The sequence below is a fragment of the Vitis riparia genome, chromosome 8 (assembly GCF_004353265.1).
Source record: "Vitis riparia cultivar Riparia Gloire de Montpellier isolate 1030 chromosome 8, EGFV_Vit.rip_1.0, whole genome shotgun sequence".
NCBI classification, from domain to species: Eukaryota; Viridiplantae; Streptophyta; class Magnoliopsida; order Vitales; family Vitaceae; genus Vitis; species Vitis riparia.
In genome coordinates, this window is record NC_048438.1 from 7,636,389 (window position 1) to 7,746,669 (window position 110,281).

At 32.8% G+C, this 110,281-nt stretch overlaps 6 protein-coding genes across 7 annotated transcripts; 3 read left to right on the plus strand and 3 right to left on the minus strand.

Moving 5' to 3' along the window:
• Positions 1-1,545: 1,545 nt before the first annotated feature.
• On the minus strand, positions 1,546-3,661 carry LOC117920579. The gene is made up of 4 exons (XM_034838188.1): positions 3,306-3,661; positions 2,846-3,131; positions 2,097-2,161; positions 1,546-1,771 (listed from the first exon to the last, which is right to left on the minus strand). The coding sequence occupies exons 1-4, from the start codon at positions 3,659-3,661 to the stop codon at positions 1,546-1,548; spliced, it is 933 nt and encodes a 310-aa protein (XP_034694079.1).
• Positions 3,662-17,708: 14,047 nt separating this feature from the next.
• Positions 17,709-30,074, plus strand: LOC117920723 (dnaJ homolog subfamily B member 1-like). Its single transcript, XM_034838319.1, has 3 exons — positions 17,709-17,942; positions 18,048-18,460; positions 29,375-30,074. Exons 1-3 carry the CDS (start codon positions 17,778-17,780, stop codon positions 29,811-29,813), a joined length of 1,017 nt encoding a protein of 338 aa, XP_034694210.1. The 5' UTR covers positions 17,709-17,777; the 3' UTR covers positions 29,814-30,074.
• Positions 30,075-34,241: 4,167 nt separating this feature from the next.
• On the plus strand, positions 34,242-42,758 carry LOC117921045 (PHD finger protein ALFIN-LIKE 1-like). The gene is made up of 5 exons (XM_034838802.1): positions 34,242-34,483; positions 34,576-34,608; positions 35,438-35,660; positions 40,881-41,001; positions 42,224-42,758. The coding sequence occupies exons 1-5, from the start codon at positions 34,384-34,386 to the stop codon at positions 42,476-42,478; spliced, it is 732 nt and encodes a 243-aa protein (XP_034694693.1). The 5' UTR covers positions 34,242-34,383; the 3' UTR covers positions 42,479-42,758.
• Positions 42,759-43,374: 616 nt separating this feature from the next.
• Positions 43,375-45,252, plus strand: LOC117921109 (myb family transcription factor PHL7-like). 2 transcript variants are annotated; one of them, XM_034838903.1, is made up of 6 exons: positions 43,375-43,519; positions 43,632-43,708; positions 44,068-44,107; positions 44,283-44,340; positions 44,439-44,508; positions 44,598-45,252. In XM_034838903.1, exons 1-6 carry the CDS (start codon positions 43,381-43,383, stop codon positions 45,015-45,017), a joined length of 804 nt encoding a protein of 267 aa, XP_034694794.1. In that variant the 5' UTR covers positions 43,375-43,380; the 3' UTR covers positions 45,018-45,252. The 2 variants fall into 2 exon arrangements, with proteins under 2 accessions (XP_034694794.1, XP_034694795.1); XM_034838904.1 differs by having other exon boundaries at positions 44,604-45,252.
• Positions 45,253-58,595: 13,343 nt separating this feature from the next.
• Positions 58,596-61,544, minus strand: LOC117919836 (probable 2-oxoglutarate-dependent dioxygenase At5g05600). Its single transcript, XM_034837102.1, has 3 exons — positions 60,891-61,544; positions 59,135-59,465; positions 58,596-59,049 (listed from the first exon to the last, which is right to left on the minus strand). The coding sequence occupies exons 1-3, from the start codon at positions 61,394-61,396 to the stop codon at positions 58,801-58,803; spliced, it is 1,086 nt and encodes a 361-aa protein (XP_034692993.1). The 5' UTR covers positions 61,397-61,544; the 3' UTR covers positions 58,596-58,800.
• A 21,731-nt stretch (positions 61,545-83,275) lies between these two features.
• On the minus strand, positions 83,276-100,036 carry LOC117920195 (calcium-dependent protein kinase 13). Its single transcript, XM_034837583.1, has 7 exons — positions 98,937-100,036; positions 94,265-94,408; positions 93,828-93,980; positions 86,959-87,074; positions 86,700-86,867; positions 84,014-84,244; positions 83,276-83,933 (listed from the first exon to the last, which is right to left on the minus strand). Exons 1-7 carry the CDS (start codon positions 99,556-99,558, stop codon positions 83,784-83,786), a joined length of 1,584 nt encoding a protein of 527 aa, XP_034693474.1. The 5' UTR covers positions 99,559-100,036; the 3' UTR covers positions 83,276-83,783.
• Between the last annotated feature and the right edge of the window lie 10,245 nt (positions 100,037-110,281).

Consider the following 110,281-nt stretch of genomic DNA (forward strand, 5'->3'; position numbering starts at 1 on the left):
TTAAGACACGAGACGTAATGTAGGCTAGGGTGATAAGGTAATAGAAATTAAGGGAAACTAGGCCCAAATACCCAATGATAAAAAATCATGCCCTTATGTATAAAATGAACATGTATAGAAAAGCTTGTAAGCCATGGACCTGAGGGTGTCCAATGTGAATATAATATCAATAATGAGACGATAAAGTAAAACAAACTGATAATGAGATGTGTAAGAATGATGTAAGAGAAATATCAAACCTAGAATAAGTCAGTGTATAAAAAGAACAAGGGAGTGAAGCGAATGGGATGAATCACAAGCAATGACAAGGATGATATCGAAACAATGAATATACGAAGAAAAGTGATGATCAACTCAAATCAAGCATGGAGTGAAGTCACATCAATAATGAATGTAATGATGAAAATGACAATGACCTAAAGCTCATAGGAGAAGGTCACTCATCTTACTCTCAAAGAGATATGAAAAAGTGAATACAAAGAAAAGAAGATCTCAGAAAGCTCACATACGAACTCTCACCAACAATTATACTCGATAAAGTGACCCTCGAATATCAATATACACACCCAACGATGGATAATACTATGCACATACACATGTGCTTGTTTTTTTTCTTTTTTTTCTTTTTTTTCATTCATTTTTTTTTTACATAAATACAAATGCACATACCTTGAACATAAACAAATAAACCCCAAAGATGATATCAATAATGGATAGACACACTCTTAAGTGCTAAAGTAACAAACTCTCTCTAACGAGATGACCTTCTCAAACTAAGGATCTCTGAATTAGTGTTCATGTGATAGATAGTGGAAATGATGTGACTATCCTCCATGTAATGAACTCAAGAGGATAACCACTCAAGGTGGAGAGAATATGAAGCAAAACAAGTAGCAGATAGAATAAAGAAAAATAGATGAAAAACAAAACCAGTGGGATGTGATGAAATGCGGTAGTGTGATGGTAGGAAAAATAATGAGAGAAAGATGCACCCGTAGGCCCAAAGCTCATGAAACTCCTAAATGAAGCATGCATACACCAAAGGGCCCCTATCCCGGTGTAGAAATATAAGTAAGGCAATAAGAAAGAAAGACTCTAATGCACATGCGAAGCTCAATGGGCTAGCAATGGTTTGCATGTCAAAAGGGAATAACAAGGTATATGGCTAACCGAAACGATAGTTACCTATCCTGCGACCATGGTCTCAAACATAATACTTCTTCAGCTGATCTACATTAGTTGGCTCTTAGAATTAGTTTCCATCTAGATCCATCAACCATGCAGCGCCCTATGGGGCCAGCTCCCTAATGAAATAAGGTCGTTCCAATTGGGTCTGAACTTTCCTCTAAGATCTCTGACCAATCCCTTGATGACCTTCAAAACCAAGTCACCTCCTTGTAGCAATCTAGGCTTGACCAGCTTTTTGAATGCACAAGCCATCTTCCTCTGATAGGCACGAACATGGTCTATTGTCGTCAATCTCCTCTCATCTAAGAGATTAAGCTGGTTTAATCGAGCCTAGGCCCAATCTATCTCTGAAATCTGTTACTCCAATGCTACCCTCAATGAACCCATCTCTATCTCAACTAGTAGCACTGCCTCCATACCATACACTAAGGAGTAAAGTCTTGTAGAGGTGCGAAAAGAAGTCCGATAAGCCCACAATGCAAATAGAAGCTTCTCTGGCCAATCCCGAGAAGCCTCAATCATCCTTCGCGAGATCTTCTTAATATTCTTATTCGCAGCCTCTACCGCTCCGTTAGTCTGTGGCCTGTACACAGACAATCTATAATGTTGGATACCATATCTTTGTAATGAAGTGTCAACATCTACTCTGAAATGTACTTCTCTATCCAAAATAAACTCATGATGAACTCCATAGCAACAGATAATATGTGATATGATGAAACTAGCCACCCTAGATTATGTCAATCTCGCATATGAAGAAGCCTTCACCCACTTGGTGAAATAATCGATGGCGACCAAGATGAACTCATGACCACTGGAAGACTTCGACGAATCTTCCCAATAATATCTATACCCCATACTGAAAATGGTCATGGCGAAGTCAGCGCATGTAACTCTGAAGAAGGTACTTGAATAAGGTTCCCATGAATATGGCACTCTGGACATCTCTAAACAAACTGGCAACAATCCGTCTCTATAGTCAACCAGAAATACTCAGTTCTCATGATCTTACAAGCTAACATATGTCATCCCATATATGGTCCACAGACTCCAGCATGAACGTCTCTTATCACTCGATCGGCAGAGGCGCGATCTAAGCACAATAGTAACATTCAATCAGTTGATCGTTTGTACAATGTCTCCCCACATATCACAAATCGGGTGGCTAACCGTCTCAATTATCTCTTATCCTTAGTCGTGGCGACCTCAGGATATACGCCAAGTCTTAGAAATTGATATATGTCATGGTACCAAGACAAACCATCATCTAACTCTGCCTCATCGATTAAGCAACAATAGATAGGAACTGACCTCGACTCAATCAATAAAGAGCGAACAACGGTATCAGTAGGAATATCAATCATGGAAGCTAAAGTAGCTAAGGCATCAGCAAACTGGTTCTACACTCAGGCAGATGTGTATAACTCAAATCATCAAATCTCCCAACCAGCAGCTCTAAGTATGCATGGTAAGGTCTAAGCTTCACATCTCTAGTCTTCCAATGGCCCTGAATCTATCTTAATACTATATTAAAGTCACCAAACACCTTCATCTGTCTAATCTCGAGCTCAATAGCTGTCTCTAATCCCAATATACAAGCCTCATACTCAACAATATTGTTCGTGGCAGGGTGTCAATCAGAAAATGTCAAACGAACAGATCTAGGAATATGGTCACCATGAGAGGATATCAATAGAACACCTATCCCATATCCAGAATGGTTGACCATACCATCAAAGTACATGCGCCAACCAGACAAACTAGTCACTATAGCGAAATCCTCATCTGGAAAGTCATCATCAATAGCTCTACCATCAGAAACTGGTAATGAGGCTAAGTGATCTGCAACAATGCTCCTTCTGATAGACTTCTGAGTGACATAATGAATAACGAACTCAGTTAGGAGTACCAACCATCTCATGAGTCGATCAATCAAAGCAGGCCTATCAAACAAATATCTTAGAGGATCTAAATGAGATATCAAGTGCACTTAATACTCCGTCATGTAATGTCTTAATCTCCGAGTAGCTAAAACCAATGCCAAGCAGAAACGCTTAATCATGACATATCTCGTCTCATAATCAAGCATCCTCTTACTCAAATAATAAATATCTCACTCCTTTCCAGAATCATCGAGCTGAGCTAACATGCATCCCAAGGCTATGTCTGAGACTGACAAGTGTAGGAGTAAGGGACGACCTAGTGTAGGAGGCACTAGAACTAAATGTGACAACAAATACTCTCTGCTCCTCTCGAATGCACACTGACACTGATCATCCCAAACAGTAGGCTGACTTTTCCTTAAAAGTCGAAAAATGGGCTCGCAAATATCTGTCAATCTGGCGATAAATCTACTGATGAACTGAAGTCTACCCAAGAAACCTCTGATCTTTCTCTCAGTCCTCGACGCATACATGTTAAGGATGACTCTAATCTTATTTGGATCTGTCTCTATGTCTCTCTCATTGACCATGTATCCCAACAGTTTCCTAGAAGTCACTCCAAAAGTGCACTTCTTGGGATTTAGTCTCAATCTGAACCGTCTGATCCTCTCAAAGAATCTTTCTAAAGCTGCTAGGTGATCTACTATATTTTAGGATTTCACTATCATGTTGTCTACATAGACCTCGACATCCTGATGCATCATGTCATGGAAAATGGTAGTCGTTGCTCTCTAGTAGGTTAGTTCATGCATTCTTCAAACCAAACGACATCACTCTGTAGCAGTAAGTACCCCACTCAGTAATGAAAAATGTCTTCTCCATGTCCTTTTGAGCCATCATGATTACTACTCAAAAAGAGCATATTTTAGATAATAATTCTCATGAGTTTCATGTCTTTTGAGTAGTAATTATGCCTAAAACACTCAATTAACATGTTGTTGCCCTTGCAAGAGTTACTAACAAGTTTTATGGAGTTTTGGAGTCATTTCAAGGTATGTTTTTGATAAATTTGTGACAAAAGAGATAAATCAAATTGAAGAAAACAAATAAAGTTGATGATGATCCAAATGCATAATGAAAGAAGCAATGAAATGCACTTGGATCAAGCTTTGGAGCTTAATTGAAGGTGATGGAGATGGATTAAACATGAAGAAATGAGAAAAGTTGTAAAGAGGAGCCGGAATAGCATAATTGTCGGTTTCGCATGACCATGCGAAATTTTCGCACAGTCATGCGAAATGAGACAGAAAGGAGGTGGCTGCAGCATAAAGGGAAATTTTGAGGAAGTGATTTCGCATGACCATGCGAAATTTTCGCACAGTCATGCGAAACGCTCCAGAAGAACGAAATTAAAGCTTTTGGATTCTCCACTTCGCACCATCATGCGAGATTGCTAGGGCTCGTGGGAAAGTGCATTCTCTCCAGATTCCTTGATGAAGAAGCATCTAGAAGACCTCTAAAATGTTGCCAAGTGTCCTTTTTACCTTGGCCTATAAATAGAAACGAGATGGACTCATTTAAGAATTCTAACTTTTGATACATTTTCTAATTGTAGAACTTTTTAGATTTCTTTTCTCTATATAATTCTCTACTTTCCTTCATTTTCTCTCATTTTCTCGGTAGCCAAACATGTCTTGTGAGATCAAATCTCCAAGCATGAGTGGCTAAATCTCGTTTTTCTTGGAGGAAGGAAGATCTAAAGGCAAGATCTATGGTGAATTAGAGAATTGAGCTTGATTTGCAAAGGTAATTTGATCCAATTGATTGATTAATTGAAATTTGGGGATTTTTCTCTTCAAATTATCTTGGATGATTACTACAATGCAAGCTAGGTAGATTCATCAAATTCTTAATGCTAGATTTGATGAGATTGAATAGTTGTATTGTGTGAATCATTGGAAGATAGTTTAAGATGAATTGAATTTATGATTCAAATTGATCTCTTGGATTAGATTACCTAATTTTAAGAGAAATTAGATCTAGATCTAAAGCTAAATCAAAAATCGGTTTAGATGAAAATTTAGGTTTTCAATCTAACTTGATGAAAATTAGATCTCAACACCTATTCACCATGGAAATTGCTCTCTAGAAAATCCTAACTCCGAGAATCTCACATCTTATTAATTTTCTTCTCTTTTACACTTCATTTTCAATTCAATTTGAGTACATTGCTATCTTGAGATTTTATCATGCAATTTCAAGTAAATTTCATTTGTTCACCATCATTTCTTATCATCTCGTTCAAGCCTTAATTACCAAGAATAATCCATCCTTGTGGACGATACCTAAAAACCACTATACTACAGTAGTTTGTACTAAAACCACTTTTTGATCGGGTACAAATTGCTATAGAATAGTGAATTAGGTTATAAATTTTGTTTTGATCCAACAAACGACAAAATCCGAGCGATCACATCAAAAACTAACTGTACCTAGAAAACCCATCCATAAAAGATAACATCGAATGACCTACTATACTATCGACTAGCATGTCTATGTATGGGAAAGGAAAATCATCTTTGGGACTGGCCTTGTTGAGATCTCGAAAATCAATGCAGACTCTCACCTTGCCATCCTTTTTAAGAATAGGGATGACATTGGCCAACCACTCAGGATACTTAACCACTGATAAGAATCTCATACTGACCTGCTTTTGAATCTCCTCTTTCACCTGCAAACTCTAACGAGGATGTAATCGTCTCAACTTCTGCTTAACCGATTTGACATGAGGCAGAAGTGGCAAGTGATGTTGGACTATAGATGGATCAAGGTCCGACATGTCCTCATAAGATCATGCAAAAACATCAAAATATGATCTAAGCAACTAGGCGAGGCTATCCCTCTCATCTGTAGACAAATATAATCCAATCCTCAACTCCCTAGGCTAGTATGTTGTACCAAAATCAACAATCTCAGCATCTCCTATGGTAAGTGAAACTCTCTAATCACTAGGACTCAAATCAGAAGCAGAAGAAGAGTCTTCATCTGAATCGTGTTGTATAATCTCATCATCTATATAAAATATATGTGATGTGGGTGAATGAGGTGCAGATAAAGTGATGTCACAAGAGACAGACAAATACTAAAAATGACTTATATCCATATATGAAGAAATAGTTAGTACATCATCAGAACGTGAGATAAATCCCGACAGTACATCAAAAGAAAGTGGTGGGTCCACATGCTCAGACTCTACCACAACTGGGCTAGTAACACCCACAAATACATCATCATCAGGAGCAACAATAGTAAGCAGCCCAAGAGCAGAGACAAACTGTACATCCTCAACTATCTCGATAGCAAGTACCCTAAACAAATCGAGTGGAGAAGTAGTCGTTGGATGAACATCATCGGTAATCTGACTCATGTCTACCACGAGTCTCTCATCACTATACTTGTCACATGGAATAGCCTCATCTATCGTGTCTGTAATCTCGACAAATGTCCCATACTCATCAATCTCCTTTGGAAAATAAAGCGTCAATAGGCTCGTACGGTCTGGAGACGGAGGACTAACCAAAACAGAATTGGACGTGCTAGGAGCCCCGTACCTCAACTGCAACTGACGAGCTAGACGTTGAAGCTCAATCTCCTAATCAACACTAAGTCCATTGATAATCCTCTCCGAATGCATCTATGCCTCTAGTGCCCTCACAAAATAATCTACTAAGCTCATCCTGTATGGGCGAATAGGATGGTCAATTGGCATGTGGAGCAAACAAGCTTTGAGTCTCTCCTTGCGCTGAAGCGCCATGTATCTGTAATCGGTCTCTGTAGGAACAAAACCGATATCGGAAGGAGTATCGTGGTCAACTTTGGCAATGAACTCTCTAAAGCCATGTTAACGACACCCTAAACCCAAGCCAGGTAAGAAAAACATAAATCTCATCATGTCCAAAACCACTATACTACCATGCTCATCAAATGGGAGCGCCACAAGATCTATACAGAACTGCTCAACCTTCACAATCTGTATCTCGTCAAAAGTGAAGCCAGCCAGAAATAAGTCGGCATCGCCAAGACTAATCTCTAATACTGGCTCAGATGTATGAACTTCACCTTCTAATGAAGGGAAGATGGTATAGTTTCTGCTCTATGGATCCAAGGCTGACCCAATAACAAGTTAAAGGATGTGGGAATCCTCAAAATCTGAAATAAAGCAGAGAATGTGACCGAGCCTATCTGCAAATCCAATGTCAATGTACCTAAAACCTCTCTACGTGTTCTATCATAGGCCCTAACTATCTAAGAATATGGCTCAAAGTCTGGAGGTTCGAAGCCAAGAGCGACTGCTGTAGTTAGCGGGCAAATGTTTAGGGCAGAGCCATTATCCAAAAGGACAGATGGAACTCGATGCCCGGAACAACCAACAAAAATGTAGAGAGGTAGAGTATGGTTAGAACCTTCATGGGGTAGATCATCAACAAAGAAGACAATGCATGTGGCCATGTCAGCTGTCAACATGTGGATCAATCCCTTAGGAGAGGTAGATGTCTCAACTCATATCTGACTCAATGCCCTGACCAGTGCTTCCTAGTGGGATGTAGATGATGCCAAATGAATATGCGGGCCTGAGTGCTCTGGAGCTGCCTCAAAATCTCATCATCCTCTTATCTGGTCTCTTCTCGAGTGGCATCTCTCTCTAAAGGTCTAGCAACTATTGGAGGTTGTTGTTGTACCACTCTTCCCCCACAGATGACATACTAAACATCCTAAGCAACCGTCTCATCAAGATCTCGACTCAATATAACGAAGACTGAATGTTATAGCATGGGTGAATCAACCTTATAACTCTCATCCACTACTATGGGCTCTGGCTCATAATCATCCCAACTCAGCATGTGAATGTGATCATCAAGCTCAATGAAATCCATGAAATGTATACCACCGACTGGCTGAGAGACTACATGTGAAACATGAGCTGGCAGAGGGTTAGTGGTAACACTTGGCTGGCCCAAATGAACCAAACTCTAATCTATCAAGTCCTGGATGGCGTGCCTCAAAGCAACGCAATGGTATGTGTCATGCCCTGAACCCTGATGGTAGGAACAATGTAAATCCATCCTGAAGCGAGGTGGCATGGGTTGAGGTACAGGCCGAAGAGTTAATTGAGTCAACAAGCCATCCTCCATAAGTTTCTGGAAAGCTCGGCTCAAAGGCATACCTAGCTAGGAGAATTGCCGTGTCGGTCTTTGCACAAAAGGAATAGTAGTCTGTGGGGCTCGAGGCCAAGGGTATAAAGTAGGAGGTCTCTCTATAACCTATGCAACAAAAACAGGCTATGAGACTGGATGTAGATAAGTAGGAGCCATGGATCTGGAAGGAGCATGTGGCCTATACTGCACATGAGGTAATGGTGGGTAGTAGAATCCAGAAGTCTGCCCAACTCTCTAATAGTGTCTAGGAGGTCTCAATCCTGCTAAACTGATAGCACTAACATCTTTTGATCTTTGTCCTCCTAAAGGCTTCTTCCCCTTAGAGTCATTAGGGGAAGACTCGGACCATAATCCTTTACCTATGCCCTCTTCTATACTGTGCAAAGCCTGTATTAAAGATCTAAAATCTGTCTGAGGAAATCTCATCGAGTGTCTAGCAAATCGAAGTTGCAAGCTCATTTTGATCATACTAATCTGATCCATCTCAGATGGTCTATCAATAACCTGTGAAATCTTCTCCCTCCAGCCGCAGATAAATGAGGTGACTGACTCCTTTAGCCTCTGCCTCAAAGCCTTTAACTCACTCCTCGAAACATCAATGACAATATTAAATGCAAACTATCTCTAGAACTCTCCTCGAACTCTTTCCTCGAAACATCAATGAAAGTATTAAATGCAAATTATCTCAAGAACTTTTGGGTCAAATCATCCCGAGTCCGGCGACATGATACATCCAATGAAGCAAACCAACAGTGTGTCGCACTACTCAAAGACATAGGGAAAAGCATAACCATTTGGGCCTTATCCAGTCCATAGGCCCTCATAACCGTACTGTAAAGCCTCAAATGGATACGAGGAAAGCCAATGCCTGTGTATCTCTCAATCTTAGGAATCCTAAACTTGGCCAGTAAACTAGCAACTAGTGCTCCATCAAAATCCTCCCAGGTAATAGCTTTGTCTAAAGTCCTCATTTGTCTCATCATCTACTCAAGCCTATCCATACGAGCATGTGGGTCCTCTAAGATCGGGGTAGGCACTATGATAGGAGGCGAGGCAACCTCGGTCTGACTATGCAGAGTGAAAGGTATAGCCTGTGGTGATGACTGACTAGGTGGAGGGAGTGGTGGTATTGTAGGATCATACTGTGCATCATCCTGGGGCGGGACCTGCTGGGTCTGCTGCCCATCTATCCTCTGACCGAGGCTAGTTATAGCCTCCTGAATCGAAGCCATGGCCGAAACAAACTGATCAACGGTAACCACCTATGAATCCATATCTCTCTTATCTGATGTCTAATCTAACTGGTCTGATACTCTGATCAATCTACCCTTAACCCTGATCCAAGAAGCTGAACCCAGACTGGACATATCAATACTTCTACAATAGTGGAAATACTAGATAAGATATAGTGTAAGGAAAACTCTACAAGGAATGTCTATCAACTATGTAGAAAGGTAACCTGGAAGTATTCAAACTGATATCCAATTCTGAGCAAATATATAAGAGACTACTACGAAGGTAACTAAACCTATCACTACTGACCTGATTGTGAAGGCCTATAAATGCACCCACATGTAGGAAAGGAAATCCTAATCGAATGATCTAAGGATCAACCTACAAGGTCAAGGTGACTCTAAAAAGAAGAGAGATGGACTTTAAAGGATTCCTAGTAGAAACAATCATACCCTTCAATGGTACGCAACCCTCTACAAGCCTCCAAAGAGATAGGGCGCTTCCATGCAAGGTGGTCATCACCTCCACACATGTACTACCTCAACATCCCAAAGGATTTCCTATAGTGAAAGCTCTCGCAACTCTCAGCACTCAATAGTCAACTAAAGTGTACAGTGAGTGGTGTGGGTGCATCCGAAAAACCTATGAAGTTAAAGTAGAAAAAGAAACAGACTAGTCACATAAATATCCATGAAACCTAGCTTTAGGCTATACAGGTCTTCAAAGATCGGACTCCAATCAGCATCAGTATGTCCACCTCCTCTAGAATGCTCCCAAACATTGATATAGTTCGTCGCTAGACCCTACTCCTAACCACTAGCTCGGTCAGAGAAACAAGCACATTAAAGGTTTCACTCTTGCAAATGTAAGAACCGAAAGAAAAGAGAATGACCAAAACTAGAGGGTTGGAAGTAAGGGGATAGATGTGCGATCCACATAGACAAGCAACATGCAAACACACAGGAGAAGAGTAGTCATGCAACAAGTAGTCAAGCAAAGCACAAATATATCATCCATGTCCACACATAAGCCAAATGAGAATATGACAATCAAAATGAATAACAATAAGGATAGCATGCTCAAAGATTATCAAGATAATATACAAGCAAATGAGTTAATCGCTAAGATAACAAGATATACAGCAATGTGAACATACATGTCAAAATGAGCAGGATAATCATGGCAAGAACAAAACCAATATACTAAGACAATCAAGAGAATCAATCAATATCATCAACGTGTCAATGTCCCAAATGGATATAGCGATCAAGCATGGAAAATCATCACATCAAAATCTTTAATGTGTTATGATCACTCAAGCATAGAAAAGCACAAAGGGAAGGTATGCATCAGCCGACTAATCAAACGCCACATTTCCTTCATTTTAAGTTCAAGTTTGACCCTCTAAACATCCCCAATGGAGTCGTCATTTTGTGGACCCCGTATTTTCGCACGATGCATTCCCACTAGATGGCAAAACTTGTTTTTTGATTTTTAGAAAAAGACTTGGAGTCGCCACTTGTTTTTGTTTTATTTTTTTAAGGGAAAAAAATAAGAAAGAAAACCCTAAGTGTGACTCCTTATTTGGAAAAGATGGTTTGTGAAAAATCGAATATGGATCTAGGAGTCAAGTTACTTATTGGGAAGGTATGGTAAATATCATAGTACCTCTCCTAAGCCCCTAAAAATGAGTGTCTACTAAATAAGGTGAAGCAAATATAACAATTAACTAGGAAATCCATAGATACCAATGAAATGATCGAATAATAAAATGAATCATGTATGAGAATAAGCAAAGTGAGAGTGAGATTGTACCTTAGCAGCAAGTAATAGTGTTCTATCATGGAAACAAGGTTAGCTCAAATATAAAATTATCACATGCATATCAAAGAGCAAGACAATGATCAAGCAATATTCATTAAGTATACCAATTGACAATCAGAAGAGAAAACTCATATGTAGGGCTCCCACCAAAGCCCTATTGATTTTGCATGAATTAATCTCACAAATCCCATTGTTATGGAATTATGAAAATCATATTCATGCTTACTTAAAATCAAGAGAAACAAAAGAAATATTTTAAAATTAAAGAAAATTTGTGAAAGTGCTTACCTAAATGGAAAGATAACAAGTTTATTTAAAAACGAGATTTTTAGTTACTTAAAACCCTAATGAATGATGAAAAGTGGTAGGATTAAAAATATTTGAAAACTGAAGTGGAATTAAAATTATTTGAAAGAAAACTAGAGTTTTGAAATTTATTTGAAAATTGAAATCTCGAAAATTAAATTTAAAAAAAATGGGAATTTTGAAAATTATTTGAGAGTTTGGAGTTTTAAAAATTAAATTTAAGAATTAGAGTTTTTGAAAATTAATTTTGAAAGAAATTAGAGTTTTGAAAATTAATTGAGAATTGGAGTTTGGAAATTAAATTTGAAAGAAATTGGAATTTTGAAAATTAAATTTGAAAGAAATTGGAATTTTGAAAATTAAATTTGAAAGAAATTGAAATTTTGAAAATTATTTGAGAGTTTGGAGTTTTAAAATTTAAATTTAAGAATTGGAGTTTTTGAAAATTAATTTTGAAAGAAATTGGAGTTTTGAAAATTAATTTTGAAAGAACATGGAAGTTTGAAAAATCAAATTTGAAAATTATTTGAGAATGGAATTTTTTTTTAAAAAAAAAAAATGACACCAAGAGATGAAGAAAAACAGAGAGGATAGCACGTTGAAGGTCAGGCATGACCATGCAGAAGTGGGGCTCGGGAGTACCCCATTAGTGAACCCAACCCACTGAAAATCTTCAATTGAACTCAAAAGCATAAGAATATTGCAACAATTTAGAAATCCCAATAAATATTACCAGTTGTATTAGATTGAAGGCAGGAAGTAGTGTCTTTACAGATGCAAATAGACCACACATAAATGCAATGGCACATTACATGAAAATCTTCTTTGGAACTCAAAAAAAAATTAGATGCCAGTTTGATGATCAAGAAAACCATTAAATATTAGTAGCTATCTTACATGGAACTGGAAGCATGAATCATTATCTGACAAAAGCTTTAAAAATCCAACATGTAAAGGTGCAATAGCTTACTAGAAGTGGAATAGGAATAAACATAACCAATTATCTTATAGCATGATGAGAACAACATCTCACCTCTTTCTCATCAACTGGAGGTGCAAGCTGCTAGTGCCCCTCTCTCAGAAGGTGTTACTGCAGCAGCTCCACCGCCACCAAACAAGTCATCGCCTCCATCGGTTTCTTTCTTTACCAAGCCTAGTGGTTTCTTTCTTCACCCAGCCCGATTTTCTCACATTCTCTCCAAAATGAAGCATCCATGAACCACCCCTCTTCAGCTCAGTCCAACTCTCCCCATTTTTCTCTTAAGTTGCCCTCCATCTCAATCTAGCTTTCCCATTTTTCTCCCAAGCTCTCAAAACCCCCACCTATTGAAAACCTCTATCCCACTCTATTTTTCTCTCCCAATCCCCTTTTCCAACTATTGCCCGTTTTTCCCTCTTCTTCCTAGAAAATCTTCGCATTTTTCTTCTTTTTTCAGCTCGGTTTATCTTGCTCAATTTTCAGCTCCCACCAGTTCTCTGCTTTTCTTTCATTTCTTGTCTCATCTTCCATTCATTCCATTGTTTCCCGTTCAACAAATATCACCATCTCAACAACCACCATGGCAAGATGATGATGTCTGCCACACATTTCAACAGCTCTTTCCACCTGGAAATCGTCCCCTACCCCTCCAAAGGAAATGCCTAGCTTACCCGGTCCAAAAAGGGGTCTACAATAAGTTTTTTATTTATTTTATTTATTACTAAAAGTTGTTTTTAACTTTAAGTTATACCACTAGTTATTTTTACTAGACATACTTAATTTACTTGATGACTTAAATTAAGTTATTAAGTCATTTTAAGTTATCAAGTTGGTTTACTAAACAGTCATGTGGTTAATGACTTAAATTAAGTTATTAATTCAAATTAAGTTAATAAATTGATTTACCAAATAACATCAAAGTTAATTATTTTAACTTAACATTTAAACTTATTTTAAAGTTATTTTATTATATATGTTTTAACTTATTTTTCCTTTGAGAATAATTTAACCTAATTTTGTTTGTCATCGAAAGAAAGTTATGAAGAATAAAAGGAGTTGTTTTTTAAAATAAATAAATAAATAAATAAATAAAAATACAGAGCAAGGGTGACACAAGTACACATAATATTGCAAACTAATAAAGTAATAAAATGAAGATAAAAAAAAACAATAATTTTATGTATTATAAAATAAAAAATAATATTATTTATCATATATGATACATATTATCTACATAAGGCATGGTAGTAATCATTAATATACATATATATATATATATATATATATATATATATATATATATATATATATATATATATATATATATATATATATATATATATATATATATATATAAACAATAATTTTATGTATTATAAAATAAAAAATAATATTATTTATCATATATGATACATATTATCTACATAAGGCATGGCAATAATCATTAATATATATATATATATATATATATATATATATATATATATATATATATGTTTGATAATTAGAAATTGTTTTCTATTTTATATTTTTAAGAAAAAATATATAATATTTTTAGAAAATATCTTTTAATTTTGTTTATTGTTTTCATTTATTTTTTAAGGATTATTTTAAAAAATAATTATATAAGCATTTAAAATGATTAAAAATGAAACATTAAATATAAAAATTATTTTTAAAACATATTTACAAATATTAAAAATGAGTTAAAAACATTTCCGATTCTTAAACAGACTTTTATTTTACAAAATTTCACAAAATTATTTTCAAAACTATTTTCGAAAACCGTTACTAAAAAGATATTAATTTTCCTAGTATTTTTTAAAATAGTAAATGATAATAATAGTAATGGAGGGCACATGTTAGGTGATATTCAAATTTAAAACTTTAAATAAAAATAAATACTCTCTCTCTCTCTCTCTCTCTCTCTCTCTCTCTCTGACTCTGATGAAACCATCTATGGGACCATTGGATGTCACTTCAAAATTCAAAGGGTTCCTTGTGCCTTAGCCATTTTTATCATTATTATTATTCCACCTTTTTGATTAGTACTTATCTTAAAGCTACCCATTCAAATTTGGCTTTCAAACTTTCTTTTGGCCTTCTCATTGAGCTTTTAGCATCCGTATCATATATCCACCTCAGAGATTTTTGTTCCATTTCAAAAAGGGCATTTTGTTAGTGGTTTAAATTTTCGCACAATCAATTACGAAGGGATACAACTCTAACACATGTTTTGGCCGTGTTATAACATTGAAAAATGAACTTCAAGTTGTATCCAATACACATCATCAATTAAATAGTATCATGTTTTATCATCTTCTATTATTATACCCGATCTTATTTATTTCTATTATTATTTAATGATTTAGATTTTATCGCAACAATTAAAAAATTATTTCAAATTATTAAATGGATATTTGATAAAGCTTAATACTAATTACCTCATAAGTTAAGTTGACTTTAAGTTAATTTATTTTTAAATTGTTTAACTTAAAACTTATTACTTAGTTTTTACTTTAAATATTAAATTTGTTCAATAAAATTATTTTAAAATTTATTTTAAGTTATCAAATTGACATATTTACCCTTATTAGTTGTAATTGATGTTTATTATTAAAAATTTTAACAAATATTTATTTTCATTAATCTTAAATAATAAATTTGTTTATCAAACATCTAGCATTATAGATTTATAAAATAATTTTAAAATATTTACAATAAAAAATGAGTTACAGAGGTATGGTTGTTAAATATATTATCATTAAATATAAGAAAATAAAACAAAAAAAAAATGAATTAAGAATAAGTTAACTATTTTAATTTAATACTCAAAGTCATTTTTAACTATAAGTTGTAATATTAAATTATTTTATCAAATATTTTTAATCTACTTAATAATTTAAATTAAGTTATTAAGTCACTTTAAATCATTAAGTTGTATTTAAGTGTAAAACAAAGGACCACTAAAATTTAATAATTAATATTTAATGGCTTAAGTTAATTTTAAGTTAAATTATTTTTAAGTTGTTGATTTAAAACTTATTACTTAATTCTTACTTTAAGTATTAAGGTTGTTTAATAAAATTAATTTAAAATTTATTATAAATCATTAAATTGATATTTTTATCCTCATAAATTATAATTAGAACAAAATAAGTCAAGTAACAATGGAAATCGTAGAATAATAAAAGAGATCATGGAGAAAACTATGGTAAATAGAGGGTAAAAAAGTAAAATAAAGATATGAATTTAAAAGTAAGTTAATTATTTTTACTTATTACTTAAAATTATTTTCTACTTTAAATCATATAATTAAGTTATTTTATCAAATATACTTAGAGCACATTTGACATTGATTCTAGAAAGTATTTTTAATCTTTTTAATATTTGAAAATTTTTATTTTTTAAGTATTAGAAATACTATAAACACTTCTTAACATCACGGTCAAACACACTATTAATTTACTTAATAATTTAAATTAAGGTATTAAGTCACTTGAAATAATCAAGTTAGTTTACCAAACACCTACTACGTAAAATTATTTTTTTCGAGTGTTTTAAGGTAAAAGAACGATTAAGTTAAGTAATTTTTTTTAGTTTAATTTTATCCCTTGAAATGATTCTCTTTCTAGCTCTTATGGTCATTTTTTGGCTCCACCACTACATATGCTACCATATTATTTTCAAAAATGATGATTTACGTTGAATAAACATGCAATGAATTGAAAAGTAAAACATCATAAATTTTTGAAAAGTGGACTAGAAATTGCACCACTAAGAGCGACTTAATCATGATGTGTCTACATCTCATGTCACAATCATAAATTTGTATGTGACCGGAATTTCAGATTTTAATACATTATTAATAGTTACCATAAGCATAATAGAAGCTCAATTATGGCCAACAAACGCTATCATACAAAAATATATTTTTTTATTAATACAAAAAATATATTATATTTTTGTCATGTTCTTACTAAATTATCAAATCATACAACATATTTACATTCCATTAGAAAATTAAAATACCATAAAATGCTCATAAATGAAAATCAATATGTTGTCACCTTGTTATGGAAAAATTTGAGGAGTATTGGGCTTGTGTCATAACTTTTTTCAAAAATAGTTTTGAAAAATAATTTTTGAAAACAATTATGTTTTGTAAAACAAAAATTTGTTTAAAAATTTAAAATGTTTTTAATCTTTTTTTAATATTTTTAAATATATTTTAAAAATAATTTTTATATTAAATGTTATATTTTTAATTATTTTACATGTTTATATAAATTATAGAGCAGTCTCCAATTTTTTGTTAAGAAAAAAAAAGAAAAAGTTAAAGTTAATTTAATTTGAAAATAAATAGAAAATTTAAAATATTTAATTTGAAAAATGAAAATAATAAACTTGATAATGATTTCAAAAAGTATTTAAAAAATGAGGTATCCATTTTTTTTACATTTAAAAATTTTTGAAAATAATTTTTACAGATTTAATAAAATAAATTTATATTTTTTATATACAATTTTTTTTAAGTTGTAAAAATTATTATTACTTTCTATTTTTAAAATAAAAAAATCACATTTAAAGGAAATTTTAATATTCAAAAATTTTAAAATATAGTAAAAAAAAAATTTTTAATTTTAATGTTTCGAGATTTCAGGGATTTTGAGTTTAAAATTGTAAACCATAATTCGGAGTTTGACATATTTTGACATTTTTTCCATTAAATGATTATGATTTATGTGTATTTTTTTTTGGAACTCTATTAAGGATATTTTGGGTATTTTCTTTTATTCCTTGAGAGTAATTTAAAAATTTACTCAACCTTTCCACAATAGTTAATAAAAATATCGGACTTTTTACGGCTATTATAGTATTATCACATCCAACAACCCCTTTATTGTAATTCGCCCATATAAATATCATATTATTATATTTGTAAATAATAATAATAATAAGGATTATTTTAACAAAAAATCCTAGGCTACAAATGCGGCTGTGACGTCATTATGGGCCGGAACAGAAAACGGAGGCCCACTCGACTCCATCCGCCGTAGCCAAAGCTGCTACAAAACCACCTGGAATCTGAGGTGAGCAAAACGCAGAAGAAAGAAAGGGGAAGAGAGAGAGAGAAAGAAGAAGGGGATGGGGGTGGACTACTACAAGATTCTTCAAGTAGATAGAAGCGCCAAAGACGATGACTTAAAGAAAGCTTATCGAAAACTCGCTATGAAATGGCATCCTGACAAAAACCCTAACAACAAGAAAGAGGCCGAGGCCAAATTCAAGCAAATCTCCGAGGCCTATGACGTACCAATCTCCTACTTTTCTATTTTTTTTACAATGTATGTTTGTTTCATGATTAAATGGATTATTCGATTAAAAGAAATGCTGAATTGCTGTTTTCTTGGTTAGGTTTTGAGTGATCCACAGAAGAGGGCGGTGTATGATCAATACGGAGAGGAGGGGCTCAAGGGCCAGGTGCCGCCTCCGGGTGCCGGTGGGTTTTCCGGCGGGTCGGATGGAGGTCCAACGATGTTCCGGTTCAATCCGAGGAGTGCCGACGATATATTTTCAGAGTTTTTCGGGTTTTCGAGTCCGTTCGGAGACATGGGCGGGTCGCGAGCCGGCGGGTCGGGATTTCCGAGAGGCATGTTCAGTGAAGATTTCTTTTCTTCGTTCAGGGGCGGTGCCGGGGAGGCTTCCTCGGCGACTATGCCGCGGAAAGGGGCGCCGATAGAGCGGGCATTACCGTGTAGCTTGGACGATTTATATAAGGGAACTAGTAAGAAGATGAAGATTTCGAGGGATGTTATTGATCACTTTGGGTAAGTTTCTCTGATTCTGTTGAATTTCAGTGTCAAGGAAGGGACTTTAATTGCCTTTGAAATGCAGAATTGATTGTGATGAATTGCTGCCTTTAATGTTATTTTTCGCTATACAGTGTGATTTGATTACTTGGGTGCATAACGGGTTTCTGAGTTTTCTCTTCTCTAAAATTGAATTTGATAAGTTTGCGGCTATTGTATTTAATATGATGTGTTATGAAACTTTAACACCCTTATGAACTTGTGGAATCTGTTTATTTTAAATTTGAAGGACTCGGTTATAGTTATTTATCATTTTTTTTTACACATTTTGGTTGATTTTGTGGTGGATTTGTTTCTCAAGTCCATTTTTAGTTTTGAATGCACTGTCCAATTTGGTATGTACTAGTATTTAAATATATCTCTTCTGCTTTCTAGCTTTTAGAGGAAAGTGCACTGTCAGAGTTTTGGTGTTTGGATGTGCTTCAATGTCTCTTTTCTCATCATTTTATTGTTGACTTAGGATTTGATTTGATTTATTTATTTATTTTGGTCTTTTGAGAAGGAAACTTTTTGTCGATCATTTAATTTCTTTTAAAAAAAATTTCTGATGACCTTGCTAACCCGAGGCTAAGTGGAATTAGAGTGTGTTGACTCCAATTTTGAACCCCCACATAAAGCATCCAGTAATTCCATGCTCGCAATGTGATTTTTTGAATTTGTCATTAAATTGCTTACAATGTGTTGCCATGTGGCAATTGATTTGATCTAGTGTTTTGTCATCACCCATACCTCACTAACGCTGATGCCACCATCACCACCACCTCGAGCCCTTCTCAAAACCGTCAGCAACTTCTCACTCTGGTGTCGACCTCTTCTCTCCTTTCCATCATCGTCTCCTGTGCCATGTATGTTCTCCTCCCTCTATTCTCCTTTTCTTTCTCTTGGTCATTTTTTACCCTTCTATGTTTTTATTTTCTTAAAGACGTGCTTTAAGAGAACATTTTTTAATTTTTTTAGCTTTTTGAAAGTTTTGTGTTATTTGTCATGCCTGTTTTTAAAAGTAATTTTTTTAAAAATATTTCTAAGTGATCCATCATCTCTTGCTATTTTTTTTTTTAAAATTCCTTTCTGCGAGCACAACCTCTTTTTTTTTTTTTTTTTTTTTTTTTTTTTTTTTAATGTAGAAAATTGCCAAATAGTTTTATGTGTTTTGACTTATTTTTGTTATTTATGGTGTTTTATGTAAGTGTTGAACTATTACTATGGGCTTTTATGGCTTGAATTAATTCGTTTCGAGGTTTTTCACTTATTCTATTTTATTTTTATATATTTTAAATATTTATTAATGATAAAAATTTTGGTCCTAAAAGGCTTACACTTTAATTCTTTGAGGCTCATGCCTTACCTCATGGACACATAAATACTTTGCCTTATGCTTTCGCCTTTAAAAACTTTGATATCTCCAATTTACCCCATGCTAATATGAAATCAATATTTACCATAGGTGCCTAACAGTTAGGAAAAGCCCCTGGATATTTGATGCTTAGACGACATGGATGCCCACATAATATGAATGCTTTCATGGTGGATCCCAATTTCTTAATATATAGAACTGGATCCATGATGGGGGAGGTAAGTGGGGTGAGTTTGGGATGGGGTTCTCTTCTCCCCAACCTTGCCCCTATAGAAAGTTGTCAATCCCATCCTGTCCCATACTTGGGCTGGGGTGGCACCACAAGCCCCATGCTCAGGTGGGGCAAGGATAAATTGGCCCGATGGTTTATCTGCTCATTAACTCACAGTTGGCTTACAACTCCTTTGGAAATGAAGCATGCGTTTTCAACTTCCAAAAAAACAACACCTACCTCTTCAATTTGACTGATCCATTCATAGGTTAAAAAATGCAAAAAAGAATATAAAAAACTGATTTAAAATGTTTAATTGTTAAGTAAATGGAAAAAAATGGAAGGAATAAAAATTCAAAAACCCTAAAAGTGGGGTTCTGTTTCCAAGAAAATGTTTAAATACTAGAAGTCAGATATAAAACATAAAGTTTGGTTTCAAACAATCTGTTTGTTGAGGAAACAAAAAGAAAAATGACAAAAAAAAAAAAGAACCCTGATTTTTGAGAAAATAGAAAAGAAAAATTACTACCAGTTTGAGAAGATGAAGGTGAGAGAGGTAGATGTAGATTCCAATGGTAAGCATTACAGCAGTGATCCTTGCTGCACTGAAGTAGTGAGCATGATGTGGTAGATAAAGAAGAACTGAATCAAGCAAACTCAAGAGGGAATGAGGGAGGAGCATTGAAGAAGTTAGGGTTGAAAAGGAAATGATAGGAACTCAATATAATTGTGGTTTCATAGATATGTAAAACAGAGGATTATTTAGTAAAATCAAAGATAATAGAAGCAAAGCAGGGCAGGACTGGACAATGTCTGATCCCAGCTTTGGGGTATAGCTGTATTTTCTGAATCATTCCCAATCCTCTCCCTTCTTGTTTAAAATTTGCTGAAATATGGACCATTAGAGTCAATTCAAGCAGTGTGGGTCACCTGGAAATCTGGGAAAATTGCCTTCCTACCCAGGACCCATGGTTCAATTTGTGATCCATTAGAAAATCCATTGCCAACATTGAAAAAAGAGATTTTTTTTTTTTCTTTCAAAAGATGGATTGCATAAAGAAGGAAAATTGATTACTTTCTTGTTTTTGCCCCTATTGAGTCTAGTTTTTAAACTTAACTAGGTTCATGTTGTATGAAAATTGCTCAGGAAAATACCGGCCTTAGGTTGTTTATCATTTAGCCTGATTAACAGATTGTTAAGATTTTGTAAATTTTGGTTCTATTTTTCATAGGCTAGTGGAGAATATTTTTTATACATTTAAATTTAATTTAGTTTTATTGGAAAGAATTTACTCAGAGACCAAGAAAAGAATAAAAAATTTGAAAGTCAGATTTGATAAAAATGTTATTTAGCTGGAGAGAATTCAACCAAATGTTTGGGACTCTCTAAATTAGTGTTGACAATTATAAAAATAAATTCAGTGTTTTTGCTTCTAGGTTGCTGTGTATACTTCCTGTATGCTTTGTGGCGTTCCGCCCTTTAATATATTTGCACTCATTTATCAAAAAAAAATTATAAAAATAAATTCAGTGAAATACTGTGTGATCTTTGATACTTGTTGGATGTATTTCTATGTTTAGGGGACAGTATAGGAGATCCAGGTTTAATCACAAAACAATTGCAAAGTGTTAACCATGCAAATTTCTGAAAAAGCTAAGATGTTTGTTATGTAAACCAAGCTGATGACAGTGCCCAACCTCTGAAAATATTCTAAGAGAAAGGGATTGTCTCCAAAATTTGTGAAAATTGTTGGTACATTCTCCAGAGTCTTATTTAAGAGGTCATATAATATCTCAGTCGAGAGTCTCATTTATGTATAATTTCTTGGGGTGGGCAAGAGTGTACGTAGGTGATTATGCAATGCCTATGTTGGACTTCATTAATTGGTTGAGCTCTAAGTAAGGAGAGTATATTGTTTTTTGTGTCTCTCTCCACTTTAGGCGTTTTGGCATCTTTGTATATGCTGTGTATACTTTTATGCCCTCTTTTGCTAACCTTTTTTTTTTTTCTTTTTTTCTTTTTTAATAGAATTGATCTTTGCCTATCAAAAAAGGGGGAAAAAAAAATCTCATTCAATAGAATTTTGTAATTCCTGATTATGCTATTAAAGGTAGTGCATCTTAATTATACATTATTTGAACCCCAATACAAACATGTTAGGCTTCATATATTAACTCTTAACCATATAAATGTCAACTTAAAAAATTTTAGTAACTCCTCAAATCTCAAAATGACCTCATATAAATGGAAACATGAAAATTATAAGTTACAATATATAGTGGCAGCAATCGAAATATGAATACAATATTTTTTTATCAGAAAAATAATGCTACAATATGATAACAGACTGAAATTGCAAAAGGCATCTCCTTTCAAATCTATGATCCATTCTTCATGAGTCGTGCTCTTGAATGATTCTTGAAGTTTAAAAGAGTGAGCAGCAAAGCCCAACAGTTTGTAGACATCTATCGGGACTTGAACTTGGAACCTTTCACAAACCCTCCCCAACCCTTTACCACTTGAGCCAGGCCTCAAGGGCCCAACAGTTTATAGACATCTTGCTCTTCTAGTTTCATGTAATGCTAATATTTAAAAGCCTTTTAGAAACTGTGTTGGTGTTTTTAATTTTTTTGAAATACACACAGGTCCACACATAGGATTATAAAATTTTCCAAGTAGGACAATTTTTTTTTTTTTTCTATTTTTGGTTTTAAAAGGTAAATTAGACAACTCAGAAAACATTTATTTTGATGTAGCAAATCAGGTCTAGGTCCATAATCTAATAATTAGTAATCCAATCTCCTTTGGGTTAAACAATAACCTTTTACGCACTCCATGTCTGGATGTCACTCAACATCGTGGTCTTTCTTGAGGGGTTTAGGGTTTTTTGAATCTGAAGGTATATGTTGTTCTTGTTGCTTGAATTTGTTATTTACTGGAGTTTGTTATTCTATGGCAGTCTTGGAATCAGCATGAATCCATCATATGACCTTTATGCATGCACACATGTATGCATATTTTTTTCTTAATCAGAATTATCTTTTTATTTTTATTCAAGTTTAAAGTAAACAATTTATATTAAATATCTCAACCAAAAATATTTTGATATGCATGTGAAGGAAATGGTTTTCTATGCTTTTTTCTTTATGAGAATTATAGGAAGAGACTAAATATCTCTATGTCCATGCACATAAAGTCTACATATTAAAGTCTATATAGTTTTGTTTATGTGCACTTAACCACATTGTGAGTATTGAAGTGGTATTTTTAGACTAACATGGAAATGAGTTCATGCCATGAATTGTGAGGAAAACAATTAAAGTTAGTGCAAACATATGTATGTTGGCAAATTTAAATAATAAAATGGATATAAAGAGGGAGAGATGATTAGTTCAAAGACCATACAGAGGAGAAGGCTAAGCTCCTTCAAAGAAACGCATTTTATTCCCTCTTGCAATGCATCTCTCTCTTTCTTGCTTTTCCATGGTTAGTTATAAGAAGGTGCAAGACCAAAACAATAAGCATGGTCTTTCAATTCTCCAAAATTAATGTGTAAAATGTTTTGGGAGGTTATGAATAGGCAATTATGATTTTAATTCAAGATAGTTGAATTTTTTTAAATGTCACACTCAAATTTGAAGATGATGCTGTTAGTTACAGATAAGGGGGGCATTATAATGTTGGATTAAGATTTCAAATGCAAGCATTATAGTGGATTTTGATGGAATTTCACCTATCACCTCTTAGTGGAACAATGGTTTCCCCTTAATTGGGTACCCCTGTGTGGTGGGTTGGGCTTCCCCGTAGTGGTCTTGTGTAGATATTACCCTCTTGGGTGTTGTTGGTTTACCTTGTCAATGTAAATCTCATTAGGAGTGGATATCAATGTAACTTCTGTTAAGAGTGGGTGTTAACCTAATCAATTTAGAAGTGATTTCAACATGTTACCATGGATAGTGGTGTAGGGGCATAGCCCTTTTCTTAGGCATTTTGTGGTTGTTGTTTGTAGCCTTACTTTGCAATTTATTTGATTGGCTTTTTCTTTTTCCTAAAATTGAATGAATTTGAGATTTTTGCATCTGTTTTAATTGTTATATAATTTTTTAGCCTACTTCATGAATTTGTAGAATCTATTTCTTTCATTTCTGAATGAATCCATGTTAGATGCCACCAGATAGCATTTAAGTATCCTTCTTCCACTTTTTGTGACTTCCAGAGAAAAGTGTAGTGTTTGCCTTTGGTGTTCAGAGATTTTTTTTTTTTTCTCTTTTATCATCTATAATATTGTTGACTTACAATTTCAGTCGATTCATTTTATTCATTTGGTGTTCTGAGAGGAAACTTATTGTTAACATTTAACTTATTTATAAAAGGTTGTATAGTGATCTTGCTGGCCTATGATTAAAGTGGAGTTTGGGTGGAAGTTGGAGATTTTACAATAGAGAGTGCTTTCCCTTTGCATAGAATTATTAAATGTTATCTTCTCTGATATGTTTCTTTTTTGCATCAAGACTCTAGATTATTGTTTTGATTTTGTTATCATGTTAATTAGGATAAATGACAGATATAAAGGCATGAAATAAAACATCTACCATATCCTAGGTATTTGAGTGATGTATTTTTTTTTTTTTTTCATGTATGATTTTACACATAAACATCCTTGGAATCAAGGGATGATTTGTTGTGATTGTCTTATATAATCTGTTTACTTCACATTACACAGCCTTGGTCCCTCAATTATGCAGTTCATGTGCAGGGTGTATGTGTAGGTAACATTGATTTTACATCTTTAGGATGAATGGTACTAAGTTTCTATATAAGCCAGTATGTTAGGCACAATTACTTCATTCAGTTTTAGGTATACATGTACTAGAGCAATGGATTAAAGTGTCAGAGAATTTCCAAATGAACTAGGAATGCATCCCTTGCCTTTTCTTTGTTGGATATACATCTGTAAATGTGGATGAGAGCAAGTATATTTTTGTTTATTTGATGTTTAGTACTTGAGATATTTATTGAAATAAATTTTAGTTTTTTTTATAAGATACCATCAGATAGTATAAAATGTTTATAAATTTTAGTTTAATAAGATACTATAAAATAAGAAACAAAAAGGGGGTGCAACCCTTGTATCAGGAACTTTTTTTTGATAGGTAAAAAAAGAAAAAGATTCCTTACACCTTAAATTCCACTTAGGACATTCACAAGAATCTAGAAAAGAAAATTTTCCATTTCCTATTGAATTATTTGTTGGCTCAAAAAATAAATAAATAAAATAAAATAAAAATCATTACCACAGTTTATTCCTGTCCAGACCATAAAAAGTTAACTACACCAAAATAAGCAAGGTGAAGCTGTATTTTTTTTTTTTTGGCAATTCTTCCTTTTGAATACTTATATATATCCATAATTGACTACAGAAGCACCTTTAAAATACTAAAAATTAAGAATGAAAAGAAGTAAACTCCTTGTTATCTCACAGTGATAAGTAAGTGGTTAGCTAATTGCTGCCTGGGGTGTAGCTCAACAGTAGTATCTTTGGCAATGAACCAGAAATCTCAAGTTCAGGGCCCCGTGGTATTTAAATAGGTGGATAGAGGTGTGTGCATATCACTTGGGGATTGCTTAGCCGGAAGTTGGGATCAATGTCTCACTATCAAGGTGAATTCCCTGCTTTCCAAGAAAAAAAGGTAAATAATCTTAAGTTGTTTGCAAGGAAGAATCTTCTCTTAAACTGCTTCAAAAGGAAAAAAGAAAAAAGAAAAATGGAAATCCTTTTGTTGTACAAGAGACCCGTAAATCCTTCTTGTGGTTAAAGAGATTCTACAGTTCAAGTTTGGAGCGATATAGATGATCTTACTTAGAATCTTTCATCTGTTGAAATATCTTATTCTTTGTTTTTACATGCACGGCCACACTTTTCCATCAATGCAAAATCTCAATCATGAGACCTTCTGATAAACCTTGGATCCTAATGTCCTCGACCACTTTTAATTACCAATAATCCACCATCGTTCATCTCTTTTGAACCTATGTAGAAAAGATCTGAAAATTGAACCTTGTATGGAGAATCACCACATCAGTTGTACTGAAACTTAGTTCAACACCCATCACCCACAGAAGTAAATCTTTCTTTTGTACCGTTAAGATGATAGTATATGAAGTATTTGTTGAGATCATTGTATAGAGAAGGAAAAACATTACTAGTTTGATGCTGATGATTTGTTACATATCATTGTGAAGCGTTAAAGGTGATTTTCTCTGTTATAAGAAGCATCTTTTTCTTGGGCTTCTTGAGGTTTTCTTCTATGGAAACATTGTTCTTCTTTGGTGTAACATATATCTTAAACACGTAATTTTTTTTTTTTTCTTTTTGCCTGTTTGAAACTCTCCTGATATTCAATGATTACAATTTATAGGGCTGCAGTGTCCTTAGAAAACGACTACATAGATGTTATTAGGATTACACATTTCAGGACAAATTTGCAAAAATGTGGAACTAGTTTTTATGTTGTAAATGGTCAATGACATCCTTGGTTTAGGTTTGTAGTTGTTTTAGATGTTGGGAAAGGGGAAGGATAGGATGCAGTGTTAGATGATAATTTTATACGTAGGTAGACCTCAATGCTTTGTAATTTCATAACTAGTTAGTACTCAATACGGAAACTGTTACAGAGTGGTAGATGAGTCCACATACTGAATTAGAGTTGAAGGATGCTAAGATGTTCTGTAGAAATGCTTTTTCAAATAGTAATATGATGCGGTAGCAATTATCTAATGGAGCTCCTATACTTCAGGCATGTGTATTGCATAACCTCAGTCTTTTAGCCTGGGGGAACAGACATACTAGTATGCCAGTATTCAGAAAGTAGAAAGCTGGAAGGGTCAATTGGGGATGATGAGTATCTGGTCCTCCTAATTTGTATTGGTCAGTATAGGAACTTGTCCTGTGTATAGAAAATTTGCTAAATTATGATAGTGTAATTCTGACCCATTTTTTGAATCCGCTCCATATTTTGACATAAAACATTTTGGAGTTGTACATGGGATACCATTTAGGAAGTCAGACTTCTAGTATTACATTTATAAAAAGAGAGATATAGATATAGTGAAAGAAGGATCAGATATCATCCGCAGAAAACTAAAATCCTGAATAGACCCGCAGAAAGCAAATAACTTGACACCAAGAGATGGTATTCAAGGAGCAGATCTGAAGACTGCTCTTGGGTCCAGCTGAATCAAACCAATAGGAGCGACAGCATACTTCTTGGTCAAGGAGACCTTAAATAGGCCAGGAAATGAATATGCTCCCGCACCGCTCCCAACAACTCTGTGGAAGACCTCTCTGTCTCTCCCCCTCCTCCCCCCTTAAGATTTTCCTTTGAGTCAATGACATCCAAAAGAGTGGCTGTGAGATCACAATGCTGTAGAACCTTCCTTCTAGTGCTCCTGCTGAGACCTAGAAAAACTATAGCCATCGTATATGAGATCTCTCTAGGAGCACCCACTGAATGCTTGTCATAGCATGTACTGTGAAATAACACATGCGAGGGGACAAATGGAGGAACAAATGATTTTAATAGTCTCTTCATTTTTCCTGCATAAATAGGATCTGTCAAGGCTGATACTCTGAAAGGTGGCCTGGAGCATATAATTGGTATTTCATGTGAGTCATTATCCATTCAAAAGCTCTGACTGAGCTTGGCTGTTAAAGATGGTTTGGTTTATTCTTCTTTAAAAAGAAAGGAAGAAAGATTTTGAAAAAAAAAATCCTGACCCATCCAAGAAATCAATGTCATAGTATACACTAATTAGGCTGGATTTACCTTCTTCTATTAGAGATTGTCAACCATGAGAAAATATATCTGAAGTCATGAACTGGACAATAAATATATGTATGTATATGTACAGATATATAGATATAGATGAATAGATATATGAAAAAAAAAAAAAAAAAAAAAGATGCCTTAGAAGGGGTCTCAGTTTTGTTTAATTTCTTTTAAGATTTTGCAGTAAATTGTTGTAGTACTGTTGATAGTGCATTTTAGCATTTGAATCATGAAATCTGTTTCATACTATGGTATTCTCCATGTGTATCAATGTTTTTGATAAATAACAACATTTAACTTACCAAACATGAATGTAAAATATCAACCATATTCAACTTCACATTTTTCCTCCTATATCTTAATGGGCAAATGCACACAACACTGACCAGTTGTATCTATCAACTAGAAGAGGGAAATGCAAAGCACATGTTTGATAAATCAAATTATGTGGATTGAAGTGCTGGCACTCTGCATGTGTTGGAAGCACGTGGGTCATTTCTAGGTAGCATGCTTCTGTTAGTCCACCCCCCCCCCCCCCCCCCCCCCCACTAAGGAACCACCATTTGCCCTCCCTGCAGCAAAGAGTATATGGCGTGTCCATTGCTTTACTGTGAATACAAAAAATTGGTGGTGGTGGTAATTGGGAATGTAATTTTTAAGGGTACAAAACCTCTGAGGTGTGCCCATTTGACTTGCCCAGCTTCGCCTATTCCTATCCATCCAGATGCTTTAGATTAGCCCCAGTTGGGCAGTATTGAAACAGCTTCTAAGCAAGTTCCTCATGAAATGAAATTTAAAGTTACACTAGTGGCGATATTCTGCTTCTTCCTTGAAGTAGTTTACTTTTTGATGAACCAATCTAGCTGGTACTGACGTAGCACAAGCTCACTGGTCTGCATTCTCCTGCTGATGGTGAACAAGATGAGACAGCAGCAACCACATTAGAGTTCTTGATGAGCTCAGTTTTTCGCCTAGAATATCTGGATAATGGAAATGCTACATCTTCTTTGAGTTAGATAGATGAGAAAGGCATGTTTCAATATATAAAGGAGTAACCAGGTTAATTGATTTAAGCATGCCCTGCATTGGGCTTTTTCAATAATTTTCCTTAAATAGTGGCTCTTCAATTACTTTGCTCCTTTGTAAATATAAAATATTTATTTACTTTTCTCCTATTGAAAATCTGTGTCAAGAGCCTTGTGTAAGTTCCATTAGATTGATGTTGCCTTGATCATTCTGAGAGTATGATATATAATCATTCTTGGGAGTATATGACATATAGGATTACTCTGAAAAACTGCAGGAGACCTTAGGCAAGAAAAAAGGGTGGCAATCGAGTCCTTATATGCAAACTATACGTATGGACATATATAATTTTCATTCATTATTGTCATTCAGTGATTGCTTGTATACGAGAACCTTTATTATAATCATTTGATTCTTATGATTATTTGCTATGTGTTGTTTGCTTGTCTAGGAGAACCACAACAACAGAAGAAATCCTTACTATTGAGATCAAGCCAGGTTGGAAGAAGGGGACAAAAATCACTTTCCCAGAAAAGGGAAATGAGCAGCGTGGTATTGTACCCTCAGATCTCATCTTTATAATCGATGAGAAGCCTCACCTTGTATTCAAGAGGGATGGCAATGATCTTATTTTCACCCAGAAGATATCTCTCGTGGAAGCTCTAACAGGTTACACAGTACAAGTTACTACTCTTGATGGGAGGACTCTGACGATCCCCATCAACTCGATCATCAGTCCCACCTATGAGGAAGTTGTTAAAGGGGAGGGGATGCCCATCCCCAAGGAACCCTCCAAAAAAGGTAACTTGAGAATTAAGTTCAACATCAAATTCCCCGCCAGGCTTACTTCGGAGCAGAAAACTGGCATTAAGAGGTTGTTAACGTCGTAAAAACACAGGCGGTACCACCTCTCATTACCATAGCTTGTGTAAGCTTTCATTTGTTTTTCTTGCTGTATGTTACATTGGAAAGGAAATTCATACATTTCCGAGTTGAGGATTTCATCAGAGTTGTAATTTAGGAGCTGAATATTTGTTTTTCATGTTTGTGCCCCTTCCCCAGGGCTCTTTTTCAGTCTTCCATCCTCGTTTGCTTGTACCAAACTGCTTGTGGCAGCTGACAAATATTTAAGTGACACCTAACCTCACATACATCTTTTTAAACAGGGGGTTGAACTCATCAACTATTGGTGGTAGTCCCCTGGACTGGAACTAACCGAAGAGAAGCCAAGATGATTGACTTCATGCTTCTTGAGAAATTGACACGTCCTAGCGTGCCACATCTTTAATAATTCCACTGCTTGAATGCTCGAATGCTGTTAGTGTCTTTATTGGAGCTACCACTTTCAGATTTTCTAGTCTTTAAGGTGAACGCATTGTCCCCTGGTTTGAGGATGTTTGCCTAGGCCCTAGTCATATGCTAGCTTAGATTCGGAATCCAGATTGCTTTAAAGTAGTATTTAACGTTTAGAGTACAGTATCAATTATCAAATATAAAATAAAATAAAATAAAATTAAAATTAATTTGAAATTTATATATTTTAAAATTATTTAATCTTGTTATAAAAAGAAATAAGTAAATTGAGTTTGAAGAAACATATAAAAATAATTTATTAAATTTAATTTTTTTTTCTATTTTTTAATTTTGAAGGAATTAAAAAAAATTATATATTTTTAAATTATTTAGTATTTATATTAAAATAAATAGAATAAGTTTGAAGGAATATATAAAAATAATTTATTGACTTTAAATTTATTTTTTATTTTTCTTTATTTTTTCTTTCTTTTCACTTCTCTTTATTTTCTTTTCCTCAAAATTTTTTATTACTATACATAATTAAAATCAATTGAAAACTTATATATTTTAAAATTATTTAATATTAACTGATTTTCTAGAATTTTAAGACTATGCCAAACTCTCAAATGAGACTTTAATGACCAACACCATTTTGTGTAAATATTGTTTGCTATAAGTCTATACATATAATATCAAGAAACTTTATCAAAATATATATTAATAATTTTGACATAACCTTTGACCGCTGCAAAGAAGGTTAGTTTTTTCATTTTTCGTAACTTATAGTTACAAACAATAATAATAATAATAATAATAATAATAATAATAATTACATAGCTTTTGGCTATGCATATTCTTTTCTAATAAAATAAATTTTTATATAACTTTTCACTATATAAATTTTAATATTTATTAATTTATTAGTCTTTTTTGCGTTGTTTCAGGTTATGAATAATTAAAGTTGAATAATTTTGTAAAATATAAAAAACTGTCAAATTATAGTAATTTCATTAAAATAAAAATTAAATTGTTACATATCTTTTTGCGAAATTTGATGTAAAAGTATTTAAGGTAGACAATAAATCTTCTCGATTCTATTTGACTAAGGAGGTAACCAATAAAAAGAAGAAACGAGAGAATTGAAAGGAAAATTTTCTTGATCTTAAAATCATATTAACAATATGTGGTAGAATAAAAGAATTACAAAAAAAAAAAAAAAAAACCTATTTTAAGGTATCATATTCAACAAAATAAACTAATTCATATAATTATTTAAATCTTTATGACATAAATAATTAATTATTAAATTCACATTCCACATTTATATTTTTCTTTTTAATTACTATTAATGATTTCCTCATTTATTAATGACAAATTTTTTTGTTACACATTGTATTGAGGTTCTTAATATTAATAACCAACACTTTATTTTCTCCATTTGGGTAGTTCATGTAGGTGGTGTTTGAAAAACCCAAATTAGTAGAAGAAATATTATATTAGGTTTAAATGTTGAATTTAATGATAATGAAAACCATAAAGTTTGAAAATAATTTATTTTTAAAAATGATATATTTTAGAAATTTTAACATTATATGATATCCCATGAAGATAAAAAAGTATATTGTTTAAGTGAAGTAATCAAATCTTCATTTAATAGTAGAACATGTATCAACTCAAATCCTCGTCCAATACCATGTTTTAATTTCAAATTTTCAGTTATAAGAATAAAGTTAATTAAATTAATTTAAAAATATATATAGCTATGATTTTAATTTATTTTATATGGTAAAGACTATATTTCAAAAGAAGTTCAATTTTTAATTAATATATATTTTTCATAGATTCATCACTTCTATTACTATATATTTTTATTTTTAATTAATTAGATTTAATCATAAATAATAAATGAATTATATGAATATTTATGATTTAACATAATTTAAATTTACCCTAAAAATATCTCTAATGAAAAATATGAAAAGTATTGTTAAACCAAAGTTTGATTAATCTCGTATTTTATAATAACAAAATAAGATTTGAATTAATGCATGTTTTATATTAAATGTGTTTAGATAAAAAGATTTTCAAAGTGGTGAATTACAAAAATAAATTAAAAAGAAAAAGAGTATCTTAATGGGAAGATCAATTAAAATCCTACTATAGAATTTTTTTTATTTTTTTAATTTTTTTTATATGGTTGTTGGTGTATTATGTTTAAACTATATTTCCTTTTTACTTAAAACAATTAAAATTATCCAAGTCCTAAATTATTTTAAATTATTTTTATATTTGAATGATTTCATGAATTGATTTAAACTTTGAGCTAAATTCTTTTTGAACTTATCCTAAAATGGATTTAAAAAGGGTTACACAAGTTGTTGAGGGTTCTAGATCTCAAATTGGACTATTTAAGCACTTCATAATGTAATCTGTTAAGGGGGTTAACTGATTGAGGGGTCGTTTTTATCCTCTCTCTCTTCTAGTGGTTAGGTTGTAGTTGGTTGGGGTAGAACCTTGACCGATTGAGGATAGGTTCAACTAGTTGCTCAACTAGTTGAGAGTCTAAACTCCAATGGTTACTTGCTATTACAATTAATGTGCAATGGCTAGCAAACTGTTCACTTGATTGGTCCATTGTTCACCCTAAATTGTGCCTCGTGATTAGTTTAGGTTCCAAGCCTTTATAAAAAGAATCTAAACTTCATTGTTCTAAAGAGTTTGACATTCCAAAATCTTTCTTAAATATATTTGACCATGAGGGGAGTGTTTTTGGGTGCACGATGCTTTACAATTGCATATCCATTTAGTGCACTTTAATCCTAATTTATAAACTTAATCTTATATTAGGATTTTGTGAGTTTAATTCTAAATCATTTCTTGTAATCTCTCGAAGGTGAACTTAAAGTATGGAGCATCACTTGAGGGAAACATTTAAGCATGAAATCTCATCTTTTAAAGAAATTGTAAGTACCCATTGAAGCCAATCAATCCAATTATAATGTTTGGAGGATTGAAGAGAGTGAATATAGGTCAGTTTACACAAAATCACTATAAAAATCTTCGATTTGCATTATCTTTTTCTTACTAATTTTATATGTAATTTATTTTCCATTATACTTGTTATTAATTGCATATAATTACCACTTACATTCGTATAGTTTAATTTTTTAAAAAGTGAACATCACTGTATTGACTCCCTTCATAGTGATTGATTACCTTAGATCAATACAGTTAAAATCTCAACAAGTATATTGAATTCTTGAAAAATGCCAGAAAATGAGAAAAAAAGAAACCATAATGCTAATTGAAAAAAAATTAAATTTTATTATAAAAAGGATTTAACTATAAAAATCTTATTTTTTTATATTAAAAATATAAAAATAAAATAAAAATTATAATATTTATAATTCATTCCTAAAAGGTTAGATTTTTTAAAATGATAAAAAGGGCAAGTACACATAATTAATTATGCCAAATCTAACATCTCAAATATTCTATTAATTAACATTTATTCATTTTCTTTTGTACTCCCTTTTATACAAATTTTGAAGTAATGTAATTGAGAAAAAATATATATATATAAAATACAAGGATGAGTTTCTAAATTATAAAAGATAAGAGGTCCCCCGATAAATTTTCTTTGTAGGAAAAATTCGAGGCAGGTGCGCTTTTTTGCATGCACTGCAAATGTCTTTTCCCGTCATTATTAATTTAGTTTTATTTTTTTAGATATTTATTTTTAATTTTAAGCCGGAGAAAAAAAGAATGCTATGAATTGACTCTTGGACGCAATGAATAAAATATAGGGACGCGGAAGAAGACAAAAGGAGTAAATCCGAGGGCAAATAAAAATTAGAAGGAACAAAGAGGGGCTACCAGAAAAGAAAAAGTAAGAAGTCAGAAAGCATTTCTCACACACCTCCTTTTCCTTCCTCCACTCCACAAAACCCTCACCGCGGCTCCACATAAAACACAGTCCTGCAGGGAGGGAGTAAAACGGGGAGGGGCAATAGTGATTACCCAATAGCGTTATTCACACTCCTTTCTTGGCTTCTCAACGTTACATGCACCTCCTCTTCTCTCTTCGATCCTCTCTTCTCTATTAAATTCAGTTGGTGTCTGGAGTCTCTCGAATCAAAACGCTGCGTTTCGATCTCGAACGCCATGGAAATGGCTTCTATTTCTTCGAGTCCGAGGACTGTAGAGGAGATCTTCAAGGATTACAGCGGTCGTAGAGCTGGTGTTGTGCGTGCCTTAACCTACGGTACTCGAATCTTCGCCAATCTCTCTCTTTTTCTTCTTTCTCTGTTTGGAAAATTGTCTCACTCTGTTGTGTTTTCTTTGTGTTTCTCTCAGATGTTGATGAATTCTACAAGCTCTGCGATCCAGGTGAGGTTGATTTCGTTTTTTTTCTACTTGCAACTGTAGATCGGTGTTGTGGTTTGGTGAAATTGAAATTTCTGATTGTGATTGTGATTGTTTTGTTTTGAATTTCGTGGCTTTGTTTGGATTAAGGTTGAATGGAGAGTCAGTTTGTCCTTTGTTTGGTTGCTGAGAATTCGGAGGAAAAGAAATAGGAATAGAAATTTGAACTTGCGCTGTGCTTTGTGCTGGTGTACTCAATTTCTGTTTTTTAATTTTGGGTAATGTTATAATTTTGTTTCCACAATTTTTATGTTTGTTGAGTGTTCAAGATTCAATTTTTATGTATTGAGATGCATGAAAGCAACACAATTAGAGCTTTGGTAAAATCACTGTGTATGATTGAATTGAATTTGCATTAGTTCTGATAATAGCAGTGTGTATGGTTGAATTGAATTTGCACAGAAGCAACAAATATAGTTCTGATAATGATAGATAATTTTTTGAAATTATTTTGTTCTTTTGAATTTTGAAACATTGAGTGCCTTTACTTAGGGCGGGGAATGAAAGTTACAAATGGATTTCTCCCGAATTTTGTTTTTTTTTTGCTTGCAGCAAGAAAACTTAAGGTTTTCCTTCTTTTTTCTTTGTTTTCATTAATGTAGTGCTTCTTGTGAACTAAAGCGACAAAAATATGTATCGTTGCAGTGTTTCGTTATCATAATCATAATGTGTTGGCTTCTTTTTTGTTCTTGTCGCAAACTAAAACGACAATATGTAAATAGTTTCAATGTTTCATTTCTTTTTCCTTCCGCTGGTTTTTTGTCCTCATATCTTCTTCCTTCTCCTTGTTTAGAGAAAGAGAATTTGTGTCTGTATGGACATCCAAATGATACTTGGGAAGTAACTCTTCCAGCAGAGGAAGTTCCTCCAGAGCTCCCTGAGCCAGCGCTTGGGATCAATTTTGCGAGAGATGGCATGAACCGCAAAGACTGGCTTTCACTGGTTGCTGTGCACAGTGATTCTTGGTTGCTCTCTGCAGCTTTCTATCTTGGTGCTCGCCTTAACCGCAATGAAAGGTAAATTATCTTTCTTTATAGCAGCTTTGCATGTGGAGTGGATTGTGGATGATGGTTTGCATTCAATGTGCTTTGGATGCATTTGTAAATTTTCTTTTGCAGAATATTCTTAAGAAAGTAATCTTAGATCTTTCTCATGTTAGCTTGCTCACTAATATTAAATTCTTTTTTCCTGTTAAATTGTTGGTTGTTGTTTGATTTTCTTGACTGGACATGCCTTACAAGCATGACCCTGGTTTTCCTACATCAAGTATTAAGCTCAATGGAATGTTTAACCATACTGCTTAAGTTCCATCATTTAATGCAGTAACTGTTATGATGGTCAATTTATTGATTAATGGAACAATTTGTGAGAATACTACATGTTATATTTTCATTTTTCAGAAGAGGTGCAAACCTGGAATGTAATATAGGAGGTATAGAATATAAAGCTTAGGATTGATCTGGTATCACCAACAGAGTTAAATGACAAACGACTAAATCAGTGCTGAGTTATGGTACTGAGGATGCATTAATCCATGTTGAAGCTTAAAATGTTTTGGTGTTACTCATTTGAATCCAAAACCTGTGTACCTTGAGGTCATATGATTGATGGGATAATTTATTATAGTATTACATACTTTTTCCAGTAATTTATTATAATGTTATTAAACAGATTACCAGTCCTACACCTCAACTCCCTCCATATTGACATCAAAATTCTGGAAAGATCTTCTTGACTCCAGGCAGTTGGTCATTATCCAAGCACATTGAGAATGTAGCACCCTCTCCTTAGGCTTTCCAACCCATCAACCTTATGCCTGCAGATGTTATTCTATTACACTCCTTCCAATGTTCCCAAGTGATGCAAAAGGCAACATCCCTCCCAATTGGCCAGCATTAGCTTCATTATTTCTGGTAGGACTTCTAGCAGTTTTCAGGCCAATCAACTTAGTGGGAGGGCTGTACAAGTGGTTGGCCAAGGTGCTGGCTAATAGGGTAAAGGGGTGTTAGCTAAGGTGATTTCAAAGGCCCAAAATGCGTTTGTGGAGGGTAGACAAATTTATGGATGCAGTGCTTATTGCTAATGAAGGCATAGACTCAATCTTGAAAAGTAATAGAGGGGCGGTTATGTGCAAATGATGTTTTTGTGCTGGCTGTTAATGTGGTTTGAGGCAATCTCTGGGTTGAGAGTTAATTTGGATAAAAGCGAACTGATCCATGTTGGAAGGGTGGAGAATGTGGAAGAGTTGGCTTCGGAGCTTGGTTGTAAGGTGGGAAGGCTGCCGTTTACTTAGGAATGCCGCTGGGTGCTCCATTTATATCTGTAGTTGCTTGGGATAGAATTGAAGAGAGATTCCACAAGAGATTGACTATGTGGAAGCGACGATATATCTCTAAGCGGGGGAGAATCACCTTGATTCAAAGTACTTTGTCTAGCTTGCCTATTTATTTCATGTCTATTCTTTAGTTGCCAAGAGGGGTTAAAATGAGATTGGAGCAAATACAAAGGGATTTTTTTGTGGGATGGTGGGGCTCTTGAGTGAAGACCTCACTTAGTAAGGTGGACGAACATTTATCTGGATAAAAGAAAAGGAGGGTTGGGGGTTAAGAGCATTACGACACTCAATAAGGCTCTCCTTGGCCAAATGGAGTTGGCACTTTGCAAATGAAAGAGAGGCTTTTTGGAACCAAGTGATTATAGGGAAATATGGGGTGGAAAGAGGAGGGTGGAGTTCTTGCGAGGCTAGGCAGGGGTATGGAGTTGGGTTGTGGAAAGCAATTAGAAAGTTAGGGCACCTCGTGAGCTCTAGACTTGCCTTTGTGGTGGGTGATGGTTAGAGGGTGAGTTTTTGGAAGGGTAAGTGGTGTGGAACTACACCTTTGTGTGAATCTTTCCCTTCTTTATTTGCTCTAGTAGCATCCAAAGAGGCTTGGGTGAGTGATGTTTGGATTGTTTCAGCAAGCGGGGAAAAAGGGGGAAGTTGGAGCCCTTGATTCTCTAGACCTTTTAATGATTGGGAGATGGATGAGGTGGAAAGGTTGCTGTCATGTTTGGGTGGGAAGATGGTGAATTTGGATGAGGAGGATAGGGTGAGGTGGTTGGAAACTGAAGGATGACAATTTCTCAATAAAGTCCCTTTACAAAGCCTTAGAGCCGGATTCATCAGTTTCTTTCCCAAGGAAGACAACTTGGAACTTTGTGTGCAGAAAAAAATAAGCTTCTTTGCTTGGGAGGCATCATGGGGAAAAGTTCTAACTTTGGACTGAATTCAAAAGAGGGGATGGACTTTATCAAAAGTGTATGAGGAGTCCATCAACCATCTTCTTCTCCATTGCAAAAAGACAAGGGAAGTGTGGATGTTGCCTTTTACTTTATTTGGAGTATCTTAGGTGTTTCCCTCTTCGGTAAGGGAAACCCTCTTGGGGTGGAACAGATCTTTTGTGGGTAAAAAGCGTAAGGCTGTTTGGCAACTGGGTCCGTTATGTTTGTTTTGGCAGCTTGGAAGGCAAGGAATATAATTGCCTTTGAAGATAGTGTGCTGTCCATCCAAAGGCTGAAAGCTCCTTTTGTGTATTTACTTTGGTCGGAGACCAAATTGTTTATAAAAGGTGGTCCTTTGACCTTAATAGATTTTATTGATTGGGTGGATTCTCAGTGAGGGAGGGGTTGTTTTTTGTATATCTTGTTGGACTTTTTTGTTTCAGTTGTAAGAGGGTGAGTGTCTCTTTCATGGTTTTAAAAGGTGCGCCTAGGCGCAATGCGGAGCTCCAGCACCTCGCCTTACTCAAGGTGCAGCCCGTTGAAGAAGGGGCTGTGCGCCTTTGGCCAGGCGCAAAGCTCCAAAAAGGCATGCTTCTCTATTTCTTCTTCTCCTCTGTCATGATCCACTTCTAGCCATAATCTGGGCATTTTTTTTTTGTTTTTATTTCACCAACAAAACGTTGCGTTTTGCTGGTGGAATAAAAACAAAAGAAAATGTCCAGATTAGGGCTGGAAGTAGATTGTGAGATCGTGGGAAGAAGAAGAAGAAGCATATTTTTTAACAGCCCAAAGTGAGCTTTAAAAAAACAAAAAAGGCCCAAAATTAAGGCTCAATAGAGAGTAGAGATTGAAAAGAGAATAGAAAGAAGAACTAAGGAAGAAGAAGAGAGGTGCGTACTTGGTGGTTGGCGTTGGCGCAGCTTCGATCCATCACCAAGTCTCTTTGGGCATTTAAATTTGTATTTTTATATTTTTATTTATCTATATTTATTATGATAATGAAATTGCCAAAGAAAAATTAAAAATACTTATTTATCTAATTGTTATTTTATTTATTTATTTATTATAATTAATTAATTTATTTATTTATCTATTATGATAATGAAATCGTGAAACATGGAAACTACTTATTTATCTAATTGTTATTTTTGTATTTTATGTATTTTTTTTATTTTTATTTAATTAATTTATTTATTTTGATAATGAAGTTGTGAAAGACGGAAACTACTTATTTATCTAATTGTTATTTTATTTTTTTATTTATTTATGTATTTATTCATGATGAATTATGTATTTATTTATGATAATGAATTATCTATTTATTATGGTTATGAAATGAATACATTATGTAATATTTTTATTTTATTTATTTATCTATTTATTATAATAAATGAAACAATTATGATGCTTAGTTTTTATGCTTAGAACTATTTGTTTTATGTTTTTTGTTGATTAGATTGAAATTTTAGATAATATTTGATGATATATGCACTTAGGATAAATAGACAGTTATTAAATTTAATTGTATTATATAAAATTATATATGTAAAATACGATGTCATGCGCCTCACTTCACTAAAGCCCTCGCCTTAATGCACCTTGCGCCTTAGGCTCCAAGAGGACTTTGCTCCTTGGTGCGCCTTGAGCCTTTTAAAACTATGGTCTCTTTCCTGTACATCTTTGGGTCGCTATTTTAGCACCTCATCGTAATACAATACGTTTACTTATTTATCAAAAAAATTATTTCTGGTGGGACCCAATGAACCTCGGAGAAAGAAGCATTGATTGCATTTCCTGAACCACCATTTTATCTGCACTCTTCCTGTCTGCTTTACACATGCAACATCAATTAGTAATGATCATACTCTTCCTAACTCATCAAGTGTCATACCTTTTGCCATGTCACTTCTGACACACAAAAAGCAAAAGGAATATAAAAAAGGAGGCCACCTTCAGAGGGGACATAGGCTTAGTGCCCCACCCTCTCAAGCTGGAAAATCCTCCAAACCTCACCATTGCAGAAAAATCATAGACATCTCTATTGCTTCATCACATTCATTTTTTTTTAATTAAATTTATCCAAAATAAATTTGACCATGTTTTTATTCATTTCTTTTGTCAATACTATGGTCTATTGAAGTTGCATTCATCGTGAGCTACATAGAGAAGCTTTTGCTCTCCCTCTCTCCGTCACACACTCACACACGCACACTAGTTGGGTGAAATCATCAAGATTCTAATGATATTTTCCATCTTTGTTTCTTGCTACAACCAAACCACAATGTCTAAAAGTATCTCTAGCTGTCATTATCATTTCCCTCATTCTAATATGAAGTTTTTGTGGAAAATTCTCTTTTTGCAAACATTTTTCATGCACACAGGAAACTGAACCTTATCTAAATCTTGAGGAAAGGTCATTGTGATTATTGTAGAGTTTTTGAGGCATTGATAGTCCTGGAGTGCCAATTGGAGGCCTTGTCTTTCTTCATATGCCTTTTAGGTTGGTGAGATGGACTTAGGGAAAGTAAACATCATCAATTCAATATAGATGAGTCGCCGGCCTATGGCAGTATTATGCTTATTACATGTTCTGATAGACACATGGAGTACTTTAAAACCTCATAAAATACTTGACTGGAAGTCATAAAACTGGATTTGGGTTCAATTCACCATGTGGCAGCATGCAGTGTTACAAAAAGGTTGCCACTTAAGTTGTAATACAGGCCTCAAGCACCAGCGAGTGGGAGATCCAAAAGGCCGTATTATCCCACCAAAGAACAAAAAAATAAAAATAAAAATCCACATGGCCCACCTATTTAGTGCCTGAAATTGTTTGGCACGCAGAGCACAAGTACTGGCTTATGTACTTGTTCTTAAGCTATTTTTGCTTGTATTTTTGTAAGGTTTATTTTGCCTAGCATTATCATAAATACAGCTTGCATTCATATAAGTTTGCCTTTTTTTTTTCCCCACAGGAAACGTCTATTTAGTATGATCAATGATCTGCCCACTGTCTTTGAAGTTGTAACAGAGAGGAAGCCTATAAAAGACAAGCCTAGTGTGGATAGTGGAAGCAAATCTCGAGTCAGCACAAAGGTGAGATGGATCAAACTTGATATGTAGTTTCTCATTCTTTGTTTGTTTGTTTGTTTTTGTTTTTTGTTTTTTTTTTTCTATAATGTTTTTAAGGTGAAAATAAAATTCAAATTGGTGTAGTGGAGCATTCAATGAAGGATGTTTGTCCATGATAGCATGCTACAATTATAATGTTATTGAAGTAAGCAAATATTAGAGAACTAATTTCTTGTAAGGCCATATTTGGTTGATGATGGATAGGATAAGTGACAAAAGAACTTATCCAACCTCTTTTTTATATCCCTTCTATCAGGATATAATAATCCTGAATTGACATGAAATATAAATTTATTTCTCATCCATTTTCTTCATTTTTTTTTTCTTTTCAGATTTTTGTATCATTCATTTTTCAAATAAATACATAAATTTAAAATTTTAGTTCTAAAGAGGAATTGCAAAGACGTGTATGCTAAATTGTAAAATAATACTAGTATATAGTATTATTTATAATATCTAATATATACAAAATGTTTTTATATATTTAACAAGATAATGTAGTATTTTTTTTATTTATAAATTTTAAATATTTTAATCATGAATATGATTCAAAAGAAATAAAAAATGGTTAATTTCATTCATATCCTTTGAAGTTTGATCTAAATACACGTAATCTCCATTAGTTTGAAATTTCATCAAATACCTCCTCTAACTTTCTCATTTATTATTTTCATTCACCTCTCCTTTGATTCAAAATGGGGAGGTAGTTGATGAAATTTCAAAAACTCATAGTGGTTAAGTGTATTTAGCCCAAACATCAAGGACGTGAGTAAAATTTACCCAATAAAAAATTACTTACGAAATTATAAATTGTATAATGATTTCCAAATAATACTAATCATAATAGAGATTTTATATTTTTTTAATAGCAAATTCCTGGGATATAATATAATTTTTTATTTTTTATTTAAAATATGTAATATTGAAATGTAATATGTTTTCTATTTTAGTTTTTATTTTTTCAACAAATCAAATATAAGTATAATATAATATATCTCAATGGATATATATATCCAAAGATATCATATCCTATTGATAATGATATCTTATAATACGTATATCCTACCTATTTAGCTAATCAAATATAGTCTAAAAATTTTAAAAACACTTTTATCCTTCATTTATTATCTTTCCTTATCAAGACACTTATCTCTATAGCCATTAACTGAGTCCCTTTTCTCTGTAGAGGGGGAATGAAGGGCAAGTGAAAAGCACCCCGAAGCTGGCAGCAGATGAGAGCTTTGAGGAGGAGGAAGATGAACATAGTGAAACCCTCTGTGGGAGCTGTGGTGGGAACTACAATGCTGATGAGTTCTGGATTGGGTGCGACATCTGTGAGAGGTGGTTCCATGGAAAGTGTGTGAAGATAACACCTGCCAAGGCTGAGAGCATTAAGCAATACAAGTGTCCATCTTGCAGCTTAAAGAGGAGCAGGCAGTAGTAGTCCACTAAAACCAGTGGAGGGGGATTAACAGTGTTGCTTTGGTGCCTGACAAAGTAGTATAGCAATAGAACCTTTTGGGAATTCTCATGGACTTCTTGTTGTGACCTTTATTTAGTACCCAGATGCTCTTAGAGGGTGGAAGGTTCTCCTTGCCACCTTGAATGTTTGCTTCTATATTTCATTTTAGTAATTTTCTATTTATGACAAATGCATGGATGTTATTTGCTTATAAGGCCTTGGATTTTTTTCCCTTAATAGTAAAAATTATTTAATCGAATGGGCTAAGTTAAGTTTGCAGGGTGATTCTGAGAACTGAATTATGTTCAAATGGTGCATTAATATTTCTGTTTCTGTTTGGCATCATCCCAACCTTTGATTATGTTAGGGGCTGGTCTCCCTTCATGTCACTGTACATGTATGTTTGGTGCTCCTTATGGTTAAGAAATCTGCTGAACCCAAAAATTGTAACTGCAAATGGGTTTGCAGATTAGATGTCTCATGTGATCAAAGTCGGGATGGCCCAAACTGGTAAAACTATGTCATATTTATGAATGAATAAAAAACATCAGAGATGCCCTCAAGAGGGCAAAAAATGAAAGAGGCTTGTCAACTTGGTGGTTTGAGTCAGAAGGCAAACCCTTTACCCTCTAAAGAAGCCAATTCTGAGTTGGGTTGAGGCTCGAAACCTTGGATTTCTTCGCCAAATGAGTAGAAATTGGGAAGGAAGCTTACAGTTTGAAAAGTTTGGACTCTGCTACTTGGTTTATTCCGACAGTTAAAGACAGTCTGTGGCATCTCCAGCCCCTAGAGTCCATCGCCACCTTGACTTTTCTGTCCCCAACTGTTGTTTGTCTTGGTTCCTCTTGTCTATAATCCTCCCTGCCAGGCTTGCTCATGCAATGCCTGGAGGCCTTGGGTCGGTCAGTGCCAATATGGGTTCTACTCGTTCCGATGGCTCAGGAAAAGAACGCTTGCGCTGGACACAGGAACTGCATGATCGGTTTGAAGAGGCTGTTAATCAGCTTGGTGGTGCCGATAGTAAGTTTGAACTCAATTCAAAGTGCACTGCACCCATGGGTTCATTCTTATTCTTGCATGTTTTGGTCATTGATGCATGGTTTCCTTGATATATTAATTTGCATATATGCAGGAGCAACTCCAAAGGGAATCTTGAAGGCTATGGCTGTTCCCGGACTAACCATTTACCATGTTAAAAGCCACCTGCAGGTGCCTCTCTCTCTCTGTACACATCTAAACCATTCATTGACCTTGATATCACATTTTTTATGTAGGCTTCAGTGCCATACTGCTGGAGCCTGGTGCTCTTGAGGTTCTGAGTGTGGGTATCCTATAGGAAGTTTCAGAACAATGAGCTTTTTAGGATAGCTACTTCCTGGATTTCAAGGCAGTGCATATTGGGTTTAGTTTAATTTGTTTATTTCATGTTTGTTTCTTTGGAAAATTGTGAACCTGAAATCTCGAAACTTGTATTATATATCATCTGCTTGCTTCAAACTATTAAACAGAAACTTTGTCGGTTTAGCTATGGCAATGCTTTTCTGATGAATGTTTTTGGATTGTCTCAGAAATACAGAATATCAAAGTTTGTACCAGAATCATCCAGTAGTAAGTTCAGAGTGCTTACACCAAATTTCTGAGCTAAGAACTTAATGCTTGTTTACCAACGTTTTCCAAAATAATATTTGGAAAGTTTTTTAAAAGAGTAGTCAATTATTTTCAGAAATAAATTTTCGTTTGAGAACTGATCGAATACAAAGACGTCATTCTCTCTTTCTCGCAGGAGCCAAGTTTGAGAGGAGAAGCATTTCAGAAATGTTGCCTAATTTCAGTACAACTTCGTAAGCTATTACTTCCTTTAATCGTTTCAAAGCCTAAGATAAAATTGCTTTGTGTTATAATGATGAGGCTTATTCTGTATTTTCTTTGATTTCCACAGGGGTGCTCAGCTTAAGGAAGCATTACAAATGCAGATGGAAGTAGAAAGGCGTTTGAGCGATCAACTTGAGGTGTCGCTTCATTTGTGTAAATAAGCTTATAATTAGATCTAGGAAAAAGACATCTCGCATTTTGGCTAATTAGTTTTGTTTTCTCAAAGGTTCAGAAGAGCTTGAAGCTGAAAATCGAAGCCCAGGGAAGATTTTTTGAGAGAATTGCAGAGGAACAACGCAACTGGGTGAGCATCATGAAACCCACCAAGCTCTTCTCCCCCACATCACTGCCTTCCCTCTGTGAAGAGTCTGAGTCAAATGCAAAGGAATCCGATTCTGATTCAGATTCCAACAAGACCGACATGCAATATGAAGGATTTCAAGCGAAGAGGCCTAGACTAATGGATGATCACATTTACCCTCCAAGGTTCAAACATGCACCACCCAGTTCGGGATCCCACGATCCAACCACCATGCTTCTTCCAAAGGATAATGTGAAACTTTCATATCCTCCTCCTGCCCATGAAATCAGCTTTCCATGGAGTATCACTGCCTGCCCATCGCCTCTAGTCCCTGGGTTTTTATAGTTTTTGTGTAATAAGCTCCAAGATTTTTCTAAATAAAACCCATCTATATCTATAGCGCAGCAGTATGGCACATTAATCATCGTGATTGCGTGTGGATGAATGATGATATGGATTATGGATTGTCCAACATACACCAGCCTTGCTGCTCACTCACATATCATTTTTCATCCAGGTTCTTGGAACATGTATTGCTCTCCTTGTAATTTTAAATAAAGAGACATCATATCTTACTGTGTGTCAAAAGGAAAAAAAAAATCTATCCATTTTGATGAATGCTACGCATTCCTCCGCCACTTCTCTATGAATCAGTTGTTTTGTGATCGCCGGATTATATAAAGTTCATGCATGGCTTCTTACAGCATTTTAATGGTTTCAATATGTTAAATTTTCAACAAACTCATCGTGGCTATATTTTTTAGGGATAACCCATTAAAAGGGGCAAAAAGACCATAAAATTGCAAATCTTAATATCCCACTTTCAATAGCCTAAAAAATAACCTATTCTAAACAAAAATACCCCTTTAGCCCATTTTCCCACTAACCCACCCCTTAATTTGCGTGTCTATTCTTTATCCTCTTAACCCAATTCGTTACCCTGCCATTCATCCCAAGAGAACAAGCATGTAACATCCTAGATTTTTAGATGATTTTTTTTTTTTTTGCCATTTTGGAAGAAAAAATAAAAAGTTAAAAATCCAATTAAACTTAAAATAATCAGGAAAGTTAAATAACCTCAAAGAATCACAACTATACAAATAAGCTAGAAAAGAATTATATTAATTGGAGTATTAGGATAAGTGTAATTAATTTAGGAATATATTAGAATTGCCACATGTCACACTTAGGGGTTACAAATGTCACACATGGAGATATGAAGAATTGTTAAAAATATACTAGAAGTACCACATGTCACCATTAAAGGTTGTCAAATGTCACACGTAGATGAAAAATTGTTGAAAATGTACTAAAAGTACCACATGTGTGGGTTGCAAAATGTCCCACATACACATAAAGACGTGAAGAATTGTGCACTACAAGATAAAAGGAGTATACTTGAAATTTTGGTAGCAACTAAGGGTAGTTTGGTCACCTCATGGCATAGAGAACGACATTTACATCAACTCATATTTGAAAGGGAAATATAAAAGAGGAAAAATCTAAAGAAAATCCATTTCACTTCATTTTTCCCTAGAGGTTTTCATCTCTACTTGGGGAGTAATTAGAGGTAAATAATCTCATTTTGCATTTTTCCTTTTTCTATTTTCTTCTTCTTCTCCACCTTTTCTTTTGGTTAGAGTTGTTAGAGATTTGTTTGTTTGTTTGTTTGTTTTTTTATTTTATTTTATTTTTTTTATCTTTTGGATTGTTTGGTTGCCAAGAAAGTGAAGGAAAATATTGTAATTTAAGTTTGATTCACATATAAATTGTTAGAAGTGGATGAGAATGATATATCTTATGATGTTGATACCCAAGAGGAATTAGATGATACCTTTCAACCCATAATGAGTGATCCCCAATTTGTTTTCAATATTGGGAGGACCCAAATCAAACTCAAACAATTTAATATAATAGATTTAGGTTTATGGAGATAATTTCATCAGAAAAAAGGATTTCCCAAGGATGAGGAATACCTTGTTTTTTTCTTTATATATATGACCAATTGGTAATTTTTGAATTTTTGTAAATTTTTGGTAAAATATTAAAATCCCAAATTAGTTTTACTAAATAATAGACTCAATAATAAGTCCAACCATTCAAGTCTTGTTACTTTTAGACCACGTTATCCCCATGAGAAAATTCCGGACAGATTGAGAAATACAAGAGTGAGGTTCATAGAGACAATTTGGACCAATTATGCTTTTCAAAAATTTCAAAATTTCACCTCATTTGGACATTGATAGCCTAGTACAAATATTTTAAAGAAATGGGTAAGAAAATAGAGTGGTTCAAATAAGATAGCTTTGACCCACTTAGGTTTTTTAAAGTTATGGGATATTTTGAATAATTATCATGATTCTTAATTATTTTTATATATTATTAATTAATAAAAAAAGAAACTATATAATCTAATTTCATGCAATTTCGAATTTGTTTGAATAAGGAAGTAATTAAGGAAATATTAAAGGATTTTCAGTAAGGTATGCTAAGACAATTTTTATGTTTGAGAGTTTTGGTATTATTAGACTTTGTTTTAGGTTTATAAACTATTTTTAAAATCTTCTATACTCATCATATATTAGATCTAAAAGTTTTATAACTTTTAGAACTTGTTTGGTTGGTAAGAAAAATCGAGAAAATGAAGAGCAGTACAACATGCTTTGCTTTGAGCAATCTAGAACTAATTTAGGTTGAGGCTTAATTGATAATCTTTTGATGACCTTTTGACTTAAAAATTAATTTCTAAGGTTTGTAAACTCATCAACAAACTATTTTGCTCAAGTTTCTCTTGAATTAGACTCCATTTGCCTAGCCTTTCAATTTTAGAAATATTTCATATTTCAGTTAGAGTGTTATCCAATTAAGAAAGAGTTAATAGAACTTAGAAGAATCATGGTTTTCATTTTATGGAATTTCTAATTCTATAAGTCTACTTAAATTTTCTTTTATTAGGAGAGGAATTGGACTTTGTGGAGCCATCATATTGTGAGTTTTGTTGTACTTTTGATTATGAGAATTTTTATGAGTGGTTATAATATGCATGGTTTTGCTAAGCTTTTCATAAAATAAATATCTCTTGCATATGTTGTATTTATATCACTTGTTTAATTTCTCCAAAGGCATAAAATATATGTTGAATTCTTATTTGGTAAAAAATGCAAATGGATTTATTTTGAGTTGCAAAAATAAATGTTCCCTTGCTTTGAAGAAATTATTTGTGATCATGCATATGTTTACAAATAATGACATTACTGTTATGATTGAGCTCTTAAAAGTAAGACATGATGTAACAAAGTCATACTTGACTATCCCTTTTACGTATTGACATTGATTTGAGCATTCAACTCATATCTCTTACATTGTACATGACTTGACCATATTAAAAGTTGCATAGATGATACAAATCATGGGTTCCTTGTAAGTAGATAAGTTGTCCACAGTTAGTTCATGGATTTTGAAAATCCAATAGAGACTGTAATGCACCACCTCTTAATTGGAGGGATGATATATCTTGGTTGTCAAGATGAGCTTGTCATGGTGAGTGTACTAGTGTATGTGATGTACACTAGACATGACCTATGATGAATTATGGCGTAAGACTATTGGTTATCATAATTCACTAAGTTACTATACTATATGAACTCTTAACTTTGAGAGGATATTGAGTCTATACTGAAATCAACAAGAGGCTTTGACCTATGGATGATACCTTAAAGTGGTAAAAAATCCCTATAGATTGGGTCACTATTGATGGAGGCTATAAAATCCTTATAGATTGGGTTATTGTTGATGGAGGTTGGTTGATAACAACTATTCTTAAAAGAGTCACTAATCTCATGGGATTGATACAGTGTGTCCCCTTGAATGATTCAAAGGATATGTGATCATGAAATTTGTGGCTTCAATGATTCCTTTAGTGGAATTTGGCATATGTCCCTTGGAGTTAGAGGATGTGAGTTGATCACATAATAAGTGAGATTTGTAACTCAAGAATTTGATAAGTAATCTTGATAGGTGATAACACTACCTTGTTAGATTACGAACACCAGTTCATGGGGGTCTACATGTGGTGGATAGTAGGTTATAGACTCAAGCTTTGTCTCGTTATTATTTATATAGGATATTGGAGTGTAGTTAATTCTCTATAGTGGGATGTTGAATCAACGTTAAAATTGGATTATGAGAGAACTAGTACTCCTATGGGTCCCAATGGTTCTCACTTTGAATTCATATACCATGTGAAACGGTTTATGAGGGTTAGATTGACTCTTGGTTCACTCTTGTGCATGAATGTGTTTTGGTCATTACACAAGGTGGCATATGAGATAGTGACTAAGGTCTAAGGATTGAGCTAATTGATAATTAGATGGCCTTGTGTGGTTAATTAATCAATTAGAAATTTTGTACTAAATTAAGGGACCCAAGCACATGTGAGCTTAAGTCACTTAAGCCTAGTAGAAGATCCCTATAAATACCCCTTTATAGGGTTTGATTTTCCTAATGACCTTTCAACTATTGTCTTCCATATCCAAAAAGAGCAAGAGTTTAGGCATCCACCATTCCAAAGTCACTCTTTGGAGTGCCATGAACATGGTTTGAGTTATCTGGCGGAAGACTTTGGGTGTACAAGTTTTCCAGAGCATTTAGACACATTCTTTATTAGGTAGATTTCGATTTGGGAACATCCAAATCGCATGTATGAGTTTTAATCTCTAGATCTGTATTATTCTATGGTTTTTTAAGCCATTATTTTTGTTGCGTTAGATCTAAATATCCCTAGAAATAGATGTATGCACTCTACAAGATCCAGGACATGGGAACAGAGTAATCTAGGGTTCCCAACAATTACATACCTTATAATTATGATACAATAAATTGTATCATAATTATAAGACGGACATGTCAACAATGACAGACCAAGCCGGCTGGACCTATAAGACGGACAAATCAATCCAGCCAAGTCCTCAGAATTTTTGACATGTGTGGTCAACCACGCCTGATGTTTGAGCGTCGAACTAGATGCCTGATGTCTAAGCGACGACCTAGACGCTTGACGTTTGAGCGGCGGACTAGATGCCATTTACACTCAAAAGTCAATGTCAATCAATTGTTACACACAATCCTAGACATTGACAAGCTAAATGGACAATCAGCTACATGGTCTGAGATATTGGCACGACAATTAGCAAATGGCACTAGTAAGCCGCCCTTACTCGATATGATTGCCTAGTCCACATAGTAGTGACGACGTTGACTGTCCTATCAAGACTCAATTTTCGTCGGGCAATCATCAATACAAGAAAGATAATGACGGTGCCATTAGTTCTATATAAACCCCTCAAAAAGCACGAACAAGGTACACACACTCATTATCTCTCACAAAAATAGTTAGAGCTATCCTCATTTGACTTAAGCTTTAGAGAGGCGTGCCCGAACCACCCATCTAGACATCCTTCTATGCAAGGAAAAAGTCCGTCTAACTCCAAAGAAGCTGGACGGGCTTGAATCCAGTTGGCTCGACCCTAACAATAGTGGTAAATACCTAAATCCTAAACCTAAACCCAATTTTCATACCCATTTATCTATTTGGTATTTCAGTAATGGGATAAAATATTAATAATTAGGATATAAATGCAACCCTAAGTTATGAAACTCAGGTTGATCTCATTGGACCCCACATTTTGAATACCCTAAGACTAACTAAAATTGATACATTTGTTTTGCGTGAAGCCTTGAACCCAAAGTTCAATTGTAGAACCTTTAATCTTGAATCATTTAAACTAGAAATCAATAATTCTTTTGCAAGAGATTTATTTTAGTAAATTTAATTTTATTCAAATCAATTTTATACATTCTCAATTCAAGAAATTAGGCAAAAAAAAAAAAAAACAATTATTTAAACCTAGTTTGACAACTTTCATAGGTCAATCATTGAAGACGATACTCAGAGTATTATAAAAGTCGTAGTGACTCTTTCTCTCGTTTTTCTTGGTTAGAATTTCTAAAAAAAACAACTTAGTATTTTGGACAATAGAGAATCACGGTTAGTGCCCTGTTTTAGCTCTCTTTATTTTTTAAAATTAAACCCTATTTTTCATCTTACTAATATTGTGAGTTGATTTAGTTTATAAAAATGGGGGAAAAAGAAGATTCATTGATGAAGAATACCAAAGTGAAGAGGTATAAAATCCTTGCGAAAGAAGCTAGTGAGAGAAAATGATGCTTTAAAAATTCTTCATCATCAATAAAAAATGAGAATGAATCAATTGAATTAGTAAGTATTAATTTTTTACTTGAAATTTTGGATTTAAATTTTTTTATGAATTTATTTGTCATGAATTAATAATTTAACTGAATAGATTTTTTTTTTTTTTTTTATGGAATTGAAGTTGTAATTTTTCTTTGTAAGGTCATAATCCAAGGTTTAAAGCAATATCTCAATGATAAGGAAAAACTGAAATTAACTACTATCAATAACTTAACTACCATTAAGTTCACTATCAACAAGTTTAGGTTTAAGGTTCTTTGGTTTTGTTTCAATTTTTTTTTAATGAATTTATTGGTTATGAAGTGACAATGTAGTTGAATAGAATTTTTATGGAATTATTTTATCTAAAATTTTAGACTTTTGATTTAAATATGTTAAATACTTGATGTTTTATAAATACATTTATTTTCTTAGTTTTTCATGATATTTCTTGATATTTAGTTAATAAAACTTAAAAAAGGAAATTGCAGTTGCAATTTTTCTCTATAAAGTCATAGTCCAAGGTTCAAACAATATCTTAATGATAAGAAAAAACTAAACTTAACTACTATCAAGTTCATTATCAATAAGTTTAGGTTTAAGTTGTCTTGGTTTTTTTTCAAGGGTCATTATAATATTCTCTAAACTTTTTATATCTAGTTGCAACTTAGTCAAAGTTAATAACTTCAATTACATCAGTATCATCAATAATATCCTCATGAAATATGGCACCTTGTAAAATATTAGTGTCAGCCTTGATATCCTTAAATAAGGAAAATGTGTGTTTCTATACACTCATATAAAAATAATCACAAAATAAGAACTCTCCAAAAATAATTTAAGTTTCATATACTTATTAGTCAAAGGTAGTCTCTATATCATGAAAAGGTAGTACCTTGACCAAAAAGTACATGAAATGTTAATTATTTTTAAATGGTTGCTTGAAATTTGTATTTTATAAATTTAAGTTTCTATTTTATGATTTTTTTTTTCATATGGGTATATATGGAAACACATTTTTCCCATTAAAAAATATAAAAAAAAAATTATTTTAGGGAATATCATGATGGATAAGATTGTTAAGATATTTTTACACAATTTATATTGATATTTCTACAAATTTTTATTACCTTGCGAATTGACATTCATCCTCTACTATCTTTTATAACTAAAATACCTAAAGAGGAGTAATTCTTGGAAAAATTGCATGCTTATCTCACTTGGTAGTCATTGAAAATAGCAAGAAAAAATTGACCGAGCCATAGTTGGAGATGCTTAGAAAGTCATGATTTGATCACTTTTTACTCGTTCTCGAACTTAGATTTTTAATGCAAATTTTAAGGGCTTAAGATTTAGTAAAGATGAGTTTGTATTGATTACAGGATTGAGTTTTGGTCCTCTTCTAAAATGTGACAAAAAATCATCACAAATAAGGGATGCATATTTTAAGGGAGAAAACAAGGTGCGTAATGATGAGTTAGAGAAAGTTTTCCTTTTTTAGGAAAGCTAAAAAAAAAAAAAAAGATGAATGAATTCAAAAACGAAAATGTGGTAAAGTTGGTGCTTTTATACTTTGTAGAGCATGTTTCTTTCTAAAAAGAAGGGAAAATTTTAATAGATACAGAGTGGGTTGCTCTTATTGATAATTTGGAGACTTTTAACGATTGTCCATTGGGGAGACATGTTATGGAGGATACTTTTTTGGTTTATAAAGGGCTTTGGAGAATCTGGTATCCAAATACCAAGATAACAAGAAAGCAAAGAAAGAAGCTACAGTGGAGGCCTATAATTTGTTGGATTTCCATATGCTTTCTAGGTTTGGGGATATGAGGCTATTCCACTTGTTGGATTGAAATATGCTACTTGTGTATTCGAGAGCAAGTGCTCCAAGGTCTATTAATATTGAAAAAGTCTTTGTAGAGTATAATGTAAGTAATTTCTTACTTTTAAATTTTAATAATACACTTTTATACATTGTTGTATTATTTTTTATTGACAATTAAACTTTATTTGAATTTTGTAACTATCTTTTCATTTGCTCCTAACACCCACATTAGAAGAGTATCAACAAGAGTATTGTAAGCATTTGGATAAACAATAAACATTAGTGGAAATGTTGCACCAATCAACTACCTTACAATTTGCCAAAAAAATAACTTTAAGTAACAAAAGGATTAATCTAAAATTGCAACATACGCTGTTGTTGTTGTGCTACAATGGCCGAAGAGACGACAAATGGTGCATGTGTCCCATCAATTGAGGTAACTTAATTTAGACTTAACTATCATAAATAATGCATGCATGTTTATTTATGGACTCGACTATAATAGAAAATGTTTACTCTATAATTAACATGTGGAACTTGAACTTAACCAGTGTTAAGTTCATTATAAATAAACTTGTAGAAAGTTAAGTTCAAAGGTATCATGAAAAACCTAAATTTAAGAAGTGTCTTATTTGAAAGTGAATAAACTAATCATAATATTTATTTTTTTTAATGTTGTAATTAGTAAATTCTTATTTCATTTATGTAAAATATGTCCAAAATTTATGGATGGAGTTTGTGAAATTCAGTCAAAACTCAAAGTCAAATTTTAGTCAAAAGGAAATTGAGGGACTTAACTAAAAAATGGATGAATTGAAACAACTTTTATTAGAAGTTAGTGACAAGTTTACTATATTTATATTTTCTAATACTTCAATGTTTTAACATTTGTTTATTTTCTTACATTTATTATTATTGTGTGGTATATACAACTTCAGGTTAAGAATTTGAATGGGGCACATGTTATGCATGACACTAGATTTACAAAATCTAGTACAAAGGAAAAGGACTACAATGTGGACTTTAATTTCCAAAATGAAATATTTGAGGATGTTAAGGAAGATGAAGTGGAGAGGACGACATTCCCCTATATGTGACCATTGGCATGTAACTTCTAAAGACTTTCAACTTGCATAAAAACGCATGACTAGACAACTAAAGGACAGTTATTCTAATAATGATCCGATTATTGATATTGTCAAGCTATTTAGTAACTAATTAGAGTAAAAAATATGTGCTCCAATGATACATAAACACTATGATTTATTGATGGTTTAAAATTGTTTTCAAAATTAGACATTTTAAGAGACATTTTAGAAATAGAAATAAATAATCCAATTGAAATACTAAATCATATAAAGAAATTAAATTCTTTTATAGATTTAGCTTGTAAAATATTATTAATAGTTACTTTTGTGGAAGGAAGTTTTTCAAAACTAAAATTAAGAAAATCTTATTTAAAAAAGAAATTTTTAATAGTTACTTTCATGGAAAGAAGTTTTTCAAAACTAAAATGAATAAAATCAATCTTATTTACGATGTAGAATATTATTAATGTTCCTTTAGTAGAAAGAAAATTTTCACAATTAGAATTAATAAAATCTTATTTAAGAAACACCATGTTACAAAAAAGAAAAAGAAAAAGATTAACTATATTGTTTATTAAAAAATATATTTTAATATACAAAACATTAAGTAATAAGTTTGCATCTCCAAAAAATAATAATAAATAAAATTGTATATTATATAAATAGATAAATAATGTTGTATAGATATTAAAAAAAAAGCCCAATTAAAAATTGTGGTGTAAGTCCCATTTCATATCAATTGGAAATTTTGTTATTTTAATGTTACGAATAATTAAATTATTTTTTAAATTTTACATTTAGGATTTAGTTTTACCATCATATGGAAGATTGATTATGAATCTTCATGTCTAAGAACATATTAGAAAAATCACTATTGAAAATTGGATTGATTGAGCAAATAGATGTTCTAAAATTACACATTGTCATATGATTTCCAAAGGTTCTAGACCTAGTCAAATGAATATTATGTTATGTTGATTGGTAAAATATTTAGTGATGTGAATTGTTGGTACTATAAGATTCGCCATGGATAATTTTTTAGATTTTAATATAATGGATGATAAATCTATTTCTACTCAAATAAATGAGTATCATCATATAAGTGATGTATCAAGTGAAGAGTTTGTTATGGATGAAAGCTTTTAATCTAGAGCTCTAAGTAAAAAAAAAAAATTACCTCCATAAGTAAAAGAAAGGAAATGTTCTGTCACATGGTGATTGTCCTTATTTAAATTGAGGAAACCAAGAGACCACCCTGTGACTCGATTGAAAAGGCTAAGGAAAGCATCTCGAAGGCTCATTTTGTTAGGTCTAAACCTAATGAATTCTCCAAATCCAATTATCAGCCTAATAAGAAATTTGAACCCAATTAAGTTCAAGAATCAAGGACATCAAATTTCAATAAAAAGAAGAAAAGGGAAATGTCATGTATGTATATCTTGTTGGAAAAGCACTTGGATTGCACTGTTATTCAAAATAACGGGTTAACAAATAATAAGAAAAACAAAGAAGTTGTTCGTTGTCCTTATATCTACTTTCACCTAGTATTCAATCTCCAAGATTAGATAACCTACCCTTAGGTAGTAGTGATCTTATACCTAGTTGAATTCAACAACAAGATTAGATACCCTTAGGTAGTAGCATTCAATAAGGTCTTCAAAATTCAACAACATACTTTTAGGTGCACTCTTAATACCTAGTTGAACTTTTGTTTAGATAACTCACTCTAATGGAAGAAAAAAAAAAAAGGAATGAAGAATAGAGAGAACCTAAGAAAACACTCAAAAAAAAAATTTTCCCTTTATAAAAATCTTTTAAATGTGAGATAAAAAGAGGAGTTCCGCTGGTAAATGCGCCAAGTAAAAAATATTAATTATGAGAATTTGAATATTTGTAACAGTTTACAATTTATTTTAAAAAGTTTAGTACATTTTAATGTAATCAAACCAACAATACCCTATATGGTTCAAATTTGGTGTGAATTGAGTAATAAAAATTGAAATGTATAATCATTGATGTCTTTTGGAGTTGAACCATTATATAGTGAAAGTAGATAGGGTATACAAGAATTTGGATGAAATAATTTTCTTGAACCCAATTTTTTTTTCTTTTTTTTTTGTTGTAAACCACTAATCTTACCACATGCATGTAACAATTTCAACCTTGACATGGGTACATGGTTTGACATATTTAGGTTATGTACCCTATCCTGTAATTGCAAAATTATAATAGAAAAGAGGCTCCACCTAGGGATGATAATGGGGCGGGTCTTTTCGGGTACTCGCCCCACCCCGCTCCTAATAGGACATGGTTTAATTTTAATAAACGGGTTTGGGACGGGTTTGAGAATTTTTTTAAAAACTCAGAGCAGGTTCGGGTATTGTCTTACCCTGTCCCACCCCGATTATATATAAAATTAAATTTTAAATTTAATTTAATTTAAATTTTAAAATTAATTTAATTAATTTTTATTTTATTATTTTTAATATATAGATAATAAAAAAATATTTTTAATAAAATAAGTTATAAAAAAATATAATAATTTAATTATTTATAAAATATTTTTATTTTAATATAATTAAAATTTTTCAAAAAAAAGTTAAACGGGGGTATGGGTACCCGCCCGCTGCGCCCCGTTTAATTTTTTAAATGGGATGGGGATGAGAATTATTTCAAATAAACAGGACGAGGTTGGGATGGGGGCGATCGCCCCGTTGCCATCCCTAGCTCCACCTTCACACACTTGTGTAAGTGGATATTATCAAATGTGTAATGCAACTTTTACACGCTAACCAATAAGGGCCATAAATCCATTAAGAACAAAATCCAACTTTACATGCCATGGTAAACACTACTTACACCATCACATCATGGAAAGGAATAGATAATAGTGTTTTGCAACCATTAAAGTGACTTTTTCATACCCATTGAACCTAATTTTTTAAATCTCCATTCACTTAGGTCGGGTTACTATCACAAATGGCTCATTTAGTTAGCTTTAATCTCATTCCTGTCAGCGTCTTTTCTACTAGCTTTCTAGCTAGTCCACTTGGTATGAGTCACCCGAGTTGTCCTTTAACCAATACACCATCTTTGAGAAATTATCTTATTCCTTATTTTTAGGTGTATGCTCCATTTTTTTTTCTTTTTTTGTTATATCTATAACCGTCTAATTTTCACACTATAGGGCAATCGATGAACTAGGTTTAACTCATAAAAGTATGTCTAGTCTAAAACTTCTTAGTCAATCAACCCCACTACTAGTCATGTCCATGGCAATGAACTGAACTCTATAATGAGCTTCTATGATACAACCCCACCATCTAAAATAAATGCATAGCCTTTAGTGGAGTCTAATTCATTATTGTCGAAAATCCAATTAGCATCACAATATGCTTTTCATACTTAACCATTAAAACGAAGACTATGATTCATGGTACCAATAAGAAATCTAAATACTCTATGCATATCTACTAATCTACCCAATGGTCTTTACTAGAATCATGAGTTTACCTACTTAGTTTATGCACCACATATGTCTGTATGTATGGTACAATTCATTAAACATCAACTATTACTATCTTGACCTTACCATACTCGAATCTAAAAACACTTCTATCACAACTCATTAAATATTACTATCTTGACCATAGCATGCTCAATTTGAGAAACACTTCTATCCTTATATTCTTTTTGAACTCTTTGTTTTTCAAACTAAAATTTTAAAAATAAAAAATAATTGTTTTACAAAGTGGTTGATATAAAAAATTGAAAAAAAAATGAAATGAATGAGAATAATAAATTCATGATCCATGAGATATATTTTGTATCTCTTAGAGTTTGATGACCCGAATTCGATTTGGTCTACCCGAGAAGTTCGTGGTGCGATATATATGGTGAAAAAAAAAATTATAAGATTTGGGGTTGGTGGTGATAAGGAAGGGATTAAGCCTATGAAGTTGATATATATATATATATATATATATATATCTTTTTTTTAGGGTTTTTGACGATTATGTTTTTGTTATAACCGCTCACAACTCTCCCTTCTTGTACAAATTTTTGACTTCGTGGATTTTTTTTTTCTCCATCTATGAATTTTTCGATTTAGGGTTTTTCACGTAAATCTGTATGCTCTTATTCTATTTTTTCTTATTATATATATTCTCGTTATTTCATAACAAAATAGCAATTGAGGATAATTTTATTTCATGTAAAAGGATATGAAAAATAGGTCGATAATATATCTTTACCATTTATCTTATGCTTTGTTTGGTTAAATATAAAATATAATAAGATAACTTATTCTATCTTATAATAAATCAAATATGAGATAATATATATTATATTATTTTTTTCTTTATCACATATTATATTTAATTAACCAAACATGATCTTACACTATTTGCTACACGAAGAGACAACAAAATTATAACTTTCGATTTATAAATTGTGGAGAAAATAGCTTCTTAAATATCAAAAACAATATTTGCAGACCAAATACAACTTTTATAAGTCTTTAAATGAAATTTTCAACCACAAATCTCATCCTTTGCCCATATGATTTGCTCATCACTGTCCAAACATGCATAATGCCAATTCTTTTAGCCATCACAGCCGTTATGTGTCACATTCTTCACCATACTTTTCATTAAACCGATTATTTCCCGTTAAATATTGTAGAGTTGGGTGGTTGGATATGATTAAATTCCCTTCCAACTCCCAAAGGAGCAAAAAAATAAATTCAAATGAATAGAATGAGCAAGATTCAAATCAATGTCTTGTTTATGGAAATATTTGAGCCCAATCATATTAGTTCCATGTGGAAGTAGTTACACAACCAAATTTGTCAACTAGCAGTTCACTTAGGAGGGAATTTTTTTTCACTAGATGCTATTTGATTTGACCCTTCAACTGCCACGGCTCAGCAATTACATTAATATAATTTACATGGATGATATTTGGCTATTGTGAACATTTGAGAGATTCTACTTGTGATTTACCCCAAAGACCACTTTGCCTAATGAAAAGCCTGTATTGATCGAACGTCATTGCTGAATATGATGCTGGTCGATCCTTGCTCACAAGCTTCTTAGCTGGTTCAATGAGCAAATCGCCCTTAGGGTTGTAGAAGTAGGCTAGTGAGACGCGCTCTTTTATGGAATTCACGATTACCCGATGCTCCACGCTCTTGTAAATTGCATTGCTTATCACCTGATTAATTGACCATGAAAAATAATTAATATCTGAATTTTGGAAAATGTGTACATGGATGTGGAAGAGAGAGAGAGACGTGTACCTGAATCTGATCCCCAAGGTTGACAATGAGAGCATCTGGAATAGGCTCAACAGTGACCCAGTGCTCGCCTTTACGGACTTGGAGGCCAGAAACGTCATCATCGGGGAGGAGAATGGTCATGCCACCGGGGTCAGAGTGAGGTGAAATGCCGAGGGTGAGGTCTGGTTGTGGGCACTTGGGGTAGTAATTCACCCTCAGGCATGCCCCAACGTCATCCCCTCCAAATGCGTTTTGGAGATGGTCCTCCTCTAGTCCAAGGTTCACCGATAAAATCTTCATTAAAATTCCACATAGCTCAACCACAGCTTTGCTGTACTCGTGCACCAGTTCCCTGCATTCATTTCCATCCATGAACCCTTTTTTTTTTTTTTGCCTTTACTACATTTTCAATATTTATATACTTTTGGTTTCAGAAAATTTGAAGGAAAATGCAAGAGAAATAAAATACAAAAGAAAAATAAAAGGAAAGAAAAAGTGAAGAAAAAAAAAAAAAAAAAGATTAAAAGTTGATAAATTATTTTTTTTATTATTTCAAACTCATTTTATTTATTTTAACTCATCAATATAAATATTAAATAATTTAAAAATACATAAATTTTTAATTAATTGTAATTATATTTGATATTTTTTATAGGTCAATCAAACATGAAAAAATCATTTTTCTTTACATTTTTTTTCTTTCCTTAATATTTTTCACGAGTCAAACATATTAGTCTCTCATTCTGAGAGGCTTTTAAACTTTAATAAATATCATTTTTTTATCGTATTTGGATGGGTTGCGTGTGACACTTTCCTATATAAAATTCAAACATATTTTTTAGAAGTAATGAAAATGCTTTAATAAAAATATTTTTCAAACATAAAATTCAATAGTTATTGTCCTAGAAAGATCCTTTTTCTGCCCTTATCAACTCCAGAGGTTGAGAGAGAGAGAGAGAGAGAGAGAGAGAGAGAGAGAGAGAGAGAGAGAGAGAGAGAGAGAGAGAGAGAGAGAGAGAAGAACTAAAAAAAGAAAAATCTCAAAACCCTTTCTATTTATATTTTGTGGGCCAAATTGGATTACAGAATACCTAAAACTGAAAAAGGCACTTCTCAAAATACTTTCTATTTCTATTTTGTGGGCCAAATTAGATTACACAGTACCCAAAACTTAAAAAAGGTCTTCCCAATTGGGTTAACCTTCTTAAATATGAGGACCTCAAATTGGTTACTATTATCAAATGTTTATCTTTTAAAATACTACATCATTCTATGATTGTAAAGTGAAGCCTTACAATACATCCAACAAAAAATACACCTTATTTTCATTAAATTAGAAAATTAGTACTTTTTAAATTTTAATTTATTAGAAATTTATTTGGTAATTTTAGTAGAGATATTTTAAAAGACTCAAAAAAAAAAAAAAACACCATGGTCATGTTTAAACCGACTTTTTCATAAAAACTTTTTTTTATTTTTTTGATAAAAAAAAAAAAGATTTAATAATATGCGTATAAATTCCAAAGCAAAAAAGTCATTCCGTACATTTGGTGGAATGGGTGGGGAATGGGAGAAGAGTGGACAAGTAGGATGCTATATATGAGAAGTGGAGCCCAAAGGTGCAGATAGGAGGATCTTAAACCACCAATCACAACTCATCTGCTCCAAGCACCAGGCCCACATGTTGTAGGCTTGTATAGCAGACAAACACGAATACAAATACCAAATACAAAATACAAATACAATGTTTAAAACAATCAGAAGTAGATTTAATTACCTGCAGGATTCTGGAGTAGTAGGCCACTTGTTCTCATCCCTTGCAGACTCCGGCAGATAGTTCAGAAAGAAGTAGTCGCTCCAGTCGAGCTTCGCACCCTTCTCCACCCCGAGACGGCTCCCATACCCTTCATATGTGGCGGGGGAGTTGGCGTACACCTGCTTCGCCTCAAGCGGGAGGTGGAAGAAGTCACGCCACAACTGGCGTATGCTTTTCATAAGCTCGGGTCTCACCCCGTGGTTTACCACCTGGAAAAAACCCCACTCTCTGCACGCGCCCGATATGCGGTCGAGGGTGGCCTGGCGGAGGCGTGCATCGCGGGCGGCCAACAGAGAGTGGAGATCAATAACAGGAATGTTGGCGTGAGTGGAGATGGGGGTGAAGGAGGGGCGGTCAGATGGGTGCCTGATGTATCTGTCTGGGAGGACATGTATGCCACTGTCAGATAGGGACTGCACCCGCACAATTGGCTCTGGCCAGCTCTGCAAACAGTTCATCATTTTCATTCCTAACCTCAAATGGAATTAACGTCAAAGCAATGGGGAGGGTGGAAGAGAAGAGACGAGAAGAGAAGAGAAGAGAGTAGAGGTGGAGTGTGGAGTATGTTGTGGGAGATGCAGCTACTTATAATGATTCGTCAGTAACCCAAAACGGCGCCGTGACCAATTTGATTTTCTTAAGCTTACCTCTTTACACAGCCTTATTATTAGCTTGTTGGGACTTCGAACTTGGGAGTTAACTTGTTCTTATTTATCCCTTTTTTAAAAAAAATATATTTTTATTTATTTATTTATTTTGGATGAAGAAGAAATTAAAAAAAAAAAAACAAGAGAGAAAAAGAGAAGGATTAAGCAGAAACTTGGAGGGGAGTGCTGGGTGCGCCGAACCCAATCGAGAAGGTGTTGGTTCCCCCAACTTCAGTTTTGGTGATGAGGCAGAAAAGGTGTTTTCAGTTTTTGGCACGTGCTTTTTTTCTTTTTTTAAAACATTTTTTATATTTGTTGTTTTATATGATCTGAATGATTTTTCCACTTTTAGGTGGTTTGACTGGCTTTAGGTATTGTGAGGTGGCGTTTGCCAAAGTAGAATACTTTTTCCACCTCTTTGGTCTTTTGTACATTATGAATGTCAAGGGAAACTATTCTTAGAATTATCCTTCCTCAATAATTGTGCCTCTCAATTATTTTACGATTGGATTTTAGCTTAAAAAGTGTTTTCCTTTTTAAAATAAAAATAAAAATAGAGGGTGTATTTGATGGTAATGTTAGAAAATATTTTATTTTTCTTAATACTTGAATGATAAATTTTTTTAAATGTTTGAAAGGTTAAAAAACATTTTATAAAATTACTATTAAAAGGATCTTAAAAGTGTGTTTGTTACTAATTCTAGAAAATATTTTTGACTTTTCTAACATTTAATTTTTAAAAAAGTATTAAAAAGACTGAAAACGCTTCTTAAAATCACTATCAAACTTATTCTAAAAGCTCATTTGACAGTGATTTTAGAAAGTATTTCTAATTTTTTAAATATTTAAAATTTTTTATTTTTCAAACATTAAAAAGACTACAAACACTTCCTAGAATAACTATCAAATGCATTCTAAGAATGCGTTTGATAATGATTTTAGAAAGTATTTCTAACCTTTATAATACTTAAAAAATTTCATCATTCGAGTATTAAATGTTAGAAACACTTTCTACAATTACTATCAAACGAACTCTAAGTATTTGACAAATTTTAAGAAACGTTTTTAACAAATCTAAAAAATCATTTATAATATTAAAAAAATCATTTATAGTGTTTTTTAAAGAAATATTTTGTCGATGATTCTCCTAAAAATATTATCTAACACATTGTTGATGTCATTTCATATAACTTTTTGTTCCATATTCATGCATATTTTGTGTCGTCAAAAGTTAGACAATACAATTTACAAAAAAAAAAAAAAAAAATTGTAAGATATTAAATAATTCTACGTTACTTCTTCTTTGCCCCGGTAAGTTGAAAAAAGATAAAAAAAGAAACAAAATTACTTTTTCATCTATCGATATGTTACATCAGATGAAACCTTAGAAATAATATTACTGCTTTTTTCTTTTTTTCAACAATCACGGTCATAACTAATACTATCATCTCACATCAACTACTTGAAAAGAGCACTTAATTAATATTCCACCTAACAATCATTTTCTCTAATGACCTTCCATTATGCCTAATAATCACATGCATGATCACAATTTAATTATTGAGTTAGACAATTATTGTTCAAATAGTGAATTACGCATGCAAATGGTCAATGCAATCCACAATTTTGGAATATTAGTTAAGAATTAGGTTTGGTTGATGCAAATTTGTGGTTTTAGTTTTTCCAAATGTTGGTTTACAGTTGGATCCAAAAATTTGGTGCTGATTTTTTTTTTAAAAGTAGTCTTTTCAATTCAAACAATGAAGAGTTTCTACCAATTTTTCTAACTTGTGATCTTTTTGAGGTTTTATATTTGAAAATAAATACAATTCGAAGATTTTGGAAACATAAAGAACTTACTATAACATAAAGTTGTTATCTATAATAATAATAATTAATAATATAGTTTGCTAAACTAATTAACATCTTAAAGAACTTTCTTCTAGTGGCCCCTTCAACCAATCCTTTAGAAGTCTTTCATTTTGATATTTGAGCACCTTCACTTAGTTTGTCTATGGGAGACTATGGATATTACATTCATTTTATGGATGATTTTATCTTCATTTTTTTTTAATATGGTAATTGAGTTTACTAAACTAATTAACAATTCAATAACATACTTGAACCGATAAATACATTCTCCCTTTTTCTTACACATTATTTCCCTTTGTCTCTAATAGTTTAAATTTATGGATCATTGGAATTGAACTTAGAGGTTGTTTGATCCTATGATTAAAAAATAATTTTTTATTTTTAAAAACAGAAAAGTGTTCTTAAAAATTCATAAGACTATTTGACCATTGTTATTTGTTTCCATTTTAAAAAATAAATAAATAAAGAACTATTTTTAGAAAACAAATAGAAGTTTTTTTCACCAATTTTTAAAATTTAAAGGAAAACAAAAAGGAATTTAAAAAACCCATAAAAGGTAAATAATATTAAACATGCTATCATTCTTTAAATAAAATTGAACATGATATTGTTCTTCTTCTCTTTCCATAATCCAATAATTGAAATTTATATATAAAAATTGGTTTATAATGACATTATTATTATTTTTTACATACAATCATATTTTTATAAATTTTTTCATTGAACTTTGAATTAAACGACATTTTTTATTGAATTTATTAATGAATTTAATTTTTTTAAAAATAAGTTGGAACTCAAAAAATTAATCTAATACTACAAAAAATAATAAAAAACAACTGACATATTATGAATCATAACTTTATTATTTCTCTTATGTACATAATTATATTTTGAATTTTCTTACTAGGTAAATAGATTTTAAATTAAGTGAGACATAATTAATAATTTAAATTCTTTAAGAAATGTTTTAATTTTTAAGAATAATTTGGAATTCCAAAAATCAGTCCAATTAGTAGTATATTAAATTAAAACATTCGAGAATACTTTGTTTGTAAATAAGTACTAAATATGTAGATGTAATTGAAAAATTATGTCATTTGCATGTTCAAAAAGTTAAAATTTATTCCTTATTCATTTTAGATAAAATATTATTAATAATTATTATTTTTAAATTATTATGAAATTTTGTTTTAAATTTTAAAAAAATCAATTGTTTTTACGAAGATATTAATCTCCATATTTTTTTTAACATATACTAAAAATAATATTTTAAAAACATATGACTTATAATTTTATTATAATTTACTATTTATCTTTTACTAAAAACTAGTTAATTTAAATTTATTTTTAATTACAAAAATAATTTTATTTTTAATAAGACTTGAATTAAATTTAATTAATATTATATAAATTAAATTACAATTTTTTACAAAATCGAAGTAGAAAAATTATTTTTAAAAGCAACTTATTCAACAAGTTTTTTTTTTCAAAAATAACTTACTAAACACCCTTATTTTTATAAAATTCTTAAAAAATATTTTTTATCCTTTAACTTGAAAACAATTTTTAAAAACAAGTATGAGAAAACATGACCAAACAAGCCCTTAATTATCATAATGCATGTGACATGGATAGTGGCAAATCATCTCCCCATAAATTATAATTGAGCCCAAGTTTTATAATCATGATTATGTAAATCTTGGAATGGACTATAATTAAGTCAAGATTTTCATGCCATTAGATACAACAATTATTATCTCTATTCTATTTTTGGACAAATTGATCCGATTGAACCCAAACCTAATCCAATGTTTGAATAGAAGTTTAGATAGGGGTGAAGGTCACAGAAGTCTAACTCTTACCCAATTTAATATTTTCTTGCAATTGTATTAATTTATATTATTATATAAAAATATTCATATTTTCAAATAATTTTAAAGACAAAAATTATAAATTTTAATTATATTATGTATTATTATAAATATTTTTAAATAAGAATAGATTTATTTATTCTTATTATTTTGAAATAATATACCATTTATTATTTAGATTTTGATACCGTCCAATCTCTAACCTAACGTTTTCAACTCAATCCCAAGTCAACATTATTTTATTTAAAATTTAAATTCAAATCGAGTTTATTATATACATATAAACGACTCAAATTCAAACTCGAATTTGAATTTAAATTTCAAATAAAATAATATTGACTTGGGCTCGAGTTGAATACGTTAGGTTAGAGATTGGACAGTATTAGATCCTAATTTTGAGACTTTATTACACTAAGTTGTCTTAAGTTATTGTTATGTCGTATTTTTTTATAAACTCAAGTAATACAAATGAATAATTTATAAGTTGACAATATGGTCCCTATTTTTGATAAAGAAAGTAAGATGTGCGAATAATTTAAAAAGTTGAAAATGTGGTTAGTAACTGTATATGATTGAATGGCAAGAAAATGGAGACACGAAATAAAGAATGGAAAAGAAGTGGAGCGACCAAGCAGCTATCGATCTCAGGGTTGATGAAAAGGAATAGGGGGTCCCCTAGAGGCTAGATAAACTTTGGCCGACATTATTGCCATCGTCAATATCACACTACTAGACTTTGGGGGTTTTAGATTTTGCGTCACTTCCCTCTATCTATATAGCCCACGTGATAACCATTCCACAAGATTTTTTGCTCCCCAACATTTGAATTTGAATTTGAATTTGAATTTGAATTTTACTAGTACGTGAAAAATTAAAATTAATTTTTAATTCTTATTCCCCATTCTAGGATTTTAAATATGCTAATTATTCTTATTCCTCATGCAAAGGGATGTTTATAAAAATAAAAATAATTTTTTTAAAAGGGATTTTCTCTTTATTTGAATAAAAAAATTATTTTATATTGAATAAAATTTCATAACATCAAACTTGTACAAGAAATTAATGAAATTTTAAATCAAAATTATTGTACTAAAATCTAACTTTTAAGTTAATCACCAAATTGCAATGATGGTCAAAACTAAGGAATTATTCAAACATTTTTATTCTTATTTAAAAATTTAAATATTTTAAAAAAAAATTGAAATACATTATTAAGTCAAACTTATGTTATGATTCATTTGGCATTTTTATTTCTTTTTTTTTCATCCATTTCTATGACATGATCAATTTCTTTCCCAAAATAGTGGTGGATTATTTATTTAGCTTATTTTATTTTATTTTTTATTCCATCTATCCTTTATCATTTTCATTGCTAGCTGAAAATTAAGTGAGTGATAGCATTAGCAATGAGGTCATAAATTGGCTTATTGTAGTGTCATCTTCATACTTATCAAGAATTTTCATAGTCTTTGTGCATTAAATATTTGCCACAGATAACTAATTAAGGATATTTGCTTATTTGTGGAGCTAGTTATTTTATCTTTCTTTATTTGGTATCACTAGAATAAGAAAGCTAACCGTATCATTTAATATTTGAAAAAATAGATGAAATATCTTTTCTTTTTTTTAAAAAAAAAAAAAAATCTTCTTTTCTTTTAACTGCTTGGTCCACATGCAAAACAGGTGAAATGCTAATATTGTTTATATATATATATATATATATATATTTAAATTTAATTTTTTAAATTATTTGATGCGATTATAAAAATATAATTTTAATTTATTTTATGGTTGTATTTGAATATATTTTGTGTCATTATTTTAAAATAGTTATATTTATTAAACGACTACATTAAGAGTTAAAATATATCCATTTTGTTAGAAAGGAGATGAGATATCATGCAAGTTAGATTAACTAGTTGTATAAAAAAATAAAAAATATATCAAATATTTTATAGATGTCAATTTTATTTATTGCTTTGAAATGAAAACTACTTAAAATTGTAATTAATGATATATATTTTACTTATATACTTTGGATTCTCTATCATAAAAAAAATGATTGAATTTTATTAAACTAATTATAGAAAGATACTATAAATAAATTACAAACATTATAAAAATGATTTATTACACTTTTAACTCCTAACCTATAGTGTGTTTTGCACATTGCCCCCTCGAGTTTAAAATCAAGCAATGTATCATCCTTACTTTATAATTACATGTAAGGTACATTATTGGAGTGACAGTGTTACATTTTTGGATAAAAGGTATATATACTCTCCATGTGACCTATTTAAGTGAGGGCAAAAATGTAATTTTACAACCAAAACAAAACTTCTTCAACCCTCCTTTCCTCGTCATTTGTTCCTCTCCTCTTGTCGTTCCTCTTGTTGAATCCCCAAATTGCAACTAAAGCCCTAAAATCCCAACGAAGCTAATGTAGGCATCGAAAAGTTGACGTCGAAGAGAAGATATGGAGTTCAATGATATGTTTTGTCTTGCAATTTCTTTAGTAGCTAGAAAAATCTCAACAAAGAGGGTTAGGGTTAAGGTTGGGGTTTGTTTTGTTGTTTAAAAAAAAAATTGGTGAAATTTTTTTTTTCGCCAATCCTTAACCCATTGCATATGATGGGAATTCCAAATTACTTTGTTTCCAAGTCTTGGATCTCATAAGGTGCATGCATCTTTCCCTATGGTTCTTTAGATCTAACACAACGGAAAATAATGGCTTTAAAAACCCTATTAAAATAAACATTTGGATATTTGAAACTTATACCTGCAATGTGAATGTTCCTAAATCAAATCCAAGCCAATAAATAAGAAGCCTACAATCTGCAAAGGTCTCATTCACTAAAAGTCTTTTGCCCGATGACTCTAACCTTGACCTTGGCACTCCAAATGGTGGACTTTAGAAGGGAGGAAGCTTTAACTCTCTCTTTGGAGATGGAAGACGACCAACATAAAACCTTAACCCCTAAGAGGATATTTATAAGGTTCCCTTACAAGATTAAGTAACTTAAGCTCGTACGGGTTTAGGTCACTTAATCTAGCCTAAAACAGGTCCTAATTGATTAATTAACCACAAAGGGTCATCTAATTAATCAATTAGCTCAATCTAAAGACCTTATTTACTATCCCCTATGCAACTTTGTGTAATTACCAATTCGCCTTTATGCACAAGAGTAAAACTAGAGTCAATCCAACCCTCATACACCGTGTCATCATAGGACATGAGCTCAAAGTAGGGATCACCAAGACTCATAGGAGTATTGGCTCCCTCATAATTCAATTCTGAAATTGATTCAATATTTCACCATAAGAAATCAATTGCACTCAAATATCATATGTAAATAACAATGAGATGAAGTTTAGGCCCTTGACCTACCATCTACTACATATAGACTCCCCATGAACTAGTATTCGTAATCTAACAAAGTAACGTTATCACCTATCAAGATTACCCCTCCAATCCTTGTGTTACAAATCCCACTTATCATGTGATTAGCTGACATACTCTAACTCCAAGGAGCATATGTCAAATTTTACTAAAGGAATTACTACAGCCACAAATTTCATGATCACATGTCTTTTTGATCACCAAGGAGACATATTGTCTCAAACCCATGAGATATTATGGTGTCTCTATTAAAAATACATGTTGTCACTAGCCTCCATCAACAATTACCTAATCCTTAGAGATATATGATCATTTTAGGATCTAACTCATAAGTCAAAGCCCTTTGTTGATTTTGGCATAGACTGAATATTCTCTCAAGGTTGAAAGTCCATGCACTATAGTAGCTTAGTGAATTATGACAATCGATAGCCTTATTTTATGATTCATTATAGGTCCTATCCAATGTGCATCACATATACTAGTACACTCAACATGTAAAACCCATCCCGATGGGCAAGACAAGACATTCATTAAATTAAGAGGTAGTACGTTACAATCTATGTTATATTGCCCAAATCCATGAACTAATTATGGACAACTTATCTCCATATAAGAAACCCATAACTTATATCCTCTATGCAACTTGTAATGCACTCAAGTCATGTACAATGTAGAATATATGAGCTAAATACTCAAATCAATGTCAATGCATAAAAGGGATAGTAAGGAGATAGTGAAGTTTGACTCTATTAAATCATGTCTTGTTTTTAGATGCTTAATCCTAACAATGTAGGCTTAAGCCAAAGCATATGGGTCAACCCTTAGCCTATTACTAAATTGAAAAGTGAAGTGTCGGCCTAAGTTATGCAATTAAGGCAAAGCTTGAGCTTGATAGGAAAAATCAATTTTAACATGTGCATAACTAGTACCCTTAAAAGTCTTCTAGTCTTGACCATTAGTGAGGATTATATCATGAATATTGATGATTATGAACATTCAAAATAGGAAAAGGCAATGATTGATACATTATAAATATGGATGGAGTCCATCCATTAAGGGTAAATGAAAAATTTTCAATGAACTTTCTTTAATCTTTATTCAATTACTAACTTAATTGTTACAATTGTTTCATTGGTACCACTAGTTGCCTTTATCGTAGGTTCAATTGTTATCCTAAGATTTCTTCATCAAGCTAAACTTGAATACTCATATGCAATATATAAAAAACATAAAATAAATAAATAAGAAAATAATTAAATAAAATATTTCTCATGGGCTTTAGGGATCTTGTCATAGATTTTAGTAATCTCAATTTAGAATACCAAATATTCAAATTTTACCAAAATACATTTGCAACAAAAAAAAAAGTTAGAAATTAGAAAAACAGTCCCAAAATAATCACCCTCATTGCCAAAAAATCATCACTTGCACTCGAGCACCCATAATTTTTGAAAAAGACATTGGATGTTACTTGGAGTGCTTTGCTCGAGTGCTTCAAGCGCTTGAGTATTGAGGCCACTTGAGCACTAATCTAAGTGCTTGAGCACCATTGCCTGCAATCACACATCGAGAGCTTCTCCTTTATCTTTTCTGACCAATTTTCCACCAAAAAAATCCACCTTTATAAACAGGTTTCTCCACCAAGGATGCTTCTAAACACTTAGATTGTGATCCTCCTTCTTTTGTGTTATGAAAATGGATAAAAACTCAATTTTTACAATAAGTAAAAATCCTATGCTTCGTTGAAACGAAGCTTACAATCCATTTATGAACAAAAATGATTTGTACATGCCAATATACAAATCCTATGCTCCCAAATGCATAGCATACAAACCAATCTAGATAAAGAAACAATTTTCATATCAATCATAAGAATAGATAAACATCCATAGATACATCATTTTTTACCATGGAATGTAAAAGAAAAACCCTAGAAAATAAATGTGAGCACACCCTAAAGCATATTTAACATGCAAAATCTTAACCTAAAACTTTGATACTAGTTGTTAGGAACTCTAGATTACTTTGTTATTTGGCTTTGGATCATATAGGGTACATTTTTTCTACCTTATTCTTCTCTAAAAATATCGTAGTGAAATATATGGTATAAAAAAAACCATAATAAGAAGTATATCTAGAGAATAAAGCAAACATAACTAGATCTAGATGTTTCCAGGTCAATTCCAAGTCAATGAAAATATGGAAAGCACAATAAAACTCGTCTACCTTGTGTTCTTACACTTTTCTCTCTTCTCAAGGGTCTAGACATGAGAAAATTATGGGTTTTCCTCTCTTGAGGAAGTCTGCAATTTTTCTTTGAAAGAAGATTGGAAAAAGGTTTGGAACCCTAAATCTTAAGGGGCTAGTTATAGGGTTTTCAATGGGCTTAAGTGACTTAAAGCCAAATTGGGTTTAGGTCATCAAATCCAACTCACTTAGGTCCTAATTAATTAATTAGCTTTATCAAGATCCAATTAATTAATTAGTTTAGTCCAAAAAGATAATTTATAAGATCTAGTACAACCTTTTGTTTTACCAAAATGCCTTTATGCACACTTATGAACTTGAAACCTAAAATCATGTAAACAAACATGCCACCATGAATTAAGACTTATAGGAAAATAATGACTCCCTAATAATTCAATTCTAAATTTTATTTAACATTTCATTAAAGAGAATCAATTGCACTCTATTATCCTACATGATTACAATGAGACAAAGTTCAGATTCGTGCCTTACTATTTATTACATGCAAATTCCTCATGATTGGTGTTTGTAATTTAACAAGGTAGTGCTATCAACTTATCAAGATTACTTATTGAATTCTTGAGTTTCAAATCCACCTATTATATTATCAATTGACATACTTTAGCTCTAAGAAGCATATATCAAAATTCCACTAAAGGAATTGTTATGATTATAGTTTTTCTAAGCACATGTCTTTTGGATCATTCAATGGGACACACTATCTCGATTTTATGAAATCCTTTATTAAGAATATATGTTGTTGTTAACTTCCATTTATATAGACTTAGACTTAATATCCTCTCAAGAATGAGAGTCCATATAGCAAAGTAGCTTGGTCAATCATAACAACTAATAGTCTTACATCATGATTCTATTAGAATAGGACCCTTAAAGCATGATATGATGTAATAAATTCTTAGATTTTATTATTTATTTAATAAATTTATAGTTCACTTTTATCTATCATATGCCCATGCATTATATCTTGTAAGCACTCTGGTCTACATCTTTTGCATTGTACATGACTTGGGTACATTATGAGTTGCACAAAAGATTCAAGTCATGGGTTCTTTGCAAATAGATGACTTGTTCATAGTCGGGTCATGGGTCTAAGTAACCCATTAGAGTTTATAGTGCACCATCTCCTAAGAGAGATGACTGGTCTTGGATATTGGGATGGATTTTCCATGGCGAGTGCACTAGTGTGTATGGTTACACACTGGACAGGACCTATGGTGAGTCATGACTTAAGACTATCAAATAGTCATGAATTCACAAAGTTTTTTATTGTATTATCTCTCAACCTTGAGAGAATATTGAGTTTGTGTTGAAGTTAGCAGTGGCTTTAATGTACGGGTGAGATCATAAGTTGATCATATATTCCTTATGGATTGAGTCGCTATTGATGGAAGCTAGTAGCAATAAATATTCTCAATAGAGACACCATGATATCTCTTGGGATTGAGACGGTGTATCCCCCTAGGTGATCTTAAAGATGTGTATTCATGGAAACTATGATCATAATAGTTCCTTAAGTGGAACTTGACATAAGCTTTTTGAGAGTTTAGACATGTCAATTGAACACACAATAGGAGAATCTGTAACTCAATGATAGTAGATGTAGTCTTGAAAGGCTAATAAATTTCACCTTGTTAGACTACGGATACCAGTTCATAGGGAGACTAAACACAATGAATAGCAGCAGGTCATGAACCCAAACACTTGGTGTCTTGTTGTTATCTATATAAGATATTGGAGTTAAGTTGATTCTTTGTAGTGAGATGTTGAATCAACTTCATAATTGGATTATGAGGGAGCCAGTATTCCTATGGGTTCTAGTGGTCCCTACTCTGAGTTCATATACCTTGTTGGCATGGGTTATGAGTGTCGAATTGGCTCTAGGTTCACTTTTGTGCATATGGACATTTTGGCAATTACACAAAATTTCACAGGAGTAAGTGAACAAGGTTTATAGATTGGGCTAATTAATAAATTAGTAGGCCTTATTGGGTTAATTAATTAATTATGACTCGTTTTGGGCTAGATTAAGTGACTCAAGCCCTTAGTGGGCTCAAGTCACTTAAGCCTAGTAAGAAACCCTATAAATACCCCTTTAAGGGTTAGGCTTCTCATAACTTTTTCTAGAGAGTCGTCTTCCATCTCCAAATAAAGAGAGAGTCATAGCCTCCACTTCTCATTCCCTCCTTCCACCGGAAGTGTGTCAAGATCAAGGTTTGAGTCATTGAGTGGAAGACTTCGGGTCTATAAAACTTCTATAATTTCGATCTTCATTTTCACCACATGGATTTGATTCATGAACATTTGAATATGAGGTATGACTTTCGTTAGCACTTTCTAAATCCCTTTAAAGTTTAAAAATACTATTTTTTTTCCGTTGTGCTTAGGATTTAGAAAAACCTAGAATAGTTATACATGTTTCTAACCTGATCTTGGCTTGGGAAACAAATAAATCCTATATTTTTCCATTAGATTCACCATAAGCCTTATTCAATGTGTGCCTGCATACACTAATGCACTCATCATGGGAAACTCATTCCAACAACTAAAATAGGTCATCCCTCCAATTAGGTGCACTACAATCTCAACTAAATTGCCCAAATTCATGAACTGGCTATGAATAACTAATCATCTTACAAGGAACCCATGACTTATGTCCTCTATGCAACTTCTAATGCACCTAAGTCATGTACAAGAGAAATGAAATGAACGTATATGCTCAAATAACCAATTAATTCAAATAAGATATTAAAGGGAAACATAAACATAAATAAATAAATTTATTAATGAATTTAAAACTGATACATCATGTTATGCTTTCTAGGGCTCTATCCCAACACCTTCATCACAAGTTCTAGTATATAAAGGCTATAATACATACCTAAGATTTTGTTCATTGTTTTCTTTCAATTAACAACAACTAGATAACACTTCAAATACAAAGATTCACACCAAACATAACCAATAAAATATCTTTAAGTTTCACATAATTTTTCAAGTGTCCATCTCCTTCACACTTTCCTTTTTGTTTGAAAAATCAATTTTTGAAAAGAATGAGTTACAACTTAGTAAAGAAGAGTTTATTTATAGTAAAAATATTAAAAAACGCCATTTCAATACGATGCAATATAATACACCAAAATTCCTTCAAAAGCATGTATTACTACCCAAAATATATATATGCATATTTATAATAGTTAATTTTTCAGCTTACAATATACCTTTCATGAGGCTTTCAAATACCTTTCTTGGACTCATTAGTTGTTTATAACCATAAAAACCTATATTTTAGGGACTCTCAACTAAGAAGATACATCTACATCCCTTATTATATCCACACATGGATCTTCCCTAGGATATTTAGGGTCTTTCTCCCTAGGGTACTTTACCATTCTTCCTTTAAGGACTCTTATCCAGGGATGATTTCCCCCTATCACTTCATTAGGTCACCCGTTATGGTGCCTTAAATATGAATTTATAGTATCTTCAACACTCTCTATTATGCTCATACACATTAAGTTAGTTTTCAAACAAAATAGAGTATATTTCAATCAAGAGTGACTCAATCATGAACAACCAATTCAACATTTTAGTTAAGATCAATTCCATTACATATGACTAAAATTTTGTTGAAAACAAATAATTTAGTATAACATAATTTTCTTAGCCTAAACAAAGTTGAAAGTTTCCATTTAAATATTGATTTAAGTATAAGGAAATGTAATTGACTCACATTTGAATTGCAACTTCGCACCATGAGTTAAACAATTGGTTTTCCTAAAATATTTCTAGTTTTTCCAAGTCTACTCTATTTTTATAAACTTACAAAACAACAACAACAAAGTAAGCAGTTGGTTAACCTTATTAAGTTGATGTTAGGTATCTAATTTTGAAGCACTCTAAGTGTCTTCCTAATAATTGGGTTATAACACTTATTTTAACCATTTTTTTAATTGAATCCTATAGAGGCAAATGGCTTTTACAATAACTAATTGGAGAAAGTTGCCTAGATTCTTAGCCATACAAAACCAATCAAGCAACTAGCTAAGCTATCAACTTAAGTGCTACTAATGTTGCAAAGAAATTCCACTATTGTTAACCACTTTTTAGCTACTTCACAACTAGTTTAATATGTTATTTACCTAACTAATCACTTCCTTAGTTAAATAACTAATTAAACCAATAATTGAGGCATTAATCCTTACTAAAAACTAAACAAACTAATATTAAGCTTTTAATAATCTTTGGGTCATTACAAATTGTATGTGGCGTATATCAATTGATTAAATAGATCATTGAGTTGATAGAATTTGGAATAAGATATTTGCCCCATGCATCAATTATTAGATGAAGACCCTATACAAAAGCCAAGTTCATCTAAATCTTTCAATAAACGAAATTGTCTATGAATAGATTTTCCAAGTGAAGTGGGTTTAATATAGGCATTGCATTAAGATCTCGAAAGGGCAAGGAAATTGAACTAGCACTAAATCTTAGGATCCTAGCCTCAAAAAATGAGGCAAAATATAAGTATATCATTATTAGGTAATGATTAGTTAAAAACATTGGTGCACGATTGTTGAAAGTCAACAATGACTCATAACTAGTCAACCAAATTCAATGAGCGTATGAAGTTAGGGATAAATGGACAGCAAAATACTTTGACAAAGTCTTTTTTAGAAAATTTCAAAAGTGCTAACATTCAACAAATCCCATGAGAAAGCAACAAGCAAGTTACTGTTTCGGCAAACTTGGTATTATTATCCAATTAACATACTAAGGAATCAAAACTTGTCAGTCCACTATTTGGAGGAATCTATGCTTAGTCAACTATAGAAATAGGTTAGTGAAATTGACAATTCTAATCCATCTCGAGTGGGTTCTATATGGGACTACCTATTACATGATACCATCCCATAAGATTCCAAAGATGCTTAGAAGCCATGAATAAAAATGATTTAATACTCTACAATCAATAGATAGTCATAACGTCAATCTTTCGAGCCTTACTTAAAATGTCCAATGGCATATTATGGTTTAAGAACTCAATATATGGTGGTTAAAGTATAGAAGGGACAATGTGTGAACTACTTAGGCAAAACTAGGTTTAACACATGCTTAACTGACACTCTCAAAATCATCTTATCATGACCATTACTCTAATTCATTAAGGCTAATTATTTTGAACATCACGAATCAGAAGAGGCAATAATTATACACCATGAATTGCGAAGGAATTCATCTACAAAGAATAAGTGACACAAAGTTTAATGTAGCTTCATTTTTTATTCAATCGGAAGTAGTCTAGTGCCACCATCTATTATCTTTATTACAAATTTTGTTGACATTCTAAAATTTCTTCATCAATCCAACACATGATGCATGCCACACCACATGCCACGAGTCACAACTGATGCCATGACTCGTGCAAATGTACCACTCCTTCATGGAATGAATGCCCTTCTCACGTACTCATATTGGTCCATTTTCGTCCAAAAGTCCTCAACCAATCATGTCTCCTTGAAAAATGTGTCAACCGTTAAAGTATGGCCTATGGATCCATTAGACCTTTGAAATTTGAAACTAGAGGTGCCAAAAAAGTTACCATATGGATAGCCGACTTGTAGTGACCTGCAAGCAAGCATATGCAATCAAGTTGAATTATGACAAAAACTTATTGAAGTGATATAACACCTACTATTTTTCTTTATTATTTTTTTATTACATGTTTGCTAATATGACAAACAATTATTAAATGGCGTTGTTAAATACACCCACCAAAAATATTTTTAATTACACGTCTTTTTTATTTCTCAATTAAAAAATGAAATGTAAGAGGAAATACAATAAATTTTCTTTCCTTCCCTTCTCTTTCCATTCATCTTTTTCTTCAAATTTTCAAATTTTTCTTAAAAAAAAAAAAAGAAAAAGAAAAAACAATGAGAGATGGATTGACAATTGCCTTGCAACCAATCCCTACCATTTGGTCACAATCAATGTATGATTTGTTTAATTATTATTCAATTGATGATAAACGTTTCTAGTCTTTCACCCCCTAAAGCAAGCACTAGCTAGGGGCAATCTTGCAGCAAAATTCAGAGTAGGAATGGGCGAACCTAGCCATTCCAATCACCAAGACAAAAAGCAATCACTTTTTGTGGCACATGGTCTGCTTTTCTACTTTGATGCATGGGTTTCATTCACCAGGCAAAATCAATCAATCAATATGTACATTACGGGAAAGAATCTCCATCCTAAAAATGTATTCAATTTTTGTGCCCAATCATCCTCCTTTTTTCATAAAGGATGTCATGATATTTCATGCAAACATCTCAAATTGTATGTTAGTAAATAAAAGGGGAAAAAAAACATCTATAAATAATACATTCTTATACTTCAAAAATATTTTAAATGAAATAAAACTTTAAAATGTCAATTTAGCATATATATATATATATATATATAGAATTTTAAATTTGAGTTCTATAAATATGAAACCCATGAATAAAAGTATCAAAAATAAATGAACCTTTCAATAAAAATCTTCAACCACTTGAGAATTAATTTGAGGGGGATGAGGGTCTATTTTTAATGATTTATTTTTGTCCCAAAGAATGTGCTAACGCTGAGGTGTAACTTGTAAGGTGAGGGAGCAGCATGAGAGCATGGAATGTTGGCTAGGGCTTAGGACATATGTAGGACTCAGGACATAGGGGGGGTGGTTTCACCTCTTGGGTCAGAAAAATAATGAGATGTTTGGGACCATTCTGCAGGATTAAGTAGGCCATATGCATGTGAAGCTTTTTGGCGGATGGTCTCTCTTTCTTTGTGCTTTATTTTACTTTTTTTCCAAAGTTTGAACGTGGGTCTTATGTTTGGAATTTGTACTTTTAGAAAGGAGATGTAGTCCCACATGCTATTCTTCCTGCCACCTCATCCTGTCGCTGCTATCCCCATCTGTTCCGATATGACTGCTTCTTTCTTCGCCCACGTGAAAGGGAAACGTAGAGAGATGATAAAAAGAAATTTGAAAAAAACAAAAAAAAAAGTTTTTGTGTACTTATATTTAAAATATGTGCAAAAATGTAAAATAAAAATTCATCTTTTCATATTTTAAATTATATTATATGATTTTAAAATATAAAAGTTTATTTGGTGATATAATTTAAAAACAATTTTTTATTTTTAAAAATAAAAAATTATCTTTAAAAATTTCTAACACTATTTGAATTTATCTTTCCATATTTTAAATTGTATTATATAATTTTAAAATAAAAGAGTTTATTTCATCATGTGGTTTTAAAATAGTTTTTTATTTTTAAAAACATAAAACTGTTTTTAAAATTTTCTAACACTTGGTTGTTTTTTGGAAACAATTTTTAAAAACAAAGTGAAATAAAAAACAATTTTTAAAAAACAAGCAAAAGTTGTTTTCACCAATTTTTAAAAACAAAGGAAAAAATGGGTTTGTTTGGTCATGTTTTCTTAAATTTGGTTTTAAAAATAAAAATAGTTTTTAAAAATAAATTTCAGAAAACATGATCAAACAAATCCTCATTTTTTTTTTTTATATATATTTTTAAGTTAAAGGTAATATTCTAATCCTACTTTTAATTTGAACGGATACTAACTTTGATACAAGAATATATGAAATTTGAATTATTTTTCGAGTCTCTTTTTATTATACTTTTTAAACTTTTGCATCAAAAGTCAATAAATAGTTTCATTTAGAAAAATGTTAAAGTAAAAAAATAATCATATTTCATAATTTTTGTCTAGAAAACTGTATAGATATCATATATCATTCATTTTAAACCCTTAAATTTGTATGCGATAGAGACACATCCTCATAGTAGTTCATAAAGTTATATTTCATAATTTTTGTCTAAAAAATGTTTGTATACCATCTAGTTGAGATACTATATATAAGCTTTGTTTATTATTTTCTCTTATTTTTTTGCCACTTTCATAAATTGAGCATTAAAAATTAGTCAAGCAAATTAAGGATAAATTCTTTAAAATAACCTTCAAATGTGAATGACATCATCACACTCTTTCAACAAGCCTTACTTGCTTCCACTATTATAAATGATAGTGGTGCCACTAATTAATCATCTTTTTGGACTTTTGCTACAATTTCCAAATAAATTATCCAATGATGTCATAGGAATTCCTTTCAAGATAGAGACCTTGTAATTCAATGGAATCATGCTCCATTGATGTAAGATATTTTGATAGCTATGGAACGAATAATGGGTGATGTTAAAACAAACCAAGTAGATAAAGGGCAATTTTGAAAACCTAGAAAAATATAGTTTGATGGGAAGTAATTTTGAAAATCGTTATGAAAAATGGTTTTTAATAATAGTGTTTTAAAACTGTTTTATAATGTTTTATAAAATAAAAATTTGTTTGAAAATTTAAAATTTTTTAATATATTTTTTATATTTTTAAAATATTTTTTATGTGTTATATTTTATTTTTAATCTTTGTATTTGTATAATTATTTCTTAAAACAATCTTTAATATAAAATAGTTCTTGAAAAACAAATTAAAACAGTTAGAAAAACTATTTAAAAACACTATATTTTCTTAATAGAAAACTATTTTTGTTTTCTCGTTACCATAACGTGTCTTCCTTTTTTTTAATAAAAAAATAGTTATCAAACAAGACATAATAATTTTAAAAAATATTAAAATACAACCATTCAAAAAGTATTTTTAAATACGAGAAAATTGAGAACAACCTAAATAAAAGTCATCTTTCAACGAGTTCTCTCTTTAGAAGACACCTTAAAAAGTGCTAGATCCAAAAATAGTTTTAAACCTATGCTACTTTAATAAATATTTAAAAAAGAAAAAGGCATATTTGTCAAAATCCCTAGATAAAGGAGTTGTGTGGGTCTGTTTTATTATAACATACATTACATGTGCGTGGCCGCCTTATGAGAAAAAAATTGCAGAGTCCTATCACCAAACCCCCCCTTTTTCCACTGTCTCCACATTGTCTCTTCTCCCATCCACAAAAATGCAGTGGGGGAATCATTGACACACAGCCAACCAGTTCCAAAAATAATTTTATCCTTTGTATGTGGAGATGTGAACGAAGTTATATACACTTCAAATACGATAATAAAATTTCAAAGATTATCCGAGCCTATCTACCAATGCACTATACGACCCACCAACTTGACAAAGCATTTTAGTCTAATCCAGGGAACGCTTAGTGTTTGTACATGAACAATCCTCACGTCCAAATGCCCCCACATGATCTGTTCGGCCCCAAACTTCTCCCATGTCTATCACTCTCTGCCTCACCTAACCGTGGAAATGTATGCAAGACGAATTGGAATCAAATTTCCGCTCAGTGCCAACTATGCCCAAAATTGTAAAATGGGCTGTGGAAAATCAAATTTGGAAACTGCCTAGCTGGGACACACAAAGATTACAAAACGAGCTTGATAATTATTGAAGCAGAAATGGGAATTTGGGCTAGTCTTTTGGCATATGAAAGCATTGCCTCATCTCATTACGTCTTTTCATGACACTCCATTTTCTTCCTTGTGGTGCGAAAGCGTTTTTTCTTTTTTCTTTTTTCTTTTTTTTCTTTTTTTTTTTTAAATTCTGTAACAATAGTTGAATACTTTTATACTAAAATAATATTTATATCAGTAAAAAAAAAACGTGTAAAACAATAAATATTTTTTAAAAATAGAAGTATGAAAATATGGGTTCCATTCGGCGCAAAGGAGAGAGTGAGGTACGCGCATGTGAACAAGTTTTACAAGTAACTTTGTGCCGTACGCACATTATAGGAGAAAAAAATTGTTAGTGGTTTTGACCAATTGAAATGGCAACAAAATGATGAGACAACGTGAAACACAGGCGTTGCTTTCCAGAATGTGGCGCAGTCTTAACAATAAGGTAATGAAATGGGAATCAGACTTTCAGAGAGTAGATTGTAATTTTTATATAGAAAAAAGAGAAAGGGAGCCTGGTGTCTAATGGATTTGGTCCAGCCGACCTAAAGGGGATGGTGGGCTTGTGTTCATACATAGAGCTTCAAATTATTGTGCAATGTCAAGTCGACATGCCATGATAAAAACATGGCAATCATACCTAGAATTCGCATTTTAGCCCACACCGACATGTACAAGTGAACAAACAATTGGGCCACTCAGATTTTGGGGGTCAGTAGCATTCCACATATTACCATAAATCCGAAAAGTTTACGTAGCGTGCTTAAAAAAAATTTGGCTCTCTTTTCAGGTCCCTACAAAGTCGTTTAGCGCATTAGCTATAACAGAGATGGGTTTTCAAATGAGGAGGAAAACAGCCATACCAAATCGACTAAGAAACAAGGAAGTGGGTCTTGGAGGGTATTAAAAATAGATAGAGATGGAGATGCACCATCAAGAACCGGACAAGCGTTGAAGCATGATTATTTAAAGTGTTAGTAATGGTCTATGAGTGGAATGGGACAAAGAGATGACAGAGAATTTATTTGGGAGTCTTTTTTGGCATGACAGGGATGTGCGCCTAACACAGACACAAGCGAATGCCATGCCGACAAAGATTCCAACGGGAAATGGACCATTGCAAGAAAGAAAGACAACTAATCATGGGTTTGCGCAAGTGACCAAAAGATACATGAAGGGTTTTGCCTATTGGATGGAATTACTTGGGATTTTAAAAGAGACGTATATGTAACAGAAAAGAAAGAAGAAAAAGGCGAGCATGTGCAGTAGAAGTTGAGAGAAAAACAGCGAGAGACGGAGGCGTATACTCACATGTCACAAGTTGATGTAGGGTAGTGTTGTAATGCTCTAAAACTGGCCACCAGTGGGAACAAGCAACTCAGATGTATCCTTCGCCCACTGATCTGACGACCACACCTATATCTCATGGCCACAACTAGCAGATAATGATGGGCATGGACAAGAAATAAAAGGTTCCACGGACCTCATCAACTCTGGACCATCCAGCATTACCACTCCTTTTTTTACTCTCGAGGAGATGGGTAAGGAGACGTCAGTCAGCCTTTCTCTTGTAATCTCCCTGGTCCCCAATCCCTGTGAGGAGTAGGACTTGGAGAGGGGAAGGCTGAATTTTTTCATACTGTAATCAGCCTACAACTTGGAAAATTTTCACTAGAACTACATGGGCATGCATGTAACAGAAACTGGAAAATTTTACAGAAACCATGTATGTTGAAAGTAGCATAAACCTAACATAGAACAGTAAGAACTTATCAGAAATAGAAAGCTGAAAGTAACATTTGAATAAAGTAGAAGTTGGAGTAAACATAATTAGATGACCTGAAAGTAACAGAAACTTGGCTTGTCATCGCAAGCAATTTGTAAAACTTTTGAAATATGTTTCTTCTACGATTCTTTCCAACAAGCATTCACCATTCTGTCTAAACTCCCAGCTTACATGCACACGCATACTAGTTCAAACCTGACAGCCCTAAATGAACCAAACAAAAGCAGGACCTAGCAAAGTTGAGTCAATCTTAAGCTTGGCTGGAGCTCAAACTTGAATAAAACCTGCCAAATTTGAGATATAAGTACAGTTTAATAGCCAAGTACTTGTACTTTGGTTCATTTAAATACCCTGTATAATGACTTGGCATCGAATACATGCTGCAGTTGCTCTGCACCATCAGGTATTACTTGAAAAGATGCTACTACTATTACCGCAATCCTACAAGAGGCCAGACAAGTGGGAACTTAGGAAGACTAAGGTGGTGTTTGTTTTTTTACTTAATTCTAAATAGAACCTTAATGCTTAATAGTGTTAAATATTAAGTTGTTTGTTTTTGTAGTATTTTATTTCTATTAAGTGTTAAAAAGTAAAACAAACCAATATGTTATTTTTTCTATTTAGAAAAAGCTACATATTTTGGTTTTTTCTATTTAGTAAAAAGTTTATAATAAGTCATGAAAAAGTAGAAAAACAAACAACCTAAATTCTAAAACTAAATTGCTTTCAACAAAAAACCAAAAAAACAAACACCACCTAAAGCTGTTTGGAATATCTCAAAACCCTTCCCTACTTTGGCAGGCCTTGGTCCCAGCCTCCTTAATAAGGACCAATTTACCAAGCCCGATTAGAAGGGTTATTCTGCAAGCTTTCACCAGCTTGAGTTACCAGTCCTTTGTAGCCAATTACATATTTTTAAGCAAATATTGACATAACAAAATCCTAGCATTACTAATTACTAGCCTCCTAGCATTACTACGCTGTTACAATACTGAAATATAATGAAACAACAGGCCCATTCTACACTGTAGGGTTAATTTTAGAATTGTAATTGATCAGAAAGAGCTACCATTGCACAAAACCAAGCCAAATGTATGCAACATGTCCCTTGACAGTGTGATGCATCCTGGACAAGCATATGTCACTTTTCCTATATATACATGTTAGAGCATAACACATACGCTACAGGACAATATTTCTTTGACAAGGATATACTACAGCACCACAGAGTTCACCAATTTCATGTCGCCAACCAGAAACGACCACAGAAGGTTGAAGTGGTAAAAGGACAGAACCATACATGCCGTACCATAGCTACAAGGCCTCATGTTTTACTCAATTAACATATGAAGAAGACATGAATAAGATGTACTCACCCCTCCATGATCCCTTGTAAGCCAGCAATCAGAAGGGACCCCATTCAACCAATAGCCCCCCAACAAATAATCACAAAAGAAAGCAAGTCCAAGATAAATTGGGAATGATCCAGTACTTTTCTTGTGTGGATGAACAAAAGACCAACCTTGTGTATATGTTACTCATTCCCCAAGTTTAGAGAACCATCCTTCATCAGCTTAATGCTTAGACTGTTGAATCTCCCTCTTGAATAATGCCTAGAAGCCTTTCTCCAATCTGTTCCAGTTTTCATCATAGCCGCAAATTCATCATAACTAATTCGCCCATCCTGCATTGTAAGACAAAAATAAAGTCATTTATAATCTGCTGGATGAAAATCGAGTTGATGGCAAACTACTGGATCTTTACCTTGTCCGTGTCCACTTCTTGGAAGATGTCATTTGCTACATCTGTACAATCATCTGCTCCATCTTCCATCAAGGCATCCCGAAGCTCATCTCGCTCAATGTAGCCATTACCATCCCTATCAAAGTAGGAGAAGGCCTTGCGAAGATGCTCATCATTGGCCATCCTTTGTAGATGGAGGGAAACAGCAACAAATTCCCCATAGTCCAGTGTACCTTTACCATTGGTATCTACCTGTTCCAACAAGCTTGTCAACTCAATATTTAGAGAGACACTGACTCAATGCTAAAAGATTCATATTTCTTCAAATTAACCAAAATTAATTGCTGAGGAGGGAGGGAGCTTTACAGCCTGGTCAGTGACAGAAAGCATCATTAGAAACCTCAGGAAATGATTGGAATCAATTTCTAGGGACTGAGTATTTTATTAACAATTATTTCAGATATGTTTTTCAGAGAAAAAATAGTTCTGGACAAGTAGCTTTAGCATGTTTCTCCTTCAACCTCTACACTGGTCCTAGGAAATTAATTTTTTCAACTGCAGAATCACTTGAAAATTAAACTGGAGCATGATCATAGACTTTAAATAACATTGTAATAGAATTACCATAAAGAATCCATGAGAGGTCATTCTTCTTTCAAACCGCTTTAGACATATCCTCCTCTTTTTTCTTTTTTTCTTTTTTTTGATAGGTAAATAGAGCTTGTATTAGAAGCGACGAAAACAGTACACATGAAGTACACAATCAGAACGCCCAAGAATCTAGGCAAAGAAGACTATGATTCTCTATAAACACCCTAACCCAATTTACAAGAGCATACAAAAAGGAATGTTTTAAAGCTTGGTTGGACCGTTCGATATCATTAAACACTTTTTCATTTCTTTCCTTCCATAAAGTCCACATTAAGCATAAAGAGCAGCCCTCCAAGCCTTCTCCCCTCTCTTACCCACAAGGCACCATGCCAACCAAGCAAATTCCTTTTAATCAAAAAATGCACACCAAAAAGGGAGAAAATCAAACTCCAAAGCATTGTAGCCTTTTTGCAAAACAAGATTAAATGATCACTAGTATCCTCTTTCTCTTTACACAAGTAGCACCTATTCGGCATATTCCATCTCCTCCTTTTGAGCTGATTGATGGTCGAAATCCTATTCCAAGATGCTTCCCATGCAAAAAAAGCTCACCCTCATCGAAGCCCAAGACCTCCAAATAATACCCAGGGAAAAGGATCACTAGATCATGAAGGAGCGGTAGAGGGACCTAACAGAAAAAATGCCATCCCTACTTTCTTTCCAACTCAAAACATCCTCCACTTCTCTTCTCACTACCAAAGGTTGCAGTTTCCAAAACAAGCCCTCCACCTCTTCCAATTCCCAATCATTAAAATGCCTTGAGAAGTGAGGATTCCAACTCCCCACTCCCCTCCTAAGCATTTGACACCCACTCATCTTTGTTAGACATGTCCTAAATTTAGTTTAGGAAAGTACAAAGGAAACTAGCACAGGGATTGAATGGTAATTATAGACTGGATCAGTAAATTGCTTTTAGCACTGGCCAACACCTTCTCTTTTGATGGTACAAAGATGTGACAGATCAGAAAGTTAGGCTCACTTAGAATGTTAATCAAAGATATCTACCCGATGGGGATGTATAACTCAGTTCATTGCAGCAGCGTTTTGGAAACCAGTAAGCCACATATAAGGAAAATGGTAAGTTTTCTTAACTGGTAATCCAATTTGCCTTTTGGGTTGGATTTGTGAACAATATTTAATTTCATATAGAAATCCAATTATTGACATTTTGAATGATTTTTTTATATAGGCAAATAAAATTTAGGAAAATACAAAATTAGCCATTTTATTTGTACCCATGTCTCAATTTACCCTATACTTTATTGTTCTCTCTCTCTCTTTTTTGTTTTGTTTTTTTTTTTTTTTTTTTTTTTTTTTTTGGGAAGCAATGTCAATCCTCAGACATGTCCAGATGTCAAATAAGCCCCTTCTATTAGGATTTTTCATCCAAAACAGATGGAAAAACCTATGTGATTTAGGCATATGAACATCACAAATCAGATAAAACTCATTTCTATGTTACTTGTAATATCCACATGTTTGTCATGTAGGTTTTAGTCCACATGTTTATCACAGGTTTTTCCATCCACTTCCACAGAAAATCCTAACAGAACGGGCTATTTGACTTTTAGGCATTGTTCATGGTTGACGTTGCTTTGAAAAAAAATGTTTAAGGCTTAAATGGGGACACGGTGAAAGTATAGAGGTGTATTTGGTATTCACCCTAATTTATCAAAAAGATGCCTTGCAAAAAGGGGGATCTCAGCCCTTGTACATAAGAAGTATACAAAGCATAACAAATGCTAAAAAACAAAACAATGAGAGTAACCCTATCTCCTTAAACAGTCAATAACATCCAGCAAGGAAACAGCAACAGAATCCAGAAACTCAACCAAGAATACCCAGTTTTTCTAAAAATACTCATGAGGAAAACAGAATTTAAGTTCATTTTTTCATTAAAGCTCCAATTCAACACAACCAAAAAGTGTAAGTGAATATAAGATATATTTATCAGTATCATGCTAGTTGTACTGTTGATGAAAGTGAGTATAGATAACTAGATTCCTAAACACACACACACAGATAATTGGAGTATCAAGCATTCTGGTACACTTACAGTTTCAATAAGCATCTGGACCTCAGCCTCTGCAAGCTGGGAACCAAACTTCCGAAGTCCAGATTTTAGTTCTTCTATCGAGACAATACCATCATTATCAGTATCCATCTTCTTGAACGATTCTTTGATGTCTTCAACTTCTTCAGTAGACAAGTGATCGGCAATAACCTACATAAGAATATCATTTAAAGTATTTTTTAAATGGAGAGCAAACATAATTGGATGATTAAAAATGCATAGGAGTAATCAATGAACCAACCCTCAGGGCCTTTCTTTTGAATCTGTTCATCATTGAAAACTGCTTAAGCCTTGCCTTGACAACATCTCCAAGAGGAACATTTGGAGCTTTTTTAGCATTCTGGAGCCAAGAATGCTCTACAAGCAGAGAGAAAAAGTATAAATTGAAGAAAACATAATTTGGCATCCATCATGCAATTTTAATATATTTCAACTACTAAACATCATGCATAAAATCCTACTGTACCAAGCATTATTTAGATTTACAGCGAGATAAATATAACTTACACCATTGATGGCAAAACTGACAGAAAATTAGAAGTAAAAGTTTGGTATAGTGGTCCTAAGCACTTTCTGAGTGTGTTCTAAGTAGATTTCAGGGGTTCAGTAAATTTGTGGGGTTTCCTTTTTGTAATATTATATATAATATATAAACAAGTGCCAAAAAAACAGCACTCCAAGGTACACAAGACATATACAATGAGCGCTAAAGGATGAAAACATTCTCCCTTAGTAAGAACCCAACAAATCAACAAAATCTATTAAAGACATTGGACCTACATCTATCTACATCTTTACCCACAAAATAAAGATTACTAAGGAATCGGCATTTTAGGGCATTGACTGACTATTCCTTGTTTTCAAAAGACCTATATCTCTGAAGACTCTCTTCATCTAGTTATTTTCAATAAAAAAATTCTATTCCAAACGCCCTTTCATATTCTATACAGGCCCATGGGCACTCTACAACTTGGATGTAATTGAGATTTTTTAGCCTGATATTATTCTACTAACACCAGTTTATGAGATGATTGGATCCATACGGTATAATTTTACTAACACCTGTTTATGAGATGATTGGCTCATACACCATATTTTAAAAAATAAGGCAATTACCAAGCTTATGACATGGTTACACAGACAAACTAAGAAATGATTTAAACAAATGGCATACATACCATACATACATACATATATACATACATATGTATCCATATATATGGGCACACTTAAACTTAAACATAAGTAAAGAGAGACCACAAATTGGGTAGGAACAAAAGAAAGAGCATAAAATGGAGAGGGAATACAGTGCACTCTTCAACACAATCAGAAACAAATTTATGTGGAGAGGGACTACAAATTGGGTAGGATAAAAAAGAAAGAGCATAAAATGAAGAGAGAACACAATACACTCTTCAACATGCATATAAGCAAAGTACCAATCATACAAACTACCCCATTTATAGACATACAGGACATAACATGAAAATCTAACCAAATAGACATAATTTAAAAATAAGATAGATTTGGCCTCTCCTCAGAGAAAATCCTTATCGCATGTTCTATAAAGATAGATTTGGCCTCTCCTCAGAGAAAATCTTTCAACTTTTATAATCCTTATTCGGAATGAAATCTTTCAACTTTTACTAAACCTTTAAAACTTGAAATCTTCCTGCAATCACATCTAGCAGGACCCTTTGTTGGAGAAGAGAGGGATCCCAAAAGCAATCATTCCCATAAGGCTCTACAAATTCTTTTCCATTCTCATCCTTTCATTTGGCAATGTTGTAGATGCATGTTCACCATCTTCCTTCTTCAAGCTAGCAAAACTTGTCTCTTGAACTTTTCCTTATATATGGGAATATGTTTTATGCTCCCAAGAATAACAAATTTGCTCATTGGTGATACGTCTAGTTTAGATTGTAGTCCTTATAGGACATAGAGATTAGCCTAAGACATCCTAACTCCTTTAAGGAAATCACTAAACAAATTTAAGTATGTTGCCCTTGAGGTCTGGCTCAAGTGGTAAAGGGTTGGGGTGGGTTTGTAGGAGGTTTCAGGTTCAAGTCCCAATAGGGACAAAAAATAAAAATAAAAATAAAAATAAAAACAAAAATTATCTATCAAATAAAAATAAAATAAAATAAAACTAAACAAATTTAAGTATGCTAATAAGCATATAGAAACTCGAGAACTACTTTCCTGGTTGGTCTCCTTAATAAGGTGCCTTGGATATTAAATTTGATTTATCCTATCACGTTCAATGAGGATATGCTTTGAAATCATCGCTCATATTTGGAAAGATGTATTTCAATTAGATGAAGGAAGAAACAATTATTCAACCTTATATCCGAAGGTCATCCCATTAAATCCATTTTATCCCTCCTTCCCTCTTCCCTCTAAGACCACTAGCCTTAGAATCAATTGTTGGCCCATCTTAGTCATCACATAAAAGCTATCTATTCCTAGCAACATTCTATGTCCAAGGAAAAGCTCAAGAAGCAGACTTTAATAGCCTTATAAGAAGTTGATGATAAAGCATCTACAGCCTTGTTAGCTAAAACAAATGGATGAGGATGAAGAAGACTTTGCAATGCCTAATGAGGACCATGGAATTGAGGTTCCTCTCTCCTCTAGCAAGCTTCCATTATGAAAATGGTCGATAAACGATGAAAGATTCTATTCTGAAAAGGGTTGATAAAAGCTTAAAGATTCTCTTTGAGAACGGACAAGCTCCATCTTTACATTACACGTCCTCAAAAGATAAGGATTCCTATCTAGAATCTATTCTTTGCAAATTATTTCTATTTCGTTAGATTTTCATTTTGGAACCCCTATGTCTATACATAAGGTGATTTGTATATTTGAGGCACTTCCTCTGTATGTGTGTTGAAGACTGTCTTGCAAAAAAGTTGCATGACCAACTGTCATTGTGTGAGGAACCAAAGGTGTCTCAGTTGTTGGGTCCTATTGGTGTTTAAGCCAAGAATAGGGTTGTTTATTGGTGTTGTGAGCAGTGGGGGGCAAGAAAGTCAGTTGGGGATCTACTGGTTTTCTCAGTTTTTACGGTGATGTTTTTATTCGCATGTGTTGTCCCTTTTTTTTAGTAGGTAAATTTTTTATTTTTTTTTCTTTTTTGTCCCTATTGGGACTTGAACTTGGAAGCTCCCATAAACCCACCCCAACCCTTTGGGCATTATACCTTGTGTGTACATTTATGCAACTTTTCCTAGCACTTTTAATATATTCTCTTAGTTTACCTATCAAAAAAAAAAAAGGTACACTGGAAAGGTGATCTCATTGGGACCTTAGTGATGAAAGGAAGAGTAGGGAAAAAGATTAACAATGGGATCAATCAGTTTTTTCAGTTTAGAACCTGTAAGATGGGAGACCTTAGACAGTTTTGAATTTCACATCACTGCTATATATCATAATGGCTTAATACTTGCATTAATCACAATAAAAGAAACATGAAAGGAAAAATGGGATGCTCTTAATGGGGATGGACTCATTGTGAGAAAAGAGTTATAAAAGGCTTGAATGTTACTTCTATTGATGCCAAAAGAAGGCAGAGGAATTAAAAGATTTTAGGCCCATAAGTTTAGTGGAAGGAAGGACAAAGTGCTTGCAAAAATTTTAGCCCAAAGACATAGGAGAATAATGGTGAAAGTTGTTTCCAGTTCTCAGAATGCTTCGGAAGAAGGCAGATCAATTTTTTATGTGGAAGTGGTTGCTAATAGAATGTTTGGTTCAAGGATGAAGAATGAGTAGTCAGGGTTTGCGTTTAAACTCAATCACTCAGATGGCACTGCTGTATTTTATGGGATGGAAACAGATTAATTGAGATATCTCAAAGGCATTCAGGTCCACTTTTTGGGGTTAAACGTGAAATTGAGAAAAAGGAATCTCACTCCTATTGGACCAATGGAAGACAGTCATGAATTCACATCAGTATTGGGATGCGAAGTGAGAACTCCACCTTCAATTTACTCGGCCATTTGGCCCGCTCCTGAGCTGACCTTCTACTAGGCCAAGAGCCTAAGACAGTTTGGGACTTAGCAGTAGAAATATTTGAGACTAGGCTAGCCACTTCGAGAGAAGGCTAAGTCAGTTTCATTTCTATCTTATTATCCTGATCTTAGTGAGGAAAATTTGGGAAAGTTACAAAGGGATTTTTTTTTTCGTGGGACATCATGGAGACACAGAAGAAGTTGCTGCTGGTAGACTTGGCCAGCATGTGTCTTCTAGAATCAGTAGGGGATTACATATTTAGAGTTTAAACATATTAAATAAAGTGTTGTTAGGAAAATTGCAATGAAGGTTATAGCCTTCTAAAGTGATTGTTTTTGCTTGGTTAGTGACACATAAGAAGGTAAATACCAATGACATGTTACAGTCGAGAATGTCATCCAAAGCCCTTATCCCTGATTGGTACACCCTTTGTAAGAGCAGTGGAGAAACGGTTGATCATTTCTTCCTACATTGTCCGATTACTTTGGGGTTATGGCATAGGATATTCTCACAAGCTAGGATGGTGTGGGTCAGGTAGTATTCGCGATATGATGGTTATCTCCTTCAAGTGTTTTGTGGACTCTACTAGAGGCAAAACTCTTTGGAAGATTACTAGTCTCACTTTGTTGTGGATTGTGTGGAGAGAGAGGAATGCTATGATTTTTTAGGATACTTGTAAGATTCCTCAGATGATGTGGGACTTGCTTCATTTTCATGTTTCTTTTTGGACCTACTATACTAACATTTTTAAACCATTTCCATTGAGTGTAATTTAGCTTAATTAGCTTTTGGTATGCACACACTAGGGTTAGGCCCACATGGTGAGGTCCCTAGTTGAGCTTTAAGAGATGTTATACTTGTATAAGCTTTTTTTGGTTCCTTTTGTATGGTCCTCCTCGTAAAGCGGAGGTTTCTTTGGGTCCTTTGATCAGATTTGTATATCATGGGGAAGATTTTTCACCCTTCTCATGTTTTTTCATTCACTTTAATTAATACACCTTCTGTTTCTGATCAAAAAAAAAAAAAAAAATTGCAATGAAGGTTTGTCACAAAAACGGGTGATTTTGATGGAAGAGTGATGTTGGGGAAGCATGGAGTGGGATGGGGAACTATATCTAGGTAAAAGGTAGGGTTTGGAATGGTCTTAGGTGAGGATGGCAATAGTTTTGTAAGTGCACATTCTCTAAAGGGAGATGGGAAGAGGGTGATGTGTGGCATGAACAAGGATGAAGTAAGACTCCTTCAAGTTTGAGGCCTTAAAAATTGTTTAAAATTGCAAAAAGCGGAGAAGCCAGCAGGTATTGGTGTCATTAAAAGATATTAGACCACAGGAATTCAAGTTTCATCAAGAATTTCCATGATCAGGAATTAATGAGATTCACTCCTGTCTGATATAAAGTGGATATCAATAGATGCAATAGGTATAATATAAGTAAAGGTAAAAGGTTTTCACTCTCTTCAAGGTCATACCAAAAAAGAAGATGTTAAGTTTCAATTAAAAAGAGTTGGGTTTTCTGGGTCCTTCAAAGGTGACATTTTTCATTAATACGGCTACTTAAGGGAGGATTTAACTGTTGATCAGCAGGTGAGGAAAGACAAATTTTTTAATTTGTGTCAAGGGGATGCAGAAAATGTTGACCACCTTCTGGTGCTTTGTACCGCTACTAGTGGGTTCTGCGCAATGATTTTTGTGCTCTTTGGATTCCTTATGGTGCCTGAAGAGCCATCAAGCTGGAATTGGAAGTTTGCCAGGAAGAGCAGGAGAAACACCTTGCAAGTTTTTCAGGAAGAAGAGGACAAATGTGTGGTGAACAGGGCCACTTTTGTTTGGCATCAGATATCTAGAAAGAGTGTAATTGAAAAATCATTTGAGAGGGAAGACCTACCACATTGAGAACTGAAAAGGATTGTTTTGCAATCATTTACATGCAGACGTAATCTATTGCAGACGGGTGCCGCAACTTTTTGAATTTTATCAACCATATTGGTGGTTCTTGGCTCTTGAGCAGAGGGGGTTGTTTCCTTTGTTCACTTATTCTCCCTTGTGTAAAACTAATAGACTCCAGCTCTACTTAGATTGTGGCTACCTTCATGCTTCTAACAAATTTTTTTGCCCACCAAAAAATAGTCATCATGTTTAAAGCAAGTATGCTAGGTGAAACCACAACTTTCTACTGCTTTGATGTAGCTCTTACAACTACTACCTACACCCAAGTAAATATATTGCTTTATCCTGTACTTATGGATATTGATAAATATTCATTCCACATTTTAAAATGTCAAAATCTGTAAAGATGTCTATTTATATATTGCCAATATTCATAGTATTACCAAATACAATGATGAAACTACCAAACACACAAGATATGCATCAATATAATCTGTTACATGTTATTTATAATTTAGTTTATCATTCAATATACTATGTTCCTCTGTTTTTCTAAGTAAGAAAAAAATATACGCATAGTTGATTGTCATGTCAGCCTACTTTACACAAGCTTTTGTGCACTTTTTTTTTTTTTTTTGATAGGCAAATAAGAGTAAGTATATTAATGACTATAAAAAGGACGCCAAACTAAAGTGGCAAATACAGTATACCAAAAGTATATGCATGTGAAACAAAAAATCAGCTATAGTAGCTACAAAACCACTTTAAAAACAAGAGCCCGCCCATTTTATAAAATCTACTAAAGAGGTTGGGCCTTCCTACCTGTCTCCTAAAAGGAACCCTTGAGACACTTTTATTTATCTTTTGGATTTTAGCACCCAATTTCACTAACAGTGCAACTAATATTCTTTTGTAGGAATTTCTTCTCGGTTTCTATGCTTCTTTGTTGTTCTTCCTCATTTGGTTACAAACAGTTCACAAGTGTTGATTAACAATATTAAATATAAAATAAGTCATCAATAACAAACACATCATTGACCATAAAACATAATAAAAGCCCCACAATATTCTGTATTAAAATCTCTCTAGCATTGTATTTAGCACTCACCAGAATTTCTGTTTATTATGAGCTAAGTTGTTTGGTAGTCGTTTAAACAAGAACTTATGGTACAAGGTACTCTCTGAATTAGTATAAAAGATGTGTAAAATACCAAGCACTTGCTTCGCTGTAAGACGAAGCTTTGGATCTGGCTCCAACATTTGCCGAACTAGACTCTTGGCACTCTCTGAAATATTTGGCCATGGATCCCTTTTGAAATCTATTAGCCCACGAAGAATAGCCTGTGCAACCCCTTGTTCAGACTCTGCATCAAAAACTCACTTTAGATGAAAGGGAAAGCATTTCTACAGATAAAAAAAGACAGGCTCTAAACATTGCACCTAGGATCAGGAAGGAAAACAACCTGCAAAAAATTACTGTATAAATGTGCCATAAATCATCACAAAACTCTAGATGGATAATGTGAGTGCACATCACACAGCATGCACACACTCACCCAAACCTGACCTGTCCACCCACGAAGAGAGAGAGAGAGAGAGAGAGAGAGAGAGAGAGAGAGAGAGAGCATTCATTAAAATATTTGTTTACCAGCCCAAAATGGAGGAACCCCACACAATAAAATATAGAGAATAACTCCTGCACTCCATATATCTATTTCTGGTCCATAATTCCGCTTGAGGACCTCTGGAGCCATGTAATAAGGACTTCCAACAATTTCAGAGAACCTCTCACCTGGCTAGAAGTTCAAGAATTTAAGCATTAGATAGTATCAGCTGGAAATATGAAACTCATGCAGATTAGCAAACTTATTTAAATAAGATAAAGCCTTGCAACTACTTAAGATAATGCCATTGCTTCAAAAGTTTCTAACAAAATGACTGCCCAAATCCCTTCTCAGATTATTTTTAAGAAGTCTCCCAAAATTGATGAAAAAGACACTTCAATAGAGACACATGGAAAAAAAGGTACTTAAAGAACTGATGCAATGAAGAACGCCAGGGTAGCCCAATTGGTCAAGGCAAACATTAGGAAGTGTGGTCCCAGTAAGTGGCACATGGTCCTAAGTTTGAATCTTGTCATTGATGATACCTTAAATTTACCCAGTGTTGGTTGTTGCGGGGCAGTCAACAACCCGAGGTTTGAGTCCCCATGGAAAGTCCTAAGGGTTTGGCCATGGTAGGTTCCTCAGTTATCAAAAGAAAAAAAAAAGAACTGATGCAGTGAAGAAATGAAATGCTAGTTCTGTAGTGTTGCCAACACACTTACATGCACGCACATACCCATGCATGTATACCATTCATAAATGAGAAATAGGGCTGCCAAAATCAGAATTGGATAATGGAAAACATAATTCTTGGCTTAATCAATGGAATTGTATAATTAAAGATCTCATAGAAGGAATTTTGATTCAACTCCCATACACAAATTCTCCTTTATCTAAGTTCCCACAAACAAGCACCATGCAAAAATCACAAGGTGGTAGAACCCACAGATGAGAAAGAAGAAGACAACAACCTCCACAGGAGGAGATAAAAAAAAATAATAATAATAAGTAAAAAGTGCACAGCATTGACTCAAATAGACACAACAGAATTCTCAAAAAATCAGAACATTATTTACGAGACAAGGAGCTCAACGCATAAGTCCTACATTGCAGAATCATATCAAATTATGCTTTGGTAAACATTTTGCAATTTTTTTGACATAAACAGTATTAAACTGCTTGAGCATGATGAAATTATACTTTTATGATCATCCATACCTGTAGCATTAAGAGGCTTTTTTTAATTTTTTTTTTTTTTATTATAATGGGGAGTCCATCCATTCAGCAAGAATTTATCCCAATTTCTGGTGAAGTAATCCACAAGTAATATTGGGCTTTTTTTAATTTTTTTTATTATAATGGGGAATCCATCCATTCAGCAAGAACTTATCTCAATTTCCAGCAAAGTAAACTACAAGTAATATTGGCCCACCCATCTACCATACACCACTTAAATACTTGAGAACTTGAACTCGGGACCTCCAGTTTATAGCCTAAGGGCACTACCACTGAGCTACACATTGAGGGCCAAGTTCTATCTTTGATAACCACAATGGTGCAGACAGTTGGTTGAGGATGAGGCTCAAAGGAGGCGGACCAGGTGAAAGAAGTGGTTAAAAGTTTGATGCTCTTTTCATCTTGTAATGTTATTGGCAACATAGATCGACAAGCTCCCCTACTGAGTGGTTAAGCCTTGAAGAGAGGGCTTGTTCTTGTGCCTATAGATGGCAGGATGTATCATAGAGTTTATAAAATATTGACTATTAGGAAGTCCGAAGGGTAAGGCTGGATTGATTAGAAGCATTGAAGAGTAGACATATGGATGGACCATCAGGTGTTTTGTTGTTTCACATTCTGGATGGCCTTCCCCTCAAATCCCTTCAGACACAGAAGTCATTAGGGTTTTGAAGACTCGAAGGACGAGAAAGGGTGAAGCAGAACTGTATGGAAGTCTGGGTATTGGAGTGCAGGTTTCTAGTAGTGCTGGAGTCATAGGCAGAGGCCTGAAATAATGTTAAGGCTCCCCCATCTCCTGTAAAGTTCATCTTTGCATGATTGGAGAATACTGTGGAGGATTCACCACTGTCCAATAAGATTGCAATCAAGGATTGATCAATATGGGACAAGAAGGAGCAATGCTCACTCTAATTTAAGAACCAGGGCCAAAATGACTAGACACACTTCAGCATCCATTGGACTTTTCAATGAGCATTATCACTTTACAATTGCTGCTTCTTAAAAAATTAATGCCTAATGGCATGCCAATGGTGCTGAAAGTGGAAAAGATAGGGAGAAGAGCAAGAAGGTAGTGATAGAAGAGAGATACAGTGCATTATCCAGGGAGAACAAAAATCAGAAAAAGTCTCAGCATAGGCAGTGAGGTTGTAAGAGCTCAATTGAGAAGATGAAGTTTGTGATATCATGTGCATAAAGAAACAGAAACTGTGGGAGAAAGTGGATGGCTGTGCCCCACATATATAAACTGCAATGGCAAGAGGCCTAGGACATGTTGAAGCTTTTGCCTGCAGGAGGTGGGGGAACAGACAGGGGTAAAGGGAGTTAAGGCAGGTGACTGCCTAATATAAAAACAAATAAATAAGTAGAGACAAGTGGCAGATTATTTTTTCAAATTAAATTGATAAGTGGTGGGGTGCAGAACATGATGTGGCAGCTGCAGCATTGACATTATGGTATAGATTGTTTAGACTTGCAAGAATTGATTTGGACCTTTCGGGCATTGTCTATCTCACTTTGATTTGGACCATTTGGAAAGAAAGAAACACAAGGATTTTAAGGATAGGTCGAAGATTCTAGAAGCAGTCTAGTGTTTTATTTCTCTTCTTCACTATGGGCTTCTACCCGTGAATCTTTTGAAAGTATTCCTTTGAGCCTCCTGCTAGATTTGAACCAAATTGGCAGAACCATGAGATTGACTATGTAGACACCTAGTGAATGGCAATCACCTCTTGTGGGTTTTGTTAACCTAAGCTTTGATGCATGCTCTTCAGGCAACCCAAGAGAGTTAGGGATTGGAGGGTTGATTAAAAATCATTGTGGCAGAGTTTTAAGAGCATGTTCTAAACCTATCAATTAGGGTTTAGCCATTAAGGCAAAAATTCTAACCCTTTTGGAAGGGTTGGTACAGGCCAAAGCTTTGGGTTTCTCCAATTTTCCAGTGGAAGGTGATTTTGATATTGTCATATCATGAGCAACTAAGAAAGAAAGAGGATCATGGAAGTTTGATGGGTGGTTGTACCAAATTATTAACATTCCTTCAAAATTAGGATGTTCCTTCTCTTGGGTTCCTCGCTAACGTAATCATACAATAGATACATTAGCAAAATGTGGAGCTAGACATATGATCTATTTTGTAAGAGATTTTATACCTATGTGAATCGTAGTTAGATTTGACCTTTTGAATTGGTATACACTTACCCACCTTTATGATTGTTCTCTATATAAAGAATTATTTACTTCACGAGTTAAATCAAAAGGCCATTGGTAGAAATATAATTGAGGGGTTTTGTGGTAAAATGGATTTTCTTTTTATATTTAGCTTCATTAAATTTCTCACCTATTTGTTATAACACCTTTTCCCTACATTTTCACATAAATAAGCTTCATAACTTAAGTGAATCAAAAGAAAAATAGCAATGATTTACTGGCTCAATCAGTTTAATTTTCCAAAAGCATAAGGAACTCAATTTACTTGTGAATCCTTTGACACTTAAATACCCATCAAAGGAAACCTTGTCCAAGTTTGTTTTTGCTGCTGCTGAGAATCTTTGCCTATGAAACTTTTCACACATGAAAGATAAAGAGATGCTAGATTAACATTCCCATGGCATTACATGACAGTGCAAACAAATTCCAATTTGGAAGCACTGAACAAAGGACCCAAAACAAGTGAAGCCATCTTCAGTTCTAGACACACACACACACACACACATATACACACATGAAAGATAAAGAGATGCCGGATTAACATTCCCATGTCATTACATGACAGTGCAAACAAATTCCAATTTGGAAGCATTGAACAAAGGAACCAAAACATGGTAAACCTTAGCTTCCTTATTTACTCCACACAATTGTCCACACAAACAGAAGTTCCTATCATCATAGTTTTAAAAGGCGCAAGAGTCTCCTATAGCTTAAGCGCGAGGCACAACAGAAGGCACATACTGATGAAGTGAAATGCGACCTAGGATACACATCAATTTTGTAAAATATGATTCAAAATCTAATCCGATGAATAAAAAATTTAAGATTAGAAACATTTAAAAGAAGCATTCAATAAATAAAAATAAATAAATAAAAAAAGCAATGAACTTATATAATTAGAAATTTCAAGAAAAAAAAATGCTTAAAAAGGAAGAGTAAAGCTGACAAGGCCCGCCTCTTCAATAAGGAGCATATCTTGACAAGCAAGGTGCTATAACTTTTAAAACTATGCCTATCATATGTCTTTGCCAACAAGCTTTCCTATGGTGGCAAACCTAACAAAAACTATATTATCAATTAATATGCAGGTAACAGCAAGAATTGAAAGCAGATGCAAAAATGCCATTCAATTTTGAGCACAGAAAGATTCAACACGTAATTGCATATCTTTCTGCGGGTTTAATAAGAAGTTCAACATGTTGCTGCTTTACTACACATAAATTAGCTCTCTCGTTAGATAGCATCCGAAAACCAAAAACAAAGATTCTTCACCTGGCTTGAAGAATATAGACAAGCCGAAATCAATGGCTTTCAAAGGCGAATTCTCCTTCTTATTGGCGAACAAAAAGTTTTCTGGCTTCAAATCCCTATGAATCACTCCATGCTTATGGCACAGCTGCACAACTTCCACAATTGTCCGTGTTACTGCCGCAGCAGCCCGCTCCGTGTAATGCCCGCGTGCCACAATCCGATCGAACAGCTCACCACCCTCGCACAACTCCATCACCAAATGCACCGCATTCTCGTCCTCGCACGCCTCCTTCAAGCTCACAATACTCGAATTCTTAGGCAAATGCTTCATGATCGCCACCTCCCGCCTCACATCCTCCACATCCACCGCCGTCCGGAGCTTCCTCTTCGAAATAGACTTGCAGGCGAGCAGCTCCCTAGTGTCGCGATCGATGCACAGGTAAGTCACGCCGAACTCCCCCCGGCCCAACTCCCTATCCACCATGTACTTCTCCTCGATCCCATCCTTGGACACCCCATTCAACACCGTGATCGTCTTCTTGCCAGCTCCGGCGTCCTTCCGACCGTGATCGTGGCCGGAATAGTTGGCCGACTTCACATCCTCCCTGGCAACAGCTGCCGGAGATCTGCAACAGTTCCCCATCAAATCACAGCAAAAATTGAACACAAAACCGAATCTCCTAAAACCCTAACCCTAGCTCCAGCCGTAGGCTTAGCTAGGGTTTTACATCATCCTCCCAAAAACCCAACCCTAACCCTCACCCCTAACCCTAAAATGCTCAGAGCAGAGGAGAGAAGAAGAAGAAGAAGAAAGTGAAGCAGAAAAGGGGTCTGATCGGTAGTGAAAGAGAAAGAGAAAGAGAAAGGCTAAGAGAGTTCTCTGCAATTAGTGAAGTGTACGGTAACGGTTCAGATGCTTTTGATCTATTTAATATTTAAATTAAATTTAGAGGTTTTGATTTTAATTTCCCTTTTGTTTTTTTGGCCGTCTGAGAGGTTTGTCGGCTGGGCGAAGGGGACTGAACGGAACGGAAGCAGGGTGGGAACATAAAGAGAGGTTTAGCGGGGCTTTGGAATGGGGTTCTTGTGTTGGGTGTTTAACTTATTCTTTTTGGCTTTTGGGAGTTTGGTCTCTCCCTCTCACCTTACCCATCTCCTAGAGAAGGGGACAGAATCATGAAGTTTCTTAAATATTATGGCTTCTCATTTTTCAGTGGCCTCCCCCCCTCACTTTTGGAAATATTCATTTACTCCTACCCTTCCTTTCCCCTTTTTTTTTCATTTCTAATAATTATTCATCCATCTAATTATGTATATTTGTTACCTTCTAATTAATAGTTTGGTACTTGATAATTTATTGTCCTTTTTCTTCTTGTATCTTTTTCTCCCTATATGTGTTTATAGACTCTTTTTTTTTTTTTATGCATCTTTTTACTCAATTGGCGAAACTCGTTTTTTATGCTAAAAAATTATTTTTGATAAAATCAGAGTCGACAAATTCCCATCTCTATTACAAAATCAATAAAATTAAAAATAAATTGATTAAATATTTCATATTTATTTTTTCATGCAACTATTTATCTTAATTTATTTTTTATTATCTCAATGTATATGAGATTTTGATTTATTATAAATTTTTCTAATAAAACTAAAGATTTTATCATTTTTTTATTTGATATTTTATTGAATAAGTATTTTAATAGTGGTTTTTTCTTGATTATATGTTTTTTAAGGTGTTTTAATATTTAATTTTTGTTTAATTATTGATATTAAAGGAGTTTATGTTTAGTTTTAATGGTAAGAGATGCCATCATTTAACAGGATACTCTACATATAAATAATAATAATCAATTTTTTTATTTTTTATTTTTAGTGATGGTGTCATCTTATACGAGAAACAATTAATAAATAAAATGTTTCCTCGCTTTTAATGGATAAATATTTAATTATTTGAGCAAAATCTCAAAAATTATTATCCAAATCATGGAATTCTTTGACCTTTTTTTCCTAAGAAATATATTAAAATTATTGAATTTTTTCTAGTGAGATTTGTTTCTATTTATTTTTAAATTCTTTTAATTTGGTAAACTTGTTTTACAAAATCTAATACTTTTAAAATTTATTCTAATTAGTATAGTGTATAATTTTCTACTTACTCCCGAAAATTTTCTTTGCTTTATTATTGATTAAATAAAATAACCAAACATATCTTTTATGCAAAATAAAAATATTAGAACAATTAAGACCAAGATTTTTTGAAATGTATACTAATTTGGTTTTACATCTCAAAATAGTAATCCTGCAATAGATTGACATATTGAGATGACTCCTTCGATGAGAAATTCAATCAATAGTCTTAGAGATATTTGTTAAGAGTATGTTTAGTTAGTTAGAATTGATAGCATACAAGTAATAGTTTAAAGGTCATAAAAAGATTTGTTACTAATCATTCATGTATATAAGAAGCATTGCAAAAACTCTTACTTCTATATAATGAAACCATTCTCCATATATTTCTTTCTTCATTTTCTTCCTCTACGACATGGTATCAGAGTTCAAATGAAGTTCATCATTAGGCATGAAATAATCTTCTTTCTCTACAGAAGTAGTCATTAATTCAAAAATAAGACACAATGCTAGTTATGTAAGAATTAAAGAGGTAGTGTCATAAGTTTATTGGGACGATGACAATGAGAATTATGTACCATTTAGTGATAGTGATTCCCATAATACGCAAGCTTCTACTCCAAATGGTTACCATGGCGCCAATTCCTCACACTTCGTACGATACTAACTAGTAATCAGACTTAAAGGCTACCAATAATTCTTAAAATACTCAAGTTTCTAATCTTAAAATAATTGCAATAGCACAAACTCATTGTGTTGTTGCTAACTTGTATCTAGACTCAAGGACTACCAATCTTGTCACTCTTTATGTGACTAACTTGATGAATTGAATTGAATATGTGGGGATTGACAGGATTCATATGGGCAATGACATAAGTTTCTCAATTCAACATGTGGGTCAAACCTTTTTCTCTTTTTTATTCACTAAGAATCTTCTAAGTATCTCCAAATCTATTAGAGATAAAAATGTTTACTTGAATTCTAGTTGACTTTTGTTTTGTGAAATATCAAAATTATAAGCTCATGTTAATGAAAGTGAAGTTTAGAAATAGTATTTATGCCTTTTGATCCTAATATCTTCAAGATTGTCACATTGTCTTCGACTTTTGTTACTTTTTATTTTATATGTAAATCTTCGCCTATCAATACTAGTCATTTCTTTACACCTACTACCTACATTAACACATTGTCATAAGCACTAGTGACTCATCGTGACACTACTCTTTTATAACACCTATCACGAATATGACCTTATACCCATTTAATGGGTCATTGTTTGTCTCATGATGAGCCTTTATACATTCTATTAACCTAGTATTGTCCTTTAGTTGTTAGCTCTCATAATCATACCATTGACCAATTGCATCCAACTCACCATAGTCTTATTAGTTTAACCAACCAAGCAAGCTCCTCTATCTAACTCTAGCCATCCTTATCATGAGTCAAAAAGAGTTCTTAGGGATTCTTTAAAAGAAAAAATCAACTATAACTATAAAAAATATATAAATGTCACATATTTAAAAATATAAAATAACATGCCCATTTTCTTGTCTGAAAATTATCTAACCCCACACAAATTTATACAAACAAGATGAATCAACATTGAAATGCATAAATAATATTAATACTATCATTATCAAATTAAGAATCAAATACCTTTATCAAGAGAATTCACCACTTGGATGTTTGGAGGAAGAGAGAGCATGTGTTACAATATTATAATATAAGGAGAATGTAAATGCCCCCATGTGATAGTTTGGACAAATGACCATCCAGGGCACACATAAAAATAAAGCCAAAAGATAGGAGCACCATGCAAAGACTCTTAATTCATAAGAAAGAACCAAAAAGAAGAAAAATAAGAAGAGAATATGCCATATGTTGTACCTTTAATTTACAAACATTTGAATTAAAAGGGCACCTATTGTCCATATCTTTTGTTTTTATGAATGTATAGTCAAGTGGGTCTCACTGGACACTCAACAACCGGCTGTCTTCTCCCTATGTTGCTTGCATTTTGAGTATAAATTTGACTGGGATTACTTTATTACTTAGATTTTAGGTGAGCCACCCCTGTTTTTCAGTGGTAGGATTGGCTTGGATTCATGGGTCCAATTTGATTTGGGTCACAACCATTTGTTCTTCTATCGATTCATATCATTCCCACTTTCTTTGATTTACATCATTTCTGCTCCACAATAAACCTAAATCATTATTGATGAGACTAATCCAAGAAAAGGGTGTTATAGACTCTTACATTTTTTTTTTAGAAAAATGTTAAATTATGATTGTTCCAATTAATGGTATATAAATGGATTACTTAATTAAAAACATGACATTCATTCCTCCTTCATTAAATGTACATCTTTTTACTTTTTTTTTTTGTAAATTTTTCAAAACAAAAAAGAAATATAAATCATCATGTTATCATCTTCTCTATTAGACAAAAACCCAACCTAACTCTCTCTCTCTCTCTCTCTAAAAAGGGTGGAAGAGAAAATGAGTATTTTAGGTACAATATGTTTGGATTGGTGTGTGCCCTAGTAAGATTTCAAATTTTGAATGGAATTTACTCATACGCCCAAGTAAAAAGATTTGGTAGGAGTAAGTTAAAAGCAAATGTCTCAACAAGACGAGGTTGGAGCCATGATAGAAATGGAAGGCACTTTAGCCACTTGTCCCAAGTGTAGTGGTTGGAGCATGATTCTCAAGAGAGCATTGTTTTACCATCTAATTCCTTTGTTGGGAATGAAGACACATGGGATAAGGCAATAATTGTACAAGATACCATATTTTTCTACCAACTCTTTGAGTTAGAGAGGCAGCACCATGGCCATGTTAAATCAATGAATGTGTGCAATCATTTCAATCCGTCAAAAAACAGGACAAATAATTCTACCACTTGTTGAATTTCGACCCCCATAATTTACCAAATTTTATGAATTGAAGGTCCCAACCTCGATGTGTCTCCCAATCTTTTTGGTGGGTCTTGTATGTTGTTATTATTGTAGGTGCATACTAGGGACTTTAATTACCTAGGGTTAAAAAATGAAGACCCCAAAAATGGTTATGAAAACCCTTTTCCCTTATGTGTTTTTCGAGTAAATGTTTTACCCTTTTCGTTGAAAATTTTGAAAAAGAATAAGGATGAAAAAGCGAATATATTTTGAGAATTAATGACGTGACAGATTTTACGAGATTACCTTATTTTATAATAGTGATATGATATGTCATTTTGTATGATGAAAACTAATTGGAAGAGCCCGATCCACAAATTTGTCATTTTCATCACCTAAATTGACAATATTTACCAATAATATAAATAAATAAATCAAGTCTTCAATGGAATCCAATACAACTAATTTCATAAAAATGACATCCGATAAGGAAAGAAAAAGTATGCTACATTTTTAATTGCTTTTTATTGGACTTATCAAACTTATATTGACTAATAAGAAACCAACATTTTTTTTATTTTTTTTTAGTCCACATTATTCCCAAAAAATCACATTACTTGATCGGAAAATTTGCCATGAACATAATGTTGGTCATTGTCAAGGAAGGGGGTTGATGAGGAGAGACAAGGACTGATGGACTCAAGTCTTTGAATTAGTTGAGTTCGATCCAATGAAGTGGACCATGGTGTAAGCCCAGTGGGTCAAAAGATCACGTTTTGGGGTCTCCTAATTGGGCCTGTTCTACCGCAGACATGTTAGGAAGCTATCACTTCAAAGAGACCAGTCCAGGTCCACCATGTTGAATTTGGGTCTTCTCTGCTACCTAATAGTCTTCCTCTGTGGGGTAATCCTCCTGTGCTTGGCTTTGCCTTTGTTTTGGGCCTTCTTTTGTGTTTGGTCTTTGTTTCTCTCTCTCTCTCTCTCTCTCTTGATGCCTTCTCAGAAAACCCGTTGTACAAAAACTATGGTGATTCTTAGAGAAATTAAAATAGTTTATTACCATCTCTAATGTTTTGATAAAATATTTCTAGTATAAAAAGTATTTTTCGAAGAAGAAGTATGCATTAGAAAACATTTTTAAAAAATTAAAAAATTATTCATAATACTTATCCGATAAATATTTGATAAATAATTCTTCTTGAAAAATTTGTAGTATTCTTATAATACTTACCTGCAATACTTCAAACAAAAATATTTTCAAACACACTCTGTAAATCATTATCTAATCATGCATAATCATTTGTAAAATAAAATATGACAAAAAGCACAAAAAAATATATATGAGAAGTTACAAAAAAATACGTGGTGTATGAAAAAGGTAATTGGATAAAAAAAATTATAATAAGATGAAAATAATATGGCTAAGATATGAAAAATATGAGCACAAACATTCAATAATATATTATCTTTTCATATCGTGAAATTTTACCTAACTACACTTTGATGATTTTAATAAAATTAGGTTAATTAATACTAAAATTACCTTTTAAAATAATGATTTCCGTTGTTGTTGTTAGTCATGATAGCTACAGATACAAACCATTTCAACTAAAATCTTTTTCTACTATTTTTTTTCTTTTAACTTATGTTTGGTTCTTAGAAAATACTAAGAAAAAAATATTTAAAAAATTAATTTTTTTCATATTTGGTTTTAATATAAAAAGTACTAAGGAAAATCAAATATAATTAAAATTAATTAAAAATTATATATTTTTAAATTATTTAATTTTTATAAAAAATATAAAAAATAAGTGAAATAAATTTAAAATAACATATAAAATAATTTATTAAATTTAAATTTATTTTTTATTCTTTTCATGTTTATTTTATTTCTCTTGTATTTTTCGAGAACTAAATACAGTCTTGTAATAATTACATTGTTTTATAATTCCATCAATTGGGTCTAGGTTGCAATTTTTGCCTTCAGTTAAAACCTAAAATTATTACACCGACCCCATAAAGGATTTTTAAAATAAATAAAATTATATTTACAATATATATATATATTTTAAGCCAGTAACTTTTTGAATAGATTTGGCCGACATGTGCAAAAGCCCGATGATGCTCTAGGACAAAAAACCACATGACTTCTTCAAATATAAAAAAAAGTAAGCCAAATGAGAAAATATTATATTTTACTCCTTCAGGTGGGAAATTAAATGAATAATTTTATTTTACCTTAATTGTTAATTGGATCAAATGAAATTTTTATAATACTGAATGTACCCACATGACTTCTTCAAATATACAAAAAAAGTATGTCAAATGAGAACATATTATATTTTACTCCCTCAGGTGGGAAATCAAATGAATAATTTTATTTTACCTTAGTTGTTAATTCAATCAAATGTGAACCAGCTGGGGGCATAGTCAACTAATAGGACATTATAATTCCCACTTTTAAATTTGGATAAAAAACGCAAATTGGCATTTGCCAAGGATTTTTTTGCAATAAATTCTAGAAGGACTTTGATATTATCATGATTCATGTCAACCAAAGACCTTTGACTTGTACTTGATTTTTGTGTTTCTCTGTGGAAAAACTTTCCACTTGGGCCTCATTGTCCTGTTCCTTGCCATGCCTTCACAAGTCTTCTAATTAGAATTTTTAGTTTTTATTTTTTATTATTTATTTTTTAATATTTACAATTAATATAAAATTGAATTTGGATGTGACAATATCGCTCATAAGTCTAAGGATATGTCTTTCAAAAGATAATTACAAATAATAGGATGTGACAATATCGGTCATAAGTCTAAGGATGTGTCTTTCAAATGATAATTAAAATTAATATAAAATCGGATTAGGATGTGAGTCATAAGTTTAAGAATGTGTCCTTTAAATGATAATGATCAAAATATCATAAAATATAAATTGATTTTTAAATAATATGGTTAAAGTCTAATTTAATGATTAATATTAAGACAAATTGTAAGGGATTTAAGGAATCGAGAGGACTCTTTAAATGATATATCATGTTATTTAGTAATTTGTAAAATTTTAAAATATTTTTAATTATTAATATAAAAAAATGACAAATCATTCTCGAGAAATTAAATTATGCCTTGATTTTATAATGATAGTCTACATGATTGATTTCATTTCCTTTAAAATACCAAACAAAGGAGTGAAATATGTGTTTCATTTATATTTTATTTGATGTTCTCGCTTAATTGCTATGTTAAAATTTAACATTACATATGGCTTTGTATACCAACATGCTTTAAAATAAAATTTTCTCTTCTAGCAACTAAAAATTTCTTTAATAATTTTCAAAGTCAAATAACTTTCTCACCATTGATATAATTTTTAAGTTTTCTAATGTAAAAAACTTAGACCTTGTTTGAAAATTGTTTTTGAAAACAATTTTAAAAAACAAATTTACAATGTTTTGTAAAATAAAAATATGTTTAAAAATCTGAAATGTTTTTAATATTTTTAAATATTTTATATCTAATATTTATTTTATCATTTACGTATTTATATATTATTTTCTAAACGATCTAAAAAAAAAAAACAAATAAAATATTAAAAATGATATGTGAAACACTTATTTTTATTTTCTAAAAATCCTAAAAAAAGAGAAAATAACATAAAATAATTAAAAATGTTAATAAAACACTTATTTTCTATTTTTAAAATAAAAAATAAAAAATAATTTCTAGTTATTAAACATGTTTTCTAATTTCTATTATTAACATGTTTTTATTTTTTTTTATTTTGAAGATAGAAACTGTTTTTAAAAAAGTCTGTTCAATTATTTTTAAACTTTAAAATTGAAAATACAATAGAATATATTAGATTTTAGAGGTTATAAAATCTTTAACAAAATTTGGATAATTTTTTTTTTTTTTAAAAAAAAGTGTGGGGAAAAGAATTAATAATCCTTTACCATATATTTTTTTTTTCCTTATTTTATTTCACCTCGTTTGGCACAAAGAATATAAAACGTCTTTTTCACACAAAACATTTGTAAATGACCAAACAAAGCATTATTAATTAAACCTAATGCTACCGTACAAAGGAGGGTACAACTTAGAACTAAGTGGAGATTTTTCGTGGTAGCTTACCAGATGGTTTCTGTTTGATTATTAATAAAAGGAGAAGAGCGGGTCAATCACGTTGATCCACGTCACCCAATAGGATGCCGGATGCCCTCCACTCTCATCACACCATAGACTTTCCTCCCAGTTCCATAGCCGCAGTCAACGGACAAACGTTTTCCCACTTCTTGCCCCCACAGTAACTTCCGTAGTCGGTGCCACTCCCATGCTCTCTCCCCTTCTTGCGTCTACGTCTCATTATAAGCAATAAATAAATCAATCAAATTTGGATTCAATCCATCCTATTTATTTACTGCATTTATTTTTTTATGTTTTTTTTTTAATTTCTAGAATTTTAAGTTTTATTAAAAATATATATAAATTATAAATAAATAAATATTATAAACAGTTATAATTTAATTTTATGAAAAGTTATATATATATAAATTTAAAAAGTTGATTTTTTTAAATTAATAATAATATTTTTTTTAATCTAACATTATATATAATGGGCTGATCAAGACAAACTCATACCCGACATTAAATCTATTTTGATTTTTAAATTTTTCTAAAATCTATTTATTTTTATTTTAAACTCATCACATTACAATAAAATAGGACGAATACTTGAAAAAATCGTGTTATTACCCTTCCTACCATTTACTATAATTTTAATGTTATTTGCACTCAATACAATACTCACTTTAAAATTAAAGCTAAAAGTTCTTTTATACACCCTTTTCTTTCTTCTATCCACATTTTGCATGACATATGATAAAAGAGTTCCATACATTTTCATTTTCATTTTCTTTTTTTATCATTTTGCATGACATAACTTATAATAAAAGCATATATATATATAAAGCTATTTTACTAATATTTGCAAAAATATATGGAAAAAAAAATTGAAGGCATGATTTTTTTTTTTAATTATGTTAAATGCTTATTTATATTTAGCAATTATGTGGATTGAATTGCTTATTTAGAGTTAAAAAAAATATATTTTTAGAGTTTAATAATACTATTATATTTTATTTGAATTATTTTCTTAAATGAGTTATATAACTCACATCGGATAAGAAAAAAAGTTTTTAGGTGTTATTTACATATAAATTCCTCCTAACTATATAAATGCATTTTGAAGTCATGAAAACCCATTTGGGCTTAAAACATATAATATTTACATGATTGGGTGTAGAGCGTTTATAATATTCCACATCGGATATAAAAAAAAGTTTTTAATGTTATATATATAAAAACTCATCTTAACTGTATAAACATGTTTTAAAGTCATGATGATTCATTTGAATTTAGAGAAGATAATACTGATCTCTTATCACGGTGTGTGAATTTGTTTGACCTCTTCCATGAAACACAATGATGACAATGTCTTTGCATGGGGTATATACATTTTAAAGTACGGATAATTAAAAAAAAAATGAAAATCATAAAAATGCTACATCCCATTCAAGCCTTGGTTTGAATTATAAAAAGAAATATTTAAATTGTTTGATGAAATTATCAATTAATATTATTTTTTTGAAATTTATTTTAATATTAACTTTAAGTTCTAACTAAAACAAAAAAAAAAAAAAATTATGAGGACAAAGTATTAATTAACTTTAGTAATAGTATCCCGGCTTTGTTCTAGAGAAAGGATTAGTGAATTGAATAAAGCAAAAGACTCAACCATCGTCGTTGAAATCAAGAGCAAAAGCCCAGTGGAAACAATGCCTTTTTCTACCTCAAAAAATTCCCCCAGACTCAAACACGTTGTATTTTACTTATAACAGTCTAAAAGGGGGCTTTTTCAAGGCCGTCAAGACGATGATCAAAAATTAAGTTGCCAATTTGACCACTTTTAAGTTTTACCGCCTTACCCTCCACTGGACAGATGTCAAACTTATATTGGCTGAACATCAAGTCCGGGTCCAATTTTTGGACCGAACGCGTCATACTCACAGGTGTGAACATAAACCAGTGGGTCCGACCCGTCGCACCACACACCATATGCATGTCTGCCACGTGGAAGGCGACGGTAGGCGGGCGCACGTGGGCCTGACAGAAAACCGCGTAGCGGCGTAGACAAAAATTAACGGCCGAAAATCCTCGTTAAAGGTGGAAGATCGAAGATAAAGTGAAAAATAAGAAATAGGATGAAAAGAAAAGGAAAAAAAAAATCTGCTAAGATATGGAAATCCATGCAAAGCTTGCAGAATTCCAAGCTTCCACGTACAA

Bases quoted from the DNA above. Each gene is read 5' to 3' on its own strand.
- LOC117920195 (XM_034837583.1), bottom strand. From the start codon at position 99,558: ATGGGGAACTGTTGCAGATCTCCGGCAGCTGTTGCCAGGGAGGATGTG. The intron at 93,981-94,264 runs GTAAACAAATAT...TTTTTGATGCAG, and splicing joins GGTTCCTCCATTTTGGGCTG to AGTCTGAACAAGGGGTTGCA. The intron at 87,075-93,827 runs GTATTTTACACA...CTCTGCTTGTAG, and splicing joins TACAGCGAAGCAAGTGCTTG to AGCATTCTTGGCTCCAGAAT.
- LOC117921109 (XM_034838903.1), top strand. From the start codon at position 43,381: ATGCCTGGAGGCCTTGGGTCGGTCAGTGCCAATATGGGTTCTACTCGT. The intron at 43,520-43,631 runs GTAAGTTTGAAC...GCATATATGCAG, and splicing joins TCAGCTTGGTGGTGCCGATA to GAGCAACTCCAAAGGGAATC. The intron at 44,108-44,282 runs GTAAGTTCAGAG...TCTTTCTCGCAG, and splicing joins TGTACCAGAATCATCCAGTA to GAGCCAAGTTTGAGAGGAGA.
- LOC117921045 (XM_034838802.1), top strand. From the start codon at position 34,384: ATGGAAATGGCTTCTATTTCTTCGAGTCCGAGGACTGTAGAGGAGATC. The intron at 34,484-34,575 runs GTACTCGAATCT...TGTTTCTCTCAG, and splicing joins TGTGCGTGCCTTAACCTACG to ATGTTGATGAATTCTACAAG. The intron at 41,002-42,223 runs GTGAGATGGATC...TTTTCTCTGTAG, and splicing joins AATCTCGAGTCAGCACAAAG to AGGGGGAATGAAGGGCAAGT.
- LOC117920723 (XM_034838319.1), top strand. From the start codon at position 17,778: ATGGGGGTGGACTACTACAAGATTCTTCAAGTAGATAGAAGCGCCAAA. The intron at 17,943-18,047 runs GTACCAATCTCC...TTTCTTGGTTAG, and splicing joins AAATCTCCGAGGCCTATGAC to GTTTTGAGTGATCCACAGAA. The intron at 18,461-29,374 runs GTAAGTTTCTCT...TTGCTTGTCTAG, and splicing joins GATGTTATTGATCACTTTGG to GAGAACCACAACAACAGAAG.
- LOC117919836 (XM_034837102.1), bottom strand. From the start codon at position 61,396: ATGAAAATGATGAACTGTTTGCAGAGCTGGCCAGAGCCAATTGTGCGG. The intron at 59,466-60,890 runs GTAATTAAATCT...AAATGAATGCAG, and splicing joins ACTACTCCAGAATCCTGCAG to GGAACTGGTGCACGAGTACA. The intron at 59,050-59,134 runs GTACACGTCTCT...TCAATTAATCAG, and splicing joins ACCTTGGGGATCAGATTCAG to GTGATAAGCAATGCAATTTA.
- LOC117920579 (XM_034838188.1), bottom strand. From the start codon at position 3,661: ATGGTCAATGAGAGAGACATAGAGACAGATCCAAATAAGATTAGAGTC. The intron at 3,132-3,305 runs GTGAGATATTTA...TTTGTTTGATAG, and splicing joins CTCGATGATTCTGGAAAGGA to GCCTGCTTTGATTGATCGAC. The intron at 1,772-2,096 runs GTACCTTCTTCA...GTCTGTGTACAG, and splicing joins TTCATGGGAACCTTATTCAA to GCCACAGACTAACGGAGCGG.